This window comes from Talpa europaea (genome assembly GCF_964194135.1).
Source record: "Talpa europaea genome assembly, chromosome: 2".
Lineage (NCBI taxonomy): Eukaryota > Metazoa > Chordata > Mammalia > Eulipotyphla > Talpidae > Talpa > Talpa europaea.
Window position 1 is genome coordinate 77,069,155 of NC_140068.1, and position 135,711 is coordinate 77,204,865.

The following is a 135,711-nucleotide window of genomic DNA, read 5'->3' on the forward strand; positions in this document are numbered from 1 at the left end:
GGGTAGCTTCACAGCCCAGCGCTCAACCACTGCGCCACCAGGGAGGCCCATGTTGACTGATTTTTGAATATTGAACCTGCCTTCCATTCCCAGAATAAAGCCCACTTGATTGTTTATTTTAATATATTGCTGGACTAGATTTACTAATATTTTGTTGAGGATTTTTGCATGAGGGGATACTTTGTCCACTTTTCTTTTTTGTACTATATGTGATTTTGGTATCAAGATAATGCTAGTTTTATAAAATAAAAGTTGCAGGGTGTTTCCTCCTTTTATATATTCTAGAAGAGATTATGTATCATTGGTGTTAATCCTTGAAAATGATTTTGGAAGAATTGTTTGGTAGAATTGTCCAGTAAAACCACATGAGCCTAGAGATTTCTTTTTGGATTTTTAAGTTATAAATTCAATTTCCTTAATAGTTAAAGGCCTATTTAAATTATCTCAAATTGGATGAGTTGTGATTGTTTATACTTTAAGGAATTAGCCCCTTCATTTAAATTCCCAAATATATGTGTGTGGAATTGTTTTTATTTTTGGGTCTGCAGAGTCTCTAGTGATACCCCTATTTCATTTCTTAGTGGTAATTTTGTGTCTTCTTTTTTTCCTCTGTCAATTTTATTGATTTTTTTCAAAACATTAGCTTTCTGTTTCTTTATCTTCTCTATTTTCAGTTTCATTGATTTCTGCTTTTATTTTTATTATTTACTTTTGTTTGCTTTGAGGTTATTTTGCTCTTCATCTAGTTTCTTGAGCAACTTAGATTATTGATTTGAGACTTTCGTTCATTTTAAGGTGAGTATTTAGTGCTGTAAATTTTCCCTCTCATTAGCTTGTCCCATCAACTTTAATACTCATTTTCATTCAATTTGATAATTGAAAGAAATTTCTCTTGAACTTTTTTGGCCCATGGATTGTTTAGAGAAATGTGTGTTTTTAGTTTTAAAATGTTTTGGGGGTTTTCCTGTTAATTTTTTGTTACTGATTTCTAGTTGTTTCACTGTGGTCCCATTATTTTAACTTTGTTGAGAGTTGGTTGTTTTTTTTTTTTTTTAATTGTCTGGAATATGTTCTATCTTGGTATAGGATCAATGACTCCTTGAAGAGATGTATATTCTGCTGTTGTATGGCCAGTTCTATAAATATTGATTAGATTTGATAGTTTTATTGCTTTTGGAATTTCATTTTGTTTTATCTATAGTGTTTTTCCGCACATCTCTATATGTAATTTCTTTAGTGGTTGCTCTGTTATAACTAAATATATATGTATGCAATTTATAAGCCTATTGGTGCCAACATTGGTGCCAACCAGCTCAAGTGAAGTATAGAAACCTTACTTCCCTTTATATCCCACATATAATTATCCTCTCCCACTTATAATCACTTCCCTTATATATCTTCTTTACAAATATTGAAAACCACATTGGACAATGTTATAATTTTTGTTTCAACTGTGAAACATTTTTAGAAGACCAGAAGAGAAGGGAAATTGACTACCCATATTTTTGTTCTTACCATGTTCTTTTGTTAATTATGATATTCCAGGCTGGTTGTTTTTGAAAAACATTCAATTAATGTCTTAAGTGGACATGCGAAACCTACACTTTAAAAAGTGCTCCTGGATTATTCTTATGATCATGCAAGTGTGTGAAGCAGTAGGGAGAAATAGTGAGACTTAATTAGGGACAAAGAAAGGAATTAGGGACAAGAATAGCACATTTTAATTATTTGTTTTTATTTAATTCATCTAATAGAGGGATTTCAGTTGTGGTAGCAGAATATAACTAACTAGATGAGAACATAACTAGTGATTTTAAGAAGAAATATGAAGGAGGTGACTTTCTATTCTCAGTCTAGAATGTAAGGTACATATTCTCTTACCTTCATTACATGAAAAGCTAGAACAAGTCTGAAGTTAAAGAAAGAAGAACGCTTGGTATAAGGTTATTTATAGAGGATTCATTATAACCTGAGCAGCAAAGCACTGTAGCCAAGAGCCCAGTGCTGGCACATCTGTACCTTATTAAACAAATATTATAATCTTTGGAGTGCCTTTCAAGAGACATTACTTCTTAACCTGTGAGGTGGAAAGTCAGTTTCCTTAGATTTTGTGTGTATAGCCCATTTGGTGGTAACTATGGAGGATTTGTTATGTTGAATAAAACTACCATTTTTTAAATACTTAATTTTTTCTTTATGCCAAGTGCTTTATGTATTTATTAATCAACAATCCTATGAGAAACTGAAACTTGAAGAATTGTGAAGCAATAACTTCACTGAAAACACAGAATTAGTAAACGGTGACTTTAAATCAGATTTTAGTACCTGTAACCCGTAGTCTTTATTCTTTATGGAAAGAAGTACTATATAATCTAGGATTTTTTTGTGGTTGTATAAGAATTCAAAAATGAATGAAGTTTGTCCCTCCTTTCAAAGAATTTACGTTATCTAAACGGGGTCAGGAGGTGGCCTCTGTAAAATAAATTCTTGTAATGCAGAATAATTATTTTGTGATAATTATACTCTTAAAAATTTTGTCCAGTTTTTTTTGTCATGAAGAAATACTTTCATTTTAAACTGCAGATTTGGGAGAGACGATCTGATCATCTGGAATTAAAGTTGGTGCAGAAATCTCAGCTCTAAAAATGCTGGAGGAAGATATGGAAGTGGCCATCAAGATGGTGGTTGTAGGGAATGGAGCAGTTGGAAAATCAAGTATGATTCAGCGATACTGCAAAGGCATTTTTACAAAAGACTATAAGAAAACCATTGGAGTTGATTTTTTGGAGCGACAAATCCAGTATGTACTTGATCATTTTAGTTTCTCAGTTTTAACTTGTGAACTGTGTTGAAGACTTCCATTGGAAAAATAGTAGCTAATTATAGTGCTACACAAGGTTAGGCATCTAGTGACCATGGCTCCTGAGATGGTTGGTGGTGGTTTTCAATCACTCTTTTGTACATGTATCTTTATCCCTCTCTTTGTGCCTCATTTCATCTCTTTTCTTCCTCTCAGATTTTTCTTTTTATCTTACTCTTCCTTCGTCACTTTCTATTGTTTGTATTGATTGGTGGCACCTTGGGTACTTCTAAAACACAAACGAATGTTTGACTTTAATGAGATTCTTGCCCACTGTTTTATTTGGAAGGAAAGTTACCTGTCTCTCAGAAGTTTTTATCATTTATATGACGGGATGCTTTTGTTTAGAATGTTTCAGTTTTTTTTTAGACTGAGCAAGACTATATAGAAGTTTGAGAATTAATCATTTTTTTTTATTTAAAGAAATAAGAGAAAGCAGATTTAGGAGGATTAAATACTCATGAAAAAGAAATCATGTCAGGAAATCCAGCTGGATTTCTTTTTTTTTTTTTTTTTTTTTTTAAAGATTTATTTATTTATTTATTTATATAAGCACTGGGTACAGTCAGAAGCGCGGGAGGGTGAGAGAATTCACCAGAGCCAGAGCGGGGAGCAGAGCAAGCAGAAGGACCGAAGTACACTGCTGAGGGGAGCAGCGGGCGGCAGGAGAGGTCTGCGCGCCATGTGGGACCCTCCTCTGGTGGCCGGGGAGCAGCTGGGGATCGAACCGGCACCGCAGAGACTGCGGGCAGCTTTGCAACCCAGGGCTCAACCGCTGCGCCACCAGGGAGACCCCCAGCTGGATTTCTAAACACATCAAAGTGACACACTAAGTTTTTGTCATAAGTCCTAAGAACTCTTAGGGCTATTTTTAATTATACAAGACAAATTAAAGTGTATTACAGAACTAACAATAAACAAATCTGACTTAATTAACCCAGACATTATAATGTGTTATTTTACAGATTGTTGAATTTCTAACTTATATTGTTACCTTACTTTAAAAAAAAAAATACTTCTGTGGTTGTTTCTTTCTTATGACATATTTTAAGAGGATTCATTTTAAGTCTTGATAATATTTTATATTTTATACTTGTTATCTGAACCAAGTAGGTATTTTAAGTAATATTGTTATTACTCATACATTCCATATTTGTATTTCAAGTATACAGTTGATTCTCATTATTAGTAGTTTCCATGTTTGCAAATTCACTGAACTTGGATAACATTTATGTGTAACTCCAGAATCAGTATTCTCAGTATTGAGGTAGTCACTCTTTGGACACACACAGAGAGCAGCAAAAATTAGAGTTGCCCTACAAGTTTATTCTCTGCTGAGGTGGAACAAGTCAGCCTTCTTCCTTCTTGTTGCATCTCTCATTTTATAAATAAGTGTCCTTTTGTGTTCTATTTTTGTGCTTTTTGTTGGTGATTTTGCTGTTGAAAATGGCCCTCAAGATAGCGCTGAAGTACTTCCTAGTGATCCTAAGTACAAGAAAACTGATGTGCCTTAAAGAGAAAACTATGTGAGTTAAGTAAAAGCTCCTTTCAGGCATGAATTATAGTGCTTTTGGCTGTGAGTTTACTGTTAATAAATTAACAATATATATTAAACAAGGCATGTTTAAAAAGAGCCACACAAAAACCAAAAATGTAACCAAGAGCTTGTGGGAACTAACCCTGTATTTCCTCTAGGAGCAAAAGTTCAGTATTTGTTAAGTCAGTGTTTGCAGTGATTTTGTAGAGCATAACTACTAAAAGAGAATGGACTGTATGCAAAAAATAGAGTACAATTCTGAGTTACAGGTCAGCCAAGCAGGTAAGTTGCTCCTTTTCTTACTTATCCTGTTTCTTGTACTCCAGAATCATGTAGAGAAAGGAGAGTAAGCACTGACCATAGAGAATTCCCCTTTGCCAATTCTCCTAGTCTTAGAAGCACCACTGACTATGAGTTTTGTTGATGGAAAAGAATGATGAGTAAATCTAAACCATGAGTAAAGTTGTCATTTGGAGGGAATGTCTTTTATTTTTTACTTTCATTATTGATAATGGTAACAACATTTGAAAATATTGACTTTGCAGAGTGAAACCAACAATATAGTTTTAATACCTTCAAATTTGAAAAATAAAAATGAACCCCAAACTGTATTACTAAAGACATTTCCTTTACATATGAAATAAATTCATCTCTTGTTTCAGAGTTAATGATGAAGATGTCAGACTAATGTTATGGGATACAGCAGGTCAAGAGGAATTTGATGCAATAACAAAGGCCTACTATCGAGGTAAATTGTGGGACTTTTTTATTTGGGTGAATTTTTTGGCTAAACAAGTTTTGCTTTCTGTGTTTCCCATAGAAGGATTTCCTTTAAGAATGCTTAAATTAATATCAAAGTATTTTTTTAAACTCCAAGTTACTGTTCTTGTGAAAAGATAAGCTGAGGCATATTAACATTTTAGGAATTTATTTGAGCATGAATTGATTCCAGTCAGGCAGCACCAACCCAGAAGACTTAGAAGCTGGGGGGAAAATTTTATAGAGGAAAAAACAGATGCATATGGGATATTAATGATGGGTATAGCTTAAGAGCTGGCTGGCTACTTGAAACTGATTGTCCTTGGGTTTGACTTTCCTATCCATGAGGTATTTATTTTTTTTGTTTTTATATGGAAGTTGAACTTTATTAGAACTATATACATGATGGTCCTCTCCATGAGGTATTTAAAGTCTTAAATTTTGATTTGCTTACCTAGGCACTAGAGCCACCTCAGTCTAATGGTCTCTTTGTTCAATTAATTTAATATTCTAAAGATTTTGTTGAGCAATAAATAATACTTTGTGCTATAGACAGTTTGTTTGAGTCTGCCTTAAAATCATATGACTCCTATAGGCCTTCCCAGAAAATGTTAAATGCCTTCTTACCCCAAGGAAATGATTATATAGTTGAAAGTAGAAATTCTAACATATAAAAAAGCAATGATTTGCATAAAGGCAATATTTTGTTATGATACATGAAATTGCCTTTTCAGTGCTATAGGAGTTCCAAGAACTGTGACATACACGTGAAACGAAGGAATCACAAATATAGGACTTAAGACTCTAAAGTGTGGCATTAACATTCTTAAGAAAAACTTAGCTTTTGAATGGAACTTAAAGTTTCCATCAGCATTTTCCTATAATTTTTTTTATTTTTCTTTTAAAAACAGCACTTTCAGTGTTTCTCCAACTCACTGCCAATGGAGATTTGTAATGAGAGCAAAATAATTGAAAGCTTGACCTAGTACTATGTAGCATTGTAACCTATTGAAGTATATAGCTTGTTTTTGAAAATGTAAATTTATTATAATAAAGGCAGCTGATGTCTAATGAACACATAATCACACATTAACATTAAGACTACCATAGATGTTGCTTTTTTAAATTGGTATCAAGGAAATTTGATTTCCATTGCCTGCTTAAGAAAATATTTTGGTTCCTGGAGAAATTAAGAGAGTATACCTCTCACTTATGTCACTTAGTAATGCCACCACTACTTACTGCTTGTTCTATTAACTGTGTTCTTAAAGACTTCCCTTACATAATAGCTTTGATCCTTTTCTAAGACTGCTAATTTGGATTTTAAGCACCTGTATCATAGTGTGAGGTGGGAATTATATTCCTTCTATTCAGAGTTCTTTATAGAATAGATTATACTTTATCAGATTATGAATTTCATCAGCATTGACACTTTATTAACAAGTCCTAAATGTACAGTTATTCTTGAGTAAAGGGTATTTTTATTCTTTTTATTTATGGGGTTAATTATTACCACCACAGTTCCTGCTCCCATTCCCCTGCCCCCTCAAAAAAAAAAATGAAACCTAGGTGGAAACACCAAAAAGTATCAATAGTAAGATTACATGAGACTTTATATTATTTTCTTTTTATGTACCTAGCTTTGCCCCCTAAGTTCTCAGCATGAAATACATGTTCTCTTGTGAGGAACAAAAGTGGGTTGGGTTATTTTCTAAGCTTTTGACAGTTTGATATGGTAGTATTTCTTTTTAACCTCTATGACTGTTGTTGGAGAATGTATTTACCACTATGTCCAGTAATTTAAAAAGGCAAAATTTATGTGTCTGTAATCATCACAAATAAAGTTTAACTTAAAAAAGATGAACTAGTAAAATATCAAAAATGATTTGATTTATATATAATTAAACAGAAAATGTTGGAACCATTTAGTGAGGTAGATCATTTGGATCCCTGATTTAAATAAGTAAATAAGACCAGGTAGCTAAAAAATTTTCTTTTCAGGTATTACTTTCTTTGCCATAAGATGGGTAGGGCAAACATTTTTTAAATTTTACAATATGGCTATGTAACCTTTTTGTACTTCTCAGGTATCTACAGATAATTCTGTTTCTCTTAACTATGTTTACAGAATATGTTCTTTGCCAAATACTAAAAAGAGATTCCATAATTATAAGTATTTGCATCTTAATTTACTGTGGATGATGTTTAATTTTGTTTTTACTTTGTTCATTTGGACTAAAAGACATTAAACAGTTTTGATTCCCCTATATTTAACATTTAACTTTAGTGATCTTAGGCATTTAATATAAAACTGTTAAAAAGTTATCTTAAAATGTTGCATTTCATTTGTGGGTGGTTTACTGTTATCTTAAAATGTTAACGTTTTTGATGAGCTACATTAAAATGGCAAAGAGGGTGAGATACTGAGACTGTTTTAAGTTCCAGCTTTTCCTATGTTGTAAGAATAAACATTTACCACAACACAGTTTGAATTAAGGAACAGTGACAATTATACATAAATTTGAGAAGTGGCATAGTGAACACTCTTTTATGCTTTCCTTTGATGTTCCATCAGAATAATTTTGGTTGTGACAAGAGAAAGGCAATTTCTTTTTTTTTTCTTTTTTTTTTTTAATTAATTAATTTATTTATACAAGCACTGGGTACAGTAGGAAGTGCGGGAGTGTGAGAGAATTCACGAAAGCCAGAAGAGGAAACAGAACAGGCAGACTAATGAAATACACTGCTGAGGGGAGCAGTGGGCACAGCAGGAGAGGTCTGTCAGTGCTCAACCGCTGCACCACCAGGGGAGGCCTGAGAAAGGCAGTTTCAAACTGACTTAAAAACTACAAAGGCTTATTGATTTGTTTAGTAGAAAAGTCAAGAAGTAGTAGATTTCACTTGTGGTTTGTTCTGACTGTAACCTCATTGTTTCCCTGGCCTGCCTCCCTTCCTCTATAGGGTTCCTCCTTGTACTGACTTTCCCCTGGGTTGCAGGATTGCTTCCATCAGTATTGGAAAGCACAGGTTTAGTCTACAACCTTAAGGAGAGAGGTTACTTCCCACAACAGTGGGTCAAAAGTCTTGCTTTCATCTGATTAGACTGCCCTTGACCAGATTGCAGTAAGCAGCCTGAGGAATGTGATTATCCTAATTGGATTGGCAAAAGAAGGTTCCCCCTCCCCCCAGTAGAGGGTAGGTTTAGCCTGCTTAGACCATATTTGCTCTTTTAATGGAGGAGAACTGTTCTCAGGGAGGAAAGGAAACTGGTTGCCAGCTACCAGTAGACTACCAAGTAATAGATCGGTAATAGACTACTAGCTTCTAGATTCAGATGATGTAATTAAATAAAAACAGGACTAAGAAGAAGATTAGTATATAGATAAATGATAGAAAAACTGTGCCTTATGAAAGTATGACTTAAAGATCTATGTCCTAGAAATTACTATTTAAGATTCATAAAAGCAAACATGTATTTTAAAAAGAACAATTCAGTTGAAAGGCCTGTTATACAAAAAGCCATGGTAAAAAGGCATTATTTACGTTTTTGGAATGCTGGCTTGATTGTATAGTAAGACATGCTAAAACATGACCTTCTTGTAAATAAGTTAGAACACAGTACAGATCTTATTAAGAAGCCTGTGGGGATCCTAAATAATTCCTCATAAACTCTTCAAAGTTCACCCTAGGCAGTAAAAACCATACTTCATACAGAAAGTTACATACAATGTAAAAATTGATTTTCATTATAGTTTTTTTAACTGTGATTTGGTCCTAAGGAAAACAAATGCTTCTGACTAGTAATATATGGAAATGTGGTTAGACTTGAGACCTATTATCTGAGATTATGTACATAAATAAAGGAAACCTCCTTTTTTAAAAGTATTTTCACAAAGAAATGGAAGATAGCTCTGGAAGAGAAGCCATTTATAAGTTACAGTTAAAAAATAAGAATTAAGGAAGGACAGAATTAGGCTCTGCAATACAGTCAGATTTGCTTTGAAATTATATGATCATAGAATCTGACAGGTTGATTCATTGAATAATGTTGTATACTTTAGATTTTATTGTGTCTCAAGAAAGGACAATTATTTTAAATCCAGAGTAATAGCTATAATAGTGGATAACGCCTGTTTGTGATTGACTTTTGCCTTTGTGAAATTTTATACTATGTTCTCTAGAACAGTGTTTCTTTTTTTTTTTTTTTAAGATTTATTTTTATTTATTTATTTATTTATACAAGCACTGGGTATAGTCAGAAGCGCAGGAGGGTGAGAGAATTCACCAGAACCAGAGTGGGGAGCAGAGCAGGCAGAAGGGCCGAAGTACACTGCTGAGGGGAGCAGCGGGCAGCAGGAGAGGTCTGCGCGCCATGTGGGACCCTCCTCCAGTGGCCGGGGAACAGCCAGGGATCGAACCGGTGCTGCAGAGGCTGCGGGCAGCTTTGCAACCCAGCGCTCAACCGCTGCGCCACCGGGGAGGCCCTAGAACAGTGTTTCTTAATCTTTAATGGTCAAATGAATTCAGTGGGGAGGTTGTTAAAATGCAGACTCTAATTCAGTAGATCTCTGGGTGGCTCTGAGATTGTGCATTTCTACAAGTTCCCAGGTCACACTGATGTTGTGGTCTTTGGTCACACTAAGAACAAGTCTTCTTGTAGGGTCTTTCAGTGATTTGAGAACAGAACTACTCTCTACACAATATGTGTCTTGGGAAATATTTTCTGAATTGTACTCAGAAATAGTAACTTTTTTGGAATGGTACAGTAATTAGGAATAAGCCTTTGCTATTGGTGATCCAATAGTTAACACCAATAGTTTATTTGGATCTCTGTATTCCTAATGTGTAGATAAGTACAATAGTTTATTAATTATTAGAAGTGACTCATTTGTGGGAGGTTTACTGTTATCTGTAATGATGAGGTAAATTTTCCAGTGTGTGATTGTTAGGGTAGGTAGTATTGAAGGAAGATTAAATTGTAGGAAAATAAAGGTCTTTGTAAAATGTATGGATAAAAAACACTAGCTGCCATTAAATAGCAAAGATGTAAGATAGTCCAAATGACTACTGCAGAGAAATAAGAAACATTAACTTTCTTGAAGATGATGGTATCTACATAGAACTGGAGGTTAAAGGAAAAACAAGGAAGGATAACAATATAGCACCATTTTTGAATTAATATTTATAGTAATTGGTAGACTGAATAGGCACAACTTATAAAGTTATCAAAATGCAACTTTCATTTTTGCCTGTCACCATCCCTTTACATTTGATTAGGGAATATGAGGCGGAAACTTCTTTTCTTGACCCAAAATGAAAATTCCCTTCAGTTCATGTCTTTCCTGATCTCTCACAAGTAATTTTTCTCAACTGCCTCCAAGTTATTTCTGGTCATAAACATAATCATCTCAGTTTGGTAATTAGAATAGCTGGTCCTGTATTAATCAAAACTACAGGTGTAACTTAACATTAAATCTCTTATCCTCTTTGGGGCTTTCAGTAGGCAACCAGCTGTGGTCTGAGAGGAGAATATTGGTCACTTCACTCCTCCCACCTTCTCCCCTAGATTGATAGAGATGGTTCATCTTTCTCCTGGTAATGCCTTGAGAGACCAGAGCACTTGGCAGTGCTATTGTTGTCTGATGTTGGGGGCCTGTGGACGGTAGCTGTTTAAATATCATTCTTTCTCTAGGTAACTGTCCTGGTTCTTCAATTAATTCCCTCTGTGGAATTAATTTATTTCTTCTTCATCTGCCTAAACGTCAGCCTCCCATCACATGCTCAATAGTCCCCTTGGACATGATTTAAAATGACTCCATGCTAGCTCTTTTTAGATGTGGTATCTTTACCTATAAGAAATTCATGTGCATTCTTGACCCCACTATTGGTGGGAGCACAGTTACTTCCATGTAAGGTTGTTTTTTGTCTTTTGCTCTTGCTTTTTCACTTTTGCTCCCAGCTACCTCATCTTTCTCAAGCTTGAGTCAGCGCACCGTCAGTCCAGAGTGTCTGCCAGTTGCTGGGAATACATGTCTAATTCTTTGAGTGGTCATGCTGAGCGCATTCCTTCTAGATTGAGATGGAGGATAGTACCGCTCCCATTCCACTCTACCTTCTTGAGAGAGAGAGAAGGTTTGGGGTAGACAGTAATTTCTCTAAAGAATTCTTTATAAAGCTTACTTTTCCCATCTTCTCAATAAAAAGTTCTTGAAGTGTTACAGTTCTAGAGTTGTATGACATTTATATCCATTTTCTATATAAGTTCTGCAAAAAACGATCTTTTTTTTCCCACATGCTTTTGAATCTGGTATTTGTCATCTATTTTATTGGTAACTCAGTCAAAATTTTGTGATAAGGATTGTCTTTTAAAATTTTTTAAATGTAGATTAGAAAGAGCATTTTGGTCATTAGAGTTTCCCTAAACATAGAAGAACCATGGTGAATCGCACAATTCAACAGAGTATTTTATTTGTATAGATAGATGGTAATGTTAAGTTAGGGGAAATTAAAACAAGTAGTCATCCAGTGTTGGTCATAATTACTATAACAATAAAAGTAGGTCACAGTTTATTTTTTTCCTCATCTTCACAATATATTTAGTTTAAATCAGATGAGGTGGTTGCAATAAAGATCTGAAGTCTTACTATCAAGTGAACCATCCTATTCTGGAGATTTGTATATCATTCCTTCTGGAGGTTATAACTTATGCTTTCATCTAATTTCAGATTTTTATATTTTCTGTAGTTCTTTTTATGCTATCCTTCCCCTCTGTCCTCTTTACATTGGGTAAGTCTATTTTTCTCTCGCAGTTTAATACACAGCTGTCTTTATTCTTATGGTAATTGTCTTTACTTTAAGACACCTTAAACTGACTTAATTTTAGTCTGCCCGTTCCTCCAACACACAATGTAGTTCTTGGCACAACTGAATGGGAGTCATTTATTTGGAAGGTAATCCCAGGAAGGGCAAGTGAGAGACTAGCAAAAGAAAGGAGAAAAACTAACAAAGGATACATTAATGAGCTAGTTATTACTGTAGGCAACTGGGTAATCAGTCCCTCTGAGGAACCATTTGGACATGCTTCTGGATGATTCCACCAAAGTGAAGTTGAGGTATTTATCCCACCTCCCAAAAGCTGAAACTTCCCCCCAGAGTATTAATTCCCCTTAGGGAGTGTGCTAAAGCTAGGGTCCTTCTGAAATGTCAGAACACCCCTGAGGTAGAAATGCTGAGCCACCTGCATATGTATGAGATAGACTCTATGAGAGGTAGGGAGGCCAAGGGGCATGTGCAGGGAGGACAGGGTGTCTCTTACACATATTTATGTTTGCTTATCTCCCTTGATTCCTTCCACATACCATAATTACACTTTTCTCTTCAGAGGAGCACTTTAGCATATTCCCATATTCCTTGTCTCCCCATTCAGAGCCATTCTAAATAATTTTGTGGTTGTTGTGGACAAACTCTTTTTTATCCTTTGATCCTTAACTTTTCAAACAACATTGCACTTTTCTTAATCTAATTAATTCCTATTGCCTGCCCCATCTTTATTTTTCTGTTTTTTTAAGTGTCTGAGATCTTCTATATCTGGAAATATCCTATTGGGCCCTCAATTTTAAATGACAATTAAATTGATATAAAATTTAGGTTTAAAGCTAAAAAGTAAAAAAAAAAAAAGTTTTATAATAAAGTATGGGTTCTTAAAGTATGATTAAATAGTGTTTTATTTGTAGTTTAAGTAAATGTTAGCATTCAAGTAATTATCAATTTATTTACCGATGTATTAATGTCATTTTTTCAATTTTATCTCCTGAAATTTCAAGAAAGTCTCAGGGGTCATTGTGTGTGTGTATATCTGTATCTGTCTCCTCCCTCTCTGAATTTTGTATAATTCATTATTAGGTTTAAAACCTGTATAAGAGTAGGGAAGATTTTTCCTAGGTGAAGCTTTTGCTTTTGCAGTAATAGTAACCTATTGCTTTTTTTTTTTCATTGGAACTCTTTTGCTTTCTACAACCTTATCTTTGGTGATATGCTAGCCTTTTTGACCTTAGAGTGTCTTAAGTAGCCCAGGTGTGCATATCTGGAATCTGAGTAAGAACTTTTGTACCCGAGGGATCTGAAAGGAAGGAGTAATTATTGGAAGACATGCATTGATTCCAGGAAATTCTCATGCTGATTTTCCCTATTTGTGTACACAACTGCTTTTGTCATCATGCTGCCTGATTTGATAGTTGATCATTTGTAAAAAAGCTTCTTCCAAAAGGCTGTTGCTTAGATATTATCAACCTAATCTGACAATTGATAGCTAAAAGAACAGTGTGGGAATTGTACAGTAAAACAGGATAAAAAACTAAACTTTTCCTCACTATTTTATATATATATGTGTATATACATGTTATATAATAAAGTGTATATTTTATTCTTATACTGATTCTCAAATTATGTTCCTTATTTCTAGCATTCTACTCAAATTAATTGTACAGATTTTCTAAAAAAGTAAATAAAATGAGAAATACTTTTTCTCACATTTTTCTTAAATTTGTGCTAAAAGAAATGAAGAAGCAAAAAATGACAAATACTAAAAGGAAGAACTTGACAAAAGCCTGTCATTCATGTTTAGTTTACTATTCCCCCTACCTCTAACAATGTAAATCTTCTTGTCAGTTTTTCATGATGTTCTGAAAAAGTACATAGTTTTGAGGGTACCTTGGTACCTGTCAGTTTGAGAACCACTGTTATTGATAAAAATTGGTTCTTTGAACTAAAAAATAGAGTTTATATGTTCAATAATAAACTGAGTGCTACAAAAATGAGCAACAGTTAAATAAAAATTATTTTGAACAAAAGTAAAAGTTGCCCTCACCTTGCATAATACTGTTTCATTAATGTAAATATCATTTTTATTTTGTGACCTTACAGGAGCCCAGGCTTGTGTGCTTGTATTTTCTACCACAGACAGGGAATCTTTTGAAGCAATTTCCAGTTGGAGAGAGAAAGTAGTAGCTGAAGTTGGAGATATACCAACTGTACTTGTACAAAATAAGATTGATCTCTTGGATGATTCTTGTATAAAGAAGTAAGATGGCTACTTTTGAAGGGGTGGTGGTAATTCTACAAAGTTAAAGCCTATTTTAACTTTTGCATGGATTTAACAAATTTAGGAGAGGTTTTTATAAATACTGCCTATACTTAAAATTTCTGGGAGATATTCTGTGTGATTAGTTTTAACTAAAAAATTCACATTGAACCATAAGATAAAATTAAAGGAAGAAATTTTGAAGGCTTTTTTAGAATTTTAGTCTTAGGACCTTGCATCACAAATCCAATTTTTAACGTTAAGTAAATCTAGATATACTGATGTTAAGAAAAACATCCTTAGATGTTTTAACATCCAGAGTAAGTAGCTATCCGGTGTCGATTAAATAAATATGTTCAGATTTATATTGTTTTGTATATTCAAAACTAAGTTCAAATATGTGAACACAGTTTAACATCCAGATACTCTCTGTCTACAAGTATTTGTTCATTGCAATATTAATCTTTTTTTGCTAGCTTTAAAAGTCTGCTTGATTTTTACCTTATTTTAAAAATATGTTCTTACATGAGTTATCTGTTTCAACCCAAAACTTAGTGGCTTAAAACCACAGCTATTTTATTATTTCAGAGTTTCAATGGCCTTGGAAATTTGGGTGTGCCTTAGCAGGGTAGTTCTGCTTTGGAGTTTCTCTTTCCTGCGGCTACAGTCAAGATATCATCTAGGTCTGAAGTCACATAAAGGTCTGACTGGAGCTGGAGGATTTACATCTAGGGTGGCTCACTTGGCTGTTGGCAGGAGGCCTTAGTGCTTTGCCCTTTGGGTCTCTCCCACCTGAACTGCTTGAATGTTTTCAAAACATGGCAATTGGCTTCCCCCAGCAAGTGATCTAAGAGAGAGCAGGGCAGAATGTCTCTTATGACCTAGTCTTAAAAGTCATATACTATCACTTCTGTGTAATGTGATCACACAAACCAGTCTTTATTACAGCATGGGAGGAGATTACACATGACTACACCTGGGTGTGAAGACCAGGTTGGCGGGAGGGTGGAGGGAGGGGGAGAGCAGGGATTGTTGGGAACCATTTTGGAGTATCTCTATTATAATCTTAATAAAACTAAAATCAAGACCCCACAATCAGTACTTCTGATTAACAATAAAATTAGGAGCCTAATCTTATAGACACAGTCATCAATATACTGACCCTGCTTTGGCTGCAGGATAGTTTCATAGTTAGTAAAAGTAAAATGCATTGTAAGATTTCAGCATGTAATTAGATTCAAATATTTGTAAACTCATGAGGGAGAAAATGAAAGTATAATATAAAATAATATTTAGTCATTTTAAGGCCAGACTTTAGTGACTTTATAGAAAAGTATCTGTGTATAAATAGCTGGTAGTTATCACCTCGGAGTAGTGGAAACTAAATATCCCACTTAAGCACTGAGAACATAGTTTTCAACTGATCTGGAAGATTTGACACCCCCCCTCCTACCAAATTATATTCAGTAAATTAATTAAAAGTGATTTTATTTATTTTATTTTTGCATTCTTTTATTTAATAATCTTTAATTCTTTTTAATTGAGATAACCAACAGAGCATTGTATTAGTTTTCGGTGTATATATAATGAATGATGTTTACATTGCCAGCTGACTACCACAATAAGTAAACATTCATTGTCACACATAACTACAATTTTTTAAAAAAGTGACTTGTAAAAACCAGTTATCAGAAGTACTTTTATAAGCTTATTCCTTTTTATTTGATGAATAGTGAGGAAGCTGAGGCACTGGCAAAAAAGTTAAAGCTAAGATTCTACAGAACGTCAGTGAAAGAAGATCTAAATGTGAATGAAGGTAAACTGCGTTTTGTTTTTTAAAGTTTAGGAACAGGAAATTTGTTTTATCTTGCTTTCACTTTTTCTATTATCTTTAAAAATTTTATTTGTAATGAGAACAGAATTTTCTCTTTATCACCGATCATTAAATATAAAGTGATCATTCTTCAAGGTTAGAGTCCTTAATTACTTACTGTTTTTGATCACTTGTTATTCTCTACAGAAAAACTCACAGGGTTTTGTGTTTCTTTAATCCTTAAAAACTATGCATATGTGTGTATGCTTATGTTTTTCTTGCATATCTTTCAAAATCACAATTTTAGAGTTCTGTGGTAGTAGATATGCCATTAGGTAGTTATGATGATTTACTTATAATAATTCCCAGTTTAAGAAAATAAGATTAGGGAATTTTGTTAGTTCAGAATTGTACTTGTATACATTGCAATTCGATTGTTGCTCAAGTGTCTTCTGGACAGTTTTTTTTCTTCTTCACTTAAAGGAGACTTTCGGACTGAGTTTAATGTTACTGAATGTTGATCAGTGTTCAAGCACATAAAACTAAAAATTCAGTGGCTATAAGTATTATCTCATTTCTTTACTAATAAAATACCACTATATATTTATTAATATTACCTTTATAATTCTCAGGTAATACACATAAATTCTTAAAAGTTGAAGTTTTAAACTAGATTGTATATTTCTGATTCTAATTTAATTTTATATATTTTAAATAAATATAAGCATTGCTGTAAGTGATGTTAAATAACAGATTTTATGTGCATAAATAATACTGATCCAGTAAGGTTGCTTTTTTCTAATTCTAGTTTTTAAATATTTGGCTGAAAAATACCTTCAAAAACTCAAACAACAGATAGCTGAGGATCCAGAACTAATGCATTCAAATAGTAACAAAATTGGTAAGTACCCAGGAAACTGTAGCCCCATGTTTACTTGGTATATTTATTTTCCATTCATTATAATCATATTTACTTTTTTTAAAAACATATATTCCATTCTTTAAGAAATGTGATTAGAAGACATTAGGTCAATGATTATTGTAGAAGACTCAGGTCTCTTATTAAAAAGTGAGTTACTAGATTTTTAAACTACTGAATTTTCTAAATCTATTTGTTATATTAAGACATAGATGAGGGCCTCCCTGGTGGACGCAGCGGGTTGAGCGCCACTCTTTGAAACTGTCCACAGCCTCTGCCGTGTGGGTTCCATCCTGGCAGGCCGGCGAGAATCCCACATGGCACAGCAGACCTCTCCTGTCACGCCCGCTGTTCCCCTCAGCAGTGTATTTCTGTCATCTGCATGTTCTGCTCCCTGCTCTGCCTCTGGTGAATCCTTTCAACTTCCTGCCCCTCTGGCCTGTACCCCAGCTCTTGTATAAAAATAAAATAAATCTTTAAAAAAAAAAAAGACACAAATGAAAGTTTTTTTTTTAATATTTATTTATTTATGCATACAAGAGCTGGGGTACAGGCCAGAGATGTGGGGGGTGGGGACGGTGAGAGGATTCACCAGAGACAGAGCGGGGAACAGAACAGGAGACTGATGAAATACACTGCTGAGGGGAGCAGCAGGCGAGTCAGGAGAGGTCTGCTGTGCCATGTGGGTTGCTCGTGCTGGGGATCAAACTCATGCTGCAGTGTCTGTGCTGTGGTCTTAACCCATTGTGCCACCAGGGAGGCCTGAAAGTTTTTATATAGGTATGTCTTTTATATAAAAAGCTTTTAACAAACTTGTCCCTCTGACTCTGTACTGTACCATCTCAATTCCTTTTCCTTTCTTAATACATTATTATCTGTTAAGTATTGTTGTTCTTTTAATGCTAAATACTGGCAAAGTTTAGCATTCCCTGATGAACAAGTATGTTGTCTTCTCTTTAGCAGTAATTGATTGTGTCTCTTTTTACTTTGACTTCCAGGAGGATGAGAATCAAAATTTTTGTTTTTAAAGCTTTTGTGTAGTCTTTTAAGGATGTTGTGTCTGTGTCCATCCCTCTCTCACTACACACACGCAAACACATCATTATCTTCACCTGTCATATTTTACATTTTTCTTAGTTCTGACTTATTTTTATTACATATGTCCCTACTGTCAGACATCTCAAATGCTTCATGAAACCATTTAGAATAAGCTGCTGCCTGATTTCCTGATTTCCCTCTTGTCTTCTTCCAGCTCACTGATTAAAGCCCCGTGATAGATTCTCATTATGGAACAAATCAAACACAGGTTATGTTCATTCCAACATTTAAAGACAGATTTGTACATCTTTCTTATGCATCCCATGCTTCACTATCATGTGCCCCATCTGCTGGTTCTGTCAGAAGTCTTGCTCTTTCTTGAGCATGCCCAGTCTTCTTCACCTTTGCTCATTTTGGCTTTTCTGTGGATAATGACCTCCTTTCCCATCTCTGTCAAAGAACTGTTCATTCCTCAAGGACTGTTCTCTCAGTTATATTTCTGGCTGTAGCTATGGCCTCCATGCTTTCATTCTAAGTAAACAGCTATCTAAGTCCAGGACATTGCCAGGTGTCCAGTTCCAGCTTCTTCATGTAGTTTATCCTTCTTTATGAATTGGATGTTTTCAGTCCTCCTTTGAATCATCTATGGGATCTTGTGTCTCTTTCATGATACTTGACCTACAGTGTCTTACAGCGTTACTTATTTGTATATTATCTCACCTTCTTCATTGGATTGTAAACTTCCTATGGACTGAAATTGGCCTGAGTCATCTTTGTATTATTGATAATGCCTCTGGCCTAGAATTTTGTACATCACAAGGCTAAAAAGTTAACAAATTGGAGATTACATTTTATGACCAGTACAATTCAAAAGGTAAACTATAATAGTGAAAAGTTTTCTTGTAGTTCATCCCTTTTATCTACTCCTCACTTTTATTATATGTACATAATTTTGTTGTTTTAGCCAAGATAGGAAAGTCCTACATTACTAACAACTTTTACATATGCAATGTATTTATTAGCATAAAATCTCACAAATTCTGTTGTTAACAACAAATCAGGCATTATAAGCCCTTTTAGATGATATAAAATTAATGAATTTAGTCTTTTAAATTATTGAATTTACTGACTCTATTTCAGAAATAGATAGTGAAAAGATGCAGAACAAGTGTAGACTATGTCACCATTTGGATAAAAAAAGAGGAAGAAAGTATATAAATGTATTTCTGCCTACATTATGTATAACATAGCTGAATACATGGGGAAATGGAGGACATACTTGCTTAAGGGGAGGGAGAAGTTCACTGCGTCCCCTTTTATACCCTTTGAACTTTGAATTATGTGTATTGGCTATTAAAATTAAATGAAATGAAAGCAAAAGCTCCAAGTTATAAATATTTGCAAATATTACTGGTTTACTAAGAAGCTGGATGCATGGGCTGCACAGCTACCCTGAGGTAATCTCTGTGTTTTCCCTCAATTTATACAGGTGTCTTTAATACATCTGGTGGAAGTCACTTGGGTCAGAATTCAAATACACTTAATGGTGGAGATGTCATCAATCTTAGACCCAACAAACAGAGGACCAAGAAAAACAGAAATCCATTTAGCAGCTGTAGCATACCCTAAAATGTTTTAGGGAGGAAAAAAAAATATATTGTGCAATTCAGTAAGGAATCCATCCGGTCCTGATATGTTGTAAGTTTTTTGAAGACTTTGCACCTAATGGCTTTCTGAAAGTTGACAGACTTAAATGTTCTACAGTGTTTTTCAGAATGGAGTGAGATCTTTGGTGGAAAATTACTGCCCTTTTGGACTCATTTTAAATTTTTTTACATTAGACGAAGCTTCTCCTGTTTTTGAAGGAATGCTATAAGAGATGTCAAAAACAGGTTTTGCTGAATTTCAAATGCTGGAAAACAAATGAAATGCCTAAATATGTAGGTATAAATTTTCATATTATGGATCAAGAAAAGATAGCGAGCATTATTTTTCTGAAATTGGTCATGTAACTTTTTTGGAAGATAGTATTGAATCTGAATAGTTAGAAAAAAAATATTGAAAGGTAAACCCTAAACCTTGCCAGACTGCACCAGTGTGTGTTTTGGCGACATTACTTGTGCAATATCTGTAGAATGCAGAATGAGGAGGTATGCATGCAGGTATCTGGTACTGAAGAAAACTGAACATGTGTGCAGTATTTAAGGAAACAGAATCTAATTCATCCATTCATAAAACCCTTTACACGTGTGTATGTTAAAAGTTTTTATTTTCAAATAAAAAATTCTAGACATATATTTTGCAAATGAGCTTGGATTTAAAAAGTGCTTTGTGCCAAAAATATCATACCTAATTTTTACAGTGCTTTACTATCAGAATTTGTATTGTTTATAAATCTTTTAAGGTAGTTTTTCCCTGTGACAGGGTAGATAAAAGAGGAGTATGAATGTTTTAATGCTAGTGCATCTCCCAGGTGAGATTTGTTACAAAATCATTTTTCGTATGTCTAACCATAAGCACGGTGAACTTGTGCTGACCAAGTCCCTGAGAAGATACACAGCACATCTGCAGTCACCCCCTAGTCCTATAAAGTACAGTGGTGCTTCTAGCACCTTTTGCTGCTGACTGAAAATGCAGTTTTGAACTTTCAAGGATTATGCTAACAAATGCACAGGAGATGTCTTTTGCCTCAGTCCACATTATGGATTTTATAACGCCCTATAACTCTAAGCATCTTTTTGTTTACACATTTTTGTATGGTATTTTAAGATTACCACCTAAAAATTTCTATGACCTTCAGTTTGTATAGCACACTCTCAAGAGCTCTGTCAGCACCAAATACAAAAAGAATTTCTTAAAAGATTTTAATAAGTAATCAGACATGTGGCAGAGCATGTATTTTGTGACTTGGGTCAGTAGCTTTCCAACTAAGATATTGTTTGAACTGTTAAAACTGGTTATCATCCATCAGCGAGTTTATTTTTAACTCCTTTCATATACCTAGTTTTTACAGGTTTTCAAAATAATGTAAAAATAACTCTTCTTGGAAAATGTGTCATAAAGTCATTTTTCATTATTCGTACTAAATGCATAATGTTTTATGTTTCTTTTATATATATTTTTTAAGTCTTCTATCTGTACCACCCTTACCACCCTGTCCAGATTAATAATGAGAACATAAGAGAATTTCCAGGGTGTGCTCTTGTTATATGGTCAAGAGTGAATGTTTGCTTTTCATAATACTGAGTAATCTGGAATTATCTATTTCAAAGTAATATAAAATGTCTATTTTTATGTCACCATTTGTCACCACTCCCATTGCTGACAGTGGGATAGGTGTTAGGGAAAAAATTCAGTTCCTAACAATGACTGTCTGCTAGTGGTTCATCTTTTCTTTTCTAATCTCTTGAAATACTGTCTCTTTAATTTTTGCACAAAATATATTTTGTGGCAAATTGTCTTAATGCCTTTAGTAGCAGGAAAAAAAAAAGTCTCGTTATGTAATACGTTGCAGTTCTATTTCATATTAATTAAATGGCATGGGTAAGTTTGTTACTTTTCTATATTAAAAATGTAATCTCTGACTGATGTTTGCAACTTCCCTGATATTTGTAATATAATTTTATGTACTTAGTTTTGTCCTATTTTTTTGGTAAGAATTGAAGAGTGATTTGTTACACATTTGAATTTTTAATTTGTATTTCTGTATTTTAAATGTAACTATAAGTAGTCATATAAAATAATTAAGTAGCCTGAAAATCATCCACAAGTTTTATGTTAAATACTCTCTCAGCTAATTGCAAGCCTTCAAAATTGACATTAAATTTTTTCCCCTTTAACCTTTGATTCTCTTAAAAAAGCATTACTATTGATGAACCACGAATGCTAACACTTGTCTAAGACCAGGATATTGTTTACATGTGCTCTGATACACTTTTTTTACATCATGTCTGATTTTTAGCATACAAACACATAGTTATGGAATAATTGCCATATTTCAGAGTTCCTCAGGTTTCCTTTCCTTTTTCAGTCTTGCATATCCAGTTAAATAGCTTATAGACTAGCCCATATAGGGCAATATAGTTAAACAAAATTTAGCTAAATAGTTTCCTTTTTTTATCTACCCAAACTGATAGTTCATAGCACACATGTACTTTTTCAAAATAAAGTAAAAATAAAACTACACTACCAAAAAGAGAATGAACACCTTTGCTCGATGTGGAATGAAGTTCCATGGTTGTTTTAGAAGTTGGCTATGCATTGCTTAGAAAGAACTCTCATTAATGTACTCCATCAGAACTGTGATTTTTTAGGGACTGGGATAAGTTCTGAAGAGTTAGAATGAGGGAGTGGCCTCACTAAAGTCACAGCTTAAAGCGACCTAACTTAGCATAAAATATTGTTAGTAGTTAGCATCCTTTTTAAGACCTTTGGAAGAGTTATTGGTAACCTGGTGAAGTGCCCCATTACTGTATCATTAGGGTATCTTTTTCTGAAAACAAAATGAACTGACAGGGTGAAAACATTTCCCATACCACAGTCTTCTAATGAACAGGTAGACTTACTCTGTTTTAACTCTTAGTTATGAATATCATATATACTACTGTCACTCTTTGGGTTTTCACCCAGAAACATGTAAGTCTATCAGATGAGTGAATTTATTTGCTAACAACAATGTTCAAAACCACAGTGGACACTGAAATAATCATGTAACTCTTGGGTCACCGGATGATATGGCTGTAATAACCTTTAGTAGGTAGTGCTCCTTTTCTTCCCTCTCTTGAATATCCTGGTGAGGGATGTTTGTAAATGTTTAAATGATTGGATTTAAAAATAAAACTTTGGACTAAAAGGAAAAGTGAACCTCTTCTATGTTTTGTTACTACTAAATACTGCTTTCATAAATTTGAATAGGAAACCAATTGTATGTATTGCTAATGAGTTGTGGTTATGCCCTCAAGCTTAATTTATACTACTCAGTAAAAATTTCAAGAAAGATGAATTCCAATAATCAAAAAATAAATGTATTTCAAAGCTAGAGTTTGTGTGATAATGTATTATAAGTATGGAACCAAAAAGTAAAAGGTATAATGTGTCCTATCTAAAAATTAAAACAGCCTAAAACTATTTCATATTGTAGATACTTTACAATATTTAGCATACTTATTTCATTGATAGTGGATATTTAATGGAATTTATAGCATGGTGGTTTAAGTAATTTTGCCTTAAAAACTAAGTTTCTTTTTATAATCCTGTCAGTATCAGTCTGTTTTAAAGAATAGTTGTTTTATCTTGTTCTGAGGTTTTTGGTCCCCACTCCCAAAAGAAAACACTAACTCTGTCCTATGGTACAAAATAATAACATAATTCAACCGGTTTTATGTTAGTCACCATGCTAACATTGACTAAAATAAGTCTTCAAGCCTAGCAAACAGATTTTAGTCTATGAGAAGTGCCCCAACAACCTTAAGTTTGAGTTCATTTTATATATCTTGTTATGGAGTAACACATATGTACAGAAAAAGAAACAGATAGTAAAGGGTTGATTTTAAAAATATAATAGACGGGGCCTCCCCTGGTGGCGCAGTGGTTGAGCGCCGGGCTGTGAAGCTGCCCGCAGCCTCTGCAGCGCAGGTTCAATCCCCGGCCGCTGGCAAGGGTCCCACATGGTGCGCAGACCTATCCTGCCGCCTGCTGCTCCCCTCAGCAGTGTACTTCAGTCCTTCTGCCTGTTCTGCTCCCCGCTCTGGCTCTGGTGAATTCTCTCACCCTCTCACGCTTCTGACTGTACCCAGTGCTTGTATGAATAAATCTTTAAATATATATATATAAAATAGACAGGGGCTTTCTGGTTTTCATATATAGGTTTAGTTTTTTTATTTCCCCAGTTATCCTGACTTAAATTTCAATGCTATTATGTGCAGAGGAGGACCAATGATGGGGTTTAATCATTTTCCTGACTTCTAAAGAATGCGCTGTGGAGGCACAAAAGCTAGGTACTCACCATTTAAATCTTTAGCTGGCTCCTTGATTTTTAGTGAGCAGTAAATAGTTTTCCCACAGGCACCAGATTCCTGTGTGGCTACTTCACCGAACAGGATTAAGACGACTACTCTGACCTTAAACCTATGCAGGGGCCTTTGCTCTCTTGGCTGTTAGACTGGGGTGGGGTTCTGGGGGCTGAAGGCTGAGGAAAGTCTCAGAAAGTACAGAGTATGTTTGCCTTACATGCTGTATCTGATCATTCTCAAAAAAGCATTATCACTTGATTTTCACAGCTGGGGGTTAAGGGGCCCTCTGCTGGTAAGAGGTAGGATTGGGAGCTCTTGGCAGATAGTCAGCAAAAATTAAAGCCAGTAGTATTGTCCATGTGTGTGTTCTGTGTTTTAATCCAGGGCTTGTTCATTTTCAGACCTAAAGTCCCATGATTGCATATGAAGATGTATTTACAGGAACTCTGGATTTAAATGCTAGATTAGTTTTCCATGCCGGATATTTTCATCTTTTCTGACATGCTTCGTCAAATTCTTGCACAAACTGTGTCCAACTTACTCTATTCTGGCCCCTCTGGAATAGTGCATGTTAAAGTAGAATTGGCTGCTAAAATCCGCCCTCATCAAATGTGTGAGTGACTAACAGTGATTTGAATGCCCACTACATATATGCAAAGGAAGCATGTTTGCTGAGGTGGGTAGTGAATAAAGATTTTTGTGGTTCAAAGTTATTTACTCTTCGTTTATGATTGAAAATTTGAAGAATGTGATTATGTCCCTAAGCAGAAGGATATTACATTTTACTTGCTGATGTATGAGTAGATACACACAAAAAGAGAGACTAGCTAAGTTCAAGCTAACTGCTTTTTTTCCCCTGCCTTTTCCAAGATTCTGAATTCTTTTACTTTCATTTTTGTCATCGAATAATTGCAAAATAGAATTATTGCATTTATGGACTCCAAGTGGATCAGCATTTATCACAATATAGATCATTTGAAAAGAACAATGTGCATGAATGTTATTTCATTAGATATCATCGCATGTAATTTAGCAATAACCTTACTGTTACCTTCAGTGGTTAAATTCTTGCATGCTTTCTATTTTAAAATGTCAAAGCAGAGTTATCCAGTTCGTTGATCACCTTTTTAGGAAGAATTCTGAGCATTTTGAGTCAGGGTGATAGACTGAACTCCACCAGTACAAAGGACTAGGCTTGCACTTAAGTCCCTCTGCTTGAGAGTACACTTGGCTAATAACATTCATATAGAATACAGGGGTGAATGGTGCCCACTAGAGGTTGCAGCATTGGCACTGGGAGGGGTGTATTGCTGGAACACACCAGTACATATTTATTACTGTTAGAGCTACCTACCTTCCCCGTCCTGTTGAAACCTTTAGGGATTTTTTTTTTTTTTTAATGTCAGGGGTTCTAAACTAAAATATGAGGAGGATCAATTCTTCATTGTTTTTTTAACTAGACAGCATTGTCCTGGTTCCATTGATAAATAGTGAGTGATCTTTCATCAGTTCTGCAGGTCCTGATGGCTACATCCTCCCTCCCTGAGAGTCAAGTGGGGATAGGAACACTACTGAGAAGCAGTATCATGAGGGATGGAGAAGGGCTGCCTAAAATTCTGTTATATCCTAGGAATAGAATGGAATTAGGATAGGGCTGATAGGGAATATACCAAGCTAAACAAAATATTTTAAATGAACTTACAGTCAAACCTATTATCTTTATAAAAGATAATTTTAAAACATGAAGATAAAAATGGTCTCGGGAATTTTATAAGAATAGATTCCATTCTAATAAATGATAATATACTCTTAACAATATGGTGAACATCCTACACCCTTGAATGTGACTCATGCTGCAGATAGAGGGCTGCAGACCAGGGGCTGAAGCAGCTTGGAGATGCCAGGTCATAGCTCTTTTATATCTCTGACTGGGTGGGCCTATAATAAAACTCCAGTGTAAAAAATGGAAGGCAAAGTATACAGAGGTTGGGGAGGCAAAGCTGGAATAGTGTGTGGTAGAAATAGTCCTGTACTGATGTGGGAGTATTTTCCAGAGTGAAAGGGATTTACAGACGCTGACACTTCCTGAGCACTTGATTGTCTGTTTCTTAATTTTCAAAAAGCTGATAAAAAAGCACAAAAGAAAATCTTTATCTGACATTGAACCTGATAGCAAATTACAGCCTGCTGACAAATCCAGAGACTTTGCCATAGCTACCAGTGAGAATTAGTGTTTCTCATGAAATGGAAACATTTAAATGAGTCAGACTTAGAGCTGGCAATCAAAGCTAACATGAATGTCCTAAGATTGTAATTGCTTTTTATGAAGAGACACTAATTTGGCATTTTTGTCCAGAAAATGAGGCTCTGTATTGTTTGCACTGAGAGATATAAATACATAAAACCAATCTGGAGCTTGACTTTGAACAAACAAGTATTCTATGTTACTTCATTTACCACAATGCATAAGCAGTACACTGGTCAACCTTGTTAATAAACAAAATGAAACCCATGTTTCATATCTAATGTTAGATGAAAAATGCTGGAAAGCTTTTAGTGAAATAACTACATTTTAATTACTGAAGAAGTATAAATCAATGTAACTTACAGAAAAATTTTTGAAAATTTGTCAGGCCATGGAAATGTAGATACCCTTTAACCTTGTGAATCCCACTGCCGGGAATTTATACAAAGCAAATAAAAAACAATAGAAGGAAAATCTCTGTACATAAATATGTTGCAATAACAACAAAATGGAGACAACCTGAATATCCAGGAAAGGAAATGGGTAATTTATGGTACAACCCTCAGAATAGAGATTAACTAATAAGCAGATCTTATAGCAGCATTTTTTAAAAGGCAAGTTACAACACTTTATCTGTAATGATTAAAATTTTAAAGAAACAATGCACTTGGGACAACATGAAATGGACATATAATTGTTCACAGTGGTTAAAACTAGAGGTGAATTTTCTCACATTTTATGTCACTTTTTCATGTATATCAAGAAATACATTTCGTATTATGAGATGTATAAGTCTCAAATTTCAAAATAATTTGATATGGATGCCTAAAAAAATGCTGGATGAAAGAGAAGCTGTAAAGAAAGATTCTTACTTTGTGATTCTTTGTAACACTAAGCACATTACCTGGTTAACGAACAGTAGATGTGTTGTACGTGTGCTGCTTAAGGTAAAGAATTTCTAGTTCACCAAATGCCCCCATGCCCATGCATCTCCATGCCAGACAAAGTCCAGGATGGAACAGTGATGCTTCTACCCCTAGGTGAACACTTATTCCCCTCTCCCCCATATACTAAGTACCCACAGAATAGTAAAAAAAATAGATATATTAGGTGCTAGATCCTAGTACAAGACAAGAATTCAATCTAAAAACTTCTAGAAAGATAATTAAAATATTTCTAATTTGAACTGTATTATTAACAAAATTGAGGACTCAAGTATTTTCCATATCTGAATCAACTTTCAGTATCAAATGAGTGATTGTTCCTAACAAAGACCTAGTTATTTAAAATATTTAATCATTTTTATATCATATGTTAGTGCTTTTAAGTTTGAACATTAATTAAGTCTGCTTTCAGCATTTTGTTGCAGAGTTTTGGAACCAGCTCCTTTAGAATGCTCTAACAACTTAATGGCCTTGTCAGAGTTTTCAATGTTTCTAAGCAGAGTCTCTAATCTTCTCTTAATTTTCTTCTGATCTTCAAGAGCACAGCCAATGACTATGGATTGAAACTTCTGATCAACTGGCCCGGGTGGCACCTCAGATGAACATGCACTATACAAAGACATTAAATGACTCTTGGCGTTTTCCAAATCATCCAGAAACTTATTGACCACCTCATCAATTATCCTGGTGGCATGCTTTAGGGATTCTTGCTGCTGGGGGTTTCTAATTGTTTCTACTGAAACTTCAACAGTGAGAGTTCGTCCCATCAGTCGGTTTGCTGTCAGATTTAATTCTTCTCTTTCTCCTAAACATAAAGTTTGAAATATCAATTAATATGAGACATCAACTTTATCCATGTCAAGAGCACAAGGCTTTGTGACTAAACCTATTTTCTATAAGCAACTCTGATATGAATTTTTTTAAAGGTGAAAGTTAATACTATAACATAAGATTAACTGATGAGTTAACAGTTCACTGTTTTTATTTAAAAGACAGCAATCTTCTGTTTATCCTGTTATGTAACGTTCCTCCTAATTTGTTGATCTCTGGTCAGGATGGAGAAGAGAATGACTAGATGATGATCCTGTTATATATATGTAAGAGTTTTCGTCTGGAGTTTGACTGCACACTTAACCACATCAGCTACCTGGCACACTGACTTGTTCTGTAAAGCACCAAAAGAGCCAAATTTGGAAGCTCAGTGCCAGTGCAAGAAAATCAGAAGTTCCTCCATGGCAGTTATGCTTTTCATGTGAAAATGATAGCACTATTTTACATATATAAGGTTTAGGAGTTTCATAATTTGCTTTGTTCTCACTGCTCAATTCATTTCCTTTTGTCTTCTCTGCATTCAATCTCTCATGTTTTTCCTCTACTCTTATATCTCCTATAATCCAGTAACTTCTGAAAGACTGAAATTAGGAGTATGAACCTGAGATCAAACTTATGGCCTTATTGCTTGGGGCCAACTCTTCTTGAGCTTGCAAGTCTTTCTTAAAAAATTACGTCTAGCCATGGTCTTGGAGTCCGGAATAACTGGAAGATCTCTCTGGGTAAAGTGGCTTTTGTAATAAACTAACAGCTGCAGCTGATGTCTGCTGCTCAGATTAAATGCTGAAGCCTTGGATACTCATATCACAAGTCAAGCAAAAATTGACTCACATTTATAAACCCCTAAAAGAAGAGCCCCCTTCTGTTAAAATGCCTCTCACCGTCACTGATCTGCCTCATGTCCTGGCTATTTTGGATACTGTGGATCATTTCCAGGAGGATTTCTTTCTCTTGCTCAACAGCAGTTGCTGCTTCTCTCAAAGCTTCAACCCTATAAAAATTGGGAAAACAAAATAGTTACTATATGGAAGATTAGTTTTCTCATCTCTCTAATGTTCAATACAACTCAGATTTAAAGCTCTTTTAGGAACAAAATAGGAATAAAAATCACTTCTTTTAAGACATAAAGATAGCTAAAAAGCACACGAAAACATACTCATCATCACTTATCAGGGAAATGCAAATCAAAACCACAATGAGATACGGCTTTCCATGCACATTGAAAAGACCAGAAACAGCAGGTGTTGGCAAGGGTATGGAGGAAAAGGGATGCTTGTACACTTGGTGGAATATAAGTTGCGCAGCCTATGTGAAAATGGTATGGTGGTTCCTCAAAAATTCAAAATAGATCTACCATATTATCCAACAATTTTACTTCTGGGCATTTATCTGAAGAAAGGAAAATCACTAATTCAAAAATATATGCATAAATAAATACATCTTTTAAAAAAACCAAAAATATATATGCACCCTTATGCTCACTGGAGCACTATATACAATAGCCAAGATACTAAGTGCCCGTCAGCAGATGAGTGGATAAACAAACTGTGGGATATATTCAAAATGGAATACTATTCAGCTACCAAAAAAGACAAAATCTTGCCATTTGTGACAACATGGATGTACTTGAGGAGATTATGCTTAGTGAAATGTCAGAAGGAGAAAAATTCTGATTAATTTCACTCATTATGTGGAATACAGAGAAACAAGGTAAAGAAAAAGACAAAACCAAAGCAAACCCTTGGGTTCTGACTGCAGAATTGAGGTCACCAGAGGTGAGTCAGTGGGTGGGTAGGATCAAAAGGTGGAGGGGGCCCAAAGGACTGTGGGTGGGAAGTTATTAGTATTTTGGTGGTAGGTGTGGTGTGATAACATACATTTGAACAAGTGTGAGCCTATACTTTTAAAACATACAGATATGGGCCTCCCCGGTGGCGCAGCGGTTGAGCGCTGGGTTGCGAAGCTGCCCGCGGCCTCTGCGGCGCCGGTTCGATCCCCGGCTGCTCCCCGGCTACCGGAGGAGGGTCCCACATGGCGCGCAGACCTCTCCTGCCGCCCGCTGCTCCCCTCAGCAGTGTACTTCGGTCCTTCTGCCTGCTCTGCTCCCCGCTCTGGCTCTGGTGAATTCTCTCACCCTCCCGCGCTTCTGACTGTACCCAGTGCAAGTATAAACAAAAACAAACAAACAGACCAGCAAACAAATAAATAAAGCATGCCTCTATACAAAAAAAAAAAAAAAAAAAAAAAAAAAAAAAAAAAAAAATAAAACATACAGATATGTAAATCAAGTTTACACCAATAAAAACAAATTATTTCAATTTTTTGTTCTTGCACTTTTTGATTCCTTTTAATTCACTTATCCTGCCCTCATTTTTCCCTCAGATCATAGAGCAATCATTTTGTGATGTACTGTTGAATTCAATTTGCTAATATTTTGTTAAAGATTTTTGCACTGACATTCATCAGGGATCTTATTCCATAGTTGTTCTGTTTTCCCTTGTGCTATAGGATTAGGATAATATTGACAAAGTAAAATGCATTAAGTAGCAATCCCTCTTTGTTTTCAAAAACAATTTGAACAAAATGAGCATAAATTCTTTGAAGGTTTAATAAAATTCATTTGTAAAGCTGCCTGGTCCTGGACTTTTTCTGTTGGGGATGCAATTTCCATGCTTGTGATTGGTTTGTTCAATTTATCTGTTTCTTCCTGACTTGGTTCTGGTAAACTATAATCTAGAAAATCTGTCCATTTTTTCAGTGTTATTGAATTTATTACTATGTAGTTGTTTATAGTAATCTCTTGAGAGACTTTGTATTTTTGTGCTATCTGTGGTGACTTTTCCTCTCACTTGTGATTGTTTATTAATGTTTTCTCCTTTATTTAGTCTAGCTAGAAGTTTGTCTACTTTGTTTATCTTCTTGAAAAACCAACTCTTACTTTCACCATTTTTTATATAGTCTTTTTGATCTCCATTTCATTTATTTCTGCTCTTATTTTTACTGTCTCCTTCCTTGATCTAAACTTGGGTCTTGTTCCTCTTTTGCAAGTTGCTTTAGGGGAATAATACTTTTTAACTTCATTTTCTAGTTAGTTTTTGCTGGTTAGAGAAAGACTGCTTTTGTAGATTCATCTTATATCTGGCAACCTTGATTTAGACTTATTCTTTTTAATGCTTTGTCTTTTGATTCTGTAGGTTCTTCTAGATTGCTCATCATTGTTTTTAATCTCTTGCTTTCCAATCCGATTACCTTTTGTTTTTCTTTATACTGAAATCCCCTTGTTCTTTAGTTAAGCATTATTAAACTCAACTCCAAATTTAAAAGGAGTGTGCAGTAGGTATTTGGTATAAAGTACTAATTAAACTATAGAAGCATTATTTTCCACACCCATGCCCACTTAGGACACGTAAACATGAACACGCCCAGCACAAAGAACTAGGCTATGGAATCCTGAGAGCAAGAGGGAAAAAGTGCTGTACATTTACAGTGCTCTATTTTCAGGGCCCTTCCTTTTACTAAGTTGCCAACTTTTACAAAATAATAGTGATAGATAGACCTATCCTCAGTATTCAGATAGTCTCAGAAACACAAGATCACGGAAGATCTGATCCTGCTTGCTGAATCTGGGCACAGAAAGAACAATGTGACCAATACTTTAGCATGTGCCCATATAAGGATCCCCTGTCCTCACCCAAACCACACATCTGCCTTTTCCACATCAATCACCCACCTGTTGTACTCCAAAATAGCACTGATAAACTGTAATGTCACACAGTCTCTTTATTCATCAAGATACTAAATATCTATTACACTCTGTGTTTAAAGAGCTAGTCAAAAGCAAGAGCTGGCAAGACTCTTACGTGACAGATTGGACTGGAAGACACAATCAAAACCAATATTGTCTAAAATAACATCGGCATCAACACCACTCATTTTATAAATACACATTTTACACTAAGCAGACTCTCGCATAAACTAGGGCCCAATACATATGAAAGAGATTGAGTTGGCACTAATATGAAATACTTATGTTAAAAACACAAACCATAATTCTAATACTTAAATGACATAGATTAATCACGTGACTGGTAAATAAGATGCTGAAAGAAGAGATTAATTTTTCAATATTCTGAAGTTTATATTCAAATGTGAGACAATAGAGAACTGAATATTTTCTTTAAAAAAAGGTTTCATTTACAACAATGTTACAATAGTAAGTTTATGAAGCTGGTAACAAGAAAATCGATTAAAAGGAGACATTGAAAAAAATATAATAACCCATCATATAATGGAGATATTTTGTCATTAAATGAAACCAAATATAGAGAAACTTAGCTGGAACTTTTATGTTTGATTTTTCTACAAGGCAACAAATTGCGTTGGCATTTTCCCTGTGAAAAACAGAAATTATCTTTTACAGAAATTTTTATATACATTTTTATGTTACATTATTTCACCTCATAGCAAAGATTAAATGCATTCTTCAGAATGTAAGGATTCCAAGGTATTTTTTGTCATCATGGGGCCATTTGCCGCTCACTCTTCCTGAAATATTTTTTAATCCTTGACCTTTGCCTACTGGGTGATTCTTTTTCAAAACCCAATCCTCTGGATAGGATTTGTTTCCTTCACAACGTCCCTTTTCTCTCACGTGAGGTGACAGATAACTCGGCATTGCGAATCTGTCAAGTGAATAGATCATACCATATTTTTAATTTTTCCTTTTAATAAAACCTAGGGCATCCCTGGAGGTGCAAGGGGTTAAGCACAGAACTATGAAGCTGTCCACAGCCTCTGCAGCATGAGTTCAATCCCTGGCCCGCCAGGGAAAAATAACCCACATGGCCCGGCAGACCTCTCCTGTCATGCCCGCCGCTCCCCTCAGCAGTGTTTTTCAGTCAGTCTGCCTGTTCTATTCCCCACTCTGTCTCTGGTGAATCCTCTCACCCCCGGCATCTCTGGCCTGTACCCCAGTTCTTATTTGCATAAATAAATAAATCTTCAGAAAAATAAATAAAAGCTGAACCTAGATCTCTAGTTAAAACAGTACTTATGCTATTTAGCAGTTTATTGGTATCCTTAACACTCAACTCATATACAATCTTTTGTCTACAACCTTTCTGTTAATTCTAGAAAGTTCTAGAACTGTCTTCAAAGTTGCCCTGTCGCCCATTCCATTATTCCCTTCTGTAACTCTGGTTAGATAAGTGTTGGACCATCTCACTGTACCCTTCAAGATTCTTAACACATCATTTGACAATAATTCTCTTGGCAGAGAGGGGTAGTTCTGTTTTTACTAACAGATCCTGGAAGCAGCTACATATCCAAATTGGGAAAGGACTTATCCTCACAATAACGGCTGGCTTGGACTGTGTGCTGGGAAAACTCTGCATGAAATCACAACTAGGCAGGGTTTAACCAAAAAAAAATTAGTTAGAATATTTATCTGAGGGGAAAACTGAAGCTTACACATCCTTAGCTAGTTAGTCCTCAGGTCTGCAGCACCTGACAAGTCTTCACAGCCTAGTATCAAAGGGAAAAACTGTTGGGACACTTAAGGAGAGACACTTAAGGAGAGACACAAGAGAGATTTCACCAGACTGTGATTACTACTGACTCGTCAGCTAAATACAGTATGCAGTGAAAACTGCAATGGCTCTTCAGTCCAACTGTTTGAGCCAGTGCTGCCACTATCTGTGTGACCTTGAGTAGTTACTTAAACTCTTTACCTCAATTTTCTCACCAAGGAAACAGAGACAATGAGATAGTTTTGTAAAGGGATGAAGTAAATCAGGTAAAGAGATTAACAGTGACTGAAAGCATTGACTAAAAACTTATAAACAAGCTTAGATGTGTAATGTGCCTAGAACTGATGCTGAGAAACATAAGCTTTATGGTATTTATTACATACTTACTATTATGAAGGCTTATTATAAATGACAAGAATTTGTACTTTTATAAAAATGAAATGGCACAGTCCCATTATGAATTTACTTGAAAGAAGTAATTTCTAAAGAGGTTCTTATCATCACAGTCCCATCTCCTATGTAATATTCCTGTAACAAAAGGTTATAATGATCACTTATTTTTTATGCAATGTAAGATTCTGAAGGATTTTCCTAACCAAAATACTAAATTACATTTACTACTGAGACTGTCTCAGTAGTGTAAAAATGGGACTGGTGATTTTAGCGTTAAGAGTAACCCATCAGTAATACGGCCTTAGGCAAGCCGCTCACTTCCTCTAAACTCCAGCTCCCTCATTCTACAAGACATAATAGGTGTCCTCCTCCTACCTTAAAGGGTATTATAAGGTTCAAATAACAATGTACATAAGAAGTGTTCCTTTAAATTATAGTTGTTGTACAATATTAACCAAGATACTATCTTGTTTTGTGACACCTGGGACTCGGACACACCCTAAGAAACTTTAAGCAACAAGAGACTTTCTGCCAGACTAACGATTCATATCACCCCCTGCCCCAATCTTCATTTTCCCTGGCTGCGGTGTAAACCACCACAAATGGTTGATAGAAAGGGAAGGGAGCCACAGTATGATCAGTTTGGGGAAATTTGCCAGCAGCTAATCTCCTAGTCCTATCTTGTTCATTCTTATGCTATTCTCCACAATCCAAGTACCAACAGCTTGATGACCATTCAGAGACTTCTGGGAGCCATTAAATACTGCTCAATGTTTACTGAATTAAAAGCCAATTTCAGTAGAATGTTCATCTTCCTGTAAACTCATATATTTATTTTTGTATTATTCATACATTTTGAAAAGTCAGACAAAGTATTAGACTCTACAACCAGTCTTCCTGGGTTTAGTTCAGGTTTAAGTATGGAGTCCATTATTCTCTAGTTTTGTGACCTTTGATAAGTCATTTCACTTCCTAAGTATCAATTTTCTAAGTATCAATTTCCCTGGACATTGAAGATAATAGTCATTTCCACAAAGGCTGGGCCTTGCATATTATATGCAGTGCTTATTAAATGAACAAATGTTAGCATCTTATTTATAAATTATGATAACTGTTTAAAAGTAGCAATTATTAATCAGCGAGGTGTGGTCAGCCACTGACAAATGCAAATATCAGACTCTATTTAGAATTAGTCATGGTACAAAAAAGGAATAACTTTTTTAGGGAGAAACAATAAAGGAGACTGAAACAGAAAGGCTAGTGTCATGGTGAAGTATTAAAAACAAAAGGAATCTTTAACAATTTGTAATATGCTGCCAGACATTCAAAGCATTTTAAACATCATGTACACCAGTTCATATTCTAGGTCCTAAAGCATTTAGCATAATTCTGCTCTTACTGTCATTTAGAAGTTTCTAACACAATGGATAAACTAGTGTAGCTGCTTCAGTACAAGTCGAAATGCTTTACTCTACCTAACACACTGCACTGTCCATCTTCCTTAATACGAAATTCAACTATTAGAGCAAAATTATGCATGAAAATCACATTTTATTTTTACAATTTTTTTAAAGATTTAATTTATTTTTTTATGCATACAAGAGCTGGGGTACAGGCCAGAGGTGGGGATTTGGTGTGAGAGGACTCACCGGAGACAGAGCGGGGAACAGAACAGACAGACTGACTGAAATCAACTGCTGAGGGAGCAGGGAGCAAGTCAGGAGAGGTTTGCTGTGTCATGTGGGTCAGCAGGGGCTGCTGATAGCTTCACAGTGAAGAGACTTAACCCCCTTGTGCCACCAGGAAGGCCCAAATATCACATTTTCTTTAAAGTGTTGCAGTTCTAGAAATGATTGTGGTCTTTGACAGTGTAGTTCTCTGTGACCTTGCCCATGTGGTTTCAAATGGATCAGCAATAGCATTTTCTTAGTTTCTAGTCAGTATTCCATTTTTTTTTTTTTAAGGAAAAAGCAGTTTACAAAAGTCTAAAATTACTAAAAAAGTCCTTAATGTGAACAACTAGACACATCAGTTCTCCTCAGCTTAAGGGTTAATTAAGCAAGTTGTATTTTGATCAGTATACAGAAATCAGATTTCACTTTACATTAATCAAACATGAGAACAGAGTAGTACCCAGAACCCCAGGCTCTCTCTGTCTTTGCATCTTACACACTCTGAGGCACTAACTCAAATTTGAGGACAATGACTCAGCTTGAAGGAAGGAGGGGCAACCTTTTCTTCATTCCTTTAAGAAAAAAATCACCTCTTTCAGACTTGAGAGAGATCCAAAATGGTTGAGTATGGCATCAACTTCTGAAAGGCCTGGGGAGATGTCTGAATTGCTTGTGACCCTGCTCCATAAAAAGAAGTATTCCTCAGAGGAGCAGTAAGCAGTTGAGGCCACTGAGACCTAGGTTTGCTTCACTCTTTCTGAGGGTTCAATGTGTCCAGTTCAACCCCGAGGAAGAATTACTTTTCTCTTGTTCCATTTGTCTCAATCTGAGAACCCCAGATGCGGTTGTGGCTTAGGTTTCTAGCTGTTGCCATCCATGAAATTACTGTGGGAGAATCCTTACTTTCTGACTCTTTTCTCAGGGTAGTAATATAATAATAATTAACAATTGCCTCAACTACTAACATATACTGAAGGACATGCTTTAGTATGTTAATCAAGAGAGAAAAAGACATACATTCAGTGCTTCTTAAAATTTTTGCCTCACATACCGCTTTGCTTACCCAGGCCAAGTGAAAATTATGGGACAAAATTCTGTGTAGTGGGGGGGAGGGGAGGTCGAGGGGGGTGGGAGGTAGGGGGGAGAGGAGGGGGCTTGACTACACCTGCACAGTGACCTGAGTGAGAAATATGTACAAGTACATAAAAGTTCAGCCCACTGTTAAAAAAGTGTTTCCAAAACTTAGAAGTTATTTCGAAATTCTAGAGAGAAGCCTACCATTAATTACCTATGTAATAAAATCTTAAACAGGGTAAAACTGTGACTGTCCAACCCTTTCAGGCCGGTGACTAGCACTTTCGAGCATGTGTCACAGCGTTTTTTCTGGAAGAAGAGTTAACAGAATGGCTGAGTAAAATACGGAGTTAAAGGAGACGGAGAAGCTGCAGTGTTTATTCCTTCAAGTCCTCCAGCCACCATCCACGGCGTGGCCCCGCAGTGGCCCCAGTCCTCTCTATCCCAGCTATCAGGCGGATTTCGGGGTGTCTAACAAGTGTTTGGAATAAAGAAACTGATCCTTCACATCGGGGACCACTGACCTGCTGCCCTTCTCGAAAATGCATCATAGGAAGACAACACCTTAAAAGCATTTGGGGAGATTACACACCGCTGCAGAGAAGCCTCCGGAAGTTCTGGAGACCCGAGTGCCACAGCCCCTGAGCTAAAATAAGTCACCCTAAGTTTCGTCTCCCCTCATCGGCGCCCTCCGCTCCCCGGCGCGCGTCTGGCGAGAACGTGACCGCCGGGCACACGCTCGCCGCTTCCGCTCCGCTGAAGGCGGCTTTCCTCAGCCCAGGCGAGGGACAGACTCCGAGAAACCGACGAAACTGCCCCTTCCCCACCGAAAACCAATGTCAAGCGAGCGCCTCCCTCGCCGCAGCCCGCCCGGGACGGTCCCCGCCGGCCCGCCGCGCGGCCTCACCTGAGCTCCAGCTGGTCCAGGCTCTCCAGCAGGCGGCTGGAGCGGTCGGCCATGGAGGAGGAGCGGCAGAAGCGCCCCTCGTTGGCTTTCGCGTTTATTTTCGCCTGAGCCATCTGAGCCTCCGAGGCGGGCGGCCAAGAGGTCACCGGCCTCCCGGGCGTTGGCGAGTGAAGAGCCCCCGCGGCCGCAGGCGTCGCCGTCACCGCGCGGGGCGCCCGCCTCCCTCTGACGCCCGCGGGGGGCGGCCCGGGAGACGCGCGGCGCGGTGGCCGCCGCGTGGCCAAACAAGGGCAGGCGCGCCCGCGGGGGTGCGGGTGCCGGGGCCTCCGGGTCGGGGGGGTGGGCGGCCGCCGCGGCTGCCGGAGGGGGCTCGTTGGTCGCCGCGGCCAGAGGACGCGCCGGCAGGGCCCCGGGGCGGGGAAGCGGAGCCCGGCGGGAGCCGGAGGGCGGGGGGAGGGGGCGCCCGAACGCGCCCCCTGGAGCCGTCAGCTCTCCCGAGCCGGACACGACCGAAACTCCCGCGGAGACCCGGCCGCCACGCCCCCAAGCCGGAGGAGGCCCGACTCTCCCCGCTCGCGGAGGGCGCAGGAGGCTGAGGGCGTATTTCTCGGCGGTGGCTTCGCTGAGTTGCTCCCAGCACCCACAATTCACAGCAAAAACAAAAAGTAGCCCTCAGATACGGGGAGAAAGGGTCCTTTGTGTACAGATGGCTTTGAATCCAACTCCTAGGCAGGCTACACTCGCTGGGCCTGTCCTGTTAACTACTTTCCGGAGATAAGGATGAACACCCGGATAAAGCCACTTTAAAAGCTAGAGGGAAATAAAAAGAGCGACCCCATCTTTCTAACCTACGTGTGGGAAGCAAGATGAATTCGCTTCCTTTCCACGATTGTAATGAAGGGATCTGTAATGGCCTTTTTGGATTATTAAAAAAAATTTGTTGGAACTCGGGTGAAATAATTGGTATTAAGGCCATTTCATGCCCAATTAACAAATCTGTTAAGAATGTAAAGATGTAGGGGCCTCCCAGGTGGCACAAGGGACTAAGCACTGCACTATGAAGCGATTCAGAAGCCTCTGCAGCAGGAGTTCGATCCCTGGCGGGCCAGGGAGCAGCCCACATGGCGCAGCAGACTTCTCCTGTCTTGCCCTCTGCTCCCCTCAGCAGGGTATTTCACTCAGTCTGCCTGTTCTGTTCCCCACTCTGTCTCTGGTGAACCCTTTCACCCCCCGCCCCAATCTGTCCAGTACCCCAGCTCTTGTATGCATAAATGAATCTTAAAAAAAAAAAAGTAAAGATGTAGTAGGTCACTAGCTTATTCACTATAAAAGGTCAATAAGTAAAAGGACTGGGATATAAAGACTTACCGACATTAAAAGTTGTGCTTTGCTTCCATCTCATCATAACAATATGCCTCTTTTGCAGTTCACATCAAATGATAATAATAAAGTTGAATCATAACCTTTAATATATCAAAGACATTTAAATATTTTGAATAGATCACGCCCTTAAGCCTGAGTTCTCTATGAACGCAGTCTAAATACTAATAAACTATTGGCATTGGGGATTATTTGACCTCCTTATTTTGTCATATCCTGTCTTGAAATTTGAAGACATTTTGTGAGGGGCTGAGAGCCTGTCTAGTTATTTTAGAGCCATCCAAGACCCTTTTTCTCTTGTATCCTAGATCCAATCCAGAAGGAAATCCTGTCAACGCTACCTCCAGAATAAAACCAGATTCTACCACTCTGGTCCAACTCACCATTAATTCTGCAATACCCTATAGGGCCTTCCTGGCTTTTTTTTTTTTTTTTTTGGGTCTCCCATGCCTCTCAATACAGTAATTACAGTAGTCCTTTTAAATAAGGTAGATCACAGCAGTCATTCTCAGAAACCTTCAATGGCTCTTAATTTCCTCAAGGACTTCATCTTCTACTCCTCTCCTAGCTCATCCCGCTCCACCATAGTAGACTTCTTGTTTTTGAATGAATACTTCAAGCTTACTTCTGGACCTTAATCACCCTCCACCTGTAATTATTTTCCCATACATACTCACATGGCATACTCCCTCAATTTCTTCAGGTCTTTGCTCAAGTTCACCTTGACCTGATCTAACCAGCCTATTAAAATTAGGACCCTCTCTCCCCAACACTTGTATCACCATTAACCGTACTTGCTCACTACCACTCTGTACAAAGCCCTCTCTCCTAATGTGTACTCCATTTATTGTGGGCTTTGTTTTGCTCAAAGACTAGTAAGACTAGTCACTGGCAAATGGTTACTACTCAATATTTTGTGAGTGATTAATGATGTAATGAAGAGATAACCATCTTTGTCGATGTTAAAAGCATTTACTTTAGGTAATCATAACTTCCTGTAATGCCATCCAATGACTACAATTCGTCCTTCTATCTGAATTAGTTTCAAATAATGATATTTTAAAATGATTTTTAATTGCTTAACAAGTAGAAATACAATCAATGACAATTAAAACATTAACCCAAATTTTTTTTTAATATTTATTTATGCATGCAAGAACTAGGGTACAAGCCAGAGGTGTGGGATAGGGGGAAACAGTGAGAGAGAGTGGGGAGCAGAACAGGCAGACAGACTGAAAAACACTGCAGAGGGGAGCAGCAGGTGAGGCAGGAGAGGTCTACCCTGCCATGTGGGTATCTCCCTGGCCAGCCGGGAATTGAACCGGCACTGCAGAGGCTGCAGACAGCTTCACAGCGCTGCACTCAACCTGCTGTGCCACCAGGGAGGCCCCCAAATTATTTTCTTAAGGATTATGATGAAATATCCCTTTCCTGTCATATGAAAACTTTCACTCACTCTCAACACCACAAAAGCTTCTTAATAGAGCATCAGCATACGTCATGACTGTGGTAACACAAAGTGGTGTTTATCCTCTTTTCCATATGTTTTAAGCACTCTTCTTTATGGACTGTCCTTTCTGCTCTGCATTAATGAACAAGCCCCTGCAGATATCTAAGGTTTGGCTCTGTGACTACCTTCTAACTCTTGCCTGACCGCTTTAACATAAAAATGAGAAAGTACAGGGCCTCCCCCGTGGTGCAGTGGGTTGAGCGCAGCGCTGTGAAGCTGTCCACAGCCTCTGCAGCATGGGTTCGATTCCGAGACGGCCAGGGAGTACCCACATGGCATGGCAGACCTTTCCTGTCTCACCTGCCTGTTCTGCTCCCCACTCGGTCTCTGGTGAATCCCCTCACCCTCTCATACCTCTGGCCTGCACCCCAGTTCTTGCATAAATAAAAATAAATCTTAAAAAAAAAAATTAAAAAAATTAAAAGGGCCTCCCCGGTGGCACAGTGGTTGAGCGATGGGTTGCGAGGCTGCCCGCAGCCTCTGCAGCGCCAGTTCATTCCCTGGCTGCTCCCAGGCCACCGGAGGAGGGTCCCACATGGCGCGCAGATCTCTCCTGCTGCCCAATGCTCCCCTCAGCAGTGTACTTCGGTCCTTCTGCCTGCTCTGCTCCCCACTCTGGCTCTGGTGAATTCTCTCACCTTCCCTTGCTTATGACTGTACCCAGCGCTTGTATAAATAAATAAATAAATCTTAAAAAAAAAATTAAAAGTACAATGTGGTCATTTTTAAAAAATGACTGTTAAATTCTCCAGCTACAATATTCTTTAAAAAAATGCAAGCAGGTAGGATAGAATTGACATTTTAAGAATAAAAACACAAATTGGTTTCCAATTTTGTGTTTGAAAAGACTACAGTAATTAAAAAAAATGGTAATGCTATTTCACACTAAAATAGTTGCAGAGAACAATATTTTATTCATGATTTTTTTTGTCTTAAAATTATAGAAAATATTATTTGGTAAGTAATTAGTACTCAAAGTTTTAGAGATGACTTTTCAGGGCAAATAACATGAAGCACATACACAAAGATAGTATGACAAGCCCTCCGTAGTCTTCTAATTATGTAATATTTTTTATTGTACACAATGGAGCCAACATTTAAAAATTAAATATGTAAAAACAAATGTAGGAAACAAGACAACTTAGTGAATAACTAATGAAGATACCCTTATGTGAAATAAAAACTTTAAAGGGTTAAGGAAGATTATTCCTGAGTGGACCTTTAACATTGTTTTTTAAAGAATTATATACACAAATATATATAAAAAGGATTTGTTAAAAATATGTTTAACTCTCTGCAAATATTCTGACATTCCTTTTAAACAGTAGATAATACAAATCACATAAAAGTCTAAACAGGTAAAAGGGATGAAAAAGTTTTTCTTTAAAGAAATTAGAGGTTTTATTATTTTTTTAATTCCAGCAACGTGCTACTCTAAAGAACATAAAGAACCATTGCTGATATAATTTTTAATGTTCTCATGATAAGATTCCATTACTCTCTTCCAAAATATCAATGGTATATTTTACTGCCACATAAGTAGAATTTACAGAATAAATGAGTTAAGATGGCTTTATTTATATTTATTTTCACTCCTGAAAAAATAAACCAGAAGCATCTCTACAGTGCAAATAAAACAAAGAACTAACACTATTTGGGAAACAAACAATTGTCAAGAGCTTTTATATGTTTTTTAAGTTCTTTTAACCTAAATGTATGAATTCAAAGTTAACTGGAAACTTAGAATACATGATTCATATTTGCATTAACATGTATTCTACTTCTCTTTACATTTTTGCCAAGTAGCATAAAAATACAAAGTAAACATCAGATTTTTTAACATATAAAAGCAAAAAAAAAAGCATGTTTCATATACATTTATACTAGATTTCTGGTCTCCTTTAGAAAACAAACTCAAGAATTCATTATTCTGAGTCTCTTCAAGGCCACTTGATGTTGTGTGGTAGTATCTTTATTTACATTTCCTCAAGACTTCTTCTAATAGCTTCTTCTAATTCAACATCTGCATTAGAAAATAGAATTTTAATATTTAGGGCAGAAAATAAACATGCTTTATATATGACTCATCAACTACATCTGTATCTTCAACAAGGTAAGGAAAATCAAAATGGTGCAATTTAGGACAAACTGGCAGCTTCACCATCATAAAATATGAGTATTTTGAAATATGAGAATCTGTATATAATCTTAAGCTGAATTTTAATATATATGAGCTCAACATGTTAATAAGGACCTCACATGTTTCTATATCCTGCTCATGGAAATAGAAAGTAAATAAACTTTCAAAATTACTAACAGGTAATCACTATATTAAACATTAAACAAATCAAAGACAAAGTAATGCATGTAACACTTAAAAGAACAAACCACGAAATGGCAAAATCTCAGAGACTATTAAAAATTTATCTTTAAGTTTTCTAGTATCTAAGGCAAAGAGTAAACTAGTGGCTACATAGTATTATCTGAGAAGCATATATTATATACCTCTAAGAACTAATTTAGCAATTATTGAAGACCCACTATATACCAGGCACAGGAATATAATAGTGAACAAGACACTCTTGGTTTCACAGGTCATTCTCCATGTCTCTCTGAAAATGATGCTAAGTTCAGAAGGATGGAATTAGGTATCAATATCTTGGTCTTTACGAGCTCCTCACATAAGGTCCCATTTAGTTGACAGTTTCTCAGAGCCTACTTGGGTTCATGCGCACCAGCAATCCTTCAAAGATGCAACTGCACCTTCTTTTGTGCCAGGGTACTGGTGTTATGTTGTCTATAATTCAAAACACGATAAGCTAGTATACACTGTCAAGTTAAAGCTAGATTCTAGGTAAGTAAATTGTCCTCAGATGAATTCAGAGAGATGAGAAAAATGCAAAGAAAAGCAAAGATCCTCCTAGCAATGAAGAATAAGGTATGAAGACTGACAAAGACATAAAAACCTTTAGGTTACAGTAATTAAGAGTTGACACAAGAACAGAAGAATAAACCAAACACTTTCCATGGGATTAGTCATGGGTGGCAAATAAAGTTGCACCATCTGAACTACTTAGATACTCAATGGTGTTTGTTAGTGTCCTTGATAAACAATTTTACTGGAAGTTTTTATTTAAAACTCACAAAAGTTCTTTCATCATTATGTGCCTGCTAAGCTTTGAGCTTGATCTTTAAAGAGACCATGTTGAGAAAACAAGTTGGTCAAAAACTTGCTTCCAATTAGGCTTTAGATTCACTGCCAACTTTGTGCAACCAGTGAATTTTGTATATGAGAGAAACGTGTTATTTTATTAAATGGTTATGTCACTTCCATTGTCAGACCCAAATTCTCAAACTCCTAATAGCACAAAGCTTTAGTATGGTCTAATCAAAATAATTAAGTGAGAGAGCAAGCAAACACACAGAGAACAAATTGGCTGGATCATTCTGTTTGTGCTTGTTTGGCCACATTTCCCTGCCTACTTTCTAGTATCTACATTCTCACTCTCAAATTTGCAACAAATACTACATCTGAATGTACTATAAGCCTCTTACTGTTGTCCTTGAATTCAAAGATACTAATACAATTGCTTCAATTTCTTCAGTGAAGCTTAAAGTATTTTCTAAAATCCCTTGTCTTCTTTTTTCTGTGTGGTTACTAAAAATAAGTTTGTTATGGAAAAACCAAAGTAAAAAATAAGTATATGATACAATCAAACAGCAGTACAACCAGTAAATGATTTTCTGTGAATAAAAAAAGTTCTCATTAACATATGGAAAGAAACAGCTTTTCCTTTTAGAGGAAGAAAATTTATATGTATGTCACATACATACTTTATATATTTCTATTTAGATAGTTATATATTTAGATAAGTTAGCCTTCACAGTCCTATTGTATAATTTTTAATATTTTAATACATATTTTAAATTTACTACTCAAAATAAAAAAAAAATTAGGAAATGACAATCTTTTAGCCAAGGAGTTAGCAAACTTTTTTCTATAAAGCTTAAGAAAATATTTTTAGGCTTGGAGATGGGGTGCAGGGTTTCTAATGTTACCATAGCTACTGAACTTTGCTGTTGCAATATGAAAACATTACTTAAACAGAGTGTAGCTATGTTCCAATAAAACTTTTTTTTTTTTGTTCCAATAAAACTTTTAAACTAGATGGTGGACTGGATTTGGTACAAGGTTCATAACTGGCTGATCTTGTTCTAGTCTCCTAAACTAGTATTGCCCCAAGTCATATTATATGAGAAAATAAAAACTATTAGTTAAAAGAGGAAACAAATTTTTTAAAATTCAGGGATAGGAAGGAGTTCCTGGATGAAAAGTAAAAGGAGAAATTAAAAAATTACATACATATACAGTCAACTACGGAAAAAAATTTAACTCCATTAGGTTACCTTCTGTAGATCTGAATTCTTCTATTGAAGAACTTTTTATACCCAGGTTGTCATCACTGTCACCTTCTGTAAGATGGAATCAATAAATGAATATTTCTTTAAAAGTGTCATTATTTATGTATTCTCAAACAATATTATTTTCAATGACTTTTCCATACCCAAGCTTAATATAGTCATTAGTATCACACCATTTTTCCAATAGGTTGGATTTTTTGTAATGCTCATCAAATATTATTTAAATCAGAACAAAAAACTGAGAAATTATAAAATCGAGTATTTAAAAAATATGGACAATTTTAAAAGCTAGTATTTTATTTAGATGTAGCAAGTAAACTCATTTGATTTATATGAAATCATCTTAAAATACTTTAACAGATAAAATTCTGTATTTGGAAAATCATATACAGTCACCTTCATAAAGACCTTAGGTTTTAACTGGTGCCTCTTATATACTTTCATAATGAGAGATCTAAGGCTTTATAAAAACACATTAATACCCAGGTGTTGCAAAAGCCACTTAAAATTTGAAATATGGTAGTACCAATATTTAGCTTATTTTAAGTACATACTTATATATGTACTTACATACATTTATATATGTCACAGTGAGGAATCAGTTTCAATATCTTAACACAAGTCAAATGGGCACATTTGTTCTATGAAATATATAAAAGCTTTATGCATTTAAAATTGAAGATTTGTAATCATTTATAAGCAAAAGCCAGTATATTTGCCTTATATATCTTTGAGGCAAAAATTTGTTATGATGTCACCTTGTGTCATTTCTGAAAATTCTGCTGCCTTTTCTACAGTCTGTTCTATATTTCAAGCAATGTTTTAGGGAAATAAAACATCACATTTTTACAATATGGAGAACAAAATTAAGTCTAAAAAACAGAAATAGAGAGAAAACCCCCAAGTACTGTTATTACAATTCAAAGTTAAGGTCAGTCAAAAGTAATGTGTCTTAAAACATTCATCACTGCATACAAGGTCTACGATAAAAATATAGGTTTGAAAAACAAGGTTTAACTAGACAAGGGATTGTAAAATTTTAAAAAGGTTTTCTTTACTTCAATTAGCCACACCTATGGAACAGAGAAAATGATGATTCTTTCCTGTTTTCAGTATCTTACCCAGAATTATACCACATAAGATTTTTTTTTTTTTTTTTTGTGGGACCCTTGCCAGTGGCCAGGGAACGAACCGGCGCAGCCTTGCAGCCCAGGCTCAATCGCTGCGCCACCAGGGGAGGTCCTACCACATAGATTTTTAAGAGAGTGCCCAAAGGTATGACCTGCAGTCTCACTAACAGGCTAAGGAAACAACAGGCAGATTTAACAGAATTTAACAGAATTTAACAGAATTTAACAGAATTTTATCTGTTAAACTTATTGAACAATAAGTTCAATAACTAATTTATATAATGCCTCTCCGACAGAGTAGGATGCTGCTTCAAAATTCTACACTTTCATAGCAGGAGTGAATTTTTATGTTGAATTTTTAAAAGTTTTTTGAAAGTCTGTAATTGGTATGACTCTATATACACCAACCACATTTAATACCTCTACCTCATTTATTCCAAAATTAAGACACAAAGTAAATAAACAGAAAAGTCCAGGAGAATATTCAGATTCAACAAAAAAATCTGAAGCCCAGTGAAATCTGTCTTCAATTTGAATACACTAATTCATAATGGCCTATACTCAAATGCATCCTTGCACAGGACCTAAAATAAAATATTCAAGGTAAGATAACATTTTACATAAAACTGAGAGGAAGGTGTTTAATTTTTTTTAGGAAACTGCTTCATTTACTAATTCTAAGCAACATACAAAACTGTTTTTTAATATAAAAATATTTTAAAAAATTTTTAAGTAAAAATTGAAAAAACCTGTTTTAAAAAGGAATTCTATATAAATCAAGTCAATGTTCTGCAACTATGCCATAAGATATGGTCAAGTTCTATTATAGAACACTCTCTAGGAGCCCACAAAATTTTATAGAAACAATGATCATCATCAATGAAATAATGGCAATGGTAACTCAGAAATTTAGTCATTAAAAAGTACAGTTAAGACAGGGGCAAAACATCCAACACTTTGGAAAGCAAAACAAAAATCCTTAAAACATACCGCCAGTGTTGTAACAGCAGTACAGATAATTTATCTTATGGAGAGTATACTACATAAATGAGGACAGTAATATTAACACAGGGTAAATGAAAACGGTTATACACGGTCCCTTTAACTTGGCATTATTCATCACACTAATACTGCATCTCTGTAACCACAAGAAAAGAAAATGAGTTCATTTGTTTAATTATGAGACAAAAGATCCTACGGAACTTAGACTCTCCTTTGTTTTGTTCGAAACATAATCCGTTTACCTTTTTTAAGTATCAGAACCCATAATCAAATATTTTTATCTTCTGCTCAACGCCTCCAAAAAAGTGTATCTTCCTGGATGTTATCTTTAACTTTCATATTAGGTATCTTTACATGAACTCTGCAGTGTCATTAGATTGAAGAATGTCTCATTATCTTCATTCCTCAAGGATATGATCAGATCCAACAATCTGCACTGAATTCTTTTCATCAGAAAACCAGGTATTTGTGTAAGTGAAAATCTCAGCTTTGGCAGTTTCAGAAAAGTATGTTTTATGTGGCCACAGGTAGCTATTAAAACTTTCTGAACATCAGTCCTTCATCTATAAAATGGGGCAATCTAAAATAACCTCATGGAATTGCAAAGGGGATTAAAGAATATGTTGAAGTTGTTATTTAAACATCTTCAACCACTACAAACTTAAAAAGGAACTAGCATGGTGGCCAGTACATAATGGGCTCTCAATAAGTTCTCTCCTTTTAAAATGACATTTAAGTGCAAACAGTTACAGCTCTATCTTTGAAACATATGGACTGAATTAGAATGAACATACATTTGTTACTATAAAAGGTAATTAAGAGAAAATCTACCTAGCGCCTCTGCTCAGGTTTACAGGAAAGGATCTGTGTATTTTGTTAAGTTTTTTAAAAACAAGGATCAGTCCAATATAAAAAAGAATTGATTAAAGATAAGGGGGCCAAGGGTATCTATCATAGACAAATTAATAGTTTTAAGTATCTTTATAGAGATTTATACATATATTATAGCTGTAATGAAATGTTGGTACTGGAACCCTGATGCTCAGAAGGTGTTAGAATTTCTAGAGCAAAAACCATGACACATTCAAATCCTGAAAGGTCTAACTGTTCACTTTGCTACAAAGAGTAACTGACTTATTCGAACTAACCAAGTCAAAGAATTAGGAGTACCAGTATCTATGTCCTCCTTACCAAGCAAAACTGTAATATCTTATGGCCAAATGACTGGGTATTTATAGATAGAAACAGTAAACCCAAATATTTCTACTTGTAATACTGAGGAAAGTACTCCAATTCACTGAAAAACTGGATATAACTGAGTATTAAATACCGTATGACCCATGATCTTCATGACATTATTCAACAAACTCCTCCTGTTTATATAGGAAGTTCCGGTTTAGTAAAATCATTTTCTGGCCTAATAAAGAAAATTTCTGAAATGTTAGAAACAAGAGGTTAAAGCTTATGTTTTGTCTATTCTATGGTGGAGATCTTAAAAACCTGGGAAATCAACCCACTGATTATAAAATAATAGTAATAAATGAGAGAATGTCTCACTGTATGTTACAGTATGAACATTTCTCATATCCTAAAGATAAGAGTGTTTTGTGGGTTGGTGGGTTGATAATTTGGTTCCCAGAGACCACAAATCCCTTGAATTGTACATGATATTACATATAACACACATGCTCATTTCTGAGGAAAGAAGTTTAAGAGACTTTTATCAACGTCTCAAAAAGGTCCACTGACTCCCATCCTAAAATATTCCCTTAAAAAACTGGTCCTCAAATTTGATGATAGGAACATTGTGCCAAGCTAGATGAACAGAATTACCTGGTATTCTTGTGGTAACCAAAATCACCCTAAAGGCCCAACAAGAACTAGTGTTTGTGGATACTGAGAGATTTTCTAAGCCTTAATATGTATTAAATTAATTTCATAACAGCAATTACTACTTTACTATTTACAAAGTTTTTGGTTTTTTTTTTAAGATTTATTTATACAAGAATCGGGGTACAAGCCAGATGTGCAGGAAGATGAGAGGATTCACCAGAAACAGAGTGGGGAACAGAACAGGCAGAATGACCAAAATACACTGCTGAAGGGAGCAGCAGGCGAATCAGGAAAGGTCTGCCCCGCCATGTGGGTTGCTCCGCAGTAGGTGGGGATCGAACCGGCACTGCAGAGGCTGCGTACACCTTCACAGTGCTGCGCTCAACTGCCTGCACCACCAGGGAGGCCCCTACAAAGTTATTCTTTAGGAAAGGTGATGGGGATAAAAGTTATCCCCCAAAATGAATGTTTTATGATCTTATTCTTAAGTTCACTACCAGGCAATTCAATGCCTTTAAGTTTTCCACAAAGAAAAAAATTACTTTAAATCAAATTAAATCTGAATATACTGTGATTTAGTGTGATTCTCTTTTAAAGTTACAAAAGCATTTTTAAATCTAGATCTAAATGAAATATGACTTAAGGACTATATATTTTTTTGGCTACTTGATTTTAATAATTTTCATTACTTTTAAAATATAGTAATGATAGCATAGAAAAGACACTCAACTTCACTCATAACTAAGAAAATGAACCTCAAAGTCATGATAACACTTCACATCCATTAGGATGGCTACTATCAAAAACAATTAGCCAAGCAAACAAACTAAACACAGAAAATAACAAGTGTTGGCAAAGATATGGAGAAAATGACCTTGTGCACAGTTGATGGTAAATAAAAATGGCACATTTCCTGTGGAAAACATTATGGTAGTTTCTCAAAAAATTAAAAATAGAATTACTGTATAATCCAGCAATTCTACTTCTGAGTATATACTCAAAAGTGAAAGCAGGGTCTCACAGAGATATCTGTACCCCCATGTTTATGGTAGTATTATTCACAATAGTTAAAACATGAATGCAAGCCAAGTGTCCACTAATAGAAAAGCGTCTAAGAATATGGAGTATTATTCCATCTTATAAAGGAAGGAAATTCTAACATAGGCTATAACATGGATAAAACCTGAGAATATTATGTGACACAGGGCAGTCACAAAGACATGCTATATTATTTAACTTATATGGAGTACTTAAGAGTAGTCAAAATCAGGGCAAAAAAGTAGAATGGTAGTTGCTGGGGGTAGGGAAAAGGAAAATAGGGAATTATTATTTAATGGGTAGAATTTCAGGTTTACAATATGAAAAAAATTTTGGGGATGGACAGTGGAATGGCTGTACTATGAATCTAGTTAATGCCATTGAACTGTACTCTTCAGAATGGCTAAAACAGTAAAGCATATGTACATTTGAAAAGAAAAACTAAAATTTGAAAAGAAAAACTAAAAAAATAGTAGTTGCTAGGAACCATATTTTCTTTATGTGGTTATAATAATAAAAATAGCTACTATTTCTGAGCACCTACAGTGTTTTATATGCTATGCTACTTTATACTTATCACTAACTCTTACAACCTTATAGTTATGAAAAGTGAGATTGAGAAAAATTGAGTAACTTGCCTGAAATTGCACAGCTAGGAAGCAGCAAAGTTAGCATTTGAACCAAAGCCCATGCCCTTCTTTATGCACTACACAATGTCTGCATAATAAAGTACATATGTGCCCGCACAGAGCAATAAGTTCAAGAGTACTGACTGTGAATGAATAATTAAAAGAACACCTAAAGCATAAGAGGCATTCAGAAGGGAACTATCAACATATAATAACCTATATCTTATCTATTGCTACAACCCTAATTTACTCATGCAGATCTATTCATATACAGCTCTCATTCCAAATAAAGCTGAAAAAAAAAAAGCAATTCTGTAACAGGCTCACCTCTATAGGACAAAAAAAAATTGCTCCCAAAAGCAGCAGCAAAAAAGAAGAAAAGGGGATTGGCTGAGGATGGCAAGGTAAAAACAGTATTTTAAAGATATTAAATAGCAATTGTTAAGGATTGGGAATGAAGGGATGGCACAAGAGTGGAGAAGATTTTTTTTTTTAAAAGCTAATGATTGTATAAAAGCAAGTAGATAAAAACAAAATAATAGAATACAAAGATAAAAGTCTGTACTAAGAAATGACATATATAAGCAAAACAGTTGATTTTCCTTTAAAAAGCATAGTTGATGTTTATAGCAGCACTGTTTACAATAGCTAAGCTTTGGAAACAGCCCAAATGCCCAAAAATAGATGACTGGATCAAGAAGATGTGGTACATATATACCATGGAATATTACTCAGCATTCAAAAAAGATAAACACATGCAATTTGCAGCAACATGGATGGCACTGGAAGGGATCATGCTCAGTGAAATAAGCCAAAAAGAAAAAAGAAAAATACCGGATGGTCTCACTCATAGCAGGAATCTAGAAAACTTACAATAAGGGACCAGGAAAATGAATAAATATAAGAAAGTGAAAATCAAAATCAACAAAAAACTATGAACCAGAGACACTTTTTGGGGGGTGGGGGGCGGGAGGGGAGGGATTGGGGTCAGAATGGGGGGGTTGCAATTGTTATGGGGAATATAAAAATAAAATTTATTATAAAAAAAAAAAAGCATAGTTGGAATAGTAAGGTAATGATTCCTAATTTTATAGAAATGAATTGATCCACGGTAATGAGTGATTAGAATAAAATTCTCCAGAATAGATTTTTAATCAAAATGTACTCTACATATGTTAAAAGGTTAAGTTAGGAGGTAAGCAGAGTTGGAAAATTTAAAGACTTGTAACAGCAATGCCAAAGTGCAGAAATTTTTTTGCTGAGGTCATTGATGGCTGCTTTCAGTTCTCCCTTATGACTACAAATTATTAGGATATTTAAAAATTTAATTTATTCTCTTCTTTTACCTACATTCATCTCCAAAATTATAGGCGTGGGGGGGGGACCTGTAATCTGAATCCTTAGAATTAAATCTTTTTAAAATAGTGGTTGGTGAAATTGCACATCAACATGCCCTTTCATGTAAGCCTGGAAAGGTAATGAAGAAAGTAAAAGTCCCTGGAATCAAAAAGGAGGTACCTATACCTCCCCCCAAAAACTAACGATCTTTCAGGGCTTCATTTTGTCACTGTCAGCATCTTAAATGGTTTTTTGGTTTAGTTTTGTTTTTGGTATTGCTTCATTATTATGCACTGATTTCTGGTTTCACCTATAAGCACACTGCCTTCTGAAAAGTTTAATAAGTTTGGAATTTCAGAAACAATGTGAAGATCTGGATTTTGAGTTTTGCAAAATTGAAGTAACAGATTTCAAGCCATGAATATGTATTTTGTAACATGAAGAAGGATTTTTAGTAGGTCAAAAGAGGCGCCAAGTCCAAGAAAGCTCCAGAAAATTATGACTTCATCCTTTTTCTAAAATACCAAAGAATGAACATGAGAAAGAAAAAAGAAAGAAGATAGAAGGATAAGAGCATGATAGTTTAGTGTGCAGGCAACAAACAGTTCACTAATGGACAGCAGTTTATTGTTTTTTTCTCAGCAGTGAAGTCTTCTCCTCTTGGGTGGTTTGCACTGTGACTGCAGTTGCATACCTTTGGTGGTATCAGATATGCTATTTAACAAGGCACACATCATATCTCCCTCTAAGTGATGAGGGTTTAGTATATGCGCTGGCCTCTGAGTCTTCTTAAATTGATTCTCTAGCTCCAGAAATCCTTGATCTCCTGAGAGGATGGTGAAAGGAATTTGCTTGGGTAGTTGTTCATCTAGCCGGCCAGCCTAAGTAGGAATAAATGGCATACATTGATAAAAATCAGTATTTGACTTTAAAATCAAGTTGCATCTACTTCAGATGAACACATGCCTAGGAAGGTAGACTTAGCTTGTTAGTTAGTTCCCACCAAATATGACATTAAGACTTCCCCTTCATAAGTGAAATATAACCACATTTTATCAACTACAAAGTGTTATCAATTAAAAGGTAATCTATTTTAGGGCCTCCCCTGGTGGCGCAGCGGTTGAGCACTGGGCTGCAAAGCTGCCTGCAGCCTCTGCAGCGCCAGTTCGATCCCCGGCTGCCGGCGAGGGTCCCACATGGCGCGCAGACCTCTCCTGCCATGCCCGCTGCTCCCCTCAGCAGTGTATTTCATCACTCTGCCTGTTCTGCTCCCCACTCTGGCTCTGGTGAATTCTCTCATCCTCCCGCGCTTCTGACTGTACCCCAGTGCTTGTATAAATAAATAAACAAATAAAAAAAAAAGGTAATCTATTTTATATGTCATTAAGAAAGGCAAAAAAAGAAACGAGTACAACTGGAGGCTCCACATAAATCTAAAATACTAAAAGGGCTATACATTTAATATAGAAATAAATTTACCACTGACAAAAAGCAAGTAAGGTAATTTGTACGGCTTAATCTTGGCACTAAATAGATGAAGAAAAGAATGTCTCGTAGTTTTAAACACAAGCAGCAGTCAACAAATCTACAGAGTAATTCATGTTATAGGTGTGATACATAAACCCTTCAGCAGATAATTTAATTTAAACTGAATCTTGGATTGGTAATTTTCCTAAGTGATTGGCAAAGACAGAAGTAAATGCAAATTCTATATAGACCAACAGTGATTGTTACAGGGTCTCCAAATTTCAGAACTGTTAAAATGTGAAATTGTCTCAGCATACATCAAGTACAGTGTTCTCTCTTGATTATTTCACTAACAGTTGAGGGTATAGGCTGCATAGCTGAGAGTCTGCAAAGAATTAAGGATACAGCACTAAGTATGTTATGGGAACCTATCCTCAAAATAGTCATAAGTAGAAGCTGATACAGAAGGTTTCATTCAAAAATACAGCAGCAAAGAGTGATCTACAGTGTCAATACATTCAAGTGGCAAAAAAATCCCATGGGCCCCTACTTTCTTGAACAAAATAATGACTCACATGCATACATATGGCAAAATCAGCAGCATCTTTTCTTTTACTACAGCGAGGATGAAGGAAGAAGCATCCAATCCTATTCAGGTAATTATAGATCTTACAGTTGAGTGGAGGTTTCCAATTGGTATTTCCTCCTATTATTTTTAGAAAAGGCATAAGTAGTCAAGCAGAAAAGAAAAAGAACAAAATATCAGGTGTAACTGAAAATTCTATCAAGTAAAAACATATACAAGAAAAAAATTTTCTAGAATGAAAGTACTAAATTAGAAAGCAGAAGAACCAAGTTCCAGTACAGGTAGCACCATCTTGTTGGTTTACAACATTGGAAAACTAACCAACTTCCTTCAATTTGCATACTTAACATGACAATTTGAAGGGTTATTACGCAGAAATCAAAAGCAACGTGTGAAAATTCTTTGAATGGTTATCATTCTATATGAATCAGCTAGTTTTTAAAAGTATATAAAGATTTTTCAGTAGATAAAAATAAAGGGCAGTAAGCAAAGTGGTTATACTAACTTATCCAGTTCATAACGTTTCTATCTTAAATCACAATCCTCTTTACATGCTGTTTCCTATCAAACATGAAGCATATTAGATGCTCACTACTAAATTTCTGTAAATCAAAGAAACATCTCTTCCAGGTACACATTTATTAGTATTAAGGATAAACTGAAGAGGTAGTTATGGCATATTGACAATAGCACTAGTCCTATAACTACAAAGTCTAAGTTGAAAAGTTGACTTTACCATATGTTAGTTTTATGGCTTTGAAAAAATAAATTTCTCAGCACACATTTTTAGATTTTAAAACGGAGATTATGTGTTAGCACCTGGTACACTGAGTAAATGCTTTTGCAGTCTGTCTCTAAAGATCTACAGACTCTGAGGTCACCAAATACAGATAACATTTACCATAGAGACATTTAAAGAGAAAAATACTCTAGCAAAGCAACTATAATGCAATCTGACAATATTATTTCCATGTTTTATTCAGAAAATTTTCCTTTAAAGGATTCAGAGGATTCCTTTTAAAGTGAATCACATTTTCAGCCACCCCGGTGGCACAAGGGGTTGGGTCTCAGCACTATCAAGCTGTTGCCAGCCACTGCAATGTGAGTTTGATCCCCGACCAGGGCAAACCTCTTCTGTCTTGCCCGCTGCTACTCTTAGCAGTGTATTTCAGTAACTCTGCCTGTTCTGCTCCCCACTCTGTTTCTGGTGAATCCACTTACCTCTGTGCCTCTGGCCCACACCCCAGTTCTTGCATGCATTAATAAATAAAAATAAATCTTTTAAAAAAAAAGTGCATCATATTTCACGTGGAATAATTAAAGGGATTGTCTCAAATCTTTTCTTTATTAATCATACCTTGAAAGCCCCAAATAAATGTTCCTTGGTTAAGATTCCCTGGTAGATGACCAAAAAAGTTTGACCAGTTATCAAAATCTACAAAGACAATATGAGTCATTGTTCGCAGGTAATCCAAATCTGGAAGTTCAACGACTTCTTCATCTAAGAAGAGGGAAACATTAACATGTATTGAGTAAATTAACCTAAAACATTTTAATTTTTAAGACTGAAAGAGACTAGAGTTAATATGCAAAAATATTAATCTTGCATGTCATTCATTTCTATCTACACCTTTTCATGAAATCCAAATCTACATAAAATTCAGCATATTTCAACTGAATTTTAAAATTCTGAATATTTTAGAAATTTGATTTTATCTTTCTACAAATATGTGCCATTGATCCTGAGACCTTTTTAAGAAGTAATTTATAAAAGAAAAATTTAAAAAGATAATGTACATGGAGAACTTGAAGACCAAGTTTTAAGTTAAATAACCAAAAATGTGAACCATCTACACAACAGAAACTTGTGAATATCTTCTAAGAATGTTTTCCCCATCAGAATTTCATTCTTTTCCTAATCCAAAAGGTTTACTAAGCCTTATTTATTACTAATAATTAGTCTCTGGCTCTGTAATTAAGTACCCTAGAGAGCAGAAGAGAGTAACCTACAATTCTGCTACCATAAAGGTGCATATATTATTTTTGAAAGGAATAACTTCTATTCCACCTAACAGAGACTCCTTCAAATATACTACTGCAACCCTCTCCTTTCCATCCCACCTGTCATCCAATACCATTTCTTAAAATCTCAGTAATTGCAGATTTAGATACTATAATCATCTATTAAACAGAGACCACCTTAAGTTGCAAAAAGTAATAACATAAGAAAAGCACACGAGAACAAAAAAATGGTGTGACTGCTGTTTCACTGTTTGGAATAGAATGGGCCTGCAGCAGGCCATCTAGCTATTTCTCACATGAAACACCATACCATCACCAAAGGCGATGCTCAAGTCTGTATCTGCTCTAGAGCGTGCCTACAGAAATTCAATTCTTCATAGAAATATTTGATTAATCAAAATTTTCACCTCTTCATTAACTCCACTCTGTATGGTATATCACCAAGAGTTAATATAAAAGGATACAAAATTATACTGTAACAAAACAAAATATATTTTTGAACAAAATAAAAACAACCATCTTCTAGATTTACTTAATCTTATCACATGGAAGGACGAAGACTTGAAGGAAGAACAAACATGGGATTCATACCTCAATTTTCTCCCTGATTCCTAGCTAGCCCATGTAACTCCACTACTAACTGCATTTCCCCCCTTAATTGCTATTTTACCTGGTTAAAGTAAAAGCTGTGTTTCCATAAAAATCCTCTAAGAGTATACAAATTCTGAAATGACCTTAATATTTCCCACACTTAACAGAGCAAGACCAAAATAGAAATAAAAACTTGATTTATTCTCTTAATGAATCTAATCTAAATAAGAAAAATCTAAATGATGATAATGTCCAGGATAATTTTCAAATTTGACTTTCAGAAAGACTATCAATGTCCTCACATTTCAAAATACCCACTTCTTTCATAAAAGAAAAGGTTATTTAAAATATATATTATTTGAAGTTAATAAACACTCTTCGCACCTTAAATTTAAAGACTGGTTAAGTGATAATAAAAATCCATAAAAAGCATATGCTACATTAACTGACTTAATGTTTCATCCCATCTTATCCTATTTCTTGCTTCAAAATCAAGCCATTATTAGCTTTCACAAAAATGATTGTACAACACACCTAAGTTACTGTATTAATGTGAAATATGTATAGTCATAGAGTTTTAAAACCATACCTGTGTTCTGATAACTTGGGTCATTCTGGGCTCCTTTCTCCATGTCAGAGTTTTTGGGACAGTTCACTGCCTGTTTCAGTTTTCTCTCTGTATGTGAGGGGCTGGCAGCAAACTTGTACAGACTTGTTTTTTCAGATCCAAAATGAGCCGCACTGGGTTTCCGAGGTAAGCAATGCTTTTTATGGAAGTGCTGTTGAGCACTTTCAGGGTCATGAAATGCTTTGGTGCAGGTGCCACACTTGATGACATACTGCTGTTCCTCCTCCTCAATCTTTTCTCCTCTGTGCATTTGATGGATATGAGCGTTCATGTCAGTTATATTCTGTGCTGTTGCTGAACACAAACAGCAGCGAAACCACAGCTTACCTTTATCCAGCAAGGTTTGGAGACATCGACTATAATCTTCCTTTCTGTTGACTTTACAAATGTAATTCTCCCGGCAACCACAGGTTAACAGGTTACTGGTCTCTGTGACTGGAAAGTCATTCTCAGTTTTAATGGAAGTTTCACATTTTTCTGACACAAAAACATAATCTATGCTGTGATGCTCCTTATAATGACTCAAAAATGCTTCTTCCACATTAAAGATGATATCACAAAGCCCACAGAAGTACTTAATCTTTATCTCATTATCATGCTCATCTTGGCAATGTCGGTACAGCGTTTCCATCTTGTGAAAAGTCTTTTTGCAATGGGCACAGCTATATCTATGAAACTGGTGACTTGCTAAAGACATGCAGTGCTGTTTTACACATTCTTGGGAATCAAACATATCTTCACAAATTCGGCACTGCCATTTACCCCTGGTAAGACTGTTTACTGGGGAATGGTCAATAATAGTAATAGTTGATGAGGGATTCCTGGCAGACAAATTACTCACCAGTGTTGTAGAGGATGATGGCAGTGTTTCTTCTTCTATCTCATCTGTCTCATAAAAATATCTGTGTCCTTTATGAAATTCAGTCACATGTGCCATGATAGTCTCTTTCCTTGTTAACTCCTTTTTGCATGTCCGACACCAGAAAAGAAAGTTATTTAAATGTGCCCCTCCATGAAAACGGCTCATGTGTAAACGGATGACGCCTGAATCTTCACAGACTTTTCCACAGACCACACACTTATAACACATTGTGTTTGCTGAGAAAACATGCTTTTCTACTGCATCTTCACTTAGGAAACGTTGATGACATTCACAAAACCAGGCTTTAATAACTGACTTTTTTGTCTGGACACAAGCCATACCTTCATGGTTTTTAGCTTCTAAATTCATCTTCTTTTTTGGAATGGTGCTCCAATCTTGTGAGCTAGAATCTTGAATGGACATAGTTCTTTTAAGTGATGAAAATTTTGATTGTTGTAGCAATGGATGCAAATCAGAAGGAGGTTTGTTCCCTTCATTGCTATGGCAATAAAGTAAGACTGATTCTTCCATTGAGTTAATGACCCGGACTTTGTGTCCTGAATTTTGCTGGTGATTGTGGGTACTGGTTTCATCCACAAACATCTGGTTGCAAATTGGACAATAACCCCTCAATAGGAATTTCTCCGCAACCTGGGCAATGCTCTTCTCAGCTATAGCTACAGGACCAGCATTTCGACAACGAACTCTAAATCAAATTTGAAAAAATAAACTCCTTTATAAGTATTTTCTAAATACAGCATCTTTGCTCTTTACTACAGTAATTATAAAATGAACAATTTATAAACACTAAAAGATGTTTTTCATTAAGATGCAGATGATACACTATTCTATCATATAGAAATACTATTGCCTACATCTGTATCCTTCTAACATATTTCTAACGAGTAAAACTAGAATCAAAACATTTTTAAAAAATTAGATGAACTTTGGTATCTAGGAACAGTATCAAATGTATTGATAGGTGATCTTATCAGAAAAGCAAATTAACTACTCTCTAAGAGTTTGATAACCTACTATCTATTCTTTAACAACTAATTAATTTTATGTCAGGAATATTTCAGGCCCATACTTGCTTTTATACTGAAGAACCAGGCTCAATTAAACCACACACTATTTTAAAATTAATTGAAAATAAAGCAACTTCCTTAGGGAGAAAAGAAAAATAGAATAACTATGTTTCAACTATCTTCCTTTTACTACTAAATTTGAAAGAGAATTTTCACACATATTTAATCTATTTTAAAAGAGGGAAATATGGTGTCTAATAGTAGTGGAAATAAATTGGAAACAATAAAAACTCCTAAATATTTAGAAATCCCTAAATCTTCAGAAGTTAAACAACAAACATCTAATTAATCTATGGGTCAAAGAAGAAATCAAGAGGTGAAAGTAAAATATTTTTAACTGAATGAAAATGAAAACAACTCATCAAAACCTGAGGGAAATAGGAAAAGCAGTAAGTAGAGGATAATGCATAACCCTCTTTCCACATGCAGGTAAGATGTTATGATAACTGCAGGTCAAACAGATGCATCCATTTGTCAATAATCATAAAAGTTAAAATTTATACAAATCAATTAATTTAAATGCTGTCTCAAAGACAAAGAACTTTAAAAAGTAATTAAGGAGAGTGAGGAGCATACAGATGAAGAAAACAAGAATGGCAGTGTTGATTATTTTTACTGAAGCTGAGTGATGAGTAAATGGATCTTTATTATACTAATATAATAAAGTATATTATTGAATATTGTTGGCTTTATACAGTTGAAATTTCACATAACAAAAAAATAAGAATAAAAATAAAAAGCATAACCAAGAAATGAGCTCATGAAATGTAAGTCAGAAACATGACTGTTATTCTCAGTAATTATATTAGTTATAAACAGAATAATTATATTCCGCTGCCTCAGTTTATCAAGAACAAATACTGTACCTAAGATTTGTGAAAGCCAGAGCTCTATTTAAATAAATGCAATTGTATAATTTAGTAGATACAAACTTTTAAAGCATTTTTAGAGGAGCTGACAGGGAGAAAAAGGGACCAAAGAGAGAGCATCTGAATGCAAAACACAGTCTTAGTTTATTTAGACTCTGATTCCAAAAAATGAAATATAAAAAAACTTCATGAGATTAGAGAAACTTGGTAAGAGACTAGCTATCGGATAATTTAAAAAAACTATTACATTTTAAGGGTGGGACAATGTTATTACATTTATTATTTCAAGAAGAGTTCTTACCGTGTATAGATACATATTAAAATATTTATGGATAAAGTGACATGATATTGAGGATTTGCTTCAAAATAATATCTTGTAGGGGGTGAGAACATAAATGAAACAAAACTGCCATGCGTTAATAGCTACTGAAGTTCATTATCCTAATCTCCTTACTTTTGCATACAATTTCCATTGTCAAGGTTAAAAAAAAATACTGATATCCTCTGTTTGGTAAATTTGGCCTTTTACTGAAACTTAGTCTTTAACATGTATATGATACTTTCATTCTGGATGACTTAAAGACAGTTATATTTTAACTCATCCCTTCCATACCTACAAACTCACAGAAAAAACATACGTAGAACTCAGAACTGTTATTTCACATTCATAGCAGTAACAATATATTAACTTTTTTCACAGCTCTAAACTCATGTGTTAAATTTGGTTAATTTCCTAGAAAATGTACATTCTCATTTTAAAAGGAGAAATACAGACAAGTATTTATTCGCTGACTCCTCCCAATGGTGAAAAGCTTGCCAGGTGGTCCTTCCTCGTGGTGCAGGCGTTTGAGCACAGCGCTGTTAAGCTGTCCGCAGCCTCTGAAGCTCAGGTTTGATCCTGGCCAGCAGCGGAGATGCCCATATGGCGCGGCAGACCTCTCCTGTCTCGCATGCTGCTCCCCTCAGCAGTGTATTTCTGTCGTCTGCCTGTTCTGTTCCCAGCTCTGTCCCTGGTGAATCCTCTCACACTCCCACACATCTGGCCTGTACTCCGGTTCTTGTATAAATAAATCTTAAAAAAAAAAAAAAAAAAACTGTACAAACCTGAAATGGGCAGTAAGCTCCATGTGGGAACGTAGTGTCTGGTGGCAGGCCACACACTTAACTTGAAATGGAACATCTTTGCACAGGGAGATCAAAAGTTTCTTTGCAAAAGAGGGAAGTGATATTGGACGTGCAATTCCCCTGTCATCTGAAAAGATAAAATAAACTATCACTAACAAAGTCATTTCAGTTGAGTGACCCAAGCATTCCTCCCCTTTACCTTTCAAATGTCAATTGGAGTAAGAAGATATTTATATGACAAAAATCTAAAGAAAGCCATTTTTTTAGCCGTAAGTGCAGAGGATGCTGAACTCATGTTCAAATTAAAATGAGTCTTAGGGCCTCCGCTGGTGGCGCAGCAGTTGAGCACTGGGTTGCGAAGCTGCCAACAGCCTCTGCAGCACCAGTTCAATCCCCAGCCACCGGCAAGGGTCCCACCGACAGACCTCTCCTGCTGCACCTGCTGCTCCCCTCAGCAGTATATTTCATCAGTGTGCCTGTTCTGTTCCCCGCTCTGGCTATGGTGAATTCTCTCACTCTCCCGCACTTCTGACTGTACCCAGTACTTGTATAAATAAATATTTAAAAATAAATAAATGAGTCTTAAATGCAGAAAACACCCACATTCCCAGATTATCAAAAGTTTTAATAAATGTTCTTTTGAATAAAAGTTTTCTTTCCAACTTTCTCATCATTCTTTTAAGTAAATCTTACTCTTGGATATAGAGAGCCATTAAGAACATTTTTAAAAAAAATTACAAATCGAGAAAAATCTCTTCATAATTCTCAAACTAAGATAAGCATAAGTAATGTCAAAAATTATCTGAGAAGGGCCTCCCTGGTGGCCCAAGGGTTAGAATCTCAGCACTACCAAGCTATTGCCTGCCACTGCAGCATAAGTTCGATACCCAGCCAGGGAGATAACCCACATAGCACAGCAGACCTCTCTTGTCCTGCTCACTGCTTCCCTCAACAGTATTTCAGTCCGCCTGGTCTGCTCCTCACTTGGTCTGTGGTGAATCCTCTCACCCCCTGCACATCTGGCCTACACCCCATTTCTTGTATGCATAAATAAATAAAAATAAATCTTTAAAAAAATTATCTGAGAAGTGTGGTATACCGGCAAAGATTAAAGTAGTTTAATAATTTTCAGCAGAAGAGAATATTAACATACCACCCAGTTTAAAACTCTGATGGAAATGATTCTTCCCAGACATATGCTTCAAACATTCATCCTTGCTGCTAAAAAGAAGAAAGCAATTTGGACACGCAAAACACTGAATAATTTGAGGAAGAAGGTTGTTTTTATGTCCATCATCTGCAGCTTCCTAAAATACAAGGTAAAGCTGTATTATAGACAACTAAAAATCAATATTCAATTTCTCAAAATTAACTTTCAAACTTCTTATTTCTTATTTATTTGGAATATTTTGTATCAGTTTTTAACATGGGGACTTTTCTTCCTTAAGTGTGATTTATGGAAATTTTATCACAAATGATATCCCATATGTGAAATTAAATTTTTTTTTCTCATGGGCCTCCCCTGGTGGCACAGGCGGTTGAGCGCCACGCTGTGGAGCTGTCTGCAGCCTCTGCATGGGTTTGATCCCAGCCGGCCGGCAGACCTCTCCTGTCTCACCCACTGCTCCCCTCAGCAGTGTATTTCATCAGTCTGCCTGTTCTGTTCCCCACTCTGTTTCTGGTGAATCCTCTCACCCTCCCGCGCATCTGGCCTGTACCCTGGTTCTTGTATAAATAAATAAATCTTTAAAGAAAATGAATTTTTTCTCAGAAAAATAATTGCAGTGATCATTCTGAGACAATGAAAAGTACATCTGCTTTCTATATATTTTTACTTTTTAACATACTTCCCTACATCCAGTATTATTAAATGGATAAATGTGATCATATTATGTAAGTTTTCCTAATGTTTTGTTCACTCTGCTTGGCAGCATAAACTATGTATACAAACAAGTCCTCATCCATAAATTTTTCCATGCTTACTCATTTACTCATATATAGAAACAAATATGCAAGGAGGATAGCCATTGTTTCATCAAATATCTTACAGGTTTTTCTGCATGTTTCATAATGCCTACAGGAAATCCCTAAAATCAACTGATACAGTTCTAATTCAGTCTGGCAGATGCTGTGATACTCATAATTTAATACTATACTTGCTGTCTACTAGTGAGTTTGAACACATTCATATGATTCCATGCATATCCTCTATTCCATAATTAACTTATTCATATCGTCTAGCCTTATGTTTCAATTGTTTTTGTTTTCTCCTTACTGCTCAGCTTGTATCTGTTCTTCATTATTGAAACAAACTGTCTCATCTTCCATTTTGTAAATGTTTTTCAAATATCTATTATTTTTGCATATGGTCATTTTTTTATTTTAATGTAATCAAACTAAGACATTTTTCCTAGTGTTTAGACAAAGCTGGTTAAGAGTTCTATCCCCAAATTGAAGATTTTTCTTAAGTGTATATTTATAAGTACTTGTATATGTATGTGTGCCTGAGTATAATTTAACTTGGTAAATGTACTATCATTAACACTAGGAATATCAAAATAGATTGTGTAGTGCCAATGAGATGCAACAAGAGTGATCAGAAATTTTTATATACATTGAGCACATCAAGCACCACACTAACATTCAAAATGTTGTCTGTCCTTTAATCTTTATAATAACCTCAAGCAGTACTATTTTTATTATTTATAAGTTAAAAAATGAGATATTTAAGTAAGTCAGCAAAATTCTTATGCCCCCAATTACTAGACCCCAGAAGAGACAAAGCTACAATTGAAACCCCACATTGTATCCTTGGTTATAAATTCTGTACACTTTCCACTGTTCCCTATCCCATCTTAATTTGATAAATGGCAGCACATGGAAGATAACACCCAGGAAGATATTTTTGTATTCCAAAGAGAAGTTTCTAAATGATAAGGTCATTTAAGGTATTTACTGAATAAATGTTTCTTAACTGAAGAACTCTAAACAAAGAAAATAAAGTAATTTTTAGTTTAACTGAATTACAAATGGAGTTATAAAGTTTGTTACAATTGTTTGCTCAAGAACTGGTCCAAACACTACGGAAAGCTGTGTAAAGGGCACTCAGATTACTAAAAATGGATCTACCATATGACCCAGCAATTCCACTCCTAGGAATCCACCCAAAGGACACAAAAACATTAATTCAAAAGGATACTTGCACTTCTATGTTCACCACAGCTCTATTTACACTAGCTAAAATATGGAAACAACCTAAATGCCCCCAAATAGATGACTGGATCAAGAAGATGGTATATATACACAATGGAATACTACTCAGCAATCAACAAAGATAAACTTAGGCCACTCAGACCAACATGGATAGACCTGGAAGGGATTATGCTCAGTGAATTAAGTCAGCAGAAAGAAAAATATTGGATGGTTCACTTATAGGAGGAACACAGGGCAAGCACACAGGAGATCAGGTTAAAAAAAAAAGGCAAAACTAGCAGTCAAACTATAAACTGAAAACATTCAGCAGGAGAGGAGCGAGGAAAAAGGAACAAAACGGGAAGGAAGAGCACACGAGTCTATGGTGATGGTTCATGGGTGTCTTGGTGGTGGTAATCTTATGGGAACAACATCTGAGAGGAGAAATCACTGTACAAAAATTAACAATGATGTAAAAATAAAGATATATATATATATTTTTTAAAAAGCCACCACCAGGGAACAGTACTGGGGACTGAATAGAGGATGTTTCCATTTATCTTATACTGGGGTTGGCAAACTGTAGCCCTTGGGCTAAATCTGGCCCATGATCTGCTTTTGCATATAAACTTTTATTTGCACCCCAAAACAAAAAGCAAATAAAAAAAAAAAAACAGAAAAAAGGTGATGAAATTGCTACAAATTATGTATTATCTAGTTTGTATACTTGGAAAACTAAAGCAAAGAAACTGGAAAATTATTAAAATCAGTATTCAGGAAGTTACCAGGGAACATTAATATACAACAGTTTGCGAGAAGAAACATACAGATTAGTCACCAGTAGTGTCTATCTACTTAGTATTTAAAAATAAACCGGTAATTTTATAACACTGTAGAAGGAATAAAAATTATTTTGAGGTCATAAAAATAATAGTTTGCTCAAGATGAAAAATGTGATTCCACAAAAAATTTTACAAGAATATACTCACTGCAAAAGAATATCATATTTGCAAATAACTTCTATAAACTGGATGAAAGCATGGAAAACAGGATGTCTGGTAAGTTAAAGTATTTAATTTCTTTTTCCATTAATTTCCGGTCACATTAAAATAGAATACACCATACAAATCTGTTTATCCAAAAAAAAAAAAAGGAGTGGAAGCACAATTAAATAGCACTTGATGCTGGGAAGCCATTTTGAAAGATATTAGATACATGTTAATAAAGATGTGGAAGAATTCGAACCTGCTTATATTGCTGTTGGGAAAGCAAAATTAATACAATCTTTTGGATAAGTTTGCAATGCTTGGAAAAAAATAAACATAAATGCCATTATCAACCAACAGTTTAACTCATTAAAGAAGTAAAAACATGTATAATTTCAAGTTTGTTTATGTCAGTATTTACCACAGACAAAAAGTGGTAATAACCGAAATGTCCATCACCTGATGAACTGATAAAAAATGGCATATATAAATACAATGGATTATTTGAAAATAAAAACATATGAAGTACTGACACATGCTACAACATAGATGAGCCTTGAAAGCACTGTGAGAGAATTTTGTCACAAAAGTCCACATGTAGTATGATTCCTTTTATATGAAATGTCCAGAAAAGTCTAGCAAGAAGGATACATCACCTTGATGACAGAATGAGAAAGAGTGGAAGTATCTACTGATCTACAAGGGACACATGGGATCATACAATATCCTCTTCCACTATTCCTAAACCCACCACCAAAAGGGAAGAGAAAGCAAGAAGCTATCTAGTGATACATCCACTACATGGCCTCAATGGTAAAAAAAAAAAAAAAAAAATGCCACACACTTGCTATTCAGTGACCCAGCAGTGACCCAGGACTAGCAGCTTTGGCTTGTTAGAAATTCTGAATCTAAGGGCCCACCACAGACCTACTGACTCAGAATCTGTATTATATCAATATTCCCAAGTGCTGTGTACATATTAAAAGTTTGAGATCACAAGTTTAGCAGAAAGAAACTAGAGATAAAGGAAAATAAGTCAACCAATGCAAATTGTGAAGAATTTCACACTCTCTCATTTAAGAAAGTCATCTTTAGAAAACAGAATCAAAGGTATACAATCTTCCAGTGACCTCTTCTGGCTGTTTTAAAATAGTAATTACTGGGCCTCCCTGGTGGCGCAGGGGTTAAAGTCAGCACTATCAAGCTATCAGCAGCCACTGCAGCATGATTGTGATCCCTGGCCAGGGAGCTAACCCACATGGTGAGGCAGACCTCTCCTGTCTTGCCTACTTCTCCCCTAAGCAGTGTATTTCAGTAGATCTGCCTGTTCTGTTTCCCACTCTGTCTCTGGTGAATCCTCTCACTCCCTCTCCCCCGGACCTCTGGCCTACACCTCAGTTCTTGTATGCATAAATAAAAATGATTCTTTAAAAAAAAAAAAAAAAGATTGACCTTCCTTTAAAAATAAATAGGTAATTACTAACTAATGCATACTATCAACAGTTACCTTTAAAATCCCACTTTAGAGACAATGAAACTAAGCTCACATACATTAAGTAACTTGCTAAGAACATACAGTTAATAAAATTGACAATGGAATCCAGATCTCTCTGACACCAAAGCCTCTGTTTTATTTTACATGCTGCTTCCCAAAAGCTGCCTATCATAAAATTACTTCCTGGAGAGGCAGCAAAAGGGAGAGCAACACAACTTCAAATGAGTGAGTCCCAGGAACAAAGAACAAATTAATGAAAATTGGGGAAACACAAATAAGAATCCTAATTAATTTGGATGTTAAACTACTTATTCAGATTTACTAAAGAAAAAAGAGAAATATGCTCAATATACAATAAACACTTACAGCATGGAATAGGGAAATATGCCGTAAAAGAACTCTAGTTTTGAAAAAGTTAGGGTATTAGTGACCTACTAGAAACACTGAAAAAAAAAAATTATGGAATGGAGTGCTGTTGTACTCCTTTTCCCTTCTCTCTTCAAATCTTCCATTTGTCATACAATAGATGAGTCCTATCATTTCATTCAGTATATCTTGTGGCTTTAACATCTTTATTCTAAATGCCAATTTAGATCAAAGTTACTGCAAAGTCACCTAAAATCATCTTCTTATCCACTTCCTGAATCCACCCTAAACACTGCTGTAATTCTAATATCACTAAATATATGTGATGGCCCTAAGGAAAGGGGAGAGATTAGGTCTAGAAGTAAAAGTCCTTCAGTTCTAAAGATATAAAGCATTATTTTCATCATGTCACTGTATCCCTCTTTCCAATATCTAGTTTAAAATCCTATGCCATTGCAATCGGGGTTTTGATCTGTGTTTGAGAGTCCCTGCGACCAAGTCCACATTAGATAGTTTGCCAGGTCTCACAGAACTCAGCATATAGTTGTACTCACAGCTGTGATTTATAGGGGTGAAAGGATGCAGGGCTACATCAAAAGAGGGAAAAGGTACATGAGTCGAAGTCCAGAGAAAACCAGGAGTAAGACTCCAAGGGTCCTCTCTCCATAGAGTCACACCGCTCACATATAATACCCCCAGCAATGAATTAAGACAATATTAATTCTTTCAGAAATGATTATGTGAACTATGTCTACTAAGCAAGCTTATTAGTGACTCAGTGTCCAGGTTTTTATTGAGGGCTGTCCTAGGTGCTTAGTATGGATCAAAATTTCAGACTCCCCTCAAGAAAGCAGATGTTCAGCATAAACCACATAGTTGCAGCAATAGTTTAGGTAAACACAGGAGAGAATAACAGGAATCCACTCCAAATGCAAGTTTCCAGGCATCAGCCAAGAGCTAAAATTGCATTCAAGTCTTTCTGAGATTCGCAATCTCAAGTCTTCTGTGTTAACTCTTTTCTCACACTACCTCTTCCCCTAGCCACTATTCTGTTTAGGCTCTTTGATCTCTCCTAAAATTCTGTCACTTCTTTCCATCTACCCAAATGCAAGACATAAGGACCTCTTCTATTCCACAATGCCTTGTCAAATTGTCCAAATAATACTTCTCTCACCTTTTTCTGAACTCCTATTTCATTGTTGTACCATGAAGCCTTATTCATTCTAGAGCATAAGTCTCCTTTGTGTAAGAATTATAGTTTATTTCTCCTATATTACAGTAGTTAGTGCTGAACAAGAGACAGACTCCTAAAACCAATGACTAGTGTATAATAGAATCCACTAAGATTTTGGAAATGTTTCAAAATTCTGGAAATGGTCTCTAGTGTTAGGTAGAGGGTAAAAAGGCTGTAGGACACAATCAAAATATACTCAGGAGTACAAGCTTTAGTTCTCTGATGCAAACCTATATAGAATACAACTTATAACCTACAATGATTTTCAAGTATAATTCCAGATACAAATAAATTCTGAAAATATGATTTGAAAGAAAAACCCTATTATTGATCTCTGGAAGATTAGTATTTTACTATTTCAAAAAAGTTAATATTCACTTAGCAAATACATCAAATATAGATCTTACAGGTTTTTAGCTGTCAAGATATTAATGTGGCATTGTGCTTAATAATAGAAAACTTTAAACAATTAATACATCTATTAGGAAAATAATTATACTATATTCATAAAGTAAAATATTCTTCACTTAATTAAAATGTAGACATGTAGGCACTAATTCAAACTTTTATGTTTATAACACACTGCTTTTTTTAACTTTATTAAGCACTTTAGATGCTTTATCTTATGCAAAAAATATTTATACATTGAAAAATAAAAACATAAAAATGTTAACAGTGGTTTAGATTAATTTATTTTTTAACCAATATTTTAAAATTTTACCACTGTGATCATACTGCATAATTAGTATTTGTAATAGTAATAAGTCATTAAAGAGACCTAATATCAAATATGATAACCACTCATTAGAGCTCTGTATTATATGAATTTGTATATACCATGAATCAGTTCATGTTCCTTGATTTAATATTAGAGTTTCATAGTAGTCTTTTAAATATTAGATTTATTTCTTCACACTAGCATTAAGAAATGATTTATTTACTACAGATCTCCAACATTTCAACAAGCAGTTGCAGGACTTTAGAAAAAGGTTCTTAGGTGACTAACACCCACAGAGCATCTTCAACAAAGTTAGGTTACTTTCACAGAGCAACTTTAGAAAATGAAGGTTATCTATGACAATCTTTAGGACTACCAGCTTTCATCTATCAAGTTTACCTGCGCACAATAATTTAATGTTTCAAACCATCCTACTATCAACAGACAGTTAATTTTAACATTGTGTGCATCACTGGTGATTGGAAATCTAGGATCAGCAAGAAAACACCCAACTCCATGGTTCCCTAAAAAAAGAATGCGTACTCTTAACTTAGGACATGTTCTTACCTTTGCAAAAAGATGTTCCCTATATTGCTGTTGAGTAACAAAAGTTTTATAACATACTACACAAGCAAAGGAACTGAAGATAGGTCCATGTAGTGTAATTGTTGGATCACATGGAGAGTGATCAAACCTACTTGGCAAAAGAAAGATAACATTAGAAAAACCAGTATTTTGAGAGCTGAATTATGCTGCTTCACTTAGAACTTTATGCTTTTCTACTAAAGTATTAAATAATGTTCTTCATATTCAAGAATTATCAAGTGGCTCCCACATACCATGTAATTTCTTTAGATAGTAACAAACAAGTAGCTCAAGATTTCATAAGAGTATTCAAGATCCGGGCCTCCATGGTGGAACAAGGGGTTAAGTCTCAGCACTATGTAGCTATTGGCAACCACTGCAGCATGAGTTAGATCCCCAGCCAGGTAGTTAATTCACATGGCACAGCAGACCTCTCCTGTCTCAACAGCTGCTTCCCTCAGCAATGTATTTCAGTCAATCTGCCTCTTGTGCTCCCCACTCTGTCTCTGGTGAGTCCTCTCATCCCCTGCACCTCTGGCCTATACCCCAGTTTTTGTATGCATACATAAATCTTTAAAAAAAAAAGTATTCAAGATCCAACAAAATAGATTTACACAAGTCTTGTCAAGCTGGTAAACTTTCATTTTGAAAATTACAAAGTACATTTTGTTTTCCTTCTTGATTTGTTTACCATAAAACTCACAACAATTTTTTAAATGAATCACTGGGATAATCTTATGTCCCAGTGATTAATCTTAAAACCTTTTAACATTCATTTTAACTATTTAAGTCCTTTTAACATTCATTTTAACTATTTAACAAATTTGTGCCACTTTAAACGTCCTCAGAGATTTTTTAAAATTGTTAAGATACAGTATATGCTACCCAGGTATCTGTAGAACACTTAAGTTCTCTTTAGAAGACTCTCCTAGTAAAGATTATTAAGTAGGGTAAGAGACTTGAAAAAGATAATGGTTTAGTACCCTAAACTCTCAATTCCCATCGTTAAACAATTAGAAGGGGAGATTGTGCAGATAGGAATGTTTAATGCCTTTAACACTGAGGTCCCTTAATGTCTGTTTTCTCAAATTTGACTATTCAAAATTTCAGTAAATTAATAAGATTGGTTAAATAATTAGAATAGTTATTTACTATTAATTTTCCTACAATTGGTTTACCTTTAGCATTTATTTTGTAATGCCATATTAGCTTTCGTTAAGCTAGACCAATTATCTATAAGTGCTTTTGTGTCTCTTAAATTTGCATTTATGCACTTGTTTCTCCAAAACTGACCCAGCTGCATATCAATGCAAAAAGTCTGTTCAGAATTTATGAGATATATTGGAAAGAAATATATACTTAAAGGCTACAAGCTTTTAGTGACAGGATGTCACTAGAAAAATCTGACTTCTTCAAGCCTTCTAGGAAACCTAAGAAATGTAAATTAGAAATAACTGCCATAACAGCATAAAACAGTATGAGTTTAGAATATAAAGCAAAACTCACAAAGGTAGAGATGCATCATACTTTCATTTTATGAAATCACTTTACAACTCATTTGATCTTTGGCATCTACTATTCTGAAGGTCACACTTACCTCTTCAAATGTCCTAAAAGAAGGTGCCCATTATCAAATTCTTTATTGCAGTGCATTATGGGACATGACATTGTCTTTCCAGACATCCACATTTGACCTCCTCTTCGGAATGAGCTTTTTGTTCCACTAATTGTACTTGTTTTGAGTCCTGCATCATTGGAATATAAATTCTTAAATTCCCATTTTAGATACTTGTCCTCTGTACTAGTAGTCAATATTATGACAAAACAATAAGAATTATTAATATTATACTGAACTTGGTGGCCCCAACTATAATTGTTTAAAACCATTCTTAGAAAAGTTAATAACCTAAAACTAGTTAAGACAAGAAAAGGCCTTTACCTTAAGTAGCAGTCTCTTGAGAAAAAAAGTTTCCTTAACTTTCACAGCCAAAAAATGTAAAAGATCAAATGCATTAGAAAAATCAGTTACTCCACAAAAATTCTTTTTCTTTTATAAAAGCTGGCAAGTATTTCTTCTTCTAATTCTTATTTTCTCTTTTAGCTATCTTAAACACATCATAAAATTTAGCTGTATTACAGAGAATCTGGGTTCTGTGGAAATTATGTTAAGCAATGCAACTGATGGAGTGAGAAGAACAGATAGGTGAAGAGAATGAAAGTAATGCTTTCTGAAGAATCCAGTTACTAATAAATCAGTTTTAACCAGGACATCAAGTAATGTAGATGTCAACAAATTTACAGAATACAAAGAAACTTTAGTTCTGTTATCGCCTTTCTATTCATCCCATTCTGTCCCTTTACATCTTTTGGTGTTAACATAAATTAAAACTGTAGTGTAGAAACTAAAAAGCAAAATCTCTGCCCTTGCCAATGCTATTAGGCTCTGTTAACAATCTGGTTTGGATTATTCCTTTAACTTTTCTACCTGTGATATATATTTTTTTCCCACCCATTGTCCTTTATATCTCCTTGTCCTTACCCCTCCTCCTCCCTTTTAACCTCAGAGTTCTCATGAAGTTCATAAATGTCCACTGGTTTTTTAAAGTGGGTCACATTATTAGTTTCTCTTATCATTCTATGTAAACGTTCAGTTTCTTTTATCATTCTAACTTACTTTACTATATATTAACTCTCAAACTCCATCCATTTCGCTGAAAATGTCTGCATTTCATCCTTTGTTATGACTTTATAATACCCCATTGTGTGATACACCACATCTTTTGGTCCAATTGATGGACATGTAGGTTGCTTCCATTATCTATCCATTATAGATAATGCTTCTTATGAACATGGGACATGTGGGGTTTTATGTTGTTTCTATTCTTTGCATAAATGCATTACTGAGAGATATAGTATTTTTAGTTTTTTAAGGTAAATCCAGACTTTTCCATAATGGTTGCACCAGTTTACATTCTCACCATAGTGTTAATAGAATTCCTTTTCCTCTGCATGCATCCTCTCCAACACTTGCTGGAGGTCTTTTTATTATGTGTCATTCTCACATGTCATTGGACCTCCTGGATATTCTCTTCAGTGAACTGTCTACTCATGTCTGCTGCCCATTTATTAATGGGGTTGTCTATTTTTTTCATTGTCAAATTGCATGAGTTTTTAATATATTTTGGGTATCAGTCCATTATTAGTTATATACTATGTATTTTCTCCCCATTCAACAGGGTGTCCTCTTAATAATTTATATATATTTTCACTGCCTAGCTTTTTAACTTGAATTAATCCCAACTGTTTAATTTGTTTTTAACTCCCTTGTCAGGGGGTAAAGACACCAAAAAATATCTTTATCACTGATAACATGGAACGTATCACCAGTGTTTTTTTCTATGTATTTTACTGTTGCAGGTCTTACATGTAAATCTTTAATCCACTTATGAGGGTTTATTTTTGTGTACAGGGTTAGCAAGTAACTTATTTCATTCTTTTATGTGTGGCTTTTCAACAGTCCCAGCACCATTTATTGATGAGACTGTCCTTTCCCCATTTCATGGTCATAATGGCTTTATTATAGATTAGGTGCTGGCATGTACATAAATTCTGAGGTACTTCATTCTTTTTGAAGCAATGATAAGTGGAGGTTTTTTCTTCTTGACTTTGTTTGCTTTTTTTTTGTATATAAAAGTATTATGATTTTGTATGTTAATTTGTAACTTGTCACTTGGCTGTATTTATTGTTCTAATAACTTTTTGATAGTCTTCAGGACTTTCTACATATATAATCTGTAAATAGTGATAGTTTAACTTCTTTTCTGACTTGGTTTCCCTTCAGTTCCTGTTTTTGTCTGAAAGCTCTGGCCAAAAACCTTTAGAACTAATTAAAAAAGAAGTAGTGATAATGGGCAACCTTACTTTTTTCCCTGAGCTTAAGGGTAAAGCCTTCAGTTTTTAGCAAATGGTTCTCTGCATCTATTGATGATTGTTATCTTCATTTTTGTTGATAAGATGCATTACAGTAATGGATTTACATATACTAAACATCATTCTTGCATCCTGAGATAAGTCCTTATGGTATATAATCTTGATAAACCATTGAATTAGATTTGTTAGCATTTTGTTGAAGATTTTTGCATTGATGTCCATCAGGGATATTGGCCTATAATTTTCTTTTATTGTGATCTTTGTCTGGTTTGAGTATTATGGTAATGTTGGCATCATAAAATGTATTAGGGAGAACTCCTTCTTGTATTTTTAAAAACAATTTCAGCAAGACAGACATTAGTTCTATAATGGTTTGATAAAATGTATTTGTAAAGCCATCCCAGTCCTGGGCTTTTGTTACTTGAAAGATATATTTTATCACTATTTTAATTTCCATGCTTGTGATCAATTTGCTCAGTTCATGTGTTTATTGATCTTGAGATTTTTCCATTTTCTCAAGGTTTTTGAGTTTATTGGCATATAGTTTTTCATAGTACGTTATGATCTTTTGTATTTCTGTGCTGAAGAAATCTATTACATCTATGACTCTGCTTATTAATCCTTTTGTTGTTGTTAGTTTAGAGGTTTATGTATTTTTGTTTATTTTCTCAAAGAATGAGCTCTCAAAAAATGAATTTCACTGATTTTGTATATACTCCTTTTGATCTCAACTTTATTTGCTTCCACTTTATTTTTATTATTTCCTTCCGTCTACTAACTTTGGGTCTTGCTTCTTTTTTCTTAAATTTATTTATTTATTTATACAAGCACTGGGTACAGTCAGAAGTGCAGGAAGGTGAGAGAATTCACCAGAGCCAGAGCAGGGAACAGAACAGGCAGACTGACGAAATACACTGCTGAGGAGAGTAGTGGGCATGGCAGGAGAAGTCTGTCGCACCATGTGGGACCCTCGCCGAGGGCCGGGGATCGAACCGGCGCTGCAGAAGCTGCGGGCAGCTTCACAGCCCAGTGCTCAACCGCTGCGCCACAAGGGGAGGTCCTGTTTCTTTTTTTTTGAGTTGCTTTAGGAGTGGTATTATATTGTATATTTGGGATTTTTCTCACTTGGCCTATCTTGTAATAATCTACCATCTTAAAACTGCTTGGCCTATCTTGTAATAATCTACCATCTTAAAACTGCTTTTGGTGCTTCACATCGATTGTGGTATCTTGTATCATTTCTATTTATCTCAAGGTATTTTTTCATTTCTGCTTTGATTTTTTCTTTTATCCAAGTTATTAAGTAGCATGTTGTTTAGTTCCCATATGTTCATAGTTTTTCCTGTTTTTTTTTCTTATAGTTTATTTCTAACTATGGATATGTGTTCAGACAGAATACCATATAAAATTTCAATCTTTGCAATTTTATTGACAAAGGACCTGTGTCCCAAGACATGACCTATTCTTGAGAATGTTCCATGCAGACTTGAAAAAACTGTCTCGCAGTGTTTTTGGTGTACAGTGACTGTAGATGCTATTTTAACTATATAGTATAGCTTTTAACTTGATTTCCTATTTGTTTTCACATTATTTCCTTATTTATTCTTTGTCTTGTTGATCTGTCCATTGTTGTAATTGGGGTATTAAAATTTCCTAGTATTGTTATTAATATTGCAAATTCTGTTACTACCTTATGTATCTTGGTACTCCCTCATTTGATACATATTTACTTATGTGTTATTTAGACATTTAATCATAATATACTGCTTGTCACTATTGCTTATTACCTTTCTTAACTGAAAATCTATTTTATCAGATATATCTGTTACACATTTTTTTTTGGTTGCCATTTGCTTATATAACTGCCTCCTGCTTTTAACTTCAAGTCTGTGCTTGCTTTTGTTGATAAAGTGAGTTTCTTGGAAACAACATTAAAGTTGGATGCTGTCTGGAAATTCATTCAGCCATTCTATCTTTTAGCTAGTGAATTCAGACCATTTATAAGGTGAGTACTAAGACATGTTTTCTCCTTCCCATTTTGTTATGTTTTGTTTTGTCTTCTTTTCTGAGGGCTACTAGTTACATTTTACTTAAATTCCATTTTTATTGTCTTATATGTTACTTCTATTAATTCTTATTGGAGGGTTCTACTGAGGTTAGTATGTAATGAGCTATTTGTGTGGCCCAATGGACCATCTGGTCTCTGACTTACTCTGTTAGGCCACAGTGTTACTTTGTTCTTCCTTTTTGCTCTTTCATGCTACTGTGATTTAGGTATCTGTTGCCTCTATATTCATTGTTCTGAGCTATACAACCACATTAGAATTTCATTCATGTGTGACTTGGGATCAATAAAATTCTTTTAGTTTTTGCTTTTCAGTAAATCTCCTTATTCTTCCTTCTGTCTTGAGTGTTAATTCTGCTGGGCTAGAAGTCTTTTTCTTTAAGTACTTTAAATATTTCTAGTTTCTCTGTGTTTGTTAACGTTTCTACTGAAAAGTTTGACTGGTGTACCCTTAGAGGTTGCCTTTTTTTCTTGATGTTTTTTCATATTCTTCCCCTGTCAATAGCTTTATTATAATGTGTCCTGGTGTGTGGTCTGGTTTTTATTTGTTTATTGCAGCTTTTGTACCTGCTGGGTAATACTGTTTTTTTCCCCAGGTTGAGATGATTTTCAGTAATTTTTTCCTTAAATAAATTTTCTTCTCTTCTGTTAAAACCCCCATGATGTGGATGTTATTTCTCTTTAAGTTGTCCCAAAGGACTCCTATAGTATCTTCTTTTTAACTTTTTTCCTCTGCATTGTTCTATTTGTGTGTTCTCCAATTTTGTGTTTTTGACCTCAATTTTCTCCATTGCTTCTGTGTGTCCACTGTTGAAGGCTGTGCAATTACATCTTTGTTTAAAGATGTATTTATTTGTGCATACAAGAACTGGGTTATAGGTCAGAGGTGGGGTGGGGGTGACAGGATTCACCAGAGACAGAGTGGGTAACAGAACAGGCGGACTGACTGAAATACACTGTTAAGGGGAGCAGTGGACAAGACAAAAGAGGTCTGCTGCGCCACGTGGGTCACGTCCCTGGCCAGGGATTGAACTCGTGTTTCGGTGGCTGTGGACAGCTCCATAGTCTGTGTCCTGACCCCTTGAGCCACTAAGGAGACCCCAAATACACTTTTTTAAAAATCGCTAGAGTGTTTCTTAGGTATGTTATTTCTGTTTTTTTTTTTTCATTTATTCTTCTTGAGTTCCATAAGCATCAGGACTGTTACCTTGAACTGCTCTTTTGTCACGTTCTGCAGTGTTCTTGAGTTGGACCTCCTCTCAGGGTTTTTTTTTTTTTTTCCCCCCCTCTGGTATTTGTAATGTGTATTTCTGTCTCATTTTAAATATTTTTTGGGCTGAATAGGGACATATTTTCAGACTATTGTCTTTGTACCTGTTGAAGTAACCTGATGACTAGTACCAGCAAAAGGTAATAGGTCTAGAAAAGTAGAATGGGGTAGTAAGGCACCAAAGGATCGCCTCCAGCAAATTCAGAAATTCAAAATTCCTACTGTGCTGTGGGTACCAAAGTTATATGATATAGATCCACAATGATCCTCTCCTCTAGGCCAGCTCCTCCAAATTAGCTTCTCTTAGTTTCATGTCCGCTTCCACTCCAGGTCATTTTAAAACATTTTAGATGCAGTGCTGGGCACAGGTTGGTTGATACTGGGTCACAGGCCAGGAGTTGTGCTCCTTGCTTTTCCAGCACAGAGCTTTATTTTGTTATTGAGAGGTGCCTGACCTCTAGTTTATTCAAGAGTTTGTTTTGGTTTTTAGACCTGTGGAGAGGGAGGCAGGTGGCAGGTATTTTGCATATGTCAGCTTGGGCTTCCGGTTGTAGCCTTGTCTATCAAAAGACTCAGGTGCTCTCACCTGCTTCTCCCTGTCATTCAGGTTCCAGCTGTTTTATGTTGAGACTTAGGCTTAAGTCAGTAATCCTTATTCTGCACACCCACTCCTACAGCTCTGGAACAGTGTACCCTCCATCCTAGGTGCCAATTCATTCACTTGCTTCTCCAGTGCAGCGCCAGGTTTCAGGATATTGCATGTGCCCAAGTCAAAAGATTTAAGGGGGAGGGCGGAGCAACATGGCAGCGAGGAGACACTGCGAGTAAGATCTCCCATTAAAAAAAGTTAATAGGGAGGAAAAGCGGCAGGTCCCAGTGAGAACTGGGACACGGAGGATAAACGGATGACTCCAGCAAACTGCCCAAAGAAGAAAGTAGCCATAAAAGAGGACCAGAAGGGAGAAAAACGCAGAACCCTGCTCCCCTCCCCCACCCATAGAGTCGGCACTCTCCGACCAGCAGAGAGGAAGGGAAAAAACAAACCAAAATGACCAACAAGAACAAACTACGCAGCAAGCGGGACTGTGAGTGGAAAGGAACTATTTCAGCCACCACACCCTGTGAATGGGAGCTGCAGAGAACCCTGCAGGATTCGCTGCGGAGGTGAGCTCCAGGCACCATTAAACAGAGACCCCGCCCCCCAGGAGGAGGCCAGGACCAGCACACAGCCCCAGGCCGCCCGGTACGCTTGCACGGAAAAGCAAACGCGGATCGGGATCGGGATCGTGCCGAAAAGCAGCGCGGCTGAAAATCAAACGCGGATTGGGATCCCGGCTGCCCAGGACCCCGCGCCTGCCACCTAGGCTTGCAGGGAGACACGCGCGAAGACCCTCACTGAGTATCCAGAAACCAGGCACCCAGGCAAGGGAGCGGGGTGCAAAAGACGCCATTCTGTGGACACTGAACTGGGCTACAGCCCGCGTCCTGGACCTGAGGGCTTTGGAACTGAGATCCGGGGCACAAAATTCGGGGCGTGGGTTCTCCACAACGGTGGGGCACAAGGCAGACACAGCACCCCAAAGCCGTTGAGGTTTACCCTACCATTCCCGCTCTGTTTCCTGTCCCACGAGGTGAAAAAAAAAAAAAAAAACAGCTCCCTGAGGGCTCTAGGAGAGATCTCTGGCGCCACCTAGCGAGTTGAAACCAGCAGAGGCTCCTGGAGGAGCCAGTGGCCAGCTGGGAAGTTAGCCCACGCCAGGCCCCTGCCGACCAGTAGTCTGAGCCCACAGGGGGAGCGAGTACCCAAAGCCGGGGCAGACCAGGCGCGCAGAAGAGTGTGCCTGAGACTGGACACGCAGGGAGTGTGTCCCGCATCGCCATTTTAGAACAAGGACATTTCTTCAGTAAAGACTGCCTGCAGAAGGCTCCCTCAGGAGCCAGAGGTGAGCCGGGGAAGTTCGCCCACACCAGAACACCTCTGGCCTGCAGTCCAAGCCTAGAGGGGGAGAGGGAACCCACCGCCGGGGCAGACCAGGAGCACAGGGGAGTGTGTCCCCACATCAGCATTTTAGAACAGGGACCTTTCTTCAGTAAAGACTGCTTGAAACTGACAGATGGCTCCCGGAGGAGCCAGAGGGGAGCAGAGAAGCTCACCCAAGATGCCGGCCAGTCCCAGCAACACAGTGTCCCAACGCATACGGCAAATTAGAAAACAGACAGTAGGGAGTAGAAGAACCACACGCAACATAGCAACTCCTCAGGGAAGAAGCACACCACAAAAAGAAAACCAGCCCCCCAGATTGCAACGACAGTAACTTGGAAGAACTTCTGAGCCTTCCAGAAAGAGAATTTAAAATTGCCATGATTAAAAAAATGACAGAACTCATAAAGGAAAACAATGATAAGGGAAAAATAATCAACGATCAGAAGAATGAAATTGAGTCCCTAAAGAGGGAAGTAAAAGAAATGCAGGAGATCAAAGAATTAATGGAAGGACTAAAGAATTCTGGGAAAAGCAATGAAAGCAGAATAGATGAAATGGAAGAACGAATAAGTTCTCTTGAAGACACAGAAATAAAAAGAACCAAAACAGAAAAGGAAAGAGAAGTACGAAGGAAAAAGAATGAAGAAAGACTTCGGGAACTATCGGACACCATGAGGAAAGGAAATGTAAGAGTTATAGGAATACCAGAAGGAGAGGAGAGAGATGTAGGAACAGAGAAAATATTCCAGAAGATAATTGAAGAGAACTTCCCAAATGTGAAGGAGCTGAAAATTGATATACAAGAAGCAAGAAGAACACCAAACTTCCATGATGAAAGGAAAAATACAGCAAGACACATAATAGTGAAGCTCCCAAGAATCCAGGACAAGGAAAAAATAATGAAGCTGACAGGAGGGAAGAAACAAATAACATTCAAAGGAAAACCAATCAGGCTGACATCAGACTTCTCTGAAGAAACACTACAGGCAAGGAGAGAGTGGAGGGACATAGTCAACAGACTCCAAGAAAACAGATGTCAACCAAGAATACTCTATCCCGCAAAGCTTTCCTTCCTATATGAAGAAAGAATAAGGACCTTCCCAGACAAACAGAAACTATGGAACTTCATTACCAATAAACCCCCACTCCAAAAAATACTACAAGGAATCCTAAAGCCAGAAACTCAGAGGGACGAATAACAACGAAAGAAGGCAAGGAAAAAAAAAGATATTAAAAGAATAAATAAAATCAAAGGAAAGACAAACACAATGACAAATACAGATGCTAACATATCAATATTAACCCTAAATGTAAATGGACTAAACTCTTCAATAAAAAGACACAGAGTTGCAGCCTGGATTAAGAAACAAAACCCAACCTTTTGCTGTCTCCAGGAAACACATTTAGCTACAAAAGATAAAAATAGACTCAAAGTTAAAGGACGGAAAACAATCCTACAAGCAAATGGATCAAAAAAGAAAGCAGGAACAGCTAGCTATACTTATATCAGATAAAACAGATTTCAAACTCAAAAAAATAAAAAGGGATCCCAACGGTCACTACATTATGATCAAAGGGACAATACTTTAAGAAGAAATAACACTAATTAACATATACTCACCAAACGAAGGAGCACCAAAATATATCAGACAACTGTTGTTATCTCTGAACACAGACATCAGAGAAAACACATATGTAGTGGGAGACTTCAACACACCACTATCAACAATGGACAGATCAACAAGACAAAAAATAAGTAAAGAAACTAAAGCTCTAAATAAGGAACTAGAGCATTTGGGCTTAACAGACATCTATAGAACACTAAACCCCCCAAAAACGGAGTACACATTTTTCTCAAGCGCACACGGATCATTCTCCAAGATCGATCACATACTGGGGCACAAGACAAACATCAACAGATACACCAAGATTGAAATCATACCAACCATCTTTTCTGACCATGAAGGCATCAAGCTAGAAATAAACCATAAAAAGAAGGTAAGGAACTTTCCTACCTCATGGAGACTAAAAACCACACTACTGGAAGACAACTGGACTAATGAGGAGATCAAAGAGGAAATTAAAAAATTCTTTGAATTGAATGACAAGGAGGACACCAATATCCTAAATATATGGGAAGCAACAAAAGCAGTAATAAGAGGAAAATATATAGCAATAGAAGCTCATATCAAGAAACAAGAAAGAACTCAAAGAAACAACCTGATCTCGAAGCTCAAAGATCTAGAAAAAGAACAACAAAAAAACCCCAAAACCAGTAGAAGAAAAGAAATAATAAAAACCAAAGCAGAAATAAATGAAATTGAAACTAAAAAAACAATCCAAAAGATTAATGAAACCAAGAGCTGGTTCTTCGAAAAAATCAATAAAATAGACAAACCCCTAGCCAGGCTCACAAAGGAAAAAAGGGAGAAAGCACAAATAAACAGGATCAGAAATGAAAGAGGAGAAATCACAACGGACACAGCAGAAATAAAAAGAATAATCAGTAACTACTATGAAGAGTTGTATGGAAACAAGTTCAACAATCTAGAGGAGATGGACAAATTCCTACAACTCTACAATCACCCAAAGCTAGATAAAGAAGAAATAGAACACCTAAACAGACCAATTACAAGCAGCGAAATTGAAATGGTAATAAAAAACCTCCCGAAAAACAAAAGCCCAGGCAGGACCTGATGGATTTATAAACGAATTCTACCAAACATTCAGAGATGAATTGGTGCCTATCCTTCACAAACTCTTCCAAAAAATTGAGAAGGAAGAGACAATACCGAACACGTTCTATGAAGCCAACATTACACTAATACCAAAACCAAATAAGGACAACACAAAAAAGGAAAACTACAGGCCAATCTCCCTAATGAACACTCATGCAAAAATCCTCAACAAAATTTTAGCTATCAGAATCCAACAATGTATCCATAAGATAATTCACCACGACCAAGTAGGATTCATTCCAGGGACACAAGGATGGTCTAACATCCGAAAATCAATCGTTATCCAACACATCAACAAAAAGAAATATAAAAAAACATATGATAATATCAATAGATGCTGAGAAAGCTTTCGACAAAGTGCAACACCCATTCATGATAAAAGCCCTTGAAATTCTTGGGATACAAGGAACATACCTCAATATCATAAAGGCCATCTATGACAAGCCAACAGCCAGTATTATTCTCAATGGTGAAAAGCTGAAAGCAATTCCATTAAGATCTGGAACAAGACAAGGATGTCCACTCTCACCACTGCTTTTCAATATAATACTGGAAGTCCTAGCCAGGGCAATAAGACAAGAGAAAGACATCCAAGGAATCCAAATAGGAAAAGAAGAAGTCAAACTATCACTATTTGCAGACGATATGATATTATACATAGAGAACCCCAAAAACTCCACAGAAAAGCTAATTCAACTCATCAATCAGTTCAGTAAAGTGGCAGGATACAAAATCAACACGCAAAAGTCAGTAGCCTTCCTATACACAAACAATAAATCTGAAGAAGAAGAAATCAAAAAAACCATCCCTTGTCATTGAAACAAAAAAAATCAAATATTTGGGAATAAATCTAACAAAAGAGGTAAAGGACCTATACAAAGAAAACTATAAAACACTGTTAAAAGAAATAGAAGACACAAAGAAATGGAAAGACATCCCCTGCTCATGGATTGGAAGAATAAACATTATTAAAATGGCCATCCTACCAAAAGCAATATACAGATTCAATGCTATTCCAATCAAAATTTCAATGTCATTCTTCAAAGAAATAGAACAATTATTGATGAAATTCATATGGAATCACAAAAAACCCCGAATTGCCAAAGCTCTCCCGAAAAAGAAAGAAGGGAATGGAGGCATCACACTCCCAGACTTCAAACTATACTACAAAGTCATAATCATCAAAACTGCATGGTATTGGAACATGAACAGACATACAGACCAATGGAATCGAATAGAAAATCCAGAAATAAACCCACAGATTTATGGTCAACTAATCTTTGACAAAGGAGCAAAGACTATGCATTGGAGCAAAGAAAGTTTGTTCAATAAATGGTGCTGGGAAAACTGGGTCGCTACATGCAAAAGAATGAAGCTTGACCACTACCTCACACCATACACAAAAATCAACTCAAAATGGATTAAAGAACTAGACATAAGACCTGAAACCATAAAATATATAGAAGGAAATATAGGCGAAACACTACGTGATTTGCACATTAAAGACATCTTTACAGATACATCACCCAAAGCAGTGATAGTGAAGGCAAAGATAAACAGCTGGGACTACATCAAATTAAAGAGCTTCTGCACAGCAAAAGAGACAATAACAAAAACAAAGAGAAACCCCACCGACTGGGAGAACATTTTTGCACCCAACACTAATGATAACAGACTGATCACAAAAATCTGCAAAGAGCTGATGAGACTCAACCACAACAAAGAAAATAACCCAGTCAAAAAATGGGCAGAAGAGCTAAAAAGAAACTTCTCTGAAGAGGAAATGCAAATGGCCAACAGGCATATGAAAAAATGTTCAACATCACTTGTAATCAGGGAAATGCAAATCAAAACTACCATGAGATACCATCTTACACCAGTGAGAATGGCACATATTAAAAAAACTAGCAACAACAAATGTTGGTGAGGTTGTGGAGAAAAAGGAACTCTCCTGCACTGCTGGTGGGAGTGCAAACTGGTCCAACCACTATGGAGAGCTGTGTGGAGATTTCTGGACCTACTAAACATAGAGCTTCCATATGATCCAGCAATTCCACTCCTAGGTATTTACCCAAAGGACACAGAAACATCAATTCCAAAGAGCACCTGCACCCCTACGTTTATAGCAGCACTGTTTACAATAGCTAAGCTTTGGAAACAGCCCAAATGCCCAAAAATAGATGACTGGATCAAGAAGATGTGGTACATATATACCATGGAATATTACTCAGCATTCAAAAAAGATAAACACATGCAATTTGCAGCAACATGGATGGCGCTGGAAGGGATCATGCTCAGTGAAATAAGCCAAAATGAAAAAGAAAAATACCGGATGGTCTCACTCATAGCAGGAATCTAGAAAACTTAAATAAGGGACCAGGAAAATGAATAACTATAAGAAAGTGAAAATCAAAATCAACAAAAAACTATGAACCAGAGACACTTTTTGGGGGGTGGGGGGCGGGAGGGGAGGGATTGGGGTCAGAATGGGGGGGTTGCAATTGTATGGGGAATATAAAAATAAAATTTATTATAAAAAAAAAAAAAGATGTAAGGGACTCTGCACAACATTCATACCTCCCTTATGTGGTCTGTTTTGTCCCATTAACTTGATAAAGTCCACTTAAAGTTTTTCCGACCCTTTTCTTCCAAATCATTATTGCTTCTAGTATGTGCGGTAGTCTCTTTTTAAAGACAGTTAGAAAAATATTTGTCCCATCATAACTTTCTCTTAATAAATATCCCTTTATTCTAGTCCATTCTTAATCCCTTTTTATATAATACTGGTCTTATACACTCTTATAGACTAGTTCCTCTGGCTAAATTTTTTTTTTTTTTTTAAAGATTTATTTATTTATTTATACAAGCACTGGGTATAGTCAGAAGCACGGGAGGGTGAGAGAATTCACCAGAGCCAGAGCGGGGAGCAGAGCAGGCAGAAGGACTGAAGTACACTGCTGAGGGGAGCAGCGGGCGGCAGGAGAGGTCTGCGCGCCATGTGGGACCCTCCTCTGGTGGCCGGGGAGCAGCCGGGGATTGAACTGGCGCTGCAGAGGCTGCGGGCAGCTTTGCAACCCAGCGCTCAATCGCTGCGCCACCGGGGAGGCCCCCTCTGGCTAAATTTTGTTCCCAGAGAAATCCTAATACATAATATACAATGGAAATTTTAGTTTGTTGCGTAAACAAAGAACTATAAAACTGTCAGGGGGATTCTAATATAAAAATGATCTACTTAGCTTCTCTTTCATTATCTCTTGTGGATTGTTTCAATCAAATGCCTTGAGTATTTCATAAAACCGAAAACTGGGTAATTTTTATCTTTATGCCAGTTATCTACAAGTCCCTTAGCATTTAACAAAAATGGAATGTTACTCCTTACATCAGCTGGTTTTAAAATCCCCAGAGATCGTTTAAACATTTCAAAGGCTTTTCTTCTGTTTTGACTTATTGAGGAGTTAGGTGGGGTGAAACTATATTACACTGCCAAAATGCCAAACAAAAACATGTTCTGCCAAAAAATAATGAAGAACATAGCATTAATTATATTTTAGTTTTCAGGAAGCATTAATCACAATACAACTTTTATCTTTAAATTTTTAATGCAATAAGATTTATGACATTTGTTATTTTTGTCCATCCACATTCCAATTTTTATTTTTGTGCACCCATTATCTCATTAAGATTTTAACCAAACAGAGACTCTGAATAAAAATTAGTCAGGATGGAGAAAAGGAGTGGGTAAATTGGTATATTGTAAAAGACAATTATAAAGAAGTATACTCTGAAGGACAAATCTGAACTTTTAATAGTGGACTTTATATAGTATATACAGATTTTTATTTAAATGATGCACATATGAAAGTTATATACTTATATAATGCAATGTCACTTTACCAAAAAAAAAAAAAAATTAAACAAAACAAAAAGCATCACTATCTTCGAGAATTGTATAGATATAAAAAAAAAAATGTTGAAGAAAACATCAATTGAAAGAAAATATGCTTAGCCCATAGAGAGGCAAAATAAGGGAGATTTAAACAGCGTTATTCCTTAAATAGTATAGAGAGTATTGTTTTCAAAGTTATAAGTATTAGGGGGCCTCCCTGGTGGTGCAAGCGGTTAAGATACAATCTATGAAGTAGTCCACAGCCTCTACAGCACAAGTTCGATTCCCGGCCGGCCAGGGAGCAGCCCACATGGTGCAGCAGACCTCTCCTGACTCGCCCCGCTGCTCCCCTCAGCAGTGTACTTCAGTCAATCTACCTGTTCTGTTCCCCACTCTGTCTCTGGTGAATCCATTAACCCCCTGCACCTCTGGCCTGTACACCCCAGCTCTTGTATGCATAAATAAAAATATATCTTTAAAAAAAAAACAAAGTATTAAGCATTTGACCTTATGCAAACTTACCCAACTAAAAAGTCTATAAGGACGAATTTCCAAAGTTTGTAGTCATTATGAATAAAGTACTTAAACTACTTTTAATCAAAGAACTGAATTATAATAGCTGGATACTCTAGAATAACTTGAATGAGTCTCTTAATGTTACTGAGAAATAGAATCTTTTAATAACTAAAGAAAACAATGACTCATTTTTGTTTTCCCCAGCCACACTCACTTCAAAGTTCTCAGCAGTCTCTAAAGCTTATTTATGAGCTAGCAACAAACAAAATACAGCTCAATGCTAAAGCCGCTGTTCCTGCAATAGATCCTAAACTTCACTGTAACAGTGCTGCATGGACCAAGATAAAAATAGTAACCTAAGAAGAGTATAACTAAAGATCTTAACTCCAGGCTCAAGTTTATCAGTCACCAATGAAACATACATAACCTGAAGATAAACTAAGTATTAAGAATTGCTAAGTATGAGGAAAACACAGCTATATGACTCATTTATTCCCATTTGCTCAGCTCAGAGAAATACATAAACAGATGCTCATAAATTCAATTCACAATAAAATAAATATTCTGACAATCAGGAGTCCTAAAGAGGCATATTACTGTCCCAACAACCATTCCATACAGGACTTGAAACTCTAAGATAAGTAAATGATTTTCAGATGACATCTTAGAAATGGTAAAAAGTCTTACAGTTCCAATCTATTTTCTTATCAAAATCACCTAGGAATCTCCTCCAAACTACAGATGCCCCAGGATTATCTCTGAAGATGAAGTCCTGGCATTGATTTAAAGCTTTCCAAGTATAAATAAATAGTTTCCAAGTGATCCTGAAGTAGTCATAAACTACTTTCACCTGAGAATTAAACTCCTATCAAGAGGGATTCTTTTTTAACATAAAAAGCAGAAAAGAGGCAAAACCATTTATCATAATTTCTAAATCTCTTTTGCTGATGTTGATTTGGAATGACATACAATTCTTTTGTTTAGCTGAATGACGGTCAGATTTGGAACCCAAGTTCTAGGCTTCTTTTCAATGTTGATATGCAAATACCCCACTCTGGTACAATATTCAACCAAAATCTACTGAGTATCCCTATGTTGAGCGTTTTTTTAGGAATGGCACTGAAAAGGATTATTAAGCCTTGGTGTCAGGCCCCACAGAACATGTAATCTAGGAGGAGAGAGACATGGAAATTTATTAATCCAAAATAACAGGATAAAAACTATGTTAAAAACATTAATAAAACACTGTGGGATCAAAAAAGGCTAGTAATCAAATTTATGCAGAATAAACAAATCTAGTAACCTCTAGTATTGAGGACTATTTGTCAAGTTAATACTGTAGGCAGAAAGAAGAAAAAAGTATTTAAAGGGGAGGATGGTGCAAAGTGGGAGTTTGTCAGGCACAAACTGATTGGGAAACAACAAGTAAACATTGAGTTTCAGGAAATGACAAAGTATCAACATATCTTCACATTATTGGAACTATTTTAAAAATAATAATTTTATTTTATTCAAAAAAAAAAAACTTCCTGAAAACTAACTTTATAGCCACAAAATGTTTAGATTCGAAATGACATAGATAATTATAAGGATTTATTCAAATTCAACCTTCTGTTGGTTTATTAAGTCCACAGCTAAAGTTTCTGTTGATATCCTAAGCCTTAAGAGGAAATCAGAGCAGCTTTCACAAAACAGTCTAGAAATTTGTCATGAAGGGACTGTCCTATGAGTGCTAAAATTGCCACCAAATTATCTGTGCAGGAGGAAATGATCCATAGAAAGTTTTCCAGGAATGTTAGGTCTACAAAATTAGTAATAAAGAAGCTAACTAATGCTTTAGATGAGCCTTCCATGTCGACACCTCCATAGAAAATATTAATATAGGCAACACTAACAAGGTAAACAGTAATCCTTTAGATCTCAGCTTAAATCTCATTTCCTTAGAGAAGTCTTTCTTGTCTTCAAATAACCTGTAATGCATTCTCCTAGTCTCATGTACTTTCATATAACAACTATTAAATATATGAATGAATAAGTGAGCAATGTCTAACATTCAAGGATGACCTAGTATTACTTGTACTGAAAAAATACTTTTGCTAAGTAGTTAGACAATTGGTAAATTAGGCCATTAAGTATCACTGAAACTAAATTTCAATACTTTCTATGTATTTATTAGCAATGAATAAAAGAATAAAAGACATAACTTCTGTCTTAAGGAAGTTCTGTAACCACAGCATTCTACTCTGATCTTTAAAGAATACCTGACATTTTTAGCCACTGGTCCACACACAGTCTTGCTGCTTCTGTGTCGGAATGTCCTCGAATAAATTCCAATTCTTGTAAGCCGTGTGCATGCTGAAAATCAATTTTTTCCTAGATATTAAGAAAAAAATCAATTAATCTATGATTCCTAAAACTTAAGTTTTCTTGAAAAACAATTTGGCACATCTGTGATCAGAAAATAATGATTATCCTTTACCCGTAGAACTATATATCTAGAAACATATTCCAAGGAGGTAAGTCAAAACAGAGGTTCATTTCTAAAGTGTTGATCCCAATATTATCTATATTTGTACAAAGTTCACTACAACTTACATATCTATCAAGAGGATACTGTCATAGTAAATTATGAGGGACCTCCTGGTGGCACAGGGGTTAAAGACAGTGCTATCAAGCTACCACCAGCCACTGCAGCATGCGTTTGATCCCGGCCAGGGAGCTAACCCACATGGCATCAGCAGACCTCTCCTGTCTCGCCCAATGTTCCCCTAAGAAGTGTATTTCAGTAGATCTGCCTGTCCTGCTCGCCACTCTCTCTCTGGTGAATCCTCTCAGCACCTCTGGGCTTATACCCCAGTTCTTATATGCATAAATAAATCTTTCTTTAAAAAGCAAATTATGGTGGGCCTCCCTGGTGGCGCAGTGGTTGAGCGCTGGGTTGCGAAGCTGCCTGCAGTCTCTGCGGCGCCAGTTCGATCCCCGGCTGCTCCCTGGCCACCGGAGGAGGGTCCCACATGGCAGGCAGACCTCTCCTGCCACCCGCTGCTCCCCTCAGCAGTGTACTTTGGTCCTTCTGCCTGCTCTGCTCCCCGCTCTGGCTCTGGTGAATTCTCTCACCCTCCCGTGCTTCTGACTGTACCCAGTGCTTGTATAAATAAAAAAATCTTTAAAAAAAAAAAAAGTAAATTATGGTATGCACATTTGATGAAAATCATAAGAAATGTTAATCAACATTTTCAATTAAGTTGGAATATACTTTTGACATCAAGGAAGTCACCAAGTAGTATTAAACAAATGAAACCAAATAAAATAAAGATAATTTCAAACTTTATGGCACTGTATCTGCTGTGAAGAGTGGAAAAGGCTGAAAATAAACATATCAATATCAATGGATATATATATACACACATATGGGAATGGAAATATGTGTCTACATTCATTTTTAAACTTTCATACATTTTTTCAAATATAGCCTTAAGTATACAGAATTCTAATAAATACTTGATCAGTAAATAGTATTAATAAGAACAGACATTCATTAGCATTTAATATGTGCTTCCTAAGTCCATATAGAGTATTACTGCCATTTAGATTAAGGTTTAGCAAACTTTTCCCTAAAATGCCAACCAGTAAATATTTTAGGTTTTACAGGTTTTCATAGTTACTATTTCAACTTCTTAACTCCACTGTTACAGCATGAAAGCATCCATAGATAATACGTAAACAAAAAAACATGACTATGATCCAGTAAAACGTTACTTGCAAAGACAGACAGCAGTGATGATCAGGACTGCTAAAATCTCTAATTCTATCTAAGTTATATGACCTATAAATCAATTTGCATATTCTCTAGTCATGTGGTATACAACAACACTACCACTCACCAGGTGCATTTTAGATTTAATTCTCACAGTGTCTATGAAGCAGGCACTATTTTTATTCCCATTTTATGATGGTAAACCTGAGGTACAGAAATTTCAAAGAAATTGCCCAAGGATTTATAACAATGCCAGGATTTAAACTCTTCACAATTTGAGTCTGGAATCCATGCACTTAACCAGGACACCAAAAAAAGATTTTTTTGTTCTTAAAAACAGATCTCACAAAGTCATGAATGCTGGATTTGCAAAATAAGAGCCAGAGTAATGCATGGCCTAGTTAGCAATATAACAGAATCTTCTATTAGGATGGGTTGAAGTGCTGGGACCGAACATGGGAAAGGTTTTAAAGAATTTAATCTGAAAATACTTCACAACATTGTTGAAATTATGGCCATAGAATACTAATTCTCAAATATATTACTATGCTTTATACATATTTTAAGATATATCTGTAACCAAATTAATTTTTAAAAAACTGGTTTTAACACAAAGTTTTTCAGGGTTTTTGTAGATAGAAGTTGTTAAAAGGTTATTTCCTACCAAAATGAGCCAGTTCACTTTGTTGGCTAAAATCATTCATCCCCAAATTACACTTTTTCTGTCACAAAGTTTTTGCCACAAATTTTTAGTATTACATTCCTTCTTGCAAGTGATCTTAATTCCTGAATAAGCAAATGTGGCAGGTGATCAAGAAGACAGCATAATACATTAACTCTGAAAGAGGTATATCCAGTGACAATGTTAATGAACCTTTTTTTTTTTCCTTTAAAACTTCTCCATGACAAAAGACAGGTAACCCATTTTAGCAGTGAAGACACGAACAATTCACAAAAGCCTAGAATAGTAACTGGAAGACATTTTCTACTATATCAACTTTCAGTCAGTTATAACCCACCAGAATTCTTTAAAAATTATTTTGGAGCCTCCCTGGTGGCGCAGCAAGTTGAGCGCAGCGCTGTGAAGCTGTCCGCAGTGCAGGTTCAATTCCTGGCTGAAGCTTCCATAGTGCAGGTTCAATTCCTGGCTGGCTAGGGAGATTCCCACATGGCACGGCAGACCTCTCCTGGTCTCACCCACTACTTCCCTCAGCAGTGCATTTCAGTTAGTCTGCCTGTTCTGTTCCCCACTGTCTCTGGTGAATCCTCTCACCCTTCCACACCTCTGGCCTATATATACCCCAGCTATTGTATAAATTAAAAAAATAAAATAAAATAAAATAAAAATTTTGATTTCAGTTTTATCATCTTCCTTCCTTTTTTCTTTGCTTTTTCTTTTCTATCATCTAATTATCCATAAAAGGAACCACACAGGAAAAAAAAGTCATGAATACTAAGCAATCAATGAGCTACAGCATGTGTGAGTTACTTTTTCCCTTAGAGAAAATAAAATCTAGATAAATTTATTCTTAACAATTAGTTACCAAAACTTTCAAAATTAAAAAAAAATTTAATATACAGGTACAGTATTTAATGCAATGAATGAATATATACATCAGTGGAAGTTAAAACTATCCTTGAGAAAAACCTAATTGGCATGGAGACCATATAATTCTGAATTCTACAACAGCCTTGATAAATTCTTTTCACTCTTGTAATAGAGTAACCAGAAACTCTCAATTGCTCATTTTCTTTGAGAAATACCATGGTTTTTAATTCACCAAAATAAAATCCACAAATAATTCTGTTTTTTATCTCCCTATAAATGTATTTGATCAGAAATGAACACATTTTAAAAAATGTAAAAAGCTATCAAATTATTACTACACTGATATGATTCCTAGGTTCCATGACAAACTTGGATTTAATTACATATTTTAATTTATTTTTTAAAATTTATTTATGCACACAAGAACGGGGGCGGGGGGGGTAACAGCCAGAGGTGCAGGGGTGAGAGGAGTCACCAGAGGCAGAGTGAGGAGCAGAATAGGTGGGTCTACTGAAATACACTGCTGAGGGGTGCAGCAGGCGAGACAGGAGAAGTTTGCTGTGTCATATGGGTCACCATCCTGGTCAGGGATCAAACTGGTACTGCAGTAACTGCCAATTGCTTCATAGTGCTGATGCTTAACCCCTTGTGTCACCAGGGAAACCCTTATTTATTTATTTATTGAGAGATTTATTTATTTATACAAGAACTGGGGTATAGGCCAGATGCGCAGGAGGATGAGAGGATTCACCAGAGACAGAACGGGGAACAGAACAGGCAGACTGACGAAATACACTGCTGAGGGGAGCAGGGGGCAAGACAGGAGAGATTTGCCACGCCATGTGGGATTCTCGCTGGCCAGCTGGGATTGAACCCGCACTGCAGAGGCTACAGACAGCTTCACAGTGTGGCACTCAACCTCTTGTGCCACCAGGGAGGCCCCCCTTATTTATATTTAAAAGATTTATTTATGCATACAAGAACTAGGGTGTAAGCCAGAGGTACGGGGATGTAAGTTAGAGGACTCACCAGAGAGAGTGGGGAGCAGAACAGGCAGACTGACTGAAATACACTGCTGAGGGGAGCAGCAGGCGAGACAAGAGAGGTCTGCACCATGTGGGTTGCTCTCTGGTCAGCTGGGAGCTAACTCATGCTGCAGTGGCTGGCAATAGCTTGACAGCACTGTCTTTAAGTCCTGCGCCACCAGGGAAGTCCATTAAGTATTTTTAAATGAAAGTTACCCCTTATAACTTTATTGTAAACAACTCTGTAATTCAGTAAAACACCAATTAAAATAGCCACATACCCTGAATGCTCTATTCTTCTCTTCTTTCTGTTGCTTCTCCACTTCAACATGGCGGGCCAGACGAGCCAGAGTTAAAGCAACTTTATCCTTCTGATGGTCAAGATAGTCTTTATGCTTAACATTATCCTACAATTGAAAAAAACAATTTTCATTCCTTTTTACTATAAAAATAATATACATCCTTTTATTAAAGAGTACTTGTATTAAAGAGGCATTTACTTTTATCATCCAATTTTTAAGAATTTGTCTTTCATATATAAATTTTTTTAAGATTTATTTGATTTATTTATGCACACAAGAACTGGGGTGAAGGCCAGAGGTGCAGGGGGGTGGTGCAGAGGATTCACCAGAGACAGTGGGGAAACAGAACAGGCAGATTGATGAAATACACTGCTGAGGGGAGCAGTAGGCAAAGACAAGAGACATTTGCCTCGCCATGTGAGTTAGTTCCCTGGCCTAGAATCGAGGATCGAACTAGCAGCAGTGGTTGGTGATAGCTGATAGTACTGGTATTTTAACCCCTGTGCCACCAGGAAGGACCCTTTTTTATGTTTTATGTAGTATTTTGTGGGTGAGCCAATCATCTACCAGCATCTTTGGGTTAAAAAAAAAAAAACTAGCTGCTAGGACATTTATCATCTTTATTGATTTTATAATCATTAATCATCTGGACATTAGAAAGTTTTGGGTTTCTTTCCTCTGAATCATACAGTAATAGTCTCAAAATACTAGTCCTTTCTCCAAAACATCTATTTGGCTCTGCTTTTTCACAAGTGCCACAAACATATTTACATAAGAGAAATTATTGATTAAAAAAAATAGACATAACTTCTGGTTTCTGGAATATGACAAGAGTTTAGAAACTGCCATTCCAACCTAACAATAAATAAAAACCTAAATAAACTGAAAAGCCAAACCTCTTCTTATATTTGTGAAGGAAGAAAGATCCCAGTGGAAACCAGTAACATAAAAATTAGAGCAAGAGACAGTACAGAAAAATCACAATTTAGTAGAGCTGAAACCCATAAATGAAAACATCAATGGGAACTAGCATTGAGTAGGAAAACTACTGTAATTGATTAACTGCTGGAGGCACAGTGGAAAAGCCAAACCATTAAAAACTCAGGTAGGGCAGCTCTATTGCCCTCCCATCACGCCCCTGCTCCCCTCACCCCTCCACCCCGGTCCACTATGCAGGTGTTTCTTTTCACCAACCTTCTCCCTTTACAAAGCACTGTTTATAGGCAGCTCTCCTCCCAAGATTGCCTGTGTTTATGCAGGCATCTCTGTTAGCAAACCTGTTCCTTTCACAGGCAGCTCTTTCTGCCCATTTGTATCTGTATGAGCGTCCTGACTTTTCTTTCCTTTTTTATAACAAACCTGTCCTGAATTTAAAAAAAAAAAAAAAAAAACCAACAACTCCTCAAGGGGGATCCACACATAGGATAAACCTATTTTTTTTTTTTTAACCTCCAGGAGCTATATCATGTTGTTATAGTGCAGACTGGAGAAAAGTCCCCTTGTACTTCTAGCAATGAATAGGCAAAGAAAGTATCTTGAAATATACAATATCATTTTGTTCTTATCAAGGTTTACCCTCCTCAAGAGAAACTATTTTATTGAAACTCAACCTTATGGAGTTTTATCAGAGCCTAACTGTACTGGGAGAAGGAAAACACCCAGTCCCAACTCCATCTGGCCACCCTGTCTCACTTGAGGGATATAAGAAGAAGCATTGTGAAGTTCAGCCCATGGGCACGGGCTCATCAGACTGAGAGTTAATCAGAGTACTACAGACTGCCATCTCTTACCTCATACCTTACCATTACATTGCTGAAGGCCTACATATTACAATTCCTTTCACCCAGTATATCATGTCCACCTTTCAACAAGATTTTAAAGCCCACTAAAAGGCAAAAAAAAGTTTGAAGAGACAGAGCAAGCAACAGACATGGAAGGGATGTTGGAATTATTAGACCTGGGACTTAAAACAATTATGATTATCATGCTAAGAACGCTAATGAATAAAAAGACAACATACAAGAAAATAAATGTGTAATGTAAACAATAGAGATGAAAATGCTAAGAGGAAGCCAAAAAGCAATGCCAGAAGTCAAAAACAGTTTAAGAGAAATGAAGAATGCCTTTGATGGGTTCATTATTAGACTGCATAGAATCTGCAAAGAATACGCACTTGAGAGTTATGTCAACAGAAATTTCCAAAACTGAAAACCAAAGAGGAAAAAAAAAAAAAGATTAAAAAAATAAAAGAGAATATTCAAGGACTGTGGGACAACTACAAAAGATATATGCATAGGGTCTTCCTTGTGGCGAGAGGGGTGAAGTCTCAGCACTATGATGCTATCAGCAGCCGCAGCAGCAATAAGTTTGATTCCCTGCCAGGGAGCTAACCACATGGCACAGTAGACCTCTCCTGTTTTGTTCACTGCTCCCCTCAACAGTAGATCTGCCTGTTCTGCTCCCCACTCTGTCTCTGGTAAATCTGCTCACCCTCCTGCACCTCTGGCCTATACCACAGCTCTTGTATGCATAAATAACTAAATCTTAAAAAAAAAAAAAGATATGCATAATGAAAACATCAGAAAGAGAAGGAAAAGAAGAAATATTTGAAGCAAAAACTGAAAATTTCTCTAAATCATTGTCAAACATAAAAGCAAAAACTGAAAATTTCTCTAAATCATTGTCAAACATAAAAGCACAAACTAAAGTATCTCAGAGAATACCAAACAGAATAGATGCAAAAAATAAATAAAAATATGTAGCCGTGCCATAAACTCAGAAAATCACGAAAGAATAAATTTTGGATAGAAAAAGTCTCATCTATTAAGGAGTGAGATAAGAATTGTACGACATTTCAGAAAACATACAAGCAAAAAAAAAAAAAAAAAAAAACCATTTAAGTGAAATAAATGTTGAGAGGGAAAAGACCTACAAACCTAAAACTCTATAAACTGTAAAATTATCAATCATAAAGAGGAGAGGAAAAGACTTTCTCAAACTAACAAAAATTTAAAGAATTTTTTACCTACATTTGCCCCGCATGGAAAGCAAAAGATTTCCCAGAGATAAGAAAAATATGGGTCAAAAACTTGGATGCATGTAAAGAAGAGCATCAGAGAGTAAGTGACCATAAACTGAGAACTTTTTTTCGTATTCTTAATTGCACTAATAATCTGTTCAAAATAACAGCAGCAGTGCATTTCATTTTGTGTGTGTGTATGCTAGCGTATAAATTAAATGGATGAGAGCAATGATATAGGGGTAAGGAATATTTTCTTGCTGTACAGTATGTGCACTACCTTTTAGTATATTGTTATTGGAAAGTGACTCTGAATTAATTAATGTATATTGCAATGGTTCTGAAACAATACAACACTGGGAAAAACAGGGATCATTAATCCTAAAACACACATTAAGGGTTTTATACATCCTGTCACACAGATCTTATTTTGCACAAAAGCATAACAAACAAAAAAAAAAAATGGTTAGCTTAAGTCCTGAATCTTCCCTGGAGCAAACAGTATTTCTTTTTAATCGTTGTTTTTAGGGATCCAAACCTTTCTGTTCTGCCATGTTGATAACAAGCAATTTGAAGAATTAGTTTGTTTAGGAATATAAACTTTAAATTACCAAAATGTGAGGAGGGAAAATGTATTGCATGCCATCTTGTAACGGATCCATCTGCAGAACTAAAATTATGGCATTGTCAGGAACATGAACAAAATAAACTGATTTCAGGCTAGATGAAAGTCAAAAGTTTCCTGTAGAAGATGAAAAGGGGTCACTGTTCTTAGGTTTGGGAATTTCTACCATCCTGTTAATACAAAATGATTACAATATGAAACCACAAAAACCTAGACTGCTCTGGATTTGCCAATATCCCCCAGAACATGTGTCTTAAATAAGCATATTGGTCCTTGGATCTTTCCTAAGATACAGGATTTTAGAAACATAAAATTCAAGCTATAAGTGGAATTGGCTCTCAATGATAATGAATTTAAAGTTTCATTTCGAATGTCAGCAGTTACAGGATCACCCTGGACTAATTTCTGTATTAAATTCTCTTAAAGAATAATACTGAAAAGTCCATAATGATAGCAAACAATCAGCAAGAAAATGCTATGCACTCAGTTATTTAGGGGGAGCAGCATAGCAAAGTCTATTTTATATACGAGGGAGGGGGGCGTCTGTACTTAGATTTCTCTCTGCATCAATTTTTCTTCCGACCCTCTCCTTTCTTATAGAGGAAGTTGTGTAGGTCTTAAAACTAAGGACGAGCCTCCCTGGTGGCGCAAGGGGTTAAGACGCAACCTATGAAGCTGTCCACAGCCTCTGCAACACAAGTTCAGTCCCTGGCTGTCCAGGGAGCAACCCACATGGCGCAGCAGACCTCTCCTGACTCGCCCACTGCTCCCCTCAGCAGTGTACTTTGGTCAATCTGCCTGTTCTGTTCCCCACTCTGTCTCTGGTGAATCCTCTCTCCCTCCCCACCTCATCCCAGTTCTTGTATGCATAAATAAATAAATCTTAAAAAAAAAAAAAACAACACTAAGAAAAATGTCAAGCCAGAAACAGTATAAAAAGGCCAGTTCTGTTTTCATCAGCAGGAATTTTTTTTTAACTAAAACAATAGTTTTTAAAATGGGTACCACAATTGTGGTTACACAGTCTAACACACCAAAAAAAAAAAAAAAAAAAATCTGTGGATGATCAGCAGTTAGGTTATAAATATGGGTAACAATGGGTACAGGAAGAAAAGCTGTTCCAGAACCTCAGGAGCCAGATATTACGGCCTTCTTCCTGTGATGTTCTACTCATTCTGGCCAGTGAATTCTTATATTATCAAGTATATCTTTTTACATTTTTATTTAAAACTTTTAAGTAAAACTATATAAAGCAAATTTGAGTGTCCTAAAAATGACACTGATTAGGAATACTGGTTAAATCTGAGCACACAAACCATGTAAGTATATAATGTGAAAGCAAGAGAAAGTCTTTTGTTCTAGAGAACAATTTTTATCTTTTAATGTAATGTAGTGGAGTTATAGCAAATTTTTCAAGTCTGAAAATAGGGTATAACCTGGATAGGAAAAGAAGAGGGCTTGCTTGAATTACATAAAATCTGGAATAGTGGGATTCAGTGGGTGAAACTAATGGAAAAGGAAAACCAGATAGATTCTTTTGTAAAATAAGAGCATTTTTGGAATGTAACTAGTATCCGTGGGCACCCTCATTTAAGAGGACACTATTTCAAGCTACTGAAGGTAGCTTGAAACTTAACCTTGTGAAAAACTAGCTGCAATGTTCTGATTTTTCTTTTTATTACAGACTTAATATCTACTTCAAACTTGAAATTAGTTCAGTTGAACTTGAAACCAGTTCCATGAAATATCAAATCACATTCAGTAAGAATTTCACTTATATGAAATTTACCCCAAAGTAATTAATACTTTCATTTACTAATCAAGTTAAATGAGCTAGTCAAGATTTCCTGGAAAGTTAAAATTTCTAACACTGCTGTGAAAGTGATCTGCTATGTGAACCATAAAGGATACAAAACCGTGAAATAGACAAATTAATGATGACACAAAATCCCACTAATGAACAAAGTTATAATCTGTATATATTAGTGTCTTTTTCTCTATCACTTACATTAAGTGAAAATGATTCCATTTTTATATAAATAGGTAAGTAAAATCTAGGCTATAAATAAAAGTTGTGTTGAGTTTTTTCCTTATCTACAGTTTCTAATTTTTCATCTTCAGTGTAAATAATAAAAACTATTAATGAAATTTCTGTTATTAGTGACCAAGACTGTACAGGCGGAAAGTATTACTGATCTCACTGTTATGTATGAGACTGTAATTTAGGTTACTGATTTATAACATAAAAATGTGTAACATCTATCTTTCACAAACACAGGAAATTTATATCTAAATGGAACATACTCTATTAGTAAATTTTATTTAACTCTCCTCCCCCAGATTTTTGTTTGTAGCAGTATTATGAGAGTATTATACTATTTTCCAAAGCTGATAAAAATAGTTATGAACAAGAATTAGGGTAAGTCATTTCCAGGTCAATAGCCTAATGGCTGCTGGGAAGTAACTTTTAGTTTTGATGTAAAGCACCATTATCACTTTAACGCTAACACATACTTTAAAATGTTTTTCTTTAATTACATGAGCTTTTTAAAAAATCCCATAGCACTAAGTACAGATTTATATTCTGAAATAAAGTTAAAATATTAAAAGTAGTCAAGGGCCTCCCCCATGGCGCAATGGGTTGAGCACAGCGCTGTGAAGCTGTCCACAGCCTATGAGGGGCCGTTTCGATTCCCGCCCAGCCCAGGCAGATTCCCACATGGCCCGGCAGACCTCTCCTGTCTCGCCCGCTGCTCCCCTCAGCAGTGTGTATTTTGGTCCTTCTGCCTGTTCTGCTCCCTGCTCTGTCTCTGGTGGATTCTCTAATTCCCTCCCGCACCTCTGGCCTGTACCCCAGTGCTTGTATAAATCAATCTTTAAAAAAAAGTCAAATTAATGGTGATATTTAAAAAATACTCAATATTTAATAAATTAAAAAGGAGGACCTTTCTGGTGGCGCAGTGGTTAAATTCTCAGCACTATCAAGCTATCCCCAGCCAGAGAGCTAACCCCAGCCAGGGAGCTAACCCACATGGCACAGGAGACCTCTCCTGTCTCGCCCTTAGCCATATATTTCAGTGGGTCTGCCTATTCTGCTCTTTACTCTGTCCCTGGTGAATCCTCTCACCCACCCTTCTCTGGCTTACACCCCTGTTCTTAATGCATAAATAAATCTCTAAAAAAAAATTTACTAGAACCTGAATTTCTGTGTCAGATAAACGCATACTTAAATGACTTCACAGGTGAACTTTTAAAATTCATCTCCAAATGCCTCTTTTTGGAACCGTTTACTCTCAGTCAAGTATCATGGTTTAGGAGGGTAAGAGTCATAGGATTGCCAATTAACTGACTTCATTATTGAATGCATTTTTTAAGAAGGTAGTACCACAAATAAATTTTTCAATTAAATATAGGCAGCTTTCACTTTTTATTCATTTGCTATATTGAGGTCACTTCTTACTGCCGTAACTATCTAAACCAATTTTCGAGAAATAGTTGCCAAGATGAAGTTTAAAAAAATGTAGAAATGAAGCAAGAATTCTGCTTTTTGTAAAGCATTGTCTTTGAAAAACAGGGTTTGCTTCAAAAGTTAATATTTTACAATAGCCTATGGCTTATATCACTGTGGCTTCTTTATAAACAAAGATTAACACTTTAAAATCATTACTAATCTCTAAAATGCATTTTAGTACTTAACTAAAAGTTCCCATTAGGCATTTTCTACGTTACTTTTTTAATGGAAATACTGATATAGTCACTGGACATCTCTCCAAAATGGAGTAATTCAGTGACATGTAGTATACAGTGATATAATCTAGGAGAAAGCATTCTGTAAAAATAGTTATCCAGAAGTTAACATGACAACCCAGGTCCCTGACTGTCCAAAGGCACTTTTTGGCTACTGAGAAAAGTCAGCAATAAGTAATAAAATTTGTGGGAGGTAGAGAGTAAAGCATAGGGAGGGGGGATAAATATAGACCAAACCAAGGTAAAATTTATTGTTGTATGTCTTCCTGAATGCCAGCAAGCCTTGATTACTCAGAGTGGTACCAAATGAAGAATGACCATTCCTTTCCTCTTTATCTTCTATATAAGGGACTCAAGGTTCAAAGAAATCTCAGAGGTAACCAAAAGTTATTTCCTTCTGAGAGCCTGATTTGAACAGAATTCATTAAACTGCATTCATTACTCCATACAAAATCAAGTTTAGAAGTCTGTTTATCACTTCCCAATTAAGGGTTTGGTCCATAGTTTGCATGAATTTGCACTCCCAGTTGTTTACCAGGTGCTTCTTTGGCACAACTTGTAACTCAAATCATACCCCAAATAACATTTTGAAAAGCAACAATTTTCTCAAGAATTTTGTATTCAAATACAGATAGAGCAGAAGAGATAAACACGGCAAAGCAGTACAATATTTATTTACCATCTCTAGCAGCAAAGCATTGGAACCAGGAAACAACCCTTTTGTACAAAGCAATCTCCTTCCCACCCCCAACTAGTTATTGTTTACAATTACAAAGTACACAGAACATGTCTTATATGAACAAATTTAAAAACATACATACAGCTACATCCCATTCCATAAAGTATTTTACTCATTTAAGAAGGCTAGTACCACCAAACCTGTGAAATACAATTCTTCTTGCATTGTCTTTTGGGTAAATTGCCAATATTATTTATAAAATCTCCTAGGGAAAATGTCTTTGATTCAACACAGGGAGAATATATGTATTTATATTCAGTACCACCACACAGTTATTAAAAACCTACCAATGTGGAACTTAAAAGAAGTTTCAAATATCTCTGAAAGTGAAATTGTGACTTCCTAGTCCTTAGTTGCCATTGTTCTATCTCTGGTACAGAAAGAAAAAGGATGAATTAAGGAGACAGAGAAGGTTAAAGTGGCAACAGCAAGAAAGAACTCAAACCAGAGGTAAAAACAAACAGGAACTAAATGTGGTTTGGGTGCTGCTGGAGGTACAACTGGTACAAGATTCACAGGTCTTCACATCATCTCCAAACTTCAATGAAACATCTTTTAAAATATCTCCATTTTCCCCAAGTCATAAGCCAAATTATCTGTAAGCCAAGGGGAAAGTAGCCAAACTTAGCTACACTGAGCACACACTGCTAAAAAGTTGTCCTGAAGTAGGCAACTGTATACACAAAATGGGATGTCACACTCCTGTTAAAGGTGTACATCAATGAGAGCATCCCTTTGGTTCAGTTTGGGGAAAACAGAATTGTTATAGCTGTCCATAGTGGACCATGGTACTCAAACTTGGTATCCTTTGAATAGGTAGGAACCAATACATTTTCATGGATAATCCTCCTTCAAACACCTCGAATTCTATACCCATAAAAGGTGTTCCTTACCAATTCTAAAGCCAGACACATGTTCCCCCACATCTTTGCACACACAGATTTCCTTTATCTGAATGCCTGGTTCCTGTTTCTACCAATCCAACTCCTTCCTAATCATGCTCCCAACCTCATCTCAAGCATTTGATAAGAAAAGCTTACCTGACCCCTCCTCTAGATGACTCCCTTTTATTCCAACTCATCTCAGGCATTCCTCCAAACAGGACAAGTATATTGTACTGGTATTTCTTTGTTTTCTTAAGAGACTATACTATCTCCTATTATCGCCCAGTATCCCCAGATCTTCCTCAATGCCTGCCTACACAAAACAAGTATTTAAAAAGATGTCTGATAAATGAAAGATTACTTTCAACATAGACACAAAATGACAAAATACCATCAAAAATCGTATACACTTACCTATATACCCTAGCTTTTCATTCTACATTCTAAAATTTCTTTCTTGTTTATTATAAGCATTTCTTAGCTTGCACTTGAGAAATTATTTTACTTTAATGTCTTTTAATGACTTACATCATTGATGGGGTTGCAATATAGCTTAATAGGCTCAGCCTTAAGAAATGTAAACAAGGGGAACAATCTGGTAACATAAAATGAATTATTACATGCTATTAAATACACCTTAAAATGTATATGTATTTATATTCAGTACCACCACACAGTTACAAAAAACCTACCAATGTGGATAGAAACAGCACAACTATTAAAGAAAGAAATCTATAGTTTTTGAATTTTCAAAATACTTCCAGACACTACTTCATTTGAGATTAAGAAAACTGAGACTCAGAGAGTATGTGACTTGCTAACACTTAGATCAAGGTCTTTGGAATTCAAATACCATGTGCTTTGCATCATTCTACCTACCTTCCATTAAACCAATTCCTAAAGACACCAGCAAAGAAAAAATTTAAACTGTATATCTAAAAGAAAATGGCATGACAAACAAAAAGGTAGAACAAGGAAAATTCTACCATTCATAAGAACCGTAACTAAACTGATCAGTGCTGAAAATGAATGGATGTATGGAATGAATACAAATAAGCAATATATGAAACAGAAGCCTATGACTATACATCAAGATTTATCTTAGTTCAGCACAGTGAAATAACCCAGAATTAGTTAATACATCAAGTACTAAGGGATGAAAGTATAGTCATAAACACAATGTTCAGGGAAGAAAAAGATTAGTGAATGTCATGTTAGTTTATCAGAGAGGTAAAGTCTATATTCAATGCTCAATTCTACCACAAACAAATTGCTTAATGTTAATGTTTCATTTCTTCATCTGTAAAGTTAAGGGGGAATTTCTGCCTCAGAGTACCTTGCATATTCACTAGCACAGAGCCTAATGAATAAGCTCTATAAATGTAGGTTCCGATACTTCCTTCCCAGAGGTCATTAAGACCCAAGACTATCAAGGTGCTTCCAAGATCTGTCAAAATATATTTTGGCTGAAAGTAAAAGAGAAACGGTTGTAAGCTATTAAATAAAGACTACTATTCATACAACTTTGTGCTAAGAATCTGATGAGACCACAAATTAACTATAGTCTACCCAAGGCAGAAATGTAATTGTGTTTTATAAAAATGGAACTGAATATTTTAAACTGTTTACTGACTTGAAAAAGTGCCTTTTTGTTCCTACCATCTACAACAGTGTCTCAATGAAAAGCAAATACAAAAAGGAACCACAAACATGATAAATTTCAAACAATACTACATTATAAATCAAGGTAGTGTGAAATAACCATCATAAGAATGGGAATTAGCAAGAGGTCTAACAGTAGCCCTTAAAATTGAATGCTGTGATAGTGTCATTCTTGCAGGTAATAAAGAAAACAAAAGCATATGATCAACCATAGAAAATAAACAGCACATGAAAATTAGTCTTAGAAAGGGACTACTAATTGAAACTTGTAACACAATAACACTTAAAGCATTTAAAGTCAAAGGAGAATTTTTTTTAAATATCACCAGATATAAACCATTTACTTTTACTTCTACCAAGGAATATACTCTGGAATATCACAAAACTCACCGTTATTTTGAGAGACCACCAAATTCCTAAAAGAAAGTACAAACAACCTGAGAACACTTATTGAATTCTTGACAAGGCATCAGAAAATCCAAGAGACCATTTGAAATAGACAGTTACCTCAACAAAATATTAGTATAAAGCCCTTAAGACCTAGAGAAAACTGTTAACTTTAAGATACAGTATATGTCAGAGCTATAAGTTCATGGTGATGGGCTTGAAATTTTTATGAAAAGAGATGCAATTAACTATAAACTCTATGTAATAATACACTTCTGTAAAGAATATGTAGAAATAAGAAAATACTGTCATTAAACAATAGCCAGGAAATAATGAGATTGGATTGCTACTTTTTCAAAAAGAACATATAAGAGAAAACTAGAAAACCTCTTATAATAATGCTAAAGGCATTGTATTTAAATATACAAAGCCATTATCAAAATCCTGGCTGGTATATACAGGTAGAATAAAAATATTATCTACATCAAAGAGATTAAGGGAAAATCAGACATCCTTCTAAAGAGGTGTTACATAAAGGGGAAAAAAGATCACTTATAAAGAATGAAATAACTGACATGCAAACATCAGAAAGACGTAATTGGATTGTGATCACTTTTAAATACCTCTCACCAGAAGCAAACTTAAATTTCAGTATTAAGATATATCTCAATGGTACCAAACACTACTATAAAAAGTTTTCATTACTATAAAGTCAAGCAAATGAAAAGACAAGGTGGCCCAAAAAATACCCTACTAATCAATAAGGAAAAAAGGTCTAATAAAATAATACTCTCATCATTCATCCACCAAATTCCATAAAAGAATATTTTAATGGCTTACAAAACTCCTTATATCTGGAAAAATAACATTTGCACCCAAATAGTGATTTACTGGTAAGTTTTGTCTATTTCATATGAAAAATGAAAGACTGGTTTCTGTAACAACTAATAAAAAACTACATTGAATGGATCTGCCAACTCAATGATCTGCATATGATCTGCAATCAGGTATCATAATTATTAAATTAGCTTCTAACAATAAGAAAATAAAGCTAAGTTCCCAAAGATGAAGCAACCTAAAGAGTGCAAGTCTGGGGCAAAATGTGCCTCACATTAAAAAAAAAAAGTTTTCAGTTATTGCAATTTTTAAACTAGTTCTACAAAGATCTAATCCATAATATCTAACCTTCATCAGAATCCCAATTATATCAAGAACACTGAATGTGACATTTAACCCTGTTCCTCTAAATTAGTATCCAATTTTTTAGCTAGAACGAATTCTGAATTGTGTCTGTTACAACCTCCTTGTTTACAGTACCTGAGAGGTTATCCTGGGTGTAGTGGGCCCTTAAGAACATTATCAATCAGGTCACTTAGGTAGCAGTCAGTAAATTATTAGTAATAGTACTAACATAAAGTACTAAACAGTATCCAAGTAGCCTGAAAGGTTATGCTTCCCTCAAAATATTATTTAAGAGCTAAGTAAATAAATGAATTGTACTGATCAAAAAGCTGCCACAGAATAAAAAAAAATTAAAATGCAATTACACAGATAATGAAGCTGTCACACAGTCTGAAAAAAAAAAGATACAAGTGTCACCAAATTTACTGCTTTGAGTATTTTTGTTTGTTCTTAGCAGGTAAACACATTCACTTATCAAATATAAGTGGTGTTACCACAGCTAAGAAAAAGGTTACATATGGAGCAAATATCTCAATCAGAAAACAAAGATTACTTAATGCCCAGAAAAACTGAGCTAATCTCTAATAACTAAAAAGAACCTCTGCGGAGATTACTTAAATAAAGGGGGAGGGGCATACTCTACAACCTTCTGAAATGGATCAACAGTGCTATAAAGAAAAAGTAACTTTCAGAAGGAGAGTACATTTAGATAGTGCAATTGTACAGATGAAAACACTACAAAATTAAAAATCACTGTACAGAATTAACATAAATATCACCAGCAACATGTCAGACATCAAAATGTTAAGTTTTAAACAATAGTATGAAATTTAAAAAGGCACTTCATAAACAATGGAAACAGTATTTCTCTATACAGTTAACAAAGAAATCATATTGTCTCCACATATATCTTAAGTCTAGTCAAGAAATAACATCATAAAGAAAAAGCATTAGAGGTATCCATTTTGAGAATACCGAATCAATAAACTTGTGATTATTTCAAGGCCGCCTAGAAAATCTAGAGGTATTTAAACATCAGAGGTTGGCCTAATGGAGAATTTTATCATAGGCTCTGCACATAGCAGGCACAACAGAAAACTTATCTAATTATGAGTTCCATAAGGTACTAGGGTTGTCTACTAGGTTGTCTCCCTAATCCCAGGCTCCATTTTTAGTTTTATAACACTATCATGATTCAAGTATGTCAGAGAAGAGTTTAAATGAAAAAAACAAACATGTTAAGAATACAGTTTTCTCCTGAAAATTAATCTATACCTAAAAACTGTTCCTACTCTACTGCATTCTGTCCCCATCCCTACTCAACTGCCAAATCCCTTCAGAAGTAACCTACTTGTTCATTTCTCAAAATCTTTTCACTTTTAAGAAAATTCTCTAGAGATGCTTGGAAAATATTGACTAGAGTGGCAATGTTACTTGTGTTTCTTACTGAGCAACCTAAATAACACAAGAGAAAAATAACAGCACTGCTGCCTTATAAATATTTGAGAAGCTACATAACAATGTATATATAGCTAACACTATGGAACTGTAACTTATAAATGGTTATGAAAGCGATTATGATAACAAATTTGTTTCTGTAAAATCACAACTGAAAAGTTAAAAATGAGGTGTGTGTTAAACAAGTGGGTAACAAAGCAATTTTAGAAAATTAAATTTTCATACGTCTATTTTGGTTTGATTTTTGAAAATAAGATTATCTCAAAAATCATGAAGTTTATGACACAGAATCTAACTCAGGAAGGAAAAGGAAGAAATGGAAAAGAGGTAACAGTTTGAAGTCTTAGTAAACTGGGAATACCTATAGGCAGTCATATAGAATAACTGCAAGGTCCCTCTCCAATGAGTTCCCTAGTGACTTATCCTTTCATAGCAGAAACTATAAGACCATGACAAGATCACATGAAACTACTTGACTAGCCTAACATATATGAACTGCAAAATCTTCACATGAATTCTTAGGCCCTTGTTTCTTTTCAGGTAGTTGATGCTTTTCTAGAATTCAATTTGATAGTTTTTAGAATACTGGCACGGATATATAAAAAAAAGCAGAAGTAAAAAATAAAGGTAAATGTTAAGACATGACTTAAACTAGTTTAAGACAATCTACAAATGAGACAAACAAGATCCATCAGTACCCTGAAATTATCCAACAAAATAACTGCTTCCAAGTAGGCAAATCTGCGTTTTCAATCTCTACAGGACAAATAGGGAGAAAAAAGGTAGATAAAATGGATGCTGATTTTGATGGGAAGGGGGAGATGAGCTTCCAATAAAGGGCCCCAGGAAATATGTCAATCATCACTGTGCAAAAACGTGAACAAGAAACAGAAACCACATGAATGCCAAAACAGTTATATTCCACTAACAGTGACCCAAAATACTTTGATCAAGCAGATTTAAAAAAAAAAAAAAATGTAATGTTTGACAAACCAAGTAATCACAAAACTAAGTCTGTCAGTGTATTTTGGTTTTTGGCTGCCAAGCAGATAATACTAGGTGATATAATCAGACCCCCTTAAACTTGACACTTCCTCCATTTCTGAAGCCATGCTGCAAAGACATGATCTAAAGGCTCGTACACTGTACAGCCACTGTCAGGAGATTAAAAAGATACTACTGAACACATAATTGAGGTATCTGCTGCCAGTTCCAGTATGGTGAACTATTAATGGAACCAATCAGGAGCAAAAAGATAAGTCATTTCTCATGATAAAAGTTTGATTATATTAACCTAGAGTATGTCACTGAAGTCTTGATTTTATATTTTCAAGAAGTTAATGGATACCATCATTTAAAAAGACATCCAGGAACAGAACTGTGTGAGACGCTCTTTTTACTACATTCACAGTTATACTCTAAATCTTAAGGATTTCTCAATAACAACTAGACTGATAGCATCCTTCTTTATTACAATAAGAGAATCAGATTGTCAGGCATGTTTGGAATTCTTGCTCTTTTAAGAGTTCATTTTTGCATGCCTGGATGGTGTAACATCCTTTGTAATGTGCCTATCAGTTTTTGTATTCAGTGTGATGAATCCTTAAGCTCAAAAGTTAACAGTTTAGAAGGTAAGTTTAAGAAGTCGTCTTGGTCAAAGGCCCAGTATATCCTGAGACCACCCTGCTGGGTCTCACACCCTGCTGATTATGTGACATTGTTAGGTCAAAGGTTTAAGGTTGATAACCATAAAGACTTCTTTCACATGTAGCTCTGAGTGGTGATTGTTACGGTAGCCATCAGTTGATGAAGAGAGTTACTACATAAACACCCACAGAGACGGTCCAGGTAGTGAAGTCTTTTTCCAGCTGAAGTCCATAGAAAACCTGTGACGTATAGTCATCCCATTGAAGCAAGTAGATTTGGCAAAATCTGATTTGAATTCCAGTTCTTGACATAGAGCTTCAATGCTGTGCCTGAAGTCCATGGAACTTGAGAGTAGTATGGACTCTTGGTCTTGGACTCATTATAACACAGATTTTAACAGATTTTGTCACTGTTTGAAGATCTGACAAGCTGAAGCCTGAACAAAGCACTGATGACATGAAAAAGGATTTGCCTCTGGTATTAGTAAACAGAAATCTAGTAGTAGGTTTTTTTCCCGATTCAAAATCTGCTCGTCCTCAGTTTACCAGTAAGATTTTCCTGAGGAATAAATCTTTGCATTTTTCTTTAATTCACAAGATTTAGATTCCTGAGTACCCTCTTCTGGATTTAGTTTGGACCAAAATAATGGATAAATCTTTGTCTAAACCTACTTATATGTAAGCCTGTTTACTGTTACTTGGCCAATTAAGCACAAGTCTATTATATACTTCATTCCAAAAGTAGAATGCAAATGTCAGCAGTGATAATTCCACGTGTTCAGTTTTTGAGGTAATCCTACCTGTATATCCTGTATGAGTGAGAAAGAGCAAGCAAAAATTAGACTCTTGGATGGTTATACTGCTGAACATGAACGGGTTATTAATTCTTGTACCCATGGCGTTCTGGAGATTCTCCCTTTTTTCTATACCTGTAGGGGTGGTTTCGGGGTTTGTACCAATCTCCTTTAGAGTATCCTCTATAATGATAGTGCGCTTTCTGATCATGACTATAAAAGTATCGATGCTGGTTATAGTATTTGTTGTGGTCTTTATAGTCATTTTCTTTTATATTGTTTTCTTCTGCAACAACAGCATTCACATCTTGTCCAAAAAGGGAAGTACCATCAAAGGGCAAGTGTGAGATCTTCTCCTGCGTTTTTTTAGTGAGAGATGTAAGTCGGAGCCAAGCTTGCCTTCTGTAGTCTATTGCCATTGCCATAACTCTGACTACAGAGTCCATTATGTCCCTAGTAGTACAAAGCTGCCAAAGGCCTGCATCCATACCATCAGCTATTATACACCTTGCTCTTCCACGATCAAATTCTGGGTCATGGACCAGATCCTCCATGTCTTCCCAGAGTTTACGCTGATACTGAGTCATATAGGCCATGTAGCTAGCAGCTCGGGCTGCAATAGAAGCAGCATGATAGAACCTACAACCCATGACCTCCATTTCTTTTGAGGTAGAATCTAGAGGGGATGTTGTGCTGCCTCTTTTGCTGTGTTCTAATGCTTCTACAATGGGGCCCTCAGCTGGTGGATTTGGCTGGAAAGGAGAGGTGTCCTTGGCCACAGGATACACCCTATGTCCCATGAAGGAAGAAGGATGGCAATCAGCAGGATCTTTAAAAACTTCAGTGGTAGCAATTCTCAAAAGAGGATGCAATGGAGGAACCAAACGTTTCTTAGAGGCCACATAATCAGGTTTACCTTCACAAGATTCTGCTTCAGACTGCAATGTTACTCTCTTTATAACACCTCTTTGTTCCATTCTCTTCAAGAGACCTGTGAAACTAGATTGACTGGGGTCAGCTGGCTGCCCTTTGTCATCAGCTGAGGGGGATTTGCAGTCAGTTTCTTCTTCAACTGTGGATAAATTTTCTTCTTTGGAGGTAGAAATGTCCCAAGGAACTGATGAGTTCTCACTTGGTCTAGAATGATGAAATCTAAAACAACTCCTGGACTGAAGATCACGTATCACTCGGGACATCTCAGCCACTTGTGTCTGGAGATAGAGGATGGCATCCTGTCCATGCTGTGAAGCTGAAGACTCTACAGGTAAATCCTCCTTGACCTCCGAAGAGGTCAAAGATTCTTGGGGGACCAGAAGAGGAGATGAAGGCAGAGTCTGAAAAGTGTGTGATGGTTTAAGTGTCTCAGTCTCACAGATTTTAATATCTGAATTACTGTGATCACTTTTCTGGTTCTCCAATGGGTTCTCAACAGAAGGAGGTTGAGAAACTATTCTCTGTGGACTGTTGGTACAACTCCCAGAGGAGGAGCTGCTGTCTCCAATGAGAAGAGGAACACTGCAGCTAGAGCACATTTCTGGGCGATGATTCTCAGAGGATGGCACCTTAGACTCAGGCATTCTCTGGGTTATCCACATGAACAAGAAAACCAAGGAAGAAAAAAAATATGCTTTTTAATATATTAACTTTTAAGTGCAGAGATGCATGTCCAGTAAGTAGAACCCAATTTTAAAAATTATTATAATTAACAATGAAAGATGCAATCCACTACAGGTCTGCAAGGGGATTATAGAAGTCAAATCCTCAAGCTTCACTACCCCCAAAAAATGCCCAATAAGAACTACTGGAATTAATCTGGCACTCTATGAAAAAAGGTAAAAATTAGCCCAGTTCAAGTGGTGCCATCCTAGTCTGCTGTTTGGTACACCATGCTAGGATAAGAATAGGTGGTGAGCCTACTGGTGATGACAATTAAAATAAAAAATCCCATTTAATATATGTAAGTCAACAAGTGGAAGCTAATAATGCCAGAAAGAATTTGGGGTAAAGTTCCAATGAAAAGGAAAAACAGATTTAAAAGGCCCCTAATTCAGAGTCATTTCTGAGCCCTTTAAAAAAATCTCCTATTCACTCTCTAGGAATAACAAAATTTTCCAATCATAAAGTCCTACTTTTTGGCTTATAGTTTTCAAGTTGACATACACTTTTATTACCTAATTTCATCCTCACAACAGCCCTGTGAGGTAGGTTGTTATTCTTATTTGATAAGGATACTGAAGTTAAAAGACTATTAAATTTTTTCACAGGCACAGAATTAGTAGGCAATAAAACTTGAGACTAAACCCTAGGTAATTCTGACTGCAAATGCGAGTTTCAATCTCTTTTATCATATAATCAGAAGCTTTCTGGCACCCTGAGTAAGAACCACGACTCCTCTAATTCATCAACAGTATTCTGTTAACAGAAATTTGGGTAAGACAAACGAAAGACAAGATTGTCACAAAAAGCTCGGCTAATATCGTTCTCAGATTGAGGGAAGTATTCGTTTAAGGGTCAAAGTAACAACCGATAAATCACAGCAAGAAGTAACTTCAAAAAAAAATCACAGCAAGAAGTAACTTCAAAAAATGTAGTGGACGGAGGAAGTTCAAAGGAATGATGACTAAAGTAATGTATCGCCTATAAACCATTCTCCACATTCCATTTTCTAAAGGATCTTGACAAATCCTTTTTTCCAAGATAAAACAAATTTTCTGGAATCACATGATTCTGGAAGAAAAGGATACAGTTCTATAGGGCACCTGAGGAAAGACAGCAAAGAAGGGACACAAGGAGCCAAAAAGCTTACAGTTTTTATTTCGTTTTCTTTTTATCAGATATTATCTTCAAGGCTTAGAAATTTCCTGTGTCATGTTATTCATTCACATACTCACTGAAAGTAGAGGAATAAAACTGGAAGTAGATGTTCTGGGCAAAAGATTCCTTCAACTATTATGGCCAATTCCAACAACAAAAAAAAAGGACATTATTTAAAGTGCTATAGCTCCTACGGACAATCATCATTAATTTAATAACTCTCTTTAGAAAATACCTCTTAAATGGCAGAAGTGAAGAAATGCAAATTAAATGTAAGATACTTACATCACTGTGAGAGGTGCTAGGCTCTTCATCATCACTGCTGACTAGATCAATGTACTCAAGGACAGGTCTTAGTGGACCTTCCTATAAGAGAATTGAACAAATTAACAAGTTAAAAACAATCACTCAAACTAACATTTAATATAATCTTTTTTTTGATAGCATGCAAAAATTCCTCTAAAGGAGAAGGCTTATGTTATGAGTGGCAGAAAATAATTGAAATGAATGCAAAGGAAAATTATTCAGAGTATAGTTGAGTCCTTACTTAACATTGTCAACTGGTTCTTCGAATCTGTGACTTTAACTGAAATGATGTATATTGCTCCTTCAATAACATTGCTTCACTTAAGGACAGAATGACTTTAAAAAAAATGACATTATTTGAGGGCCTGCTGTACGTGAGTAAGAAATGCTGACAAGATTGAAAGGAAGAGTATAAACCACAGTAAAGTACTAGGACTGCTGATTCTCTGGGGGAAGGTAAATTAATACAGGAATAGTACATAAGGATGCAAGTTTTATGATCCAATGCTTTTCAGATGTCACAGATTACCAACAGTATATTGGATATCCAAGTTCCAAAACATGAAGTTACTTGACTAACAGCTTGACTATCTCCAGGTCCCAGAGATCAAACATCAAACCTGGTTCTTCCCCCCCTTTTCTCCCATCCACAATGACTTCATCATAATCTAAGCAATGAACACTACGTTTAAAAACCTAGATTTTATTTATTAGACAAAAGGAAATGAACAAATGCTAAGATGAAAATAACGTAAGAGCTATGCTTTTAAAAAAGTAACCAAATTTAGACAGTACGGAAAGCAAAATAATTAAATCTGTCCAGACACATAACAATGCAGAACTACGAGAGTGGTAAAGCAAAGAGTGTTGCTGGGCTGTATACAGAAGAGAACACACAGGTTTTTTTTTAAATTGGCTATAAGAAACAAAAGTCCAACAACAAGTAGTTAAACTGATCCATAAGATTTCAAGCATGAGTGCTGGAAGCATACTAATGCCACTAGTAAAATTTGGAATACAGGAATAGAAGTCTGATGTTCTTGGCCTCCCTGGTGGCACAGTAGGTTGAGTGCAGCACTGTGAAGCTGTCCGTAGCCTCTGCAGCCCAGGTTCAATTCCTGGCCAGCCAGGGAGATTCCCACATGGTGCAATAGACCTCTCCTGTCACACCCGCTGCTCCCCTGAGCAGTGCTTTCAGCCTGTCTGCCTGTCCTGCTCCCCATTCTCTGCTGAATCCTCTCACCCTCCCGTGCCTCTGGCCTGTACACCAGCTATTGTATAAATTTAAAAAAAAAAAAAATCTTAAAAAAAAAAAACCAAAACGAAGTAGTCTGATGTTCTTTTGAGCATAATGATTTGATGTGCCAGATGTAGACAGAGGTACTTGGCAGACAACTAGAAATCTGGAAGACAGCATAATACAGATGGTATGAACATAAGAGAAGTTAAAAGATCTGGGAGTTATTCCCCTACCTAGAAGGTCATTAAATTCTAGAACTACAATGCAACTATGATACTGCCAAGGAAGAAGGCAAAAAGGAGATTTAAAGAGGCTCTGCGGGAAATGGTAGTATTTTACAATTCAAGAAGAGCTAAGTAGGATCAGCAAAGAATCAGAGAGGCATAAATTCAAAGAAATTAAGGCAAATATCCATCAATGAAAAGTCATCTGCTAAACATAAACATAAACATTGGGGACCAAGAAAATGACACTATATTTGGCAACAAGATTTTAAATGTCCATGAGAAAGCAACTTTCAAGAAAGTGGACAAAAGAAGCCAGGCTCTAAAAAATTAACTAGAAACTGAAGCCATAAATGTCATAGTAAAAATTATCCTTAAAATAACAGAAAGTTGGGGCCTCCCTGGCGGCGCAGGTGGTTGAGCACCACACTGTGAGGCTGTCCACAGCCTCTGCAGCGCGGGTTCAGTCCCGGCTAGCCAATGAGAATCCCACAAGGCGGAGCAGACCTCTCCTGTCTCGCCCACTGTTCCCCTCAGCAGTGTATTTCATCAGTCTGCCTGTTCTGTTCCCCACTCTGTCTCCAATGAATCCTCTCACCCTCCCGCGCATCTTGTTCTTGTATAAAAATAAATAAAAATCTTAAAAAAAAAAAAAAAGTTGAAAACAAGAGAAAAGAAAACTGTGAAGAATATAGGTGAGGGAAAGATTTCTTAGTGTGGACAAAATTGGCTACAAGCAAAACAAAGTGAAATATTCAGTAGAAAAACTAACAGAAAAAAGCTCTAAAGCCAGGAGGAGACAGAAGCTCAGATCTAATACTTTTATCCAAGTAGAAATTGTTATCCTTGAAGGTAGTGATCCAGTCACTAAGCTAAAACCAAAGAGCAAAACCTCTAGGCAGGAACGATGTAATAAAATAACTGCAATTTTTGATGAGCTATAAAAATGGAAGGGGAAAAAAAAAGGAAAACAGGTATAGATATCCTCTGATGTATGGTCAACAGAGATGAATCCCTTATCTCAAGACTAAAACCTACCACTGGTAGTAAAATTATCAAAATCATATGGTCAGGGCCTCCCTGGTGGTGCAAGGGGTGGTGCTATGAAGCTGTCCACAGCCACCGCAGCACAAGTTCAATCCCCAGCCAGGGAACAATACACATGGCACAGCAGACCTCTCCTGTCGCCCGCTGCTCCCCTCCGCAGTGTGTTTCAATCAGCCTGTTTTGCTCCCGACTCTCTCTGGTGAGAGTCATGTAATCCTCTCATGTAATCCTCTCACACTCTGGCCGCCCCCGTACCTCCGGCCTATACCCCAGTGCTTTTATGCATAAATAAATAAATCTTTAAAAAAAGAAAAGATGCAGAAATAGATGAGAGAAGACCATGAGAAATTTACTACTGGGGTGAACATACAGACTGATGTGTAACCATTTTTGTACTACTAAATAAAGACAACTACATAGATTGAAACTAATTAAAAGGAAAGAATCAGGTGACCCAAAAATGAGAAAAAGCAGAAGCTATTTAGAATATTTATTCATTCACTCCAGAAATAATTACTGAATTACAAGTGACAAAATAGTAGTAGAAGAATAAGACAATAAGTGATTGAGACTAAGAAAAAAAGGCAAGAGACTGAATGTAAGAATCAGGAAAGAGGAGTATCCTAAGGAATACTTATAAACAAATACTCTACATCTCAGCTAATTTTCACACTGGACATGGAAAATTTCACACCACAATGAGCTTAAGAAATTCAAACATTTTGGTACTCCACAAACTTAATTGATTATCATTTGTCACTGAACCCTGTACAGGCAATGAGTTAACCTTTTTTAAAAAAAAAAGGTTTATTTATTTATGCACAGAATTGGGGTGTAGGCCAGAGGTGGGGGGGGGGGGGGGAGATGAGAGGATTCACCAGATACAGAGTGGAGAGCAGAACAGGCAGATCCACTAAAATTTAGCACTGCTGAGGGGAGCAGCAGGTGAGACAGGAGAGGTCTGCTGCACCATTATGTGGTTTAGCTCCCTGGCTGGGATCAAAATCAGGGATCAAACTCAGGCAGCAGAGGTGATAGCACTGAGACTTAACCCCTAGGCCGCCAGGGAGGTCCAACCTTTTAAGGTATATTATTTTACTTAATCCCCACAAAACTTTATAAGATAATTGAGTTACTACTATTACCCCATACAGCAAAGGAAAAAACCAAGTTAAGTACAACTGGTTCACTGAAACATGTAATTGTCTGTGTGGTCACTATTAGCTCTGGGTGTACATGCAATTTTTAAATCAAGGCTTATTACCTAAGTTTCTGAGATAAGATACTCTTAAGAGAAAGGACCACCTGCTATAGACCAAGCTCTGAATAACTCATAATATAGACCAAAAACTATGTCATTAATTCCCCCAAGAAGCTTTAGAATACAAATATCAAGAAAATGTTAACTACTTATGTTTATAATAACTGTATATAACCTTATGTATATGGTGCAGGTGGTGCACCAATTCAAAAGGTATTTATTTGTATTTGCTCTACCCACCAAGTAGCAAACTATCATTTTCATCCCAACACCAAAAACAAAATCAAAGAATTCTCTCAAAGCCACATTATCTAACGGTAGGAGCACAGTTACAAGCAAAACAGTTTAGGAACAGAATTAAATGAATATTGCCAGTTTAAGAAGATCAATGAACTATAAAGCTTTCCTTCCAGTAATTAGAAAACTGATTCTCATTTAAAAAAAAAAAGAACCTACTGCCCACCAATTGGAAAGTGATGTAAATACACTAAAATAAAAAGTACTTATTTCAGTCTAAAATCAAGAATATGTATTTATGCACAGATGCAAAATCCCTATCTAAAACTTTAAATGTGGGGGTTTTCTCTATCTAGAGAAGTTAGGGGAAAGTTTACTTCTGTAGTCCTGACCTGTCCAGAAATTTCAAATGGTTCCCAACATTAAGTTCAAATTTAGTTCAAAATTCAAGATATAGTCCATTCTTCCTTCTCACTTATAAAAAAAATTCTTGTCTTGGACCTCCCCAGTGGTGCAGTAGGTTGAGTGCCGCACTGTGAAGCTGTCCGCAGCCTCCGCAGCACGGGTTCAATTCCCAGCCGGCCAGGGAGATTCCCACATGGCGCAGCAGACCTCTCCTGCCTCGCCCGCTTCTCCCCTCAGCAGTGTCTTCAGTCCTTTTGCCTGTTCTGCTCCCCGCACTGTCGCTGGTGAATCCTCTCACCCTCTTGCACCTCTGGCCTGTATCCCAGCTCTTGTACAAAAATAAATAAATCTTTAAAAAAAATTCTTGTCTTCCTGACAAGATTGTGTACATAATCCTCTCTGCTTTCCCATTTTAATGCCTTTCTTTTTTCCTTCTCAAAATGCTTTCCAGTCACTGAAAAATACTAAAGGTTACCTATACAAAAGAAATAGCCTGAAAGTCTTCCATCTTTTTTATAGTTCCATGTACCCTTTACAGAAAAATTTTCTATTGTAACTATTTACATAGTTCTCATCTCCTATCTCATTTACTGTATTGGAATACTCACATATGTGGGTAGGATGTAGTTCAAGTAATCTTTGTACATCAAAGGTTCATGACTTAGCATATTATGAGTTCCAAAAAATTTTTTTTTGCACAGAAGAACTGAGGTATAGGCCAGAGGTGTGGGGGTGAGAGAGTTCACCAGAGACATGGGGAGCAGAACAGGCAGATTTATTGAAATACACTGGCAAGGGGAGCAGCAGGTCAGACAGGAGGGGTCTGCTGCACCATATATGGGTTAGCTCCCTGGCCAGGGATTAAGCTCAGGCCTTAGTGGTGACAGTGCTGAGACTTCACTCCTAGGCCACCAGGGAGGCCTCAGTTCCAACATTTTTGTTGGAATTACAACCCAGAGACAGAGTCAAGATACCTATTTTGCCCTGGATCATCTCCTAGCGCAGCTAAAGTATCAGCCCTTAATCTATGTGTTCCTGAAGTTATGAAATTACATCTGATTTTCTTCACTATTTCCACATATTCAATAATTCTACATTATGCCAATCTTCTTGGCTGAAACCTAAATCTCTGCTGTTATCAAAATGATAGGTTGACTCAGCTGTTTCTGTACCCTCTAGTTAGAGCATCTTACCAGTTCTCTGTTTGGGGATAAATTAACTAAAATATCTCCAGCTTCCAAGAAAAAAAGATGGTGGCTGAAAAAAGAATCATATTACTAAACAGGAAACAGTAATGAAAGACCTAAATGAAGTTTTTATTTTAACAATCTGTTCAGTGAATGGTTTATATACAGGTATACTGATTTCACAAATTCAAACAGTACACTTGTCATTTATACACTTCTCTATAAATTTTATAATTCAATAAAATTTAAATGAAAGGGCTCATTTTTGCACCTCCACATTTATATAAATCCTTCCCTTCAACAAGCTATATTTAATTTCAGACTCTACATTTTGCAACCCACAGAAAGACTGCTGTGCCACCATGTGTATTAAAGATGGGAAAATTAAAGAAAGAAAGAAACCCAAACTATAATAAATCAAGAAGTGGCACACATAATGCTTTTTTTTAATAATCCCAAGAAATTTTAAACAGATCATTATTTACTATCTTTATTGGATAAGAATTACCTGGAAGAGTTAAATGTAAGATTAGGTTACAGAAAGTAGCAGCAGATTCTATTTTTTTAATAGAATTTTAAAGGTACCATTAATTGTTTAAGTGTTACCATTAAAGGTAAAGGTAATGTTTTTAATAGGTTTCTTCTAGTACTACAGGTAAACTAGAATACATATAATTCACTGAATTATCAAACATTTAAACTTATGTTTAGAAAAAGGCATAAATGTAAGATATAGTATCAAACTAGATGCATCATACATTGATAGCATTATTTCTTCTCCTTGATGCACACATATAAGGTGCTGTACATATAAAGCAAAATTTAGAGTATTTTTAGATTTCACCTTAAAATGAGTTAATATTATTCACAATCTACAATATAATTCTTCATTAGAGAGTACAAAAAAGATACTTTAAAAATCTTAGTTTGGTAGATTTTATCTGTGATTCTCAAAGGCCCACAGTTCATAAAGAAGTGAGTCCTCCTCACTTTATTTGCAGAAAATATTAAGATAAACATTCTTCATTCACAAAAAACCTGAAATATATGTCCTGAAGACTCATGCTGTTACCAAACATGCTTCAATCCACAGTATAGGAGAGGCAGGGTATAATTACACTACTCACCACCCCAAATCCTTTAAGAATTTAAATGTAAAGGACAAAGTACCACATGAACTGGTAATAGCAAAGAAAATGATTTGGTGAAACTGCTAAAGAAACCCAATAAAACACAATACAACAATAGATCAGCATAATGACCCTAGAGCTGGGGTACACAGAGGATTTGTTTAAGTTTTAAATAGTTGTCCAATATCACAAATGCACATCAATGAATACCATTTTTTAAAAAAAGTACAATTCTTAGACCAAATTCCAACTACCTAGAGTATTCAAATACAGTAGCTTTAAGTATTTTCCAGGCATATTAAAATACTACGAAAATGATCCAAAATGATGCCATAACCTTTTTTTTTTTTTTAACTAAACCAGTTTTTTTTACAAAGCATGTTCATAGATTTGCATGTCCCTGAATGTGTGCCAAAATGAAGATTCTGAGGTGCCACACTGAAAATTCTGATTGAGCAGATCTGGAGGTCCAGGAATCTGCACACTTATGCTTCCTAATGCTTGAAAACTACTACCCAAAAAGAATAAATTCAGAAAAACACAGAATGTCCTTGGTGATACAGGGATACTCATTATGAGCATCAATTGTATTATGCTGTAACATGATGATCTCAGAGATTACTGGTCTCCAGCTACTTGCCTTCATGTTTTGAAGTAACATAATGCTCACATTTCAATTTTTGCAACACTTACTGTCTTCAATCTCCTTCTTACCCTGCCTTCTTCTTTGCCTGTGTGTCATTTTGGGGAAGCTACCCTGGTAGCTACCCTGGTCCCATTTGAAAACACAATCTTTTTTTTTTTTAATTTTTATTTTGTAACGTTTTATTTCTTTTTTTTTTTTTTTAAGATTTATTTATTTATACAAGCAGTGGGTACAGTCTGAAGCACAGGAGGGTGAGAGAATTCACCAGAGCAGGGAGCAGAGCAGGCACACTGACGAAGTACACTGCTGAGGGGAGCAGCAGAAGGCAGGAGAGGTCTGTGCGCCATGTGGGACCCTCACCCGGCGGCCAGGGATTGAACCGTCGCTGCAGAGGCTGGGGGCAGCTTCGCAACCCAGCGCTCAACCGCTGCACCACCAGGGAGGCCCTGAAAACACAATCTTAAGAGAACAGAACCACTGGGTGGATTAAGTATAAAACGACTCCCAAGGGTGCTCTCCGGTGGCGCAGTGGGTTGAGCGCTGCGCTGTGAAGCTGTCCTGAGCCGCTGCAGCATGGGTTCAATTCCCGGCCTGCCAGGGAGATGCCCACATAGTGTGGCACACTTCTCCTGCCTCACCTGCTCCCCTCAGCAGTGTATTTCAGTCCTTCTGCCTGTTCTGCCCCCAACTCTGTCTCTGGTGAATCCTCTCACCCTCCCGTGCCTCTGACCTGTATCCCAGTTCTTGTATAAAAATAAATCTTTAAAAAAAAAAAAAAAAAAAGGCTCCCAAGGAAGGCAGAACAAGAGTGCAACATGCACGTTAAAGCACTCTTGTAACGGCTCCTCTGACCCCACCCCTAACCCCGGTGTCTAGGACCTCCCAGACACTCATACCTCTGGGCTGAATGATGAAAGCGCAGGTGAGGTCTAGTCCCATAATGGCTTACCACGCATAGTCTCTGACGCTTGGAAAAACTGGAATAGCGTTGCTACTTACACTGACAAACTGAATGTCATCTTCATTTTCTTCCGATGTTGCCTCGGGTGCCTCGGGTCCAGCTGGAGGGACAGATTCTATTATCTATAAAAACAAGCCAAAACACGCTCATCTATACGGCCACATACTTGGGAAACAGATCTTTCCAGAAGGAACCATTACAACGAACAATGAAAGCGCTTCAGGAGCCCTAACGGTGCCCAATTCCACGCCAACGAGCGCGCAAGCAACGCCAAGGAGCTGGGTTGCGCCTCTGCGGACGCGGGCGCCGGGCGCGCGCTCCCCCTTCCCGGCCCCTCGAGTCCCCCGCCAGCCACCCAAGCAGGAGGGAGGCAGGCTCAGAACCCACAACAATCACGTCTCAAGATGTCGCTCCCTCTGGCAGAGCAGCCCCAGTGCGGGGGGCTGGGGCCGGCGGGGCGGCCATTGTTGCTGCTGGGCCCTCGCTCGGCCACGCAGCAGGCCCGAAAGCCGGGCTCGGCCCACGCCGAGGGGAATCATCGCGCCGCGGCGGCCAAAGCACCAGGCCTCAGACCCCAGCGCCCACAAAACCCTTCGGGGCTCGGCCGAGAAGGCCGCGGGCCAACGCTCCGCTACTCACCTCCGACCCCGGCTCTCCCATTTCTCCGACGGCCTCACTGACGGCACCACCGCGCGCGCTGCCCCGACGCCGCCGTCGCTGCTGTCCGCCGCCACCACCACGGCCACGGCCGCCACCCCCGCCACGACTTCCCTTCCCGCCCAGCACCGCTTCGCTCCGCCGTGACCCGCCCCTGCGTGAGCGCGGACGCCGCCGACGCCGCCAGCGGAAAGAGGTGTAAATCCGCTTCAAAAGGAGGAGCTGCTCCCTCTGGCCCGCTGGCCCCCAGAGTTCGTTCGCTAAGGCCGAGCCTTCCTTTTTTCCCGCCGCGTGGGATGCTGGGATTTGTAGTTCTACCCGCCTCTGGCCCGCCCACCGCAGGGGGAGAAAAGAGTGGGTGGGGAAGAAGCCCAAGGTATGGCGCAGGCCGTCCTTGGGGCTGCGGGGAGCTGGAGCGGAATAGGTGTTATGTTAATGGGGGAAGGGTGAGGTGTGGAGGAGCGTTTAGAGTTGGGTATGCTCTGGTTGTGGAAGGGAAGCTCACTGATTGCTTCTTAGTCCCAAATGCCGCTGATGGACTACTTTTTCTTCCTTTTTTAACCCCCTCCGGAGAGCCGGGAATATGGAAATTTAGCTGAATTTTGACATTAGGGGAGAAAGATGAGGCTTCCTCTCTCCCAGCCTCTTCCCCAGCTTCAGTGTGACAGCCACAATATTTGTTAATACATCTGAGGAAGAGGATAGAGGAACAAAGTTCCACTCTGAAGACTGACCTGGAGAAACTAGAGTCCGTTAGTAACCAGGGTCCAACAGAAAGCTGACTTCACTCTCTTAAGCCCTCAGCTACTGTGATATTAAGATGTGCTTTTAAAAGATGTTCTCAGATAGTCCCTTGTTTAACTAGGTGACCTTTTTTTCCATGTATACACTCAAAAAGCAGTACCTAAAGTAGTTCACTCAAGTTCAGCTATGTATTTTAATGCCTTTGTCTTTTAATGACTTGCAAAATACCAGGTTTTTGTTTTTTTTTAAACACGTCAACAGTTGCAAATAAGCAAATTGTTACTAGATCCCTTAATATTTACACCCTTCAATTAATGCAGTTGTTGTCATTGTAAGCATTTACCCTGTAAACCTAATGTAAGCTTTAGGAAAAGCTTTATGCAAATTATTGTTTATCACAGATTTGTTATAACAAAAATTAGAAAACATCTAACTGTCTAATGACTAGGGAATATAATTGTTAAACTTTGCATATACTCTACATTACAAATGTTTTACTTCTAATGAAAATGTTTAGGTAAAATTTCCAAAAGTACATTTTTCAGAAATACAGGGTTTATAAAGTACAATAAGAACCACATTAAACCAGCTAGCAAATCATGCCTGAAATAGAAAACTACAAAATACTAATAGTTTTCTCTGGATAGTAGGATTATGTGTTCCTTCAAAAAAAAATCCTTTGAATTTACCAACAGATTTAGAGACATGCCGTATTTCCTGCAAAAACATTTATTTAGTCTGGTGTAGCAAAGGATAACAAACCATAGGCAAAGCTTGGGAGTATCTCAATCTTAGAAAATTAAGAAGAAATTGGGTTGGATGATCTTAAGGTGAAATGGGGAACCAGTTAGAAGGTGAATAAACCAGAGTTGTTTGCTGATTGGTTCAGGGTTCGAAGTAGAGACTTTTAGTTGTGAGGAAATGTTTTTTGTGTAACTGAGGAGATGCTTTTATGTTTTATTTGGGCCAATGACTCATTATTTTAAGTTAAGATTTTTAAGGGAGCCCATTAATGCATTTGATAGTCCCTCCACATTTTTGCTGTTAGACTTGTCCTAAGCAACATCATCAAAAGATTTGCAGAACTATGTCAGTGGCATTATGTTAATTTTTCAACTTATTATGTAACAAAGAAGTATAGGCATCATCTTCAGTTTTGCTTTCATTAGTTTTCTATTCCTTGCTGTTTTTGTTAAATGATTATTTATAGAACATTAGTAGTATGGTGGCATTTAAGATTGTAGAGACCTGGTTCTTGCCACTAAGAGGCAAATTAAATACATTAATAAGGCTCAAGTTCTTTAAGGAACCATTATCTAATATTTATAAATGCTAAAAAAGGAAAGTAGTAACACCCTGTAATTTATCTAAAAGACATTCAACTTAAACAAAAAAGTTCATGGGTCAGCACCAAATCTTGTGTTCTACTAAAAGCACAAATACTTTCAATGAGATACCATTGTTAAGAACTTTATTTGGTTTGTTTCAACCCTTTCATTTAAAGACTTGGTTACTGGAATGGTCTCCTTAATAATTTCTGATAAAGATAAAGTAAGAAATAGATTTATAGGCATTTAAAATAGAATTTTTTTTTTTTTTTTTCAGGGAAGAAGATGGCCCTGAAGATTCTAGGGAGCTAGTTGTCATAGTCATTTTCTGGGAGTTATGGGAGCAGAATTAAGTGCATTTGGTACTGAAAAAACATAAAAGACTAGCCCATAGGTCTGTAGTGTGATTTATTTGTTCCCCTCAGATCTGGAATTTCACTCAAGTGTTATGCATAAGGAAAAGAAGCCTGTTGGACAAAATTAATTCTCCTTTCTGGAACTAGTCTTTCATGCATGAGTCTCCAGTAAAGCCATAGTTGGTTGATCTACACCCAGTGTGCTCTGGTGAATTCTTTCCCTAGAAGGCAAAAGATCCAACCACTCTTTTGGGTTGAGGCCCACACTGCCGCATGTATATTCAACAGACAGAGGCCCCTTAGCAGACTATATTTGATAAAAGATCCTAGAAATGAGCATTTCAGGGGTACTGATTTGGGTGCCCTCTCCCTGTTACTTTTGGGAGCTTTCCTGCTTTCCTCTCTGAATAAACTAGTGTTAAACCTCACTGTTCATGGCCTCAATTTTCATGGCAGGAGACAAGAGCTTACCAACACATTGCAACACCTGTAACATATGAACAAGTAGCAACTGAAGAAATATTTGTTCTTGAAAGATTCTGTAACAAAGGCAAATCTGTGTTATTCCAATTAAGATCACTCCCTACCACTCTACTTCCAGATCAGTGAGACAGAAACTCCACTCCATTGCTACAATGAAGAACAAAAGGTTCTCTCTCCATTCCCACACCCCCAGCTCCCAGTGAGAAAGCTTTTCCTGGGAGGAGATCAGCATCTCTCATTTTGATTCTAGCTATGTGTTCTGAAGCAGTCTCAGGTCAGGTGACTACAGCTGAGAGAGAAAATTTCTCTTCTGTGCCTTTGACACTCAAGGAATAGTTCTACCTTGAACACAGCACCTGAGCCTAGGTAAAAGAAATTACAAGCCAATAGGATGAGTTGCCCTAGTCCTGTTTGAACAGGTGGACTAAATCATGGACTGGCAGCCCTGTCCAAGCAATTCAGCCCACCACACTGGCCATGCGGCACCATGATGGATAGGGCATAAGATCCTGATTAATGATTACCTCATAATTTCATGGAGGGAGAAAACAGAGCCCACATGTGCTGTTGGAGTGTAACCCATCTGCCCATGCTCAGGCATAGCCCAACTCAGAACAAGCAATGGCACTGCTTTCTTCCACCCCACCTCATGGACTTACCTAACTCTTCTTAATTGTCTTCAGGGAGCCAGGTTATATTCTACTTTCCCAAACTGGCTCCCTCATGCATGAGTCTCTCTAATAAAGCCTGGCCTGGTTCAACTGCAGCTAGTGCTCTGTGGTGAACTCTTTCCCTAGAGACCAAAAGACCCAATCTTTGGGGTTGAGGTAACATTTGCTCCTCCTGGTAAAGTGATGGCCAGGAAGGGCTTGACCAGGTGACCTCAGGCAAATGCCACCACCCCTTCATCAAGTATTCATCTCTTAGAACCAGAGGTCAGTAAAGAAAAGCTTGCCTTTGTCTCTATTCCTGCCTCCAGTGCCCTCCTAATAATAGCTACTAATCTTTTCACCAAATCTATCTTCATTTGCAATAGATGGTGAAGTTGACCCCTATACTTACTCTCAAGAGCAATGGAAATTGTGGTGAAAGGCAATGGGTAGAACATTCAAGATACAGGATAAACTGTAGATTGCCTAGTTTTCATGAGATTTTTAGAATAGGAGATTTAAGAAAGCCCTTCTGGGGAGAAAATAAATATCAAATACTGATGTCTGAATCTTCCTTCAAAGGAGACAGAATTTGATTGGATTATACTGTAGAGCAAATTTTGGAGTTAAAAAATACTCACTATAGGGCCTCCCTGGTGGCGCAAGAGGTTAAGCACCGCACTATGAAGCAATCCGCAGCCTCTGCTGCACGAGTTCGATCTCCGGCCAGCCAAGGAGCAATTCACATGGTGAGGAAGCCCTCTCCTGTCTCACCTGCTGCTCCCCTCAGCAGTATATTTTCGGTCAGTCTGCCTGTTCTGTTCCCCACTCTGTCTCTGGTAAATCCTCTCACCCCCACCCCCGCATCCATGGCCTATACCCCAGCTCTTGTATGCATAAATAAATAAATCTTTAAAAAAAAATTCACTATAGATCCACCTCATGCCAGCCCCAAGGACTAGTGGGTTGTCTGGTGGGCTGTTGAGACTTGCTTCCCCAGTGCAGCTCTCAAGACCCCACTTCCTCCTGCCAAATTCCTACCTTTTTCCATTTCCCTTCTTGTGAGCCTGGACTGCTTCACTTCCCCATCTGTACTCATTGTGAGCTGATTTCTCATGGCAAGATGTTGGTTTCCATAGATCCAGTAAGATTCTTTTTTCCCTTTCTATAACAGACAATTGGAAATACGGTGTTTTAGCAAGGCTTTGTCTGCTAGGTTAAGTTTTCAGGAACCAGATTGACGTTAGAGCCAACAAGGAAATAGCCTTGTACCACCTTAACGGTATAGCTGGCCTGTCAGGAAGGTGAGAAATCACCACATGGCAAGCCCAGGAACCCCAGTACTTCTTGGAAACCTTGAGAGGAGAGAAATTTACCCAACAATACAGGTATTACAGGTGAAATATGATGATGAGACACTGGCATGGTTTTGAGTCCTGATGGGCTGGCTATTTAAGAGCACTCAATCTGAGGTTTCTTTCTTTCTTTTTTAAAAATATTTATTTATTTATGCATGCAAGAACTGGGGCATAAGCCAGAGGTATGGGGAGTGAGAGGATTCACCAGAGAGAGTGGGGAGCAGGACAGGCAGATCTATTGAAATACACTGCAGAGGGGAGCAGAGGGCGAGGCAGGAGAGGTCTGCTGTGCCATGTGGGTTGCTCCCTAGCTAGCTGGGGAATCAATTCGTGCTGCAGTGGCTGGCAATAGTTTGATAGCTCTGTCTTTAACCCCTGTGCCACCAGGAAGACCCCTCAATCTGAGGTGTCTTAGAAGAAGTTCCAGCAAAGCAAAATTTACAAGGTCTCTAAAGTCATTTCTATTCTTGCTAAATTTATGTAAACTGGCCAGGTTGATTAAAAGTAGACTTAATTTGCAAATAAGTTAGTGTTGCCATATAATTTAATGATAACAAAGGAGGAGCAAACTGTATTTCAGTACTATATCTTTTTGTGGACATCAAATTCTAGTCCTCTTAAATGTTTCTGTGGGTTTTTTTTTTTTAAATCTATAAAGAAGAAAAGATCTTAAACTTTTTGTAGGAGTTTGAAAACTACCCTTCTAGTTTTCTTTTCCCCTAATCTTTTTGGCTTAGATTAATAATGATAATGATGATGATGATGATAATAATAATAATGAGGAGGGGGAACAGAAAGAAGAGAACTCTCCTCTTTCTAAAACCACCAACTGAAAATCAAAACCTAAAAACTTCAGAGAAATTACAATCCTCAAAATTTATAGCTGTTCTCTAAATACCTGACAATATCTGAAGCCACGGTAACAATCTGGGAGGACCTGATGTCTAAAGATACTTCAAATTTGACATCTAAATAGCTCCACTGACAACTCTCAGGACTCCCAATTGGACTTGTGGTTCGCTTCAATCTTTTTTTTAACCTTTGTTTCACTTTTGTTTCCATAGAAATATAAAATTAACTTTGAAACTTGCCACCAAAAATCCAACCCAACTATTTAATGGGATGACTCTATTCACAATACTAAAAACAGGTTACTTTCAGGAATATGGTGAAAGCAGCTCCTTTTCTTTCTGATCTTAATAGTGGATATAGGGTTTCTCTTGTGCTGTTGCTGTAATTGTATCATCAGGTCTACAGAAAAATTTACTACAACTATTCCACAGAAAACCAATGCTATGGTTATCATTGCCGGTTCTGACCCTATCTCTCTGGGATCCTGTAAAACCTTAGAACAGAGACTACATCCATGTTCAGCAGGACATAGCTATAGAAAATTGAGACCACAACGAGAATGGGGAAAATTGAGACCATCTGAGGATGAAAGATCTCTCAGTGGTTAGTGAAATAGAAAGGGTTGTAGAATAGGGACAGGTTAGGACTTGAGGACAGAATTTTGCTATTCTCATGGGCTGGTAAACAATCAGTCAAAAACATGATGATTCTAGGCCTAGACACTTGCTGCTATAAATTTCTTTGACTCATTGTTTCCTTTCTTTCTTTCTTTTTTAGCTTTTAAAATTTCTGAGCTATCTTCCCAAACCTTATCAAGTTGGCTGCCATGGGAAAAAAAAGGGAGTTGTAGACCCAGAAGGACAGTCAGAGACCTTGAGACCAGACCAGCTTAAACTGGAGCTGAAAGCACACAGTCTCCAGGAGATGTTCACCTTGGAGATGATCACAAGCCCTGCATGATCACTGAGCTGCAGCTGATTAGTGCTCACAACTAGTATCAATAAATGGGCATTAGCCAAATCCACTATCCACAAAAAAAAAAAAGCCCAGAACCAGATGGCTTTACAAATGAACTCTACCAAGTGAGTAAAGAAATTATCCCCATCTTGCTCAAATTGTTTCTAAAAATTCAAGAAGTGGGAACCCCCCCCCAATACATTTTTCTGTTGTTAAAATTACCTTAGTACTGAAACTAGATAAAGACAGCACAAGGAAAGAAAATTATAGACCAGAATTTCTGATGAACATTACGGTTTTAGTTTACATTTCGTTTTTTATCCATGTCTGAGCATTGTCTTATATATTTGAGACATCTGTATTGCGATTCCCTCACCACCTTTCCATGTCTCTGTGATACTTTCTCCCTCTGTTCTCCCTTCTAACTTCAGAAACTTCATTTATTAATGTCCACCAATTTTTGTATGTACTTTATTTTGTCTAATCATCATATGAAAAAATGCAAATATTTGTGGAGAAACAGAAAAACTGATTTTTGCTGACCTAGTTCCTGAATTATAGAATCAGTTTTGTTAAGATATAAATGCTGGGCCTCCCTGGTGGCACAAGGGGTTAAGTCTCAGCATTATCAAGCTATCACCAGTCACTGTAACATGAGTTCAATCCCCGGCCAGGGAGATAACCCACATGGCACAGCAGACCTCTCCTGCCTTGCCTGCTGCTCCCCTCAGCAGTGTGTTTCATTAGATCCGCCCCTTCTGCTCCCCACTCTGTCTTTGGTGAATCCTCTTACCCCCCCCACGCTTCTGGCCTACACCCCAGTTCTTGTATGCATAAATAAAAACAAATCTTTTTTTAAAAAAAGATATAACTTCTTTCTAGACTCGAAAATTATTTATGTGTAATACCAATCAAAATTTCAGGAGTATTTTTAGGGGGAAATGAGATTTGGAGAAAGGCAATCAAAATTACTTTCAAACTCTAGTGAAAACATTCTTCTGTAAGAATTAGAGTTAAGAGTGAAATTAACTACCAGATGTAATTTATCACAAATCCCTAGTTAATAAGATATTGAAATGACAGAATTAAACCAAGAATTTAATTTTTCTCCCATTTTTTTCCTAAAATGAATATAAAGAAAGTAATAAGACCACAAAAGAAGCAATAGGGGACCAACTTTAGGGGGCACCAACTTTCGGGAATCTATATTACTGTTGGTCCTGGATTTCCAGAGGTTATATAATACTAATACCTAACATTTATAAAAATGATTATTATTTGCCAGATACTATGTTATGCCCAATATATACCTAAATTTGTTTGATCCATACAACAACGTTAGTTAGACGGTGAGAAAACTTTGGGAGAGAGAAAATAGACAGTATAGTATCTGATTTCACTGGGCAAAGGAAGCAAACTAGTTTGTCACAGAAAACCCAAAAAGGGCTCAGAATTGACATCAGGTACAATGAATAAGAGGTTCCACATAACAAAGAGAGATTGAAAGACCATAATTCCCTTCTCCTACACATCTCCACATATGTTCTTACAAGACATTCTCTGCATTAAGTTAAAAGTTCTGCATTCACTTGCAGAACACCAAATGAATTTGTGGACATGAGTAAGAGCCGAAAAGAGAATTCACTAAGGTCTGTTTTTAGAACACTTGCTCCCTGTTCCTTTACTGTCATGGATACAAAATAGTATCAGGCAGGAGAACCAAGGATTCTGAAGAGCAATTCACATCAACCAGAAGTCTTAGACTGATAAGTAGAATTGTAGAGTACCCATCAAAAATGATGGCTTTATACTCAGTGAGTCACACATAAATTCGTCAGGTAATGGATTAAATATAAAGAAACAACCAAAGGTGAAATAAAAAAGTCCTAGAGGGGAAAGGTAAATTTAAGATAATAGGAAAAAGGGATCTTGAGTGAAAAGAATAATGCCAAGAAAATAATTAATTTTTTTTCCCGCAGGGAAAAGTAAAGGGCATCCAGAATACTATCCAGAAACATAGAATTTTAGTGAAAAATAACTAACCAAGAACATGAAGTAGATCACTAAGTCAGAATTTTGATAGCTGAAATGAAATATCCATTAGATGGCTGAAAAATTATAAGGTCAAGGAAATCTCCCAGACACAGGAAAGAGAAGCAAAAGACTTAAAAAAAAGAAAAGAAAAAAAAAGAAAAGAAAATTGTAAATAAAAGATAGGAGACATTCAGAACATAGTAACTGGATTCCCAGAATAATCAGAATTTCAGAAAGAGATAAAACAAAGCAGTCGAGAACACTATGTAGAAATTATATAAAAGTAACAAAATAAATTTTCCCAGAACTGAAGATTAAAAAATATTAAGATTGAAAAGGTTTATCATGTACTGAGCACTATGAATTTGAAAAAGATACACAACAGGCACATTTTCATCCACAGAAAAAATAAGATTAAAAGAATCTCAAGGCGTATGAGGAGGATTCTGAATAAAAGAATGAGAATCAGAGTTGCAACAGGCTTCTGAAGAGCAACAGCAGATGTAACACTCTGGTATGTACACACTGGTAACCTTATTATCTTTCTCCTTTTTCTCTGAGAAAGTCAGCAAAGCAACAGGAAAAATTAGAAACAAAAACATAAAACAAAAACCCCACCTTTCAATGGGTGACAAAATCTGCAGAACCCAAAAGGAAAGCAAATAAAATTAAGCAGATGTCAAGAGACTATCACGGCACTCATGAGTGGCAAATCTCACAAAACACAGCAAAAGTACATCTCCTGGAAAGGAGAATCTCATCCTGAAAGGCAAAATCTATCACACAAAAATCTAACAACTGAGGAAGGGGTAAGGTACTGAGCGTCACCAGAAATCACCAGGTTAGCATGTAGAGAGACAAGGCAGAGGGCATCTAGAAGGCTCCTAGCAGATCTCAGAAAGAGCCAGCAAAAACATACTGCCTGCAGGTGAAGGGCTCTGCCATGACTTTGCTGCTGCTGGTAAAGGCCCTGGGGATGCAGGGCTGGTGACAGAGATACTATAAGACCCAGCTTAGCTCAGTTAATGAGGGGAAGCCGAGCTACCCAAAAATCTTCTCAGAGGAGCCAGAACCAGTGGTTTGAAAGGACTGAAGCTAGGTACCCCACTGGCAGGTGAGGGTCCCACATGGCACTGTGGGACCTCTCCTGCCTCACCTGCTGCTCCCCTTAGCAGTGTATTTCGTCAGTCTGCCTGTTCTGTTCCCCACTCCTTCTCTGGTGAATTCTCTCACCTCCCGCGCGTCTGGCCTGTACCCTGCTTCTTATATAAAATAAATAAATAAATCTTATAAAAAAAAAAAAATGGAAGGACTGAGGCCTGGAAGGACCCCTGGCTGCTCCCACCATCCATGAACCCATCTGCAAATAGTTGGTCCAGGAAAAACCATGCTATTAAAAAAAAAAAAGTGTTCAGGAAAGGCTATGACACAGCATCAAAGATTTTAGTAAAAGGTTTTATTAGAAAAATGTGAAAGAGCTGCAAAATTGATAAATGCATAAAAAACATGCATACATGACTTTCAGTTAATTTTTGTACTATGCTGTCTAGTTGATCAGTTACCAGATTTGCTTATTGGTAGTCCAGGAATTACTTGCAAAATGGAATGTAATACTAAAAGTTTGTGGAAAAAAAATTTTGTGAGAGAAAAAAAGTAGCTGGCTAATTTGGGGATGAATGATTTCAGCCAACATAGTAACCTGTTTTTTTTTTTTTTTTTTTTTTGGTAGAAAAAAACCTTTCAAGAACTTCTATCTACAAAAACCCTTATAAAATGTGTTAAAACCAGTTTTTTAAAATTAATCTGATTACAGATAAACCTTAAAACACTATGCTACCTTTACTTCTCAGAACACCATGTCTTTGAGCTACAGACAAGTTTTTAATTTCTTTCCTTTTTGATAGCATTTTAAAGAGTTCTTAGAATAGAAGAGACACTGGGATGGATTTAAGAATCCATTTTTCTTTAAAGGAAAGAATGCAAAAACAGATCATGTCACCAATTGCATCTTTTTGAGGGGGCCAGGGGGTATAAATTTCCAGTTCCCAAGAAGAGATGTTTATTAGAATGAAGAAAATAGAGTTTACATTTAACTTTCTTTCCAGGATTTAGTCCTGAACTCAAGCAATCATCACACCAGCCCTTGTTCTTTTATTTTTTTATTTTTCATTTTCATACCATTCTTCCTTGTCCTGGCACGGTAGCCACTGCCCACCAGTCACCACTGTGCCAGGCTCATGCTTTTGGGTCAAATTTGGATTACTTTCAAAACTACTTGAACTTGAAGATTAACAAAGTGTGTCATTTCCCCCTTACATGGACAAACACAGAAAGTACATATTGAGATTGTTCTTTACTTTTTCCATTAACTCATGACAAGTAAACAAATATCATTTGCGCCAATGTCCTTGTAAATTAAAACACAAATTTAAGCACCGAAGCGGGTAGCAATACAGATTATAAGGTAAGTTGGTTACAAGCTACTGTTTGTATTCATTTTTCACATTATCAGCTGTAATTTTTTAAAAATTAAACATTTCTTGTTCAAAATCTCCATTAACTAAACCATGAATATTTTTACAATATCAAACAAAATTTGAGATATTTTCAACTTATTTTTAAGTTGTCAATATGTCTTCAAAGTAAACATGAATAAAGATATAACTGTATGTCTGAAATTAAAAGCTGAAGGGTCTTATTTTTCTTCAAAGATCACTGGGAAATAGAAATATTTGAAGATGTAAACAGTTCATGAAAATGAGTTGATGTGTTGGGAATTTTAAATAATAAGCAAACATTTAATGAGCTTCCACTATATGTAAAGTACTGCTTATAACCAAGGTATCTATTCCTTTTAGGAAACTTGCTATCTAGTAGAGGAGAAAGGCATAAAAAGTTGAACTGTCATTAAAAGGGAATCAGAAAAGTTGATTTTACTATCTCGAGGAAAATGGAGAAATAGTGAAGGATTTTCTGTAAAGAAAAGTATAAGACTAACTCACTATCCATTCCCCTTTCTCCCTTGCAACCTCTACTATAGAAGCTAGGAAAGGTAAAAGCTCACATTGCAAGACTCTTTTGAAGTGAGGGACTACCATATTGACACAGTTCTGGTCAGTGAAATGTAAATTTTTTTGAAGACTAAAGCAAAGGGTTTGATTTCCTGATGAATATCCAGAGTTGGCACCAACACTTGCCTTCTTTCCTTGAATGAAGCATGCTGAAACTGTGCCAGTCACGCTGTCATCTTCAGGGGAAGACTTAAAGCACCACGGATAACACAGCAATAACACCACTGAGCTACTCAAGCAAAGCTTGCAGTCATCTCCAAATTTCTTGTCATTCAAGATTATATACATCCATTTAACTGATTTAAGTTGGGTTTTCTGTTATGAGTTGGAATGTCTTTCTGACTAATAATAGCTATACAAATAAATGTGTATTTAGAATGGTCATTCCATTTTATGATAGCGTTAGTGTGGGGGATAGGTTAAGAAGAGGCAAGAATGAAGTTAGGGGAGATTTATTAGTAAGGTATTATAGTACTCCAAGCAAGAAAAACAAGAGTCTAAGTGAATCACAGCAAAAACAGTAAAAGAAATAGAGATTACAGAGATATTTAAATGATGGAAGAGACAGGAAAAGATAGAATAGGTTTCAAATGTCTTTTAAGTTTCTAGTTTGAGCAACAAGGACAATGATTGTGCCATTATCCAAAATCAGATACGGTGATTGAATGATAAATTCAGCTTTGCATATATTCAAATGTGAAAATGATGAGAAGGCCGATCATTACATTCAAGAGAGAGAGATCTGCATTGAGAAACCCAGATTTGAGAATAATCACCATGCAGGAAGTACTGTTGAATAGAACTGTAATATAAACTGCACATGTAATTAAAGAGTAAAAATAGATGAAGTTAATTTTAATAATTTATCTGACTGCACACAACATATTATTTAAACACGTCATAAATTCAGTTATTTTGATAATTTACATGCTACAATAATGAAAATCATTTTTCTATATCATTTATGTCCATAGGAAAAAAAAATCCCATTTATCTTTTTAAAAAGAACTGCCGTGGCCTGAGTATGATTCCTGCCAGGAAGCTAAACCACATGGTGCAGCAGAACTCTCTTGTCTCACTTGCTGCTCCCCTCAGCAGTGTAATTCAGTAGATCTGCCAGTTCTGATTTCCACTCTGTCTCTGGTGAATCTTCTCATCCCACCACCACCTCGAACCTCTGGCCTACACCACAGTTCTTTTATACATAAATAAATAAATACATCTTTTCAGTGACAATACTGAGACGCAAACCCTCTACCACCAGGGAGGCACAATAAATAAATCTTAAAAAAAACCCAAAAGAACTCTTTTGCCTTCAGAGCAAAATAATATCAGTTTGGAAACTATGTTTGTCCAAGTTAAGTAAATTGAATAAATTTTGTGTTAGTTCAGTATTGCTAACATTGAATTCAGAGTTACTGAGTAAATTGAAAAGCACCTCTACATTGCAGTAATAGTGCTGAGACTTAACCCCTACACTACCAGGGAGGGCCCGCTTTTCTAACAATTTCTGCAACTGATATTTATTTTACTATCTATCCATCTGAAGCTGGTTCTTTTTCTTGCCAGAATCTAAGCTGTTTCACACCTGACTAAACTGATAAGCTCAATCTTTTCTAAAATTGATGAAAATTTTTGTTGATTGATATTTGGTTCTTATTTAGGATGACTAAATTTCATTGATTCTTTTTTGACCTTTGGAAAGTAACATCAAATTCATTATGTATTTGCCAAATATGTCTCAATATTATACACTTTACTATCTTTAATTTTTAAGGTTATTCTCTGCCATAGGAAACTGTAATAGCCATTCATCATGAAATCAGCAACATACCTTCCTCGTTCCAGCAGTAGCATGTGTTCTTTATCTCCACTTATTATTTTCAATATGCCTTCATTTTAAATTTAAAAATTTGTTCATGTCATCTAAGCTGGAAAACAACGTAATTATAATTAATATGTATTTCAATTTATCTATGATTTACATAAGCATTCATTCCTGTTGTCTAGATAAAATATTCAAATAAGCATGCTATAATGTTACATCAATTCATAGAAAAAATGTGGACTGAATCCATCTGTTCACACAAATCAGTGAAATTTTTATACGTAATGTTAGACATGGCAGAAACATTTGACAGGCATACAACAATAATCACATGTCAAGCAAGGTAACGTTAAATGTATCTCTAAAAAAATGTTGAATTAAAAATATTTTAGACGGTTTTAATTTTTGTATTTAAAATTAAATACTATTTTACTGAACTCATTTCAAGTGTTTAACAGCCACTTATTCCTAGTGGCTACCATACTAAATAGAGTAGGTATGGAGATGAGAAAATCAAGAGCCAAAAGGATAGTTTTTTTCTTTCCATTTTCACTTTTTCATTTGATATAACTTCTAGGGTTTAGAACTTATCTTGGGTTGTGTTCTTCTTTCGCATCCTTAATAAAAGTAAAACAAAGCTAAAATGCAAATGGATGGATGTTCTGGACAGGATTCCTTGGAATATATATTATAGCTCACTGTAGTGGTAATGCCCAGTCTTTAAAAAAAACTATAGCTCCTAAAAACAATCATAAACTTTCTCTCTTTAAAGAATGCCTTTTATTTTTATTTATTTTTTTTAAAGAGGCATATATTTTTATTTTATTTGTTTTTGTTTATTTGTTTGTTTATACATGCACTGGGTACAGTCAGAAGCGCGGGAGGGTGAGAGAATTCACCAGAGCGGGGAGCAGAGCAGGCAGAAGGACTGAAGTACACTGCTGAGGGGAACAGCGGGCGGCAGGAGAGGTCTGTGCGCCATGTGGGACCCTCCTCCGGTGGCCGGGGAGCAGCCGGGGATCGAACCGGGGCCGCAGAGGCCGCGGGCAGCTTCGCAACCCAG

General features: G+C 36.5%; 3 protein-coding genes across 7 annotated transcripts; 1 reads left to right on the top strand and 2 right to left on the bottom strand.

Moving 5' to 3' along the window:
- Nucleotides 1-2,645: 2,645 nt before the first annotated feature.
- Nucleotides 2,646-19,634, top strand: RAB23 (RAB23, member RAS oncogene family; the record flags this gene model as incomplete). 2 transcript variants are annotated; one of them, XM_084228131.1, is made up of 6 exons in its annotated part: nucleotides 2,646-2,800; nucleotides 5,060-5,145; nucleotides 14,079-14,235; nucleotides 15,969-16,051; nucleotides 16,857-16,949; nucleotides 19,495-19,634. In XM_084228131.1, the coding sequence occupies 6 exons, from the start codon at nucleotides 2,646-2,648 to the stop codon at nucleotides 19,632-19,634; spliced, it is 714 nt and encodes a 237-aa protein (XP_084084257.1). The 2 variants fall into 2 exon arrangements, with proteins under 2 accessions (XP_084084257.1, XP_084084258.1); XM_084228132.1 differs by lacking the exon at nucleotides 16,857-16,949.
- A 7,963-nt stretch (nucleotides 19,635-27,597) lies between these two features.
- BAG2 (BAG cochaperone 2) lies at nucleotides 27,598-37,724 on the bottom strand (the record flags this gene model as incomplete). The annotated part of the gene is made up of 3 exons (XM_084256517.1): nucleotides 27,598-28,010; nucleotides 28,918-29,027; nucleotides 37,612-37,724. 3 exons carry the CDS (start codon nucleotides 37,722-37,724, stop codon nucleotides 27,598-27,600), a joined length of 636 nt encoding a protein of 211 aa, XP_084112643.1.
- A 4,753-nt stretch (nucleotides 37,725-42,477) lies between these two features.
- Nucleotides 42,478-121,005, bottom strand: LOC311167878 (E3 SUMO-protein ligase ZNF451; the record flags this gene model as incomplete). Of its 4 annotated transcripts, XM_084229031.1 has the most annotated exons (15): nucleotides 42,478-42,524; nucleotides 44,909-44,974; nucleotides 52,588-52,774; nucleotides 53,936-54,066; nucleotides 55,304-55,447; nucleotides 57,149-58,755; nucleotides 61,111-61,258; nucleotides 62,285-62,438; nucleotides 69,690-69,816; nucleotides 71,305-71,452; nucleotides 88,358-88,469; nucleotides 92,709-92,834; nucleotides 111,972-112,052; nucleotides 120,369-120,452; nucleotides 120,970-120,990. In XM_084229031.1, 15 exons carry the CDS (start codon nucleotides 120,988-120,990, stop codon nucleotides 42,478-42,480), a joined length of 3,183 nt encoding a protein of 1,060 aa, XP_084085157.1. The 4 variants fall into 4 exon arrangements, with proteins under 4 accessions (XP_084085157.1, XP_084085159.1, XP_084085158.1 ...); XM_084229033.1 differs by lacking the exon at nucleotides 44,909-44,974 and having other exon boundaries at nucleotides 120,970-121,005; XM_084229032.1 differs by lacking the exon at nucleotides 55,304-55,447.
- Between the last annotated feature and the right edge of the window lie 14,706 nt (nucleotides 121,006-135,711).